The following is a 144,179-nucleotide window of genomic DNA, read 5'->3' as shown; positions in this document are numbered from 1 at the left end:
TAATAGTAATGATGTATGTTTTAAATAAGGCATGGAAATTCCATTGCCTGAGGAAAAGTTTCTTGATGCATTTATGGTTCTCGTGGGACAAACACTGTAATAAAGACAGCACACTTGTAGGTTAAAGTTGTAGACAGTGCTACTAATGACTGTAAACCATAAAGACCAGGTGTGGTAAAAGTGTAACGATAAAGATTTTTTCATTGTTCCAGTATAGTGATTTCTAACATTTGTTAATAAACTAAGCTAAATTATACCAACTACTTGTTAGATTTTCACATTTCTGAATACTGAGAATAATATTATTTAAAGAAAAAGCCTCAATTATAACTCATTTCACTGTTGTACACTTTTTAAAAAATGTATATACTTTAATAAGATTTGGTTTTGATTTTGCACAAGATCTGCATAACTGAAACGCAGCTGTCGCATGTAACCAGAATGTGACCAACAATAAGCATCATGCAAATGCTAAATTTAATAAAATAAAAAATAAATCTGAGTTATTATTCTAATCAACAAAATCAGATTAGATTAGCATCAGTTAATGACATTAGCCACGTTGCTTCTGCAAAAATGTTCGTTTAAGGAAAGTGAGAAATTGGTGTCATGTTGATTGACTCAATGTTATTTCATACACTGTTAAAAATTTTCTGTAGAATTTACAGTAATTTACAACTTCAACTGTAAAAAAAAAAAAAGTGAAATAACAAAACAGTTGAAAAAAAAGTCTTTTGTGTTTGGTACAACATAAGGATGAGCAAATGACAAGCTTAAATGTTCTTCTTTAACTGTATTAATAAATGAAAATGTAAACATCTTAAAAGGTCATGAAACAAACTTCATTTTAACAGAGGTTAGCAACTGTTCAAACCTGTATAACAGCCTTTTAATAACAATAATCAACAAATTCAGTCATAAGAACAATCCTAAAAAGTATTTGGTTTTAGTAGCTTAATAGTTTCGCCAGCAGAAACTCCTTAATGAAGGAGGACACATGAGGGTTCAGGCCAGAGTTCTTTCTTTGCACCATCTTCCCACTTCTTTTGCTGACTTGGAACTTTGAGGAGCACTTGCTGTTGTCTGGGTTTATCCTCATAATGAACCTTCACATAAGAGAAAGAATTATATAGATCATTTGATGTGTTAAGACAAAAAAATGTCATCACTTACTCACTCTGAAGAATATTCTCTCTTGAATTTTTATCTATCCAGTGATCCAAAGTCTTTAGTGTCAAGTGCATAAAAGTAATCCATATGATTTGAGAGGTTTAAGACACCAAATTGGTAAATCTTATGGATTACTTATTTGTCTTCATACACTTTCTGAACTGGAATATTTTGGTTGAGTGGACTATCAGACGATGAACAAAAATGATAAGAAATGATAAAAATATTTTCATTTGTGATGAACAAAAGTCTTGATGACACAAGTTACATTTTTGGATGAACTTCTTTAGCTGTATTAACAAATGAAAATGTAAACGTCTTAAAAGGTCATGAAACAATAAACTAAATATCCTGACATTTTAACAGAGGTGTTTGTTTTACACATCATAGAAGACAATGTTAGCATTTTAATTTAATATAAATTGCCTTCAATCGCCAGCATCCATTTTTTGCTGCGTAGAGTTGAATCCCCCACACAAAAAATAAATAAATAAAATAAAATCAATTTTCCCAAATGTGTACACATCATCAGTGTGCTCTACCACAGCAGCCATTGCCAGTTGAGGTTACAAATGTGGTGTCAAGAAGGCCTTGCATCCTTACAGCTGCTTCCCTGCATTTACCTGCATTCAGATCATGCTGCTTTCACACGTTATTGATCACACTCACACAATAACAAAACACTATTATCAGAATCATCAGAATCAGAATAAGCTTTATTCTTTATTATTTCACCAATCAATCATAAATCTCGATCACTCCTCTCCTCTCCCTCACTGGCTGCGTTCCACTATCACTCACATGACGTGTAACAAAGCAGTCAGAGCTAATCAATCGGAGTCAGTCAGTACTTGATGGATTTGTAGCGGTAAGAGGAAAATAAAAATGAACCACAGTGTGGAAAATCCTGGTGGCGACGATGAGAGTGAGGATGTACCAGTACTGGTACAGAAAAAAAGGAGCACATTTCAGTGTGGAACTTTTTCGGGTTTAAACCCGAAGACGATGCGCAAAGTGTCATGATTTGTAAGTAGTGCTTTGCAGCACCAATAATCTCTACAATCACCTCAAACGTCACCACAAAATACAGTATGAGTTAGCCATGAAAGACAAGGGAGCTACACCTCAAAACACCATGAAAGACAAGGGAGCTACACCTCAAAACACCATGAAAGACAAGGGAGCTACACCTCAAAACACCATGAAAGACAAGGAAGCTACACCTCAAAATACCATGAAAGACAAGGGAGCTACACCTCAAAACGCCATGAAAGACAAGGGAGCTACACCTCAAAATGCCATGAAAGACAAGGAAGCTACACCTCAAAATACCATGAAAGACAAGGGAGCTACACCTCAAAACACCAGCCGCCAGACCACACAAACTCAGATGCTGTACAGAGCATCGCCATACCCTCCAAGTTCCCAGCATGCACAAAGAGATAACAAACACTATTGCGTGTCATTTAGCTAAAGACGCGGCTCCAGTCAACACTGCTGAAAACGAGGGATTTAAGGCAATGATAAAGACTTTTGACAAACGCTTCCCATGTAGCAAGAATCGTGCAACCCTACTACCTATACCTATAACCTATACCTTAACTATAAGTCCGCCATGTTTATGTGCCCTTTTGCATGATTAACAAAGGCATATAGTGTCTCCACAGACACGCCACAGTGTTTGCATATGAACATTGCGGGTTCTACGCCAGCAATAAATGCATGCTGTACATTTATTTGGGGTAATAAATTAAAAGCAAGCGATTATATAGAGATTAAACAAATCACAACGAAACGACTCAAACTAAACCCACAAAAGCTCGGTCTGTCGGCTAACAGTGCACATGAACACGCACCTGCACCCAACGTGCTCAAACTCAGGACAGAGACCCGTTTATGATCATACTTCAATGGTAAATTATTCTAAAAAAGGAATGAAAAGAAAGAAATATGAATTTTTTTTCACAGAAGTTAAGTTTCCACCACAAAGTGCTCTAGCTCTCTGAGCTCGCCTCTACACCATAAAGTGTGGTCGCTGCGCGTCGTTAAGTGACACAGACGCAAGTTTTATTTTTTCTTTATTTTTAATAAATTAAACCAAAATAATAATATATAAGAGAAATATAGAAGTATCGCAGGAATATTTGTACACACCTTTGCAGCTGTCAGGTTCTTGCATCTGTCTTTAGGCTCATTGTTTTGTTTTGTTTTTTTGCTGTATGTCGATTTACAGTAAATGAAAAATACTGTATTTTAATGGCGCCAAGGGGATGTTTCCCATAATGCAACTGTACAATACAGTAGCATGTAACTGTATAACTGTCCTACAGTAAAATAAAGTTCATTTTACAGTTAAATACTGTGATTTACAAAAATTGCTAACAGTGTATTCTTTATTAATGACAAAACCCCTCTTTTTCATTTGTGTAACTAAATTGGACCTTGTTTGCAGGTGAAGCTGCATTGTATGAAATAAAGGCTACACGCTCTGTCTACCTGAATCAATATTTTGATTCAGAGCCGACTCAAATGTGACGGATGAAATGTACAATAGAATTAGAAAAACGGCACCATATCACTTCATGTGTTTCACTGACTGACCGCTGTGACAAAGGGGTACATAAAAAGGAAAAAAGGTGTGGTGAATTTTGATTTGATACAAGAGTCAAAAAGGGTCAAAGGTCAGTGAAGTCAGTGAAATCGAATCCGAAGTCTTCGTAATCGGCTTCTGCGTTGCTAGGAAACCGCTTTACTACGTAAAAAAAACTACGCCACCAATCATTTCGTAACCTGCAAATTTCCTCAGAACTCTACCGTGATATAAGGAGAGCAAACAAGATTGGAAATGATTTCTAGCATACTTGAAGTAAGTTCCTCAATATTCAAACTCATTTAACATTTTCTACTTCAACGATAATAATGACTGACATTTAATCTACTTCTTGTATCCTCGCGTGCATGATTACTAAGACTTTTTAACAAAGATAGTGATTAACACCGCGATATAAAACTCGCCATCTTTCTCTTTGGGGCTAAAGATTTATTTCTTTAAAGACAGAGATTGTCTCCTATAATCATCTCTTCTGCCTGGATTGTTTGATTTGCACATTTGTAAACCGTGATTATGTGTTTTCTGTCTCTGTATCACATTGTTCACTAGTGAGTCTGATCAATTAGCTGGATTTCCCACATTTGGTGTTTTTTACACTACACAATGAGTAATAAGCCTAAAAAAGGTGTTCCTCTGAACTCTTGCAAATGAGTCCGGTAGAATTAGGCTTCCTTATTCACAAAGTGTATTTCATAATCGAGAGTCGACTCAAAAGCTCAAGACTAAACTCTGCACAGTGATGTTGGATGCAAATGGAGTAAGGATGGAGTAAGCAGGGAGATTCCTACAGTCAGGTTCCTGCCAGTCATCTCAGTGCTTCACACTTGTCTTGTGGGTCATAAATTGCTGAAGAATGCAGGATGCTTTTTTTCTAAGCTATTATCATGCTTTTATTGTTTAAAAAAACATGTTTTTGAAGATTTTATCCCATTCAGCCAAAAATGTCAATCATAGCTGCCACTAACCCTACTCTGTTGAAAAACGTGGTGTTTATTGCAAATACTGTTTCATTTGACACTTCATGACTGACTTTTAACTGGGGTATATACAACCACATTTATTTACATAAGTAATGTTTCCTTTTTCTATTTCAGAGTAATTTTTCGACTTTCGTCTCAGATATTCCAGTGGCTCTGGGAATAAAAATCGAACCTCACCACATTTTCGGTTTGTGCCGGGAAGCAAGAAACAACTTGCATTTTTTGGATGAGGAAACCATTGTTTTCCCTAGTGGAAACAACTGCGTGCTCTATAATGTCCATCAGCAACAGACCAATTTTATTCCAGGTAAGCCTGCTAAGATCTTTACTTCCAGCATGACTTTTTTCAAAACAACCTAAGCATTTAACCCAAACGCTGACAGATAAATAGATACTACAATGAATATTTACCCTTTTTCCTTTTACTTTTATAGAGTGCTTTTGCAGCCATTAGATCTTTTCAATATAAATCAGTCAGGCCCACTGTTGCCCTGTTGTATTGTTTCTCTTTACTCAATCACAAAATATTAAGTGTTGAAAGTTTGCTTCTGTATTTTTGTATAGGATGTTAACAAGCAAGCAAGTTTACAAGACAAGTGTTTTAGATTTTACATGGTAAATACACCTAGTGTATATTTCTAACACCCAGATTTTTCCCCACAGGAGCAATGCCATACCAAATGGAAAAACAGGCCATAAAGGCTCTTGCTATTAGCTCCGACCGTTGCTTCCTGGCTGTTTCAGAGCGTGGAGTGCAGAGCACAGTCTCTGTCTATGACATAAAAAGTGACCAGTGCTACAAGATGCAGGTACTGAGAGGAGGCGACTTCAACGTCAAGGAGTTCGTTTGTATGGCTTTTTCTGCCGACTCCAAGTACCTGCTGTGCCAGGGTGGAGGACCGGATTGGATCCTCTTCTATTGGGACTGGGAGACAGATGAAGTCATTGCCACTGTGGACACCACAAGGCTTGGTTTTGTCAGTCAGGTAAACACTCTGAATGTCTTGTAGTTGTAGGTGAAGACAAATGGATTTTATAATACAAAATACTGAAGATTCTTCACCTCATGCATGCATAGAACTATCCAGAAAATTAAAATAAAACTTTTTCCATTAATCACCTTTATTCATTCTTTAATCAGCTGATGGTGTGTACAGAAAACAAAAAAGTTTATCTCATGGTCATGAACCTATGACATCTTTTCACATTAATAGCTTCACAGTTGTGTGTTTAAGTGATTGTGTATAGTGACTGTTGTCTTTACTTAATCCCAGGTCAGCTTTAATCCAGTGGACAACACACAGATTTGTGTGAGCGGAAAATACGTATTCACGATTTATCAGCTGGAGAAGGACCGCCTGAAAAAGATCAGCACATTTAAGATGGACCGTGAAAACAACAAGTCCCATGCGTGGCTGTCTGAGGATAGCATAGTCTTTGGGACGGAAACGGGAAAGCTGAAGCTGTTGAAGGATGGAGAGTTGTACGGTCTGATGAGGTAGCAATAGAGATAAATGCAGAGAATCTTTTCAGCATCCTCTTGTTTGTTCTATTTTAACACTTTAATGCTTGTTTCACCCTAAAGTATAATTTCTGGGGACTTTTCCTAATTCTCTGTGCTCCACATTACCTCCCTCGACAGTTCGAAGAACGACCCTTCATCTACAGCTGTATTGCCGTGTATTTCTGCTGTTATGGCATACTCTAAAGGCTTTGCCTATGCAAGCCGCCTGGGGGAAGTCTGCCTTTATGAAAAGATTGAGTATGGTTACATGAAGGTCGCAGAAATAAGAGTGAGTGCATTCATATTTAATATTTGGTTTTTATACAAAGCAGTTTAGAAAGTGATGTAGCTGAGCAAATTCATGGTTAAGGGTCTTGCTGACGAAGCTACCTGAGCCTGAGTGCAAATAATCACTAAGAATTGTGTCCTTCTGATCTGCAGATTCCTCAGGACCCGTGCAGCAATGAGCCGAGTCTGTCGGCACAGCAGGAGATCAAATCAATGTGTCTGAGCCCCTCAGAGGAGACGCTGGCCATAAGCACACAGCATGGCCAGATCTACCACGTCAACCTCGCCTCTGTTGAGATTAGCCAGGTAATAGAGTAACTAAGACTGTGATGAGTATGTAGTAATAAAGAAAGCACTGTGTTATATTAGTATAATAAAAGTGTCTTGTCCATTTGGCCTCAAGTTCACTGTACAGACTCCAGTGTTTATTTTTCCAGAATAAGCAGGCCAACTTCGAGTACCTGTTCCACTCACTTCACTCGGGGAGCATCACCGGTCTGTCAGTCTCATCCTCCAAACATCTCTTCGCCACCTGCTCAAAGGATAACTCTGTACGCATCTGGAACTACAAGACCAAGTAGGAGCTTTTAATGTTTTATTTACATGACTTAAACTAAAGTTCACCAACGATGATTACAAGAACTTAACAACTTCCTTGGTTCCCTAGGGATACAGTCTCAATTTTTTATTGAAAATAATATTTTATCATATCATAATCTGCCTAGATAATATCAGTTTGATGCTGTTTTCTGGGAACTGTTGAATATATCATACTGTATATTATGAACAGTCATTGTACAACTGGTTCTCCATGTGCCTATTCCAAAACCATCACAGTATTATCAGACATGGCTACCAAAATGTCCACAGTGCTAGATTTACTGTGATGGTTTTCTGACTGTATGGTGGAGTTATGTTTTTTTTTTTTCTGCAGTTCTCTGGAGCTGCATAAGGAGTTCCCCGAAGAGCCAAACTGCATCTCACTGCACCCAAATGGCCTCTCCATCCTGGTAGGCTTCTCTGATAAAGTCTGCCTTATGAACCTGTTGGTTGACGAATTCTGCACTGTTCAGGAGTTCGACATACAGGACTGCAGTGAGGTGGGTTCTCACTTACCTGTATTCATATACATGTTGTAACATTTTCTATGCAGATGCACAGTAGTGAAACAAAGCAACAAGTGACATGTGGATAGAGATTTAACGATTTAAGAAGTGTTTAAAGAAGTCAATTCCTATGTGTCCACAGTGTGTGTTCAACCATGATGGCACCATGTTCGCCGCAGTCAGAGACAACCTGATTAGTATCATCAGCATCAGAACAGGAGACAAAGTGGACCTTAATGGCCACGTTAACATGGTAAGGTTCCTCTTCACCTCGAATCAGATGAGGTTACGGGGATTCAAAAATGCATACAGATTTTTTAAAAAGTGGGAATAAAAATATTTTAAACATAATTAGGACCGTTAATAAATATCCATGACTCATATACCTGTTTTGACCGTTTAGGTGCAGTTTGTGAAGTGGAGTGAAGATGACCGTCATCTGGTGTCATTTGGGACAGATGGTGCAGTCTATGAGTGGAGCGTTCTAGGCGGCGAGTGCACACTAAATGAGTCTCGAGACGGAGAGGTGAGTTTAAAAGAAACATCATATGAATATTGGACTCTGAACCGCTCAACTGCACAACACATAATGAACAAAAGGTTGACATGAACATGTACTGTATATTCTGTACTAGAAATTGATTGATTTCAATGTGGATTTTTTATTTTAGATCTTAAGAGACCTGGCCTCATTTGACAAAGCCTACACAGCCATCTCCATGACTCATTCAGTGCAGGCAGTCTTTGTTGGAACTGCTATTGGTACTGTCAGAGTAATGCAGTACCCCTTAGAGGAGAGCTGCTGGACAGAGTATCCGGCGCATTCTGGTCCCATCACCAAAGTACGTGTTGGTGTCATTATGATGTGCATTGTAAGACTGAGATCTTGATATCAGAAAACAAGAGCCAAGGAAGCAAGAGAGAACACAGAGTTTATTTAATTATCTTTTCTTGTGGCTTTTTTTGAACTTTCATTGTGTATACAGATGATTGTCACACCTGATGATCAGTATCTGGTGACTGCCTCAGAGGATGGCTCTCTCCTCATCTGGACAATCACTGACCTGGAGGGACATCAGCTGAGCACGGTGAAAGAAACATGCTGTACTGAGGAGGTCCTCTGTTCCAGGGCTTTTCTAGAGAAAAAGGTAAATATGAGCTATTAAAACTTTGAAATTGATGAAATGATGTTTCCCTTTTAGTAGTAACGCACTGGGTATTGCTGCTCCAGTGTCTCTAATTCAGTCCAGTGATGATTAAGCTTTGCTTTGAAGTCCAGCCTTTAATATTTTCCTGTATTAAACCTCTGTCATCATCCAGGACCAGACTATACCTGAGGCTCATGGCTTGATAAAGTTGAATAAGAAGCTGGAATGCAAGCTTAATCAGAGTCAAACTGACTATGAGAAAAAGCATGAAGAAAGCCAGAAGGAACTCCTCAAGAATATAGAGGGTCTGGAATCCCAAATTGAGGTTGGACTTTTTCTTGAATTAGTTTGTCTATGATTGTAATGTATTTTTAAATAGCAAATATCAAATAAGTACAAAAATGTCTTGATGAAATTGATGGTCTCATTGTAGAAGCTGAACATTGAGAAGGAAGAACGGAAGATTTCTCAGGAGAAGGCCCTGACTGAGATGAGGGAGAAACATGCTAAAGAGCTAGAAGATATGGGTAAATACACTCACTATATCTAAACATTAGAACACTATATCTTCATTTCCAGTGCACAGATTGGTGTGTTCATATTTAACACAGAGTTTGGGTTTTAAGGTTTATTATATCATTGAGTCTACTAAAATGTTTTGCTCTTTTCCTCTACTGAATGGCACATGAAAGTTCAGCAGCAGTAGAACAATTTATTAATAAAATAATACCATTTATTTTTCGGAGCTTAAAACAGTATGTGGTGTAAATTGTTTTGCTAATTTTGTTCTTAGAAAATAAGCATGCAGAGGAGACATTTCAAGCCTTAAAGGTCCAGGAGGATTTAAAACAGAAATTAGACGAGCTGCACAAGGATTATGGGAAGAATTTGCGTAAGGAAGAGGACAGTAGTTTCTGTATCATGGACAAGAAACAGAACATGATACAGAACGAGGTACCTCTGATCACCATCAACAACCGGCTGGATGAACTGATCGAAGACCGTAATAGGCCGACTGGAGAAACGGCTGAAACCGAAATCGAGCAACTGAAGAACAGGATTAAAGAAAAAAACCTGTTCTTCAAACAGGTGAGGAGTTTAACATACAGTTAGTACTTTTAGTTTTTATACAGCATCTACACTGAAAGGCTAGAATTGAGTAACAAATAAATTAAGGCCTAATAAGTGAAAATTAAATGAAAGTGGAAGCGTGTACAAACTTTTGTTTTGATTTTAGCTCAAGGCTGAGATGGAGGAGAACAACAGCAGGAACAAGGAGGTCATTCACCAACTGAAGGAGAAGCTGAAAGTGAAGGGAAATGAGCTGTGTACAGAGAGGCAGAGGGTTTGTTGTACCACAATATGATTTGTTTATGATTAATAATAATTTAAAATAAATGCCTTGTTAATTCAGTGCCATAATTTAGCAAGTACTGTTATTACTTATATTATTGATGAATTTAACCATTGTTGCCATTGTTCTTCAGGTCAGAAACTTAAAGGTTCTGGTGGACAGGATGAAGGCCGACATCCAGACATGCTCAGACTTCATTCAACGGCCGAAGATGCTGAAGGAGAACTTCATTAAACTCTACAAACGCTACATCAAGGGAGCAGTTCGAGGTCTTGTCGAGCAAATACTGTGTTTGGTTAATGTAACTCGGTGTTAACCTGTATGAAGAAAGGTAATATTATTATATACATGGAGCAACAGAATGATCACCAGGCAGGGGAAGACTTTCTGGGCTCAATATCCCGAAAGTGAACAAACTCTTATTCAATAAATAAACAGAATTGGATACTGTATGCTCATAGGTTGACCTGCTAACAGTCTGAATAATTTTGACATGGTTTTGCATATGTGTGTAGAGGAGAGCCGTGCCAACAAACGACCTCTACCAGGAGATGAACAAGATCTACCGAGACTGGACACAGTACAGCCGGACTGTGAAGACCGATGCACATGTCCGCAGTAAGTAGCAAAGAAAGATGAATATATTTTATTACACTAATATACTGTAACCAGGTGATATTTAGAGGGGGTCTGGATATTCACAATATTACTGATGTGTATATAGCTGCAGACAAATAAGAGAGCCCCTTTAAGAGTTGGTGGGTGACGTCATCGCGTGTACGTGCACATGCGCAATCGTGCAATTAAGAAGTTATAGAGTAAGCTACAGGTGGTCGCGGTTTCTTTTACGAGTTTATTCTAACACTATCCAGGGAGCTGGATGTTGACACAGGATTGTGTTGATTAGCGAGTGTGGCTAAGTTGATGCGCCACGCGTTTAGACGAGGCCTGGTAGCGCAGGGGTGATTATATTAGTGTACACCGTTAGGAACATCGGGAAAAAGTGCCACTACCGTATTGTTAGTATTGTTAGTATTGTTAGTGTTGGAATTATTGCTCTTTCTGTTTAATTATGGTAAGGAAACAAGGACAAATTTGTGTTTTCCTTCATTTATAATGGGAGTCATTTATTGTTTAGAACAGAAGTAATTCTGACGCTGTACTTTGGTTTATTTGTTTCCTTTTTTCCCCTTTTCTGTTCAGTTAAATACAAATGAAATGTAGACTCCTAACCAATCACATGGAATAAATTGTGAACCCCATCGGATTTTTTTGTGGAACCTGTGTTTTATTTTCCTACGGCCACATTTTGGTACCAGGAGTGGGGTATTCCAACAGAGTTAGGAGAGTCAGTGTTGTTGTGTGTGTAATGTAAAGTGCAGTATATGATACGGTAGTGGTGAAGAGTGGACGGAAGATTCCTGGGGCGGATCATCGATCATCGTGAAGCATCACAGAGACAGCAAGATCTTATCAGCTGGATGGACTTTTCAGCAACTGTTACATCAGACCAGTAGGTCTTTGAGCACTTATCAGTGTCAAAAAAAAAAAAAAAAAAAATTAATTATTCGATTTCACCATGTTGGCCCCAGATGATGACCACAGTGTGGCTAATCTAACAGAACAAATTAGAGAGTTGCAGAGTAAACATGAACAAGCAATGGCGGCGATTTCTTCCCTGAATCAGACATCCTATGTGTATGTTCCTAGAGAAAGGCACATACTACCATATTGTGGTGATATAGAAAAAGATGGCAGGTCTGTTGATGATTTTATAGAGGAAGTCGAGCGGGTGCTGCGGGCTAGACATCAGTCTGTCCAAGATCAGTATGACTTTGTGATGTCTTTGTTACGGGGCCCAGCCTTAGAAGAGGTTCGCCTTCGTAGTGTTACTGATGATGAGATTGCCGATTTGTTTGAGTACCTTAGGGAGGCTTTTAGGGACAAACGTAGCACACCTCAGCTCCTACACAGTTTCTATAGTAGAAAACAATTAGAGGGGGAAAGTATATGAGATTTCTCTCATGCCCTGTCACAAGCTCTCAACTGGATTGTAAAATGTTCCCCAGATTCTATCGCAAATGGGAGAGTAGCATTAAGGGATCAGTTTGTTGAGGGTGTCCGTGATCCATCCCTCCGAAGGGAGCTTCGAAAGTTTGTGAGAGACCATCCTAGGTGTACAATGATGGATGTGAGAGATGAAGCGCAGCTTTGGGCTGCAGAAGAGTCCTCAGCTAGTTCAAAGACTAGCAAGTCACGCTATGGTAGTAATATGACACAGTGTTCAGCTCTCAGAGTCCAAGAAAAGAAACCTGTCACCTTGGAGGATGTTCTTGATGTGGTAGCCGAGCAGGGAAAGGCAATTAGTGAACTGACTCAAGTTGTGAAGCGTCTGTCTGTCAGAAATAGTGCAAGTTTGGAGGCCCCTAGGCCTAGGTCCCAACCAAAATTCACTGAAGATGGGCAACCAATATGTTTCAGATGTCAAGTTGCTGGACATGTGGCAAAGAATTGTCCACAAAGACAGAGCTCTAGAGCAGTGAAGCCTGTATCGTCTGACTCACAAGGAAACAAGAGTCCCCAGGTTGTTGGGAGTCGAGCGATTCAGGGTGGGCGGACAGACTCGAAAGATGCACTCCCAGCCTGTGACCAGTTGTTGCAACGTGCTGTTGGTACATGTCCTATGGTAGAGCTTTCAATTGGTGGTATCACCACTAAAGGCCTTTTAGACACAGGTAGTCAGGTGAGCACAATAACTGAGCAGTTTTTTAGAGCGCATTTGTGTGGTACAGATGATGACATCCTCTCCACAGCTGGTTGGCTCAAACTCACAGCAGCCAACGGGCTTGACATACCCTACCTGGGTTACTTAGAGCTTGCAGTAGAGACAATGGGGATTAAAATGGGTGATTGTGGTTTTCTAGTGGTCAAAGATATCTCAAGCCCTGGAAACACAGTACCTTGCATTATAGGAATGAATATAATCAGTAGATGTAGACAACTTGCTCAAGCAGAGTTCGACACCACCTTAGGGGGCAAATTAGATTCCGATTGGATGCATGTTTTTCAGAAAGTACATACATGTACTGTAAATCGGAAATCTGTTGTTCGTATAGCTGGAAAATGGATGGAACACATACCTGCAGAATCTGTTGTGACAATTCCAATGAAGGGCTTCAGAAGTGGTGTTGGGGAGGAAAGTCCTCTGTTGTTAGAGCCTCTTAGCACTCCTTTGCCGGGAGGTTTGATAGTCATTCCCTCCCTCGTTGATGCACACTGTAACTGCATACCTGTCAAAATTCTGAATTGCTCTCAGGAGGATGTTTGGTTATCACCCAGAACTCGCTTAGGTACTCTGTCAAGGGTAGAGGGCATAGACAGTTTACAGCAGTATGAGGTGCAGTTTCGAAGGATTTCTGCCGATCTTGAACAGGTGACTTTAAATATGAAGAGTGGACAAAGCAGAGATCGGGTGAAGGACATCTTGGATAAGGTTGATGTAGGTGGAAGTGAGTATGAGCAAACTCAGCTTAGGTCATTGTTGGCAAAGTATGTTGATATCTTTGCCCTCACTGAGGAAGACCTAGGTTATACAGACCAGATTACACATGAAATTCATCTAACCGATGATGAGCCTGTCACCCAGCCCTACCGTCGCATTCCTCCTAATCAGTATAAAGAAGTAAAGGATCACATCTCACGCCTGGTAAAGAAAGGAGTCATACAAGAGAGTAATAGTGCCTATGCTTCCCCAATTGTGCTGGTACGTAAAGTAGATGGCAGTATAAGGCTGTGTGTAGACTATCGTAAGCTAAATCAGAAAACAAAAAGAGATGCCTTTCCATTACCCCGTATCGATGAGAGTTTTCATGCTCTGCAGGGGGCATGTTATTTTTCGACAATTGATTTAGCAAGTGGCTATCATCAGGTGGCCGTGGCAGAAGGAGACAGACACAAGACGGCATTCTCAACTTCTTTTGGGCTCTATGAATTTTTGCGTATGCCTTTCGGGGTCTGCAATGGACCTGCAACCTTCCAAAGGCTGATGCAGGCCACTATGAATGATCTTGTTTTCCAGATTTTGTTAGTGTACCTGGATGATATTTTGGTATATTCCTCAACATTCCAGGAGCACTTGGTAAGGCTGGAAACTGTACTGAAGAGGCTGAAGGACACTGGTCTCAAGGTCAAGTTAGACAAATGTCACTTTCTTCAGACAGAGGTAGTGTTCTTGGGACATCGAATTTCTGCCGATGGTATTGGCACAGACCCTATGAAAGTAGCAGTTATAAGACAGTGGCCAGTTCCATCTACACTGAAGGAATTGAGATCATTCCTTGGACTTTGCAGTTATTACAGACGATTCATTCAGGGGTTCTCGAAGATCGCTGGCCCACTTCATGATGTGGTAAATTCATGTCTGACCAATAAAAGCTCCCGCAGAATTGTTGTCTTTTTGGGGAGACGGTGGACTGAAGAATGTCAAACAGCTTTTGATACACTCAAGGATAAGATCACTAGTGCACCTGTCTTAGGGGTAGCTGACTATTCAAAGCCTTTCATTGTGGAGACAGATGTGAGCAGTAAGGGGCTTGGAGCCGTTTTATATCAACAACAGGGAGATGTAAAACGTGTTATTGCCTTTGCAAGTAGACGGCTGAGAGATGCTGAAAAGAATGATAGAAATTACAGCAGCATGAAACTTGAACTCCTTGCTCTCAAGTGGGCAATTGTTGAAAAGTTTCGGGGTTATTTGTTGGGGTCCAGATTTACTGTGATAACTGACAATAATCCTTTATGCCACAGCAAAGTTTGTAGCGATAGAACAGAGATGGGTTTCACAGCTGTCTGTCTTTGATTTTGATGTGCAGTATCGTCCAGGGTATCGAAACACAGTAGCGGATGCACTGTCTAGGCAGCCATTTGCAGGGGAGCCTGACCCAGTCTCGGAGGATGCCGAGTACGATGGGTGTGTAGCGGTCTGTGGTTGGATTCATCGTGGTACAGACTTGGATGTGGCACTTGTGGCAGCTGGGACGAGCAGCTGTAAAGTGAGGCAAATGCGAGCTGCTGTGGTGTCCAACACTAATGATGGTAGTCCTCGAGGTCAGGGAAATACCCCTACATTTCCAGGTTACTCAACTGATGAATTAATGGTTCTTCAACAGAAAGACTTGGTGATTAGTGGGTTCAGAGAATTTTGGGATCAAAAGAGGAGGCCGCATGGGAATGAGTTGAAGGTTCTGCCAAAACCTGTTCGGACATTGTTGAAACACTGGAACAGCATCAGGGAGCGTCAGGGTCTACTGTATCGTGTCTTTGAGGATGTCAGGCATGGGGAGTGTTATCAGCTGTTGTTGCCTCTCAGTTTGAAGAAGCCTGTTCTGGAGTATGTGCATGATTCTATGGGACACCAAGGTGTTGAGCGAACCCTTCACTTGTTGAGGCGCAGGTGTTTTTGGGTAGGGATGTACAATGATGTGGACAAATGGATAAAAGATTGTCAGCGCTGTGTGGTGACTAAGCTCCCCCAGCCAAGGATCCACCCTCCCATGAAATCCTTCTTGGCTTCTAGACCCCTGGAGGTGATTGCTGTAGATTTTACAGTGCTGGAGCCCGCATCTGATGGTCGAGAAAATGTTCTGATAATCACTGATATTTTCACAAAGTTCACTCAGGCCTTTCCTACACGAGATCAGAAAGCAGACACCACTGCCAAGGTGCTACTTAGGGAATGGTTCATGAGATATGGTGTCCCAGCACGGCTACATTCTGATCAAGGCCGTAACTTTGAGAGTGAAGTGGTGGCTGAACTTTGTAACCTTTTTTGGGGTGAAAAAGAGCCGCACTACTCCATACCACCCTACTGGCAATGCTCAGTGTGAACGGTTCAATAGGACTCTACATGACCTGTTGAGGACGTTGCCACCTGAAAAGAAACGCCATTGGCCAGAACACCTGCCAGAGTTGGTTTATGCATATAATGCCACACCTCATGCGACTACTGGATATTCGCCATATTATTTATTGTTTGGCACTGATCCTTACCTCCCAGTGGACGCCCTACTGGGGCAAGAGCAGGGTGTAGACCAGAAACATGACTGGCTGTTGGTCCACCAAAAGCGTCTGACTGATGCACATGTCAAGGCTAGGGAATACTCTGAACAGAAGGCTGCTGAGCGCATTTCCTTGCACAAGGATAAAGTCTATTGCCCGAAAATCGAGATCGGTGCACTGGTGTACCTGAGGAACCGGCCAGTAGGCCGTAAAAAAATCCAGGATGCCTGGGGACCAGTTATATATCGGGTAGTAGGGGTCCTGGACAACACCTACACAGTAGAGCCTTTAGAAGGAGGGCCTATAAAGAGGGTTAACCGAGTTGACATCAGGCCGTGTGTGAGTATTCCTACTCCTGCCCCCAGGAGAAGGAGTAAGGCACAAGATGAGAAGTCAGTGTGTCCAGGTGAAGTAGAGTCTGAGGATTTAGATTCAGAGGTTGTGGTTCTGAGGAAGGAGGCCTCTCATGCACCTGCAGTAAGAGATCTAAGCCCCCAGTTGGTTGGTCGACAAAGTATTGAGCATGAGTCTGACGGGTTACTTAGTGTAGAATTGGGTGACTCTGACGGTGACAATGTTCCATCAGAGCCTGCTGAGGCTTTGAGGACTAAGGAGAGACTGGGGAAAGCCACTGGTGTGTTAACTCTTCCTGTCCCTGCACCACACAGACATAGTAAAAGACCTAATGCAGGACAGCATTCAAATGTGCACCATGAGCCAAGGTCAGTTGTAGATCGTAGTGCAATAAGTCCGGCAGCACTTACACAGATATTAGCTGATTTGAGTTCTGTTTTATTCCGGGAAGCAGTGAAAGAAGTTAAGAGTACTATGTTTGTAACTGAGTAATCGAGGACGCTTACCCTGATGCAGGGGAGAATGTAACCAGGTGATATTTAGAGGGGGTCTGGATATTCACAATATTACTGATGTGTATATAGCTGCAGACAAATAAGAGAGCCCCTTTAAGAGTTGGTGGGTGACGTCATCGCGTGTACGTGCACATGCGCAATCGTGCAATTAAGAAGTTATAGAGTAAGCTACAGGTGGTCGCGGTTTCTTTTACGAGTTTATTCTAACACTATCCAGGGAGCTGGATGTTGACACAGGATTGTGTTGATTAGCGAGTGTGGCTAAGTTGATGCGCCACGCGTTTAGACGAGGCCTGGTAGCGCAGGGGTGATTATATTAGTGTACACCGTTAGGAACATCGGGAAAAAGTGCCACTACCGTATTGTTAGTATTGTTAGTATTGTTAGTGTTGGAATTATTGCTCTTTCTGTTTAATTATGGTAAGGAAACAAGGACAAATTTGTGTTTTCCTTCATTTATAATGGGAGTCATTTATTGTTTAGAACAGAAGTAATTCTGACGCTGTACTTTGGTTTATTTGTTTCCTTTTTTCCCCTTTTCTGTTCAGTTAAATACAAATGAAATGTAGACTCCTAACCAATCACATGGAATAAATTGTGAACCCCATCGGATTTTTTTGTGGAACCTGTGTTTTATTTTCCTACGGCCACAATACACTTTGTTATTTTGGTGGGATTGGTAGTTTTGGGTTAGCATTGTGAACATGTGCTTTAAAAGCATATGCGATAGCTGCACTAGGTGAGCATCAGAGAGAAGACGAACATGCAAGAGGTGCAAAGGCCGGTGGTCCCTCCGAAGAAAAGCCAGGTTTTTCAGCCAAGACCTCCACAAACACTTTGCCCCAAAATGCAGAAAGTATGGATTCACAGCAGAAATATGGAGGAGTAAAACTTCCACCCATAAAAACTAACATCACCAGAGGATCACAACAGAGGTGCAGCAGTGCGATAGCTGCACGAGGTGAGCATCGGAGAGAAGACGGACGTGCAAGAGGTGCAAAGGCCGGTGGTCCCTCCGATGAAAAGCCAGGTTTTTCAGCCAAGACCTCCACAAACACTTTGCCCCAAAATGCAGAAAGTATGGATTCACAGCAGAAATATGGAGGAGTAAAACTTCCACCCATAAAAACTAACATCACCAGAGGATCACAACAGAGGTGCAGCAGTGCAATAGCTGCACTAGGTGAGCATCGGAGAGAAGACGGACGTGCAAGAGGTGCAGAAAATATGGATTCACAGCAGAAATATGGAGGAGTAAAACTTCCACCCATAAAAACTAACATCACCAGAGGATCACAACAGAGGTGCAGCAGTGCGATAGCTGCACGAGGTGAGCATCGGAGAGAAGACGGACATGCAAGAGGTGCAGAAAATATGGATTCACAGCAGAAATATGGAGGAGTAAAACTTCCACCCATAAAAACTAACATCACCAGAGGATTACAACAGATGTGCAGAAGTGTGATGGCTGCACTAGGTGAGCATCGGAGAGAAGACGGACGTGCAAGAGGTGCAGAGGCGGTGGTCCCTCCGATGAAAAGCCAGGTTTTTCAGCCCAGACCTTCACAAACACCTTGCCCCAAACTGCAGAAAGTAAGGACCTGGAGGAGTAAAACTTCCACCCATAAAAACTAACATCACCAGAGGCTCTCAAAGGCAGTGGTGAACACTCGGACAGGACGCATACCTACAGAGACAATTAAGGCACTTCCTTGCTGGAATCCATCCTTGTGTTTGAGTTTGGGGGGGTTTGAACCTGAGCAATCAAGAGTGCTCTGCTGAATGGCGTGAGCAGAAAGCCCCCCCCCCCCAGGCACAAGCATGGAAACCAAAATATGGGAAAATAAAAATTGTGATTATGAAATAAAAATGGTGTTGTTTTTGTCAATTAGTGCATGAGTAAGAGCAAACACACACACACACAATATAGTTGACTGAGCCCTCAGGGGAGTTGTGTTTAAGGATAGTCGGACCCACCAGGTCCATAACCAGGATCAGAATTCACACTGAAAAAAATTGTCAAACTTTAATAAATAATAAATATCTTAATAAAATGTCTTAATAATAATAATAAAAAAGTTAAAGTTAGTTTAACTTCTTTTAATAGAAAAATCATACCTCAGATAAACTAACCGTTGATTTAAAAAAAAAAAAAATAGCTAGTACACGCCATACAACCTCCCTGAATCTTCTTCATGTGCAGTTTGAAGTCACTATCTAATCAATCATTAGTTAATATAGGATGTCAATTAAGGGACTTTCTGAAACGCTTAACATGGGCTAATGTACCGAAAAACAACAACCAGGGAAACCATTTTCTCACACATTTCTCTTTTTATAAACACTATCTAGTGCCAGCTATCTAGTGTAATCCTAATGGAAAGATTTTGACAATATTTTTCTTCCCCCTTATAAAGAAAGCACTGAACGTGATAAAGGCAGTGTTATTAGGTGTATAAGGTAAGTAGGTACGTTTAAAGGAGTATACAGGTGTGTTTAGTCACGTTAAGTGTTTTCTTAACAGGTTTCTATGGGAGTGGAAACACTTTAAACATGCTCATGAATGCACACAATGAAGTTTATTAAATGAAGAAAATGAAGACATCCAAATACTTATTTCCCTTCACTTTATGCATGAATACACCAAGTGTGGCAATGTTTTCTACACTTCAACAAAATGGTGTCTTTAAGCATGTGACCCATGCATTCAGGCATGCATTTAATTTTCACATTCACAGATCTACACAAACTTATATATAGGCAGTTGTGAAAAAATGCTGTATAGGAAGAATTCTTTCAAAAATAGAAGTGTTAATAGTTTATTTTTTAGCAATTAGCAAGATAGAAAGTAAATAAACAGAAGAGAAAATCAAATCAGTATTTGGCTGTGACCCCCTTTGCATGCAAAACAGCATTAATTCTACTAGGTAGCTATACTTGCATGCAGGTTCTGAAGGAATTCTACAGGTTGTTCCAAGCATCTTGGAGAACTAACCAGAAATCTATTGTGGATGTAGACTGCTTCAAATTCTTCTGTCTCATCATGTAATCTCAGACACTCTCGATGATGTTGAGACCAGGGCTCTGTGGTGTGATCTTCTGATGTTGAAGGGAAGTAAGCATGATGTGTCTTTTGTCTGTTGCATTAAGTTTTCTTTAACTAACTGCTGCGTCTGTGGTCCTCAACATTGCTTGTTTCTTTGTGCTTCTTTCAAATAGCTTGAAGAGCACATCGTGAAACCCCATTCTACTTTGAAACCTTTGCCTGGTAGAACCCTTGCTGATGCACTATAACTACATTGTGTCTTGTTGCTGTGCTCAGTCTTGCCATAGTGTATGACCTGTGACATGAAACTGTCTTCCAAAAACTTACCTAGAGTTTAGCTGTTCCTCAACCACATTTAAGCTCCTACACAGTTGTTTCTGTTAATGACTGTGTTTCAACCTACATATAAAATTGATGATCATTAGCACCTGCTTGGTATAAATGGTTAATCATAGCCCTGACTTTAATCTCACAAAATCCCTGACTGGATGAAGTGTGCAGTGTAATAATTTGGTGGTCACACCAAATATTGATTTGATTTAGATTTTTTTTTCTGTCTACTCACTTTGCATTTTGTAAATTGCAAAGTTAAAAGTATTTACAATTACTAGTAGACAATTAAAGTAGATATTTTTTAAAGCATTCATACTTTTGCATTTGTTTACACCTGCCTAAAACTTTTGCACAATATATTTCGTAGGGAATATACACAGATTGGGTATAACATTATGACCACCTGCCTAATATTGTGTTGGTCTCCCTTTTGCTGCAAAAACAACCCTGATCCGTCGAGGCATGGACTCCACTAGATCCCTGAAGGTGTGCTGTGTGTATATATATATATATATATATATATATATATATATATATATATATATATATATATATATATATATATACATATCAAATCTATTAATTTTTAATCCTTAAATTTAATCAGTTAAGTTAAATCAAACCTAAGACTATTTTAATCCATAATCCAGAGGCCAGAGTTCATTTAACTTTAATCTTTACTTATTTTTTACATATATATTAATCTCACTTATCTTAATTTGTGCTTAAGCAGTATAATCATCAGTTGTTAGCTATTGCAAAGGTTAACCATAAAACAAGAAGTAGTTTAGAATAGAATAATGAAAAATAGGGACACATAATCAGGCTTGAAGAATAAGGTAAAACAAGTCGTTTATTAGGTAAAAAAGTTATGTAGGGAACTCAGTAGATTTGTTACAATTATTGGCTTAGTCATCAGCCATGTATGGGGCCCAGGTAGGGCTGGTTGGAGAAGTTGGAGAAGCTGGAGGAGATGGAGGAATTTGAGTGTGATAAGTGGAATAGTAGGCGAAAGGAGACCCAGTGAGATCAATGACTTCAGGGAAACAATTGGTATCGCTTCTCCTCAATTTGAGTGGAAGCCTCAGCAGTCGCAGGAAAACTATCCAAGAGACTATCTAGGAGGCAGTTAAGTTCAGTTACCAGTTAAGTTTAGTACCTCACAATGCGACTGCTTATCAGACAGCATCTCAGGGTACAACTGAAGGGCCTTTGGCCTGCAAAGCCATAGCCACGGCCTACATGTATGTCCTAAATAGATAAATGGATAGGAAGCTAGGAACAGAGTGTGCAGAAGCCTTGAGCATAGGAGAGAAGAACGTCACAACAGTCCCCAGATATGACAACAAAAAGTTATGAGACTCATAGTAGAGCAAAACAACCGAATGTTGAATTAAAATTAGTAGTAAAAATTCATATATACTATACAAACATTGTGCAAAATCAAGGTATATCACAGAGAGTCCACAGAGCAGAGGGAATAAGGCCCTGAGTAAGAAAGGTGACTTACCTATGTAAAAGGAGTTGAGCTGAGCTGTAAGACTCCTGTGGCAAAAACAGGTCTGGTTCAGAGACGGATGTTGAGTGTGAGAAGTTGAGGAGAGATGATGCTGATGTGTACTCGTAAGATGGCTGTGTTTATAGGCGAGGCGGGCCAGTGGCCAAGTCGAAGTGGCTGGATACTAGGATACCTTATAGTGCATGAAGTACGGGATGGGACTAAACTAATGGAAAATAGGATAGGGTGAAAGCCATAGCATTGATAAGCAGAGCAAATAAGTTTAAACAACTAAGCAATAAGTAAAACTAAGTAAGTAAATAAGGATAGCACATAGTATAGAGTTGGGGAAATTAATTAAATGTCAGGTAACCACAATGATCTTATTATATAATATAATAGTAATAAATAAATTCCCGATACTATTAGTAATAACTAATTTTAATAAATGGTACTAACACTATTAAAATAGTAAAGCACAGCTATAATAAATTCACTGCACCTAACTTAAAGGTCAGCGGTTGGTATCCACAGGGACATCAGTTAAAATAAAAAAATACAGATGTTAAAGGAAGGAGGGGTTGTTTTTATAGTATATTATAAAAGTTTCCTAATGAGTTAAAACAATCATGAGACAAATGAGCTGTAGGACGGGTAAGGATGCCAATATAAATAGAGGGGATTTTTTATAGGTGGGTGCACTTGACTGCATCGGGCCTGACGCTGTATATTTGAATCCCATTTGGTGTTATTGTCTTGCTACAATAAAGGCAGTTTGCTCTTTCTCATCCAAGCCTGAAGAACTATTTTATTTTTATAGATTTAGTAAAGTTTTTGTAAGTGTTTAGCAGTAATAGGTAATTGGAGAAGACTTCAGAACCACCCCGCAATGTGTCCACTCAAATGGGGACTCTGAGTTCCAACACATTCTGGTGAAGAAAAACAAAATCATTACTATAGAGTTCCTTCGTGGCAAATATGCAGCTGTTACGTTCTTGCACAAATCCTGTGAAATGCACATTTCTATGTACACTTATTCACAGAAATCTTTGGTTGTGCTGGTTGGCTCTGAAAATGTGCTTCTGCTAACTGATGTTATGATACAAATGTTAACATAGTCTATAGGTGGTTGTGTTTTGATTATAGATTTGTGAAGCATCATCAGGCAGATTATTGTACATCAGAAATTATGTAAAAAAAATAAAAAAACCTAAGTAAAATTGTTGACAGCGCTCCTTACCCTATCTCTAAGGGAGCGCCCTGCCACCCTATGGAGGAAACTCATTTCGGCCGCTTGTATTCGGGATCTCATCCTTTCGGTCATGACCCAAAGCTCATGACCATAGGTGAGAGTAGGAACTTAGATTGACTGGTAAATCGAACCTTCTTTACCACGCAAAAACAAGGTCGATCATCGACCTCCGGCCTAGGGTGTCCTGGTACCACGTGTACTGATGGACACCCTTATGCTTGAACATGGTGTTTGTTATAGACAATCTGTGACTAGCACAGAAGTTCAACAACAAAACACCACTCGAGTTAAGATCGGGGAGGGGGTGGGGGTGTTACTCCCAATCACGCCCCTCCAGGTATCACTGTCGTTGCCTACATGGGAGTCCCCCAGCACAACTATGGAGTGCCCAGTCGGAGCACCTTCCAGCACCCCTTGCAGGGTCTCCAAGAAGGTCTGGGTACTCCACACTGCTGTTCAGTCCATAAGCTGAACAACAGTGAGACACCTATCCCCGACCTTTTTGACTTCATTTGGAATAAACATGCCACACTATTTGAGAAAAGAAATCTTATCCAATTCCAGAGATCATGGTGTTTTAGAGGTATTGAGTGATGATACCTTAAATACAGTATTCAAAATTAATCTGATTATTCAATATTTAAAGTATTAGGACAGTATTTGGAAATCATTTCCCAAATATCTGTTTAAGCAAATGGGAGAACTCTCATTTTTATTGAAATGTAATTATTCAATTGAAAAAATCCCTGTTAAACTTGCAAATTTTCATAAAGAAGCTCTGATGGCCTGGAAGCTTGCTTAAAAGTATAATTTCTCCCCTAGGAGATACTATATTTCGAACAACAAAGATATTCTGTATAAAAATAAATATCTTTTTTTTTTTTGAGCAATGGTATAAAAATTATGTTGAATTGGTTAGACAATAACCAACTAAATGATCAGGGATTTTTATTATCATAATTTTTAAAATAAATTAAAAATACAGAAGGAATTTGCTGTTGTAATGCATGTAATCCCAAAAAAGTGTTGATTCTCCTTAGAAATACATCAGAGAAATATCTGAATCTGAACATTAAGAGTAAAATATTTATTGGTAATACAAATATTTTACAAAATATAGTCTTAAATAATTACATTAGAAACATAATGAATAGCATTGTTTATCCTCCAGCTCATTCTATCTGGTCTTCTGTGTTTGGAGACATGAATCGGCATAAAGATTGGCAAACAACGGATAATTTTTTTTTTTTTTTTTTTCATCAGTAACAAAGTATAAGAAGTTTCTTTTAAGATAATACACAAGAGTATATCAGTGAAACGTGCTGGAACATTTCAGACTAGATATTGATTACTCTTGCAGTTTCTGAAAAAGAAACCATTTTATGATGTATAATTTAGTGCTTATATACAGAACTATTCTGGTTAGATATGAAATATTTAATGAAGAAGAAGTTGAATATTGCATTAGAGCTGAGTGTTTCTGACGTGATAATACACTTTGATGACTGTGGAACTGATTAAGATAAGGCAGATCTTATACAATTGTTCATTTTCATGGGAAAAATGAATTGGTCTGACTACAACCCAAATTTTTCTCATTTTATAAACGAGTTTAAGTTTTATTGCACTGTTTTACATAATTGCATCGCGTCAGAATTAGCGCTGTAGCGACGCGCACCTCCGTGTTCGCGAAATGGCGACGCTCACTTCCGGTTTGGCGGCCATTTTGTGCGGACCTGCGTGGCCATCAGCCGCCATTTTGTCTTCTCTAGATGGTAGTGATGGTGAAATGAAGCTTTGTGAAGCACCGAGGCTTTCCCCTCAACTCTGTCGTAAAATGGTTCATTACATGAAGCTTTTCAACACACTGCACAGTAGTGACATCTTGTGGTCAAAACGTTTAATAGCTGAGGAAGCAGATATTTCTGATTTTTGTTATAAATCAACCACTTTGTGCTCTTAAAACAATAAAAATGATTATTGTTTCATGTGTCAGTGTTGATGTACCTACACACTATATGGATAAATGAATCCATGAATTAATTACTGAAAAAAAAAATGATAAATGGGATGGATTAACTTGTACTGTACCAATTTATATGAATCTGCTTTAATCAAGCCTTATTTACATACAGTTTTATCCTAGTCCTAAACCTATGACTTCATAAGGCAAAGCTTGTGTAGGCATATATATGATCAAAATAACTGGGCAGTGAAGGTGCTTTCTTGAAAACTGGGGAATCTGTGGAATGGAAGACATTAAAGATTTTTATTAAGGAACAGAACTTATTCAACTGTGCTGGGGCTAAGTCTATTTCATTTTTTATTTATTACTTCCCCTGCCTTTTGAGAATATTCTCTCACATGTGACTGAGGAGGCAGGAGTGCTGATGAAGATGTAGATAGACAGCCAGATCTTTTGTACGTGGAATGTTTGGGTCACTGAGGTACCGTTGAACCTCAACTGTGGCATCTCCAGTGGCATTTTTCATCCTTCTGGTTTCTACTATATGACTGTCCAGAAGATCCCACAGACCTTTACCTGAAAAAATAGAGTAATAAAAAGTGTAATGACTGTGAGATGTTTCATTTTTTTTTATACAAGCTTCGAAGCCTCTGTGTTAAACGTCACATCACTACTAGATGGTCTCCTTTGCCTTGTGTCATGTTCCTAAGAGTGGCTTTTATTGCTGCACTCTTATGACTGTTCTTCCTTTAAAATTTGTTATGTTCTGAATATATATCGTGACACACTCTGCTCTGGACTGACTGGGGCCCTGAACACAGACACTCCTTGACAGTTTTTTCTTCCATTATTTAGATAAAACTTTTCTAGGGATGCACGAGATGAAAAATTTAAACCGATACTGATAACCGATAATTAAGTCCTTCTCATGGCCAATTCTGATACCCATAACCAATAAGTTCATATTTTCATATTAGAATTTTCATGTTATCTGCAGTTTGTGCACCCAGGAGAAAAGAAAATCTAAGATGCACTGATGAAACTGATATTTTAGTAGCTCTGGCCTAACTGTAATAGCAAACATCAGTCCTGACTCTTCAGATGTTTTTATTTTTTGTGTAAGGCACTACAATAAGAACAGAAATGGTTTAACGGAACTATGACAGAACTATTAACAACTCATTAACAGCAATTATAGCATCTGTTCAACCTTTTTAGTGCATGAGGATGAGGAAGGTATATAGACCTTAAGTTTTTCAAATACATCATAAATAACATGCACTGACATTTGTCAACCTTGAAAAAAACAAAACAAAAATAAAGTGTATCCTCAAAAGTGCATAGGGCATGGTTGAGATTTCTCTGAAATTATATAGACTACTTCAACATAAAATAAATAATAATAATAAACCTACAATGATTTACAACTACTCAACAGGTCTTACCCTCCTCCAAAGTACATATCTTTTCACTTGTCTCTGTTTAATGTCTATTGTATTTTCTATTTGTTATGCGAGTGCATTAGTGGGAGATTCTTCTTGATAAACAGAAGCAGCTCTGCCTTTTCACACCCAATTGTTTTTTCTTTTTCATCCATAACATTTGCAGCAGCAGAAAATAAACGTTCACTGTCTATGCTGGTGCAAGTGAGACAAGGTCTGGGACCCGGGATTTGTTTCTTCTCCAGTATTCCAAGGGGCTCTCGGATCTAGGAATCAGGGGCTCTGATAGATATGCATTTATCCAAAATAGATTATGAATGAAGAAAAAAAAATTGAAGCTATGTTACTTTTTTGGTCTATTTAAAGAGACATTCAAGGCTTTATTTAAACTGTAAATGTAATTACCTGCCCTTCTGTTTGGCCTTGGGTCAGCTCTTTTGTGACATCGTAGTTTTCTTGAAGGATTTCTTCATACATTGCCAGCAACGAAACATTGCCGCCATCTGTCTTGGTCTTCTTCACTGTCGGCTCATCCACATTCTCTGATGCACAGCTTACCCTGGCCCGCAATTTTTCTGCTATTTCCCTTTTCGTTGCTTGGTCAAAATAGCAGTCCTTGTATCTAGGGTCCAAGATTGTGGCAAGATAAAACAGGGGCTCTCTGTAGATATGACTGAATCGCTGGTCTATGGCTTGCAGTAGAGTGGTCTTTGAAGTTTTAACCCCATGATCTGTTGCAACAGTCTTGTTTAACAGACGTTTTAAGGCTTCAGTGGAGGGGATCACATCAGCTACTGTGGCTGTAGATGAGCTAATGTCACTTGTCAGCTGTTCACATGGGTCAAGAATAGTCATCATGTTTTCAGTTAATGTCCATTGGTGTATGTTCAGAAAAGCAGGTAATTGAAAATCTACTGAATATGCTGCAAGGGCTCGCCTCTGCTCCAACAAACTTCTCAGCATATAGAACGTGCTGTTCCATCTCATGGGCACGTCTTGTTGAAGCCTTGTGTCTTTCATGCCCAGATGTTTTTGTAAGTCTTTGATGCTCCGGGTTTTAGGCCTAGCGCTAGTAGCTGCTGTTGCCACGGCTGTTTCATATTCTTTTATTACAGCTTCACCACGATGACGAGATATTAGGTTTGTCGTGTTAAAACTTGATGCCTTTTTACCTCCTCTCGGAATCCTTGCAGAACATGTGTTGAAAATAGCAATGGCATTGTCCTCCACTGCCACTGAGAAAAACTTCCAGACTGGGGAAGACATGTTCACAGATGATGACCTAATGAGTGTGACAGAGGCTGAGAGTCACTGCAGGTTAAGGCTGCAGTCACATGCACTTGGAAAGCAGATGAATCTTAGATAAAACAGACTGACTGATTGATTGATTTATCGGAGCAATAAAAATGACGTAATTTTCACCCATATCGGCCGATCTGTCTGATAAATATCGTGCATCCCTAAACTTTTCTTAATAAGCTCACCAAACTGCCAGTGAACTTAAACCACTATGTCTGAGTGGTTCTCTAAATAACACTCAAGCTAGTTTAGGAGCGAGCGTCACCTCCTGTAGATTTTGTTCTGGTTAATTAGAGTAGTTAGGTAGGGTGTGTTAACAAAAGAATCCGGGGTTTAATTCTACTTATTGGTGTTGAGGGCCCCCTCCTGTGGCTATTTCTGGTACTGCAGGCGTTGTATTTCGTGCTATTTCTGAATCACTGCTGTGGATATGTACTGTTATTTTCCCTCTAACTCATTAATAAAGTAATTGTAATAATATGTTGCAAGTGGATAATTTCGACACGTGTTTTGAACATATATCTAACGCATTTGACACTTTTACACGGTGTTGATGTAATGATTTTCCCCAAGTGTCACACGATCGTCTCTCGTGAATTTTGTCAGTGTCTAACTTTCTAGCAGTAATTAATTATGTGTAATATGGGTTGAACGAGTGTGTGATTTCTGTTTTTACAAAACAAAAATACAGCGTTAGTGGGGAAAATAACAGTACATAAATCTGTATAAATCATAAAGCAGCGAAACAGAACTGTTTCTCGGTACGGCAAGAGAAAAGGGAGAAAATGCAACGCCTGCAGTACCAGAAATAGCCACAGGAGGGGGCTCTCAACACCAGTAAGTAGAATTAAGCGTCGGATTTTATGGAATTCACAGACCAAAATCTTTACATTAAATGTTATTTTAACCCTGTTACACGAATTTATTATATACAGAAAAAAAAATTAAAAAGCGAAGAAGTTGCTAACAATGTGGAGTAAGAAAATATACAAGAGAGAAAAAATTTCAAATTTTTATGAGTAACAAAACAAGGGAAATGAGCTAAAGAAAACAAAGGAACAAAACACTCCAATCTAGTTTGTTTATTAACCCTCTATCCTATCTAAGCAAAGAAATAATAAAAACATAAATAATGTAATAAAAAAAAATAAATAAATAAAAAACACAAACTACTTTAATGTTCTGAAAACATTGTAGTGAATTAAGTGATTTTTTCTGTTGTTGTTGTTGTTGTTTTTTAGGCTATACTCAATTCATGTGTATATCACAGCATTGCAACCTTTGTCCAAAAATAAAATGCGTTATTTTGTGCTAATTGTATATTTTATTTTATTTAAGACACTGAATGTTCTGGTGTAGTGAAGACCAGTAGGAAGAACATAATTATTCAATAGCTCTAGATCTAAACTAAATTAAAATTGTACGTTGGTTCAACTCAATTCAGTAAATCTTTTAAATGTAAAAAGAGCTTAAATATAAAATTGACGCAGCTTGAAGTTACACGGTAAATCCTATTGATGCTAGACATGTTTTAAGTAAAGAGTGTTGAGTGAACTCGTATATTCATACACACAAAACAGTTCTTGGTAATTTTACATAAAATTGCTTCAAGCTGAAAAAGGGTGATGCAAAAATGGTGCATGTATATATTTTACGTGAATCCTAAACATCATTTTTACCAGTGTAGGTAGTGTTGGTATTGATTTTTTGGAGTGTTGTAGATCTGAAACATGCACCCAGAAGGACATTTTTACCTGTGGCTCTTTGAAAGCTCCTCTTGTGGGAGAGTGTTTAGTTCATGTAATAGTAATGATGTATGTTTTAAATAAGGCATGGAAATTCCATTGCCTGAGGAAAAGTTTCTTGATGCATTTATGGTTCTCGTGGGACAAACACTGTAATAAAGACAGCACACTTGTAGGTTAAAGTTGTAGACAGTGCTACTAATGACTGTAAACCATAAAGACCAGGTGTGGTAAAAGTGTAACGATAAAGATTTTTTCATTGTTCCAGTATAGTGATTTCTAACATTTGTTAATAAACTAAGCTAAATTATACCAACTACTTGTTAGATTTTCACATTTCTGAATACTGAGAATAATATTATTTAAAGAAAAAGCCTCAATTATAACTCATTTCACTGTTGTACACTTTTTAAAAAATGTATATACTTTAATAAGATTTGGTTTTGATTTTGCACAAGATCTGCATAACTGAAACGCAGCTGTCGCATGTAACCAGAATGTGACCAACAATAAGCATCATGCAAATGCTAAATTTAATAAAATAAAAAATAAATCTGAGTTATTATTCTAATCAACAAAATCAGATTAGATTAGCATCAGTTAATGACATTAGCCACGTTGCTTCTGCAAAAATGTTCGTTTAAGGAAAGTGAGAAATTGGTGTCATGTTGATTGACTCAATGTTATTTCATACACTGTTAAAAATTTTCTGTAGAATTTACAGTAATATACAACTTCAACTGTAAAAAAAAGAAAAAGTGAAATAACAAAACAGTTGAAAAAAAAAGTCTTTTGTGTTTGGTACAACATAAGGATGAGCAAATGACAAGCTTAAATGTTCTTCTTTAACTGTATTAATAAATGAAAATGTAAACATCTTAAAAGGTCATGAAACAAACTTCATTTTAACAGAGGTTAGCAACTGTTCAAACCTGTATAACAGCCTTTTAATAACAATAATCAACAAATTCAGTCATAAGAACAATCCTAAAAAGTATTTGGTTTTAGTAGCTTAATAGTTTCGCCAGCAGAAACTCCTTAATGAAGGAGGACACATGAGGGTTCAGGCCAGAGTTCTTTCTTTGCACCATCTTCCCACTTCTTTTGCTGACTTGGAACTTTGAGGAGCACTTGCTGTTGTCTGGGTTTATCCTCATAATGAACCTTCACATAAGAGAAAGAATTATATAGATCATTTGATGTGTTAAGACAAAAAAAATGTCATCACTTACTCACTCTCAAGAATATTCTCTCTTGAATTTTTATCTATCCAGTGATCCAAAGTCTTTAGTGTCAAGTGCATAAAAGTAATCCATATGATTTGAGAGGTTTAAGACACCAAATTGGTAAATCTTATGGATTACTTATTTGTCTTCATACACTTTCTGAACTGGAATATTTTGGTTGAGTGGACTATCAGACGATGAACAAAAATGATAAGAAATGATAAAAATATTTTCATTTGTGATGAACAAAAGTCTTGATGACACAAGTTACATTTTTGGATGAACTTCTTTAGCTGTATTAACAAATGAAAATGTAAACGTCTTAAAAGGTCATGAAACAATAAACTAAATATCCTGACATTTTAACAGAGGTGTTTGTTTTACACATCATAGAAGACAATGTTAGCATTTTAATTTAATATAAATTGCCTTCAATCGCCAGCATCCATTTTTTGCTGCGCAGAGCTGAATCCCCCACAAAAAAATAAAAAATAAAATAAAATCAATTTTCCCAAATGTGTACACATCATCAGTGTGCTCTACCACAGCAGCCATTGCCAGTTGAGGTTACAAATGTGGTGTCAAGAAGGCCTTGCATCCTTACAGCTGCTTCCCTGCATTTACCTGCATTCAGATCATGCTGCTTTCACACGTTATTGATCACACTCACACAATAACAAAACACTATTATCAGAATCATCAGAATCAGAATAAGCTTTATTCTTTATTATTTCACCAATCAATCATAAATCTCGATCACTCCTCTCCTCTCCCTCACTGGCTGCGTTCCACTATCACTCACATGACGTGTAACAAAGCAGTCAGAGCTAATCAATCGGAGTCAGTCAGTACTTGATGGATTTGTAGCGGTAAGAGGAAAATAAAAATGAACCACAGTGTGGAAAATCCTGGTGGCGACGATGAGAGTGAGGATGTACCAGTACTGGTACAGAAAAAAAGGAGCACATTTCACAGTGTGGAACTTTTTCGGGTTTAAACCCGAAGACGATGCGCAAAGTGTCATGATTTGTAAGCAGTGCTTTGGCATCGTTGCAGCACCACTAATCTCTACAATCACCTCAAACGTCACCACAAAATACAGTATGAGTTAGCCATGAAAGACAAGGGAGCTACACCTCAAAACACCATGAAAGACAAGGAAGCTACACCTCAAAATACCATGAAAGACAAGGAAGCTACACCTCAAAATGCCATGAAAGACAAGGGAGCTACACCTCAAAACGCCATGAAAGACAAGGGAGCTACACCTCAAAACACCATGAAAGACAAGGAAGCTACACCTCAAAATGCCATGAAAGACAAGGGAGCTACACCTCAAAACACCAGCCGCCAGACCACACAAACTCAGATGCTGTACAGAGCATCGCCATACCCTCCAAGTTCCCAGCATGCACAAAGAGATAACAAACACTATTGCGTGTCATTTAGCTAAAGACGCGGCTCCAGTCAACACTGCTGAAAACGAGGGATTTAAGGCAATGATAAAGACTTTTGACAAACGCTTCCCATGTAGCAAGAATCGTGCAACCCTACTACCTATACCTATAACCTATACCTTAACTATAAGTCCGCCATGTTTATGTGCCCTTTTGCATGATTAACAAAGGCATATAGTGTCTCCACAGACACGCCACAGTGTTTGCATATGAACATTGCGGGTTCTACGCCAGCAATAAATGCATGCTGTACATTTATTTGGGGTAATAAATTAAAAGCAAGCGATTATATAGAGATTAAACAAATCACAACGAAACGACTCAAACTAAACCCACAAAAGCTCGGTCTGTCGGCTAACAGTGCACATGAACACGCACCTGCACCCAACGTGCTCAAACTCAGGACAGAGACCCGTTTATGATCATACTTCGATGGTAAATTATTCTAAAAAAGGAATGAAAAGAAAGAAATATGAATTTTTTTTCACAGAAGTTAAGTTTCCACCACAAAGTGCTCTAGCTCTCTGAGCTCGCCTCTACACCATAAAGTGTGGTCGCTGCGCGTCGTTAAGTGACACAGACGCAAGTTTTATTTTTTCTTTATTTTTAATAAATTAAACCAAAATAATAATATATAAGAGAAATATAGAAGTATCGCAGGAATATTTGTACACACCTTTGCAGCTGTCAGGTTCTTGCATCTGTGTCTTTAGGCTCATTGTTTTGTTTTGTTTTTTTGCTGTATGTCGATTTACAGTAAATGAAAAATACTGTATTTTAATGGCGCCAAGGGGATGTTTCCCATAATGCAACTGTACAATACAGTAGCATGTAACTGTATAACTGTCCTACAGTAAAATAAAGTTCATTTTACAGTTAAATACTGTGATTTACAAAAATTGCTAACAGTGTATTCTTTATTAATGACAAAACCCCTCTTTTTCATTTGTGTAACTAAATTGGACCTTGTTTGCAGGTGAAGCTGCATTGTATGAAATAAAGGCTACACGCTCTGTCTACCTGAATCAATATTTTGATTCAGAGCCGACTCAAATGTGACGGATGAAATGTACAATAGAATTAGAAAAACGGCACCATATCACTTCATGTGTTTCACTGACTGACCGCTGTGACAAAGGGGTACATAAAAAGGAAAAAAGGTGTGGTGAATTTTGATTTGATACAAGAGTCAAAAAGGGTCAAAGGTCAGTGAAGTCAGTGAAATCGAATCCGAAGTCTTCGTAATCGGCTTCTGCGTTGCTAGGAAACCGCTTTACTACGTAAAAAAAACTACGCCACCAATCATTTCGTAACCTGCAAATTTCCTCAGAACTCTACCGTGATATAAGGAGAGCAAACAAGATTGGAAATGATTTCTAGCATACTTGAAGTAAGTTCCTCAATATTCAAACTCATTTAACATTTTCTACTTCAACGATAATAATGACTGACATTTAATCTACTTCTTGTATCCTCGCGTGCATGATTACTAAGACTTTTTAACAAAGATAGTGATTAACACCGCGATATAAAACTCGCCATCTTTCTCTTTGGGGCTAAAGATTTATTTCTTTAAAGACAGAGATTGTCTCCTATAATCATCTCTTCTGCCTGGATTGTTTGATTTGCACATTTGTAAACCGTGATTATGTGTTTTCTGTCTCTGTATCACATTGTTCACTAGTGAGTCTGATCAATTAGCTGGATTTCCCACATTTGGTGTTTTTTACACTACACAATGAGTAATAAGCCTAAAAAAGGTGTTCCTCTGAACTCTTGCAAATGAGTCCGGTAGAATTAGGCTTCCTTATTCACAAAGTGTATTTCATAATCGAGAGTCGACTCAAAAGCTCAAGACTAAACTCTGCACAGTGATGTTGGATGCAAATGGAGTAAGGATGGAGTAAGCAGGGAGATTCCTACAGTCAGGTTCCTGCCAGTCATCTCAGTGCTTCACACTTGTCTTGTGGGTCATAAATTGCTGAAGAATGCAGGATGCTTTTTTTCTAAGCTATTATCATGCTTTTATTGTTTAAAAAAACATGTTTTTGAAGATTTTATCCCATTCAGCCAAAAATGTCAATCATAGCTGCCACTAACCCTACTCTGTTGAAAAACGTGGTGTTTATTGCAAATACTGTTTCATTTGACACTTCATGACTGACTTTTAACTGGGGTATATACAACCACATTTATTTACATAAGTAATGTTTCCTTTTTCTATTTCAGAGTAATTTTTCGACTTTCGTCTCAGATATTCCAGTGGCTCTGGGAATAAAAATCGAACCTCACCACATTTTCGGTTTGTGCCGGGAAGCAAGAAACAACTTGCATTTTTTGGATGAGGAAACCATTGTTTTCCCTAGTGGAAACAACTGCGTGCTCTATAATGTCCATCAGCAACAGACCAATTTTATTCCAGGTAAGCCTGCTAAGATCTTTACTTCCAGCATGACTTTTTTCAAAACAACCTAAGCATTTAACCCAAACGCTGACAGATAAATAGATACTACAATGAATATTTACCCTTTTTCCTTTTACTTTTATAGAGTGCTTTTGCAGCCATTAGATCTTTTCAATATAAATCAGTCAGGCCCACTGTTGCCCTGTTGTATTGTTTCTCTTTACTCAATCACAAAATATTAAGTGTTGAAAGTTTGCTTCTGTATTTTTGTATAGGATGTTAACAAGCAAGCAAGTTTACAAGACAAGTGTTTTAGATTTTACATGGTAAATACACCTAGTGTATATTTCTAACACCCAGATTTTTCCCCACAGGAGCAATGCCATACCAAATGGAAAAACAGGCCATAAAGGCTCTTGCTATTAGCTCCGACCGTTGCTTCCTGGCTGTTTCAGAGCGTGGAGTGCAGAGCACAGTCTCTGTCTATGACATAAAAAGTGACCAGTGCTACAAGATGCAGGTACTGAGAGGAGGCGACTTCAACGTCAAGGAGTTCGTTTGTATGGCTTTTTCTGCCGACTCCAAGTACCTGCTGTGCCAGGGTGGAGGACCGGATTGGATCCTCTTCTATTGGGACTGGGAGACAGATGAAGTCATTGCCACTGTGGACACCACAAGGCTTGGTTTTGTCAGTCAGGTAAACACTCTGAATGTCTTGTAGTTGTAGGTAAAGACAAATGGATTTTATAATACAAAATACTGAAGATTCTTCACCTCATGCATGCATAGAACTATCCAGAAAATTAAAATAAAACTTTTTCCATTAATCACCTTTATTCATTCTTTAATCAGCTGATGGTGTGTACAGAAAACAAAAAAGTTTATCTCATGGTCATGAACCTATGACATCTTTTCACATTAATAGCTTCACAGTTGTGTGTTTAAGTGATTGTGTATAGTGACTGTTGTCTTTACTTAATCCCAGGTCAGCTTTAATCCAGTGGACAACACACAGATTTGTGTGAGCGGAAAATACGTATTCACGATTTATCAGCTGGAGAAGGACCGCCTGAAAAAGATCAGCACATTTAAGATGGACCGTGAAAACAACAAGTCCCATGCGTGGCTGTCTGAGGATAGCATAGTCTTTGGGACGGAAACGGGAAAGCTGAAGCTGTTGAAGGATGGAGAGTTGTACGGTCTGATGAGGTAGCAATAGAGATAAATGCAGAGAATCTTTTCAGCATCCTCTTGTTTGTTCTATTTTAACACTTTAATGCTTGTTTCACCCTAAAGTATAATTTCTGGGGACTTTTCCTAATTCTCTGTGCTCCACATTACCTCCCTCGACAGTTCGAAGAACGACCCTTCATCTACAGCTGTATTGCCGTGTATTTCTGCTGTTATGGCATACTCTAAAGGCTTTGCCTATGCAAGCCGCCTGGGGGAAGTCTGCCTTTATGAAAAGATTGAGTATGGTTACATGAAGGTCGCAGAAATAAGAGTGAGTGCATTCATATTTAATATTTGGTTTTTATACAAAGCAGTTTAGAAAGTGATGTAGCTGAGCAAATTCATGGTTAAGGGTCTTGCTGACGAAGCTACCTGAGCCTGAGTGCAAATAATCACTAAGAATTGTGTCCTTCTGATCTGCAGATTCCTCAGGACCCGTGCAGCAATGAGCCGAGTCTGTCGGCACAGCAGGAGATCAAATCAATGTGTCTGAGCCCCTCAGAGGAGACGCTGGCCATAAGCACACAGCATGGCCAGATCTACCACGTCAACCTCGCCTCTGTTGAGATTAGCCAGGTAATAGAGTAACTAAGACTGTGATGAGTATGTAGTAATAAAGAAAGCACTGTGTTATATTAGTATAATAAAAGTGTCTTGTCCATTTGGCCTCAAGTTCACTGTACAGACTCCAGTGTTTATTTTTCCAGAATAAGCAGGCCAACTTCGAGTACCTGTTCCACTCACTTCACTCGGGGAGCATCACCGGTCTGTCAGTCTCATCCTCCAAACATCTCTTCGCCACCTGCTCAAAGGATAACTCTGTACGCATCTGGAACTACAAGACCAAGTAGGAGCTTTTAATGTTTTATTTACATGACTTAAACTAAAGTTCACCAACGATGATTACAAGAACTTAACAACTTCCTTGGTTCCCTAGGGATACAGTCTCAATTTTTTATTGAAAATAATATTTTATCATATCATAATCTGCCTAGATAATATCAGTTTGATGCTGTTTTCTGGGAACTGTTGAATATATCATACTGTATATTATGAACAGTCATTGTACAACTGGTTCTCCATGTGCCTATTCCAAAACCATCACAGTATTATCAGACATGGCTACCAAAATGTCCACAGTGCTAGATTTACTGTGATGGTTTTCTGACTGTATGGTGGAGTTATGTTTTTTTTTTTTTCTGCAGTTCTCTGGAGCTGCATAAGGAGTTCCCCGAAGAGCCAAACTGCATCTCACTGCACCCAAATGGCCTCTCCATCCTGGTAGGCTTCTCTGATAAAGTCTGCCTTATGAACCTGTTGGTTGACGAATTCTGCACTGTTCAGGAGTTCGACATACAGGACTGCAGTGAGGTGGGTTCTCACTTACCTGTATTCATATACATGTTGTAACATTTTCTATGCAGATGCACAGTAGTGAAACAAAGCAACAAGTGACATGTGGATAGAGATTTAACGATTTAAGAAGTGTTTAAAGAAGTCAATTCCTATGTGTCCACAGTGTGTGTTCAACCATGATGGCACCATGTTCGCCGCAGTCAGAGACAACCTGATTAGTATCATCAGCATCAGAACAGGAGACAAAGTGGACCTTAATGGCCACGTTAACATGGTAAGGTTCCTCTTCACCTCGAATCAGATGAGGTTACGGGGATTCAAAAATGCATACAGATTTTTTAAAAAGTGGGAATAAAAATATTTTAAACATAATTAGGACCGTTAATAAATATCCATGACTCATATACCTGTTTTGACCGTTTAGGTGCAGTTTGTGAAGTGGAGTGAAGATGACCGTCATCTGGTGTCATTTGGGACAGATGGTGCAGTCTATGAGTGGAGCGTTCTAGGCGGCGAGTGCACACTAAATGAGTCTCGAGACGGAGAGGTGAGTTTAAAAGAAACATCATATGAATATTGGACTCTGAACCGCTCAACTGCACAACACATAATGAACAAAAGGTTGACATGAACATGTACTGTATATTCTGTACTAGAAATTGATTGATTTCAATGTGGATTTTTTATTTTAGATCTTAAGAGACCTGGCCTCATTTGACAAAGCCTACACAGCCATCTCCATGACTCATTCAGTGCAGGCAGTCTTTGTTGGAACTGCTATTGGTACTGTCAGAGTAATGCAGTACCCCTTAGAGGAGAGCTGCTGGACAGAGTATCCGGCGCATTCTGGTCCCATCACCAAAGTACGTGTTGGTGTCATTATGATGTGCATTGTAAGACTGAGATCTTGATATCAGAAAACAAGAGCCAAGGAAGCAAGAGAGAACACAGAGTTTATTTAATTATCTTTTCTTGTGGCTTTTTTTGAACTTTCATTGTGTATACAGATGATTGTCACACCTGATGATCAGTATCTGGTGACTGCCTCAGAGGATGGCTCTCTCCTCATCTGGACAATCACTGACCTGGAGGGACATCAGCTGAGCACGGTGAAAGAAACATGCTGTACTGAGGAGGTCCTCTGTTCCAGGGCTTTTCTAGAGAAAAAGGTAAATATGAGCTATTAAAACTTTGAAATTGATGAAATGATGTTTCCCTTTTAGTAGTAACGCACTGGGTATTGCTGCTCCAGTGTCTCTAATTCAGTCCAGTGATGATTAAGCTTTGCTTTGAAGTCCAGCCTTTAATATTTTCCTGTATTAAACCTCTGTCATCATCCAGGACCAGACTATACCTGAGGCTCATGGCTTGATAAAGTTGAATAAGAAGCTGGAATGCAAGCTTAATCAGAGTCAAACTGACTATGAGAAAAAGCATGAAGAAAGCCAGAAGGAACTCCTCAAGAATATAGAGGGTCTGGAATCCCAAATTGAGGTTGGACTTTTTCTTGAATTAGTTTGTCTATGATTGTAATGTATTTTTAAATAGCAAATATCAAATAAGTACAAAAATGTCTTGATGAAATTGATGGTCTCATTGTAGAAGCTGAACATTGAGAAGGAAGAACGGAAGATTTCTCAGGAGAAGGCCCTGACTGAGATGAGGGAGAAACATGCTAAAGAGCTAGAAGATATGGGTAAATACACTCACTATATCTAAACATTAGAACACTATATCTTCATTTCCAGTGCACAGATTGGTGTGTTCATATTTAACACAGAGTTTGGGTTTTAAGGTTTATTATATCATTGAGTCTACTAAAATGTTTTGCTCTTTTCCTCTACTGAATGGCACATGAAAGTTCAGCAGCAGTAGAACAATTTATTAATAAAATAATACCATTTATTTTTCGGAGCTTAAAACAGTATGTGGTGTAAATTGTTTTGCTAATTTTGTTCTTAGAAAATAAGCATGCAGAGGAGACATTTCAAGCCTTAAAGGTCCAGGAGGATTTAAAACAGAAATTAGACGAGCTGCACAAGGATTATGGGAAGAATTTGCGTAAGGAAGAGGACAGTAGTTTCTGTATCATGGACAAGAAACAGAACATGATACAGAACGAGGTACCTCTGATCACCATCAACAACCGGCTGGATGAACTGATCGAAGACCGTAATAGGCCGACTGGAGAAACGGCTGAAACCGAAATCGAGCAACTGAAGAACAGGATTAAAGAAAAAAACCTGTTCTTCAAACAGGTGAGGAGTTTAACATACAGTTAGTACTTTTAGTTTTTATACAGCATCTACACTGAAAGGCTAGAATTGAGTAACAAATAAATTAAGGCCTAATAAGTGAAAATTAAATGAAAGTGGAAGCGTGTACAAACTTTTGTTTTGATTTTAGCTCAAGGCTGAGATGGAGGAGAACAACAGCAGGAACAAGGAGGTCATTCACCAACTGAAGGAGAAGCTGAAAGTGAAGGGAAATGAGCTGTGTACAGAGAGGCAGAGGGTTTGTTGTACCACAATATGATTTGTTTATGATTAATAATAATTTAAAATAAATGCCTTGTTAATTCAGTGCCATAATTTAGCAAGTACTGTTATTACTTATATTATTGATGAATTTAACCATTGTTGCCATTGTTCTTCAGGTCAGAAACTTAAAGGTTCTGGTGGACAGGATGAAGGCCGACATCCAGACATGCTCAGACTTCATTCAACGGCCGAAGATGCTGAAGGAGAACTTCATTAAACTCTACAAACGCTACATCAAGGGAGCAGTTCGAGGTCTTGTCGAGCAAATACTGTGTTTGGTTAATGTAACTCGGTGTTAACCTGTATGAAGAAAGGTAATATTATTATATACATGGAGCAACAGAATGATCACCAGGCAGGGGAAGACTTTCTGGGCTCAATATCCCGAAAGTGAACAAACTCTTACTCAATAAATAAACAGAATTGGATACTGTATGCTCATAAGTTGACCTGCTAACAGTCTGAATAATTTTGACATGGTTTTGCATATGTGTGTAGAGGAGAGCCGTGCCAACAAACGACCTCTACCAGGAGATGAACAAGATCTACCGAGACTGGACACAGTACAGCCGGACTGTGAAGACCGATGCACATGTCCGCAGTAAGTAGCAAAGAAAGATGAATATATTTTATTACACTAATATACTGTAACCAGGTGATATTTAGAGGGGGTCTGGATATTCACAATATTACTGATGTGTATATAGCTGCAGACAAATAAGAGAGCCCCTTTAAGAGTTGGTGGGTGACGTCATCGCGTGTACGTGCACATGCGCAATCGTGCAATTAAGAAGTTATAGAGTAAGCTACAGGTGGTCGCGGTTTCTTTTACGAGTTTATTCTAACACTATCCAGGGAGCTGGATGTTGACACAGGATTGTGTTGATTAGCGAGTGTGGCTAAGTTGATGCGCCACGCGTTTAGACGAGGCCTGGTAGCGCAGGGGTGATTATATTAGTGTACACCGTTAGGAACATCGGGAAAAAGTGCCACTACCGTATTGTTAGTATTGTTAGTGTTGGAATTATTGCTCTTTCTGTTTAATTATGGTAAGGAAACAAGGACAAATTTGTGTTTTCCTTCATTTATAATGGGAGTCATTTATTGTTTAGAACAGAAGTAATTCTGACGCTGTACTTTGGTTTATTTGTTTCCTTTTTTCCCCTTTTCTGTTCAGTTAAATACAAATGAAATGTAGACTCCTAACCAATCACATGGAATAAATTGTGAACCCCATCGGATTTTTTTGTGGAACCTGTGTTTTATTTTCCTACGGCCACATTTTGGTACCAGGAGTGGGGTATTCCAACAGAGTTAGGAGAGTCAGTGTTGTTGTGTGTGTAATGTAAAGTGCAGTATATGATACGGTAGTGGTGAAGAGTGGACGGAAGATTCCTGGGGCGGATCATCGATCATCGTGAAGCATCACAGAGACAGCAAGATCTTATCAGCTGGATGGACTTTTCAACAACTGTTACATCAGACCAGTAGGTCTTTGAGCACTTATCAGTGTCAAAAAAAAAAAAAAAAAAAATTAATTATTCGATTTCACCATGTTGGCCCCAGATGATGACCACAGTGTGGCTAATCTAACAGAACAAATTAGAGAGTTGCAGAGTAAACATGAACAAGCAATGGCGGCGATTTCTTCCCTGAATCAGACATCCTATGTGTATGTTCCTAGAGAAAGGCACATACTACCATATTGTGGTGATATAGAAAAAGATGGCAGGTCTGTTGATGATTTTATAGAGGAAGTCGAGCGGGTGCTGCGGGCTAGACATCAGTCTGTCCAAGATCAGTATGACTTTGTGATGTCTTTGTTACGGGGCCCAGCCTTAGAAGAGGTTCGCCTTCGTAGTGTTACTGATGATGAGATTGCCGATTTGTTTGAGTACCTTAGGGAGGCTTTTAGGGACAAACGTAGCACACCTCAGCTCCTACACAGTTTCTATAGTAGAAAACAATTAGAGGGGGAAAGTATATGAGATTTCTCTCATGCCCTGTCACAAGCTCTCAACTGGATTGTAAAATGTTCCCCAGATTCTATCGCAAATGGGAGAGTAGCATTAAGGGATCAGTTTGTTGAGGGTGTCCGTGATCCATCCCTCCGAAGGGAGCTTCGAAAGTTTGTGAGAGACCATCCTAGGTGTACAATGATGGATGTGAGAGATGAAGCGCAGCTTTGGGCTGCAGAAGAGTCCTCAGCTAGTTCAAAGACTAGCAAGTCACGCTATGGTAGTAATATGACACAGTGTTCAGCTCTCAGAGTCCAAGAAAAGAAACCTGTCACCTTGGAGGATGTTCTTGATGTGGTAGCCGAGCAGGGAAAGGCAATTAGTGAACTGACTCAAGTTGTGAAGCGTCTGTCTGTCAGAAATAGTGCAAGTTTGGAGGCCCCTAGGCCTAGGTCCCAACCAAAATTCACTGAAGATGGGCAACCAATATGTTTCAGATGTCAAGTTGCTGGACATGTGGCAAAGAATTGTCCACAAAGACAGAGCTCTAGAGCAGTGAAGCCTGTATCGTCTGACTCACAAGGAAACAAGAGTCCCCAGGTTGTTGGGAGTCGAGCGATTCAGGGTGGGCGGACAGACTCGAAAGATGCACTCCCAGCCTGTGACCAGTTGTTGCAACGTGCTGTTGGTACATGTCCTGTGGTAGAGCTTTCAATTGGTGGTATCACCACTAAAGGCCTTTTAGACACAGGTAGTCAGGTGAGCACAATAACTGAGCAGTTTTTTAGAGCGCATTTGTGTGGTACAGATGATGACATCCTCTCCACAGCTGGTTGGCTCAAACTCACAGCAGCCAACGGGCTTGACATACCCTACCTGGGTTACTTAGAGCTTGCAGTAGAGACAATGGGGATTAAAATGGGTGATTGTGGTTTTCTAGTGGTCAAAGATATCTCAAGCCCTGGAAACACAGTACCTTGCATTATAGGAATGAATATAATCAGTAGATGTAGACAACTTGCTCAAGCAGAGTTCGACACCACCTTAGGGGGCAAATTAGATTCCGATTGGATGCATGTTTTTCAGAAAGTACATACATGTACTGTAAATCGGAAATCTGTTGTTCGTATAGCTGGAAAATGGATGGAACACATACCTGCAGAATCTGTTGTGACAATTCCAATGAAGGGCTTCAGAAGTGGTGTTGGGGAGGAAAGTCCTCTGTTGTTAGAGCCTCTTAGCACTCCTTTGCCGGGAGGTTTGATAGTCATTCCCTCCCTCGTTGATGCACACTGTAACTGCATACCTGTCAAAATTCTGAATTGCTCTCAGGAGGATGTTTGGTTATCACCCAGAACTCGCTTAGGTACTCTGTCAAGGGTAGAGGGCATAGACAGTTTACAGCAGTATGAGGTGCAGTTTCGAAGGATTTCTGCCGATCTTGAACAGGTGACTTTAAATATGAAGAGTGGACAAAGCAGAGATCGGGTGAAGGACATCTTGGATAAGGTTGATGTAGGTGGAAGTGAGTATGAGCAAACTCAGCTTAGGTCATTGTTGGCAAAGTATGTTGATATCTTTGCCCTCACTGAGGAAGACCTAGGTTATACAGACCAGATTACACATGAAATTCATCTAACCGATGATGAGCCTGTCACCCAGCCCTACCGTCGCATTCCTCCTAATCAGTATAAAGAAGTAAAGGATCACATCTCACGCCTGGTAAAGAAAGGAGTCATACAAGAGAGTAATAGTGCCTATGCTTCCCCAATTGTGCTGGTACGTAAAGTAGATGGCAGTATAAGGCTGTGTGTAGACTATCGTAAGCTAAATCAGAAAACAAAAAGAGATGCCTTTCCATTACCCCGTATCGATGAGAGTTTTCATGCTCTGCAGGGGGCATGTTATTTTTCGACAATTGATTTAGCAAGTGGCTATCATCAGGTGGCCGTGGCAGAAGGAGACAGACACAAGACGGCATTCTCAACTTCTTTTGGGCTCTATGAATTTTTGCGTATGCCTTTCGGGGTCTGCAATGGACCTGCAACCTTCCAAAGGCTGATGCAGGCCACTATGAATGATCTTGTTTTCCAGATTTTGTTAGTGTACCTGGATGATATTTTGGTATATTCCTCAACATTCCAGGAGCACTTGGTAAGGCTGGAAACTGTACTGAAGAGGCTGAAGGACACTGGTCTCAAGGTCAAGTTAGACAAATGTCACTTTCTTCAGACAGAGGTAGTGTTCTTGGGACATCGAATTTCTGCCGATGGTATTGGCACAGACCCTATGAAAGTAGCAGTTATAAGACAGTGGCCAGTTCCATCTACACTGAAGGAATTGAGATCATTCCTTGGACTTTGCAGTTATTACAGACGATTCATTCAGGGGTTCTCGAAGATCGCTGGCCCACTTCATGATGTGGTAAATTCATGTCTGACCAATAAAAGCTCCCGCAGAATTGTTGTCTTTTTGGGGAGACGGTGGACTGAAGAATGTCAAACAGCTTTTGATACACTCAAGGATAAGATCACTAGTGCACCTGTCTTAGGGGTAGCTGACTATTCAAAGCCTTTCATTGTGGAGACAGATGTGAGCAGTAAGGGGCTTGGAGCCGTTTTATATCAACAACAGGGAGATGTAAAACGTGTTATTGCCTTTGCAAGTAGACGGCTGAGAGATGCTGAAAAGAATGATAGAAATTACAGCAGCATGAAACTTGAACTCCTTGCTCTCAAGTGGGCAATTGTTGAAAAGTTTCGGGGTTATTTGTTGGGGTCCAGATTTACTGTGATAACTGACAATAATCCTTTATGCCACAGCAAAGTTTGGAGCGATAGAACAGAGATGGGTTTCACAGCTGTCTGTCTTTGATTTTGATGTGCAGTATCGTCCAGGGTATCGAAACACAGTAGCGGATGCACTGTCTAGGCAGCCATTTGCAGGGGAGCCTGACCCAGTCTCGGAGGACGCCGAGTACGATGGGTGTGTAGCGGTCTGTGGTTGGATTCATCGTGGTACAGACTTGGATGTGGCACTTGTGGCAGCTGGGACGAGCAGCTGTAAAGTGAGGCAAATGCGAGCTGCTGTGGTGTCCAACACTAATGATGGTAGTCCTCGAGGTCAGGGAAATACCCCTACATTTCCAGGTTACTCAACTGATGAATTAATGGTTCTTCAACAGAAAGACTTGGTGATTAGTGGGTTCAGAGAATTTTGGGATCAAAAGAGGAGGCCGCATGGGAATGAGTTGAAGGTTCTGCCAAAACCTGTTCGGACATTGTTGAAACACTGGAACAGCATCAGGGAGCGTCAGGGTCTACTGTATCATGTCTTTGAGGATGTCAGGCATGGGGAGTGTTATCAGCTGTTGTTGCCTCTCAGTTTGAAGAAGCCTGTTCTGGAGTATGTGCATGATTCTATGGGACACCAAGGTGTTGAGCGAACCCTTCACTTGTTGAGGCGCAGGTGTTTTTGGGTAGGGATGTACAACGATGTGGACAAATGGATAAAAGATTGTCAGCGCTGTGTGGTGACTAAGCTCCCCCAGCCAAGGATCCACCCTCCCATGAAATCCTTCTTGGCTTCTAGACCCCTGGAGGTGATTGCTGTAGATTTTACAGTGCTGGAGCCCGCATCTGATGGTCGAGAAAATGTTCTGATAATCACTGATATTTTCACAAAGTTCACTCAGGCCTTTCCTACACGAGATCAGAAAGCAGACACCACTGCCAAGGTGCTACTTAGGGAATGGTTCATGAGATATGGTGTCCCAGCACGGCTACATTCTGATCAAGGCCGTAACTTTGAGAGTGAAGTGGTGGCTGAACTTTGTAACCTTTATGGGGTGAAAAAGAGCCGCACTACTCCATACCACCCTACTGGCAATGCTCAGTGTGAACGGTTCAATAGGACTCTACATGACCTGTTGAGGACGTTGCCACCTGAAAAGAAACGCCATTGGCCAGAACACCTGCCAGAGTTGGTTTATGCATATAATGCCACACCTCATGCGACTACTGGATATTCGCCATATTATTTATTGTTTGGCACTGATCCTTACCTCCCAGTGGACGCCCTACTGGGGCAAGAGCAGGGTGTAGACCAGAAACATGACTGGCTGTTGGTCCACCAAAAGCGTCTGACTGATGCACATGTCAAGGCTAGGGAATACTCTGAACAGAAGGCTGCTGAGCGCATTTCCTTGCACAAGGATAAAGTCTATTGCCCGAAAATCGAGATCGGTGCACTGGTGTACCTGAGGAACCGGCCAGTAGGCCGTAAAAAAATCCAGGATGCCTGGGGACCAGTTATATATCGGGTAGTAGGGGTCCTGGACAACACCTACACAGTAGAGCCTTTAGAAGGAGGGCCTATAAAGAGGGTTAACCGAGTTGACATCAGGCCGTGTGTGAGTATTCCTACTCCTGCCCCCAGGAGAAGGAGTAAGGCGCAAGATGAGAAGTCAGTATGTCCAGGTGAAGTAGAGTCTGAGGATTTAGATTCAGAGGTTGTGGTTCTGAGGAAGGAGGCCTCTCATGCACCTGCAGTAAGAGATCTAAGCCCCCAGTTGGTTGGTCGACAAAGTATTGAGCATGAGTCTGACGGGTTACTTAGTGTAGAATTGGGTGACTCTGACGGTGACAATGTTCCATCAGAGCCTGCTGAGGCTTTGAGGACTAAGGAGAGACTGGGGAAAGCCACTGGTGTGTTAACTCTTCCTGTCCCTGCACCACGCAGACATAGTAAAAGACCTAATGCAGGACAGCATTCAAATGTGCACCATGAGCCAAGGTCAGTTGTAGATCGTAGTGCAATAAGTCCGGCAGCACTTACACAGATATTAGCTGATTTGAGTTCTGTTTTATTCCGGGAAGCAGTGAAAGAAGTTAAGAGTACTATGTTTGTAACTGAGTAATCGAGGACGCTTACCCTGATGCAGGGGAGAATGTAACCAGGTGATATTTAGAGGGGGTCTGGATATTCACAATATTACTGATGTGTATATAGCTGCAGACAAATAAGAGAGCCCCTTTAAGAGTTGGTGGGTGACGTCATCGCGTGTACGTGCACATGCGCAATCGTGCAATTAAGAAGTTATAGAGTAAGCTACAGGTGGTCGCGGTTTCTTTTACGAGTTTATTCTAACACTATCCAGGGAGCTGGATGTTGACACAGGATTGTGTTGATTAGCGAGTGTGGCTAAGTTGATGCGCCACGCGTTTAGACGAGGCCTGGTAGCGCAGGGGTGATTATATTAGTGTACACCGTTAGGAACATCAGGAAAAAGTGCCACTACCGTATTGTTAGTATTGTTAGTATTGTTAGTGTTGGAATTATTGCTCTTTCTGTTTAATTATGGTAAGGAAACAAGGACAAATTTGTGTTTTCCTTCATTTATAATGGGAGTCATTTATTGTTTAGAACAGAAGTAATTCTGACGCTGTACTTTGGTTTATTTGTTTCCTTTTTTCCCCTTTTCTGTTCAGTTAAATACAAATGAAATGTAGACTCCTAACCAATCACATGGAATAAATTGTGAACCCCATCGGATTTTTTTGTGGAACCTGTGTTTTATTTTCCTACGGCCACAATACACTTTGTTATTTTGGTGGGATTGGTAGTTTTGGGTTAGCATTGTGAACATGTGCTTTAAAAGCATATGCGATAGCTGCACTAGGTGAGCATCAGAGAGAAGACGAACATGCAAGAGGTGCAAAGGCCGGTGGTCCCTCCGAAGAAAAGCCAGGTTTTTCAGCCAAGACCTCCACAAACACTTTGCCCCAAAATGCAGAAAGTATGGATTCACAGCAGAAATATGGAGGAGTAAAACTTCCACCCATAAAAACTAACATCACCAGAGGATCACAACAGAGGTGCAGCAGTGCGATAGCTGCACGAGGTGAGCATCGGAGAGAAGACGGACGTGCAAGAGGTGCAAAGGCCGGTGGTCCCTCCGATGAAAAGCCAGGTTTTTCAGCCAAGACCTCCACAAACACTTTGCCCCAAAATGCAGAAAGTATGGATTCACAGCAGAAATATGGAGGAGTAAAACTTCCACCCATAAAAACTAACATCACCAGAGGATCACAACAGAGGTGCAGCAGTGCAATAGCTGCACTAGGTGAGCATCGGAGAGAAGACGGACGTGCAAGAGGTGCAGAAAATATGGATTCACAGCAGAAATATGGAGGAGTAAAACTTCCACCCATAAAAACTAACATCACCAGAGGATCACAACAGAGGTGCAGCAGTGCCATAGCTGCACGAGGTGAGCATCGGAGAGAAGACGGACATGCAAGAGGTGCAGAAAATATGGATTCACAGCAGAAATATGGAGGAGTAAAACTTCCACCCATAAAAACTAACATCACCAGAGGATCACAACAGATGTGCAGTAGTGTGATGGCTGCACTAGGTGAGCATCGGAGAGAAGACGGACGTGCATGAGGTGCAAAGGCCGGTGGTCCCCCCGATGAAAAGCCAGGTTTTTCAGCCAAGACCTCCACAAACACTTTGCCCCAAAATGCAGAAAGTATGGATTCACAGCAGAAATATGGAGGAGTAAAACTTCCACCCATAAAAACTAACATCACCAGAGGATCACAACAGAGGTGCAGCAGTGCGATAGCTGCACGAGGTGAGCATCGGAGAGAAGACGGACATGCAAGAGGTGCAGAAAATATGGATTCACAGCAGAAATATGGAGGAGTAAAACTTCCACCCATAAAAACTAACATCACCAGAGGATTACAACAGATGTGCAGAAGTGTGATGGCTGCACTAGGTGAGCATCGGAGAGAAGACGGACGTGCAAGAGGTGCAGAGGCGGTGGTCCCTCCGATGAAAAGCCAGGTTTTTCAGCCCAGACCTTCACAAACACCTTGCCCCAAACTGCAGAAAGTAAGGACCTGGAGGAGTAAAACTTCCACCCATAAAAACTAACATCACCAGAGGCTCTCAAAGGCAGTGGTGAACACTCGGACAGGACGCATACCTACAGAGACAATTAAGGCACTTCCTTGCTGGAATCCATCCTTGTGTTTGAGTTTGGGGGGGTTTGAACCTGAGCAATCAAGAGTGCTCTGCTGAATGGCGTGAGCAGAAAGCCCCCCCCCCCAGGCACAAGCATGGAAACCAAAATATGGGAAAATAAAAATTGTGATTATGAAATAAAAATGGTGTTGTTTTTGTCAATTAGTGCATGAGTAAGAGCAAACACACACACACACAATATAGTTGACTGAGCCCTCAGGGGAGTTGTGTTTAAGGATAGTCAGACCCACCAGGTCCATAACCAGGATCAGAATTCACACTGAAAAAAATTGTCAAACTTTAATAAATAATAAATATCTTAATAAAATGTCTTAATAATAATAATAATAAAAGTTAAAGTTAGTTTAACTTCTTTTAATAGAAAAATCATACCTCAGATAAACTAACCGTTGATTTAAAAAAAAAAAAAAAGCTAGTACACGCCATACAACCTCCCTGAATCTTGTTCATGTGCAGTTTGAAGTCACTATCTAATCAATCATTAGTTAATATAGGATGTCAATTAAGGGACTTTCTGAAACGCTTAACATGGGCTAATGTACCGAAAAACAACAACCAGGGAAACCATTTTCTCACACATTTCTCTTTTTATAAACACTATCTAGTGCCAGCTATCTAGTGTAATCCTAATGGAAAGATTTTGACAATATTTTTCTTCCCCCTTATAAAGAAAGCGCTGAACGTGATAAAGGCAGTGTTATTAGGTGTATAAGGTAAGTAGGTACGTTTAAAGGAGTATACAGGTGTGTTTAGTCACGTTAAGTGTTTTCTTAACAGGTTTCTATGGGAGAGGAAACACTTTAAACATGCTCACGAATGCACACAATGAAGTTTATTAAATGAAGAAAATGAAGACATCCAAATACTTATTTCCCTTCACTTTATGCATGAATACACCAAGTGTGGCAATGTTTTCTACACTTCAACAAAATGGTGTCTTTAAGCATGTGACCCATGCATTCAGGCATGCATTTAATTTTCACATTCACAGATCTACACAAACTTATATATAGGCAGTTGTGAAAAAATGCTGTATAGGAAGAATTCTTTCAAAAATAGAAGTGTTAATAGTTTATTTTTTAGCAATTAGCAAGATAGAAAGTAAATAAACAGAAGAGAAAATCAAATCAGTATTTGGCTGTGACCCCCTTTGCATGCAAAACAGCATTAATTCTACTAGGTAGCTATACTTGCATGCAGGTTCTGAAGGAATTCTACAGGTTGTTCCAAGCATCTTGGAGAACTAACCAGAAATCTATTGTGGATGTAGACTGCTTCAAATTCTTCTGTCTCATCATGTAATCTCAGACACTCTCGATGATGTTGAGACCAGGGCTCTGTGGTGTGATCTTCTGATGTTGAAGGGAAGTAAGCATGATGTGTCTTTTGTCTGTTGCATTAAGTTTTCTTTAACTAACTGCTGCGTCTGTGGTCCTCAACATTGCTTGTTTCTTTGTGCTTCTTTCAAATAGCTTGAAGAGCACATCGTGAAACCCCATTCTACTTTGAAACCTTTGCCTGGTAGAACCCTTGCTGATGCACTATAACTACATTGTGTCTTGTTGCTGTGCTCAGTCTTGCCATAGTGTATGACCTGTGACATGAAACTGTCTTCCAAAAACTTACCTAGAGTTTAGCTGTTCCTCAACCACATTTAAGCTCCTACACAGTTGTTTCTGTTAATGACTGTGTTTCAACCTACATATAAAATTGATGATCATTAGCACCTGCTTGGTATAAATGGTTAATCATAGCCCTGACTTTAATCTCACAAAATCCCTGACTGGATGAAGTGTGCAGTGTAAGAATTTGGTGGTCACACCAAATATTGATTTGATTTAGATTTTTTTTTCTGTCTACTCACTTTGCATTTTGTAAATTGCTAAAAATAAATAAATAAACAATTAAAGTAGATATTTTTTAAAGCATTCATACTTTTGCATTTGTTTACACCTGCCTAAAACTTTTGCACAATATATTTCGTAGGGAATATACACAGATTGGGTATAACATTATGACCACCTGCCTAATATTGTGTTGGTCTCCCTTTTGCTGCAAAAACAACCCTGATCTGTCGAGGCATGGACTCCACTAGATCCCTGAAGGTGTGCTGTGTATATATATATATATATATATATATATATATATATATATCAAATCTATTAATTTTTAATCCTTAAATTTAATCAGTTAAGTTAAATCAAACCTAAGACTATTTTAATCCATAGTCCAGAGGCCAGAGTTCATTTAACTTTAATCTTTACTTATTTTTTACATATATATTAATCTCACTTATCTTAATTTGTGCTTAAGCAGTATAATCATCAGTTGTTAGCTATTGCAAAGGTTAACCATAAAACAAGAAGTAGTTTAGAATAGAATAATGAAAAATAGGGACACATAATCAGGCTTGAAGAATAAGGTAAAACAAGTCGTTTATTAGGTAAAAAAGTTATGTAGGGAACTCAGTAGTTTTGTTACAATTATTGGCTTAGTCATCAGCCATGTATGGGGCCCAGGTAGGGCTGGTTGGAGAAGTTGGAGAAGCTGGAGGAGATGGAGGAATTTGAGTGTGATAAGTGGAATAGTAGGAGAAAGGAGACCCAGTGAGATCAATGACTTCAGGGAAACAATTGGTATCGCTTCTCCTCAATTTGAGTGGAAGCCTCAGCAGTCGCAGGAAAACTATCCAAGAGACTATCTAGGAGGCAGTTAAGTTCAGTTACCAGTTAAGTTTAGTACCTCACAATGCGACTGCTTATCAGACAGCATCTCAGGGTACAACTGAAGGGCCTTTGGCCTGCAAAGCCATAGCCACGGCCTACATGTATGTCCTAAATAGATAAATGGATAGGAAGCTAGGAACAGAGTGTGCAGAAGCCTTGAGCATAGGAGAGAAGAACGTCACAACAGTCCCCAGATATGACAACAAAAAGTTATGAGACTCATAGTAGAGCAAAACAACCGAATGTTGAATTAAAATTAGTAGTAAAAATTCATATATACTATACAAACATTGTGCAAAATCAAGGTATATCACAGAGAGTCCACAGAGCAGAGGGAATAAGGCCCTGAGTAAGAAAGGTGACTTACCTATGTAAAAGGAGTTGAGCTGAGCTGTAAGACTCCTGTGGCAAAAACAGGTCTGGTTCAGAGACGGATGTTGAGTGTGAGAAGTTGAGGAGAGATGATGCTGATGTGTACTCGTAAGATGGCTGTGTTTATAGGCGAGGCGGGCCAGTGGCCAAGTCGAAGTCAAATCAAAATGGAAAAAGAACCATTCTAGTGGTTGGTAATAAATAAAACGAGTTGAAAAAAAAAAGTATTGTGCCGTAATACCGTATTTACTGTATAAAGATGATTGGCACAGATGTAGTGAAACTAGGGCTGGATACTAGGATACCTTATAGTGCATGAAGTATGGGATGGGACTAAACTAATGGAAAATAGGATAGGGTGAAAGCCATAGCATTGATAAGCAGAGCAAATAAGTTTAAACAACTAAGCAATAAGTAAAACTAAGTAAGTAAATAAGGATAGCACATAGTATAGAGTTGGGGAAATTAATTAAATGTCAGGTAACCACAATGATCCTCACAATACAAGTACACAAGTGTATGGAATATAATAGTAATAAATAAATTGAGGGGTTGTTTTTATAGTATATTATAAAAGTTTCCTAATGAGTTAAAACAATCATGAGACAAATGAGCTGTAGGACGGGTAAGGATGCCAAGATAAATAGAGGGGATTTTTTATAGGTGGGTGCACTTGACTGCATCGGGCCTGACGCTGTATATTTGAATGCCATTTGGTGTTATTGTCTTGCTACAATAAAGGCAGTTTGCTCTTTCTCATCCAAGCCTGAAGAACTATTTTATTTTTATAGATTTAGTAAAGTTTTTGTAAGTGTTTAGCAGTAATAAGTAATTGGAGAAGACTTCAGAACCACCCCGCAATGTGTCCACTCAAATGGGGACTCTGAGTTCCAACACATTCTGGTGAAGAAAAACAAAATCATTACTATAGAGTTCCTTCGTGGCAAATATGCAGCTGTTCCGTTCTTGCACAAATCCTGTGAAATGCACATTTCTGTGTACACTTATTCACAGAAATCTTTGGTTGTGTGCTTCTGCTAACTGATGTTATGATACAAATGTTAACATAGTCTATAGGTGGTTGTGTTTTGATTATAGATTTGTGAAGCATCATCAGGCAGATTATTGTACATCAGAAATTATGTAAAAAAATATAAAAAAACCTAAGTAAAATTGTTGACAGCGCTCCTTACCCTATCTCTAAGGGAGCGCCCTGCCACCCTATGGAGGAAACTCATTTCGGCCGCTTGTATTCGGGATCTCATCCTTTCGGTCATGACCCAAAGCTCATCAGCACCATAGGTGAGAGTAGGAACTTAGATTGACTGGTAAATCGAACCTTCTTTACCATGCGAAAACAAGGTCGATCATCGACCTCCGGCCTAGGGTGTCCTGGTACCACGTGTACTGATGGACACCCTTATGCTTGAACATGGTGTTTGTTATAGACAATCTGTGACTAGCACAGAAGTTCAACAACAAAACACCACTCGAGTTAAGATCGGGGAGGGGGTGGGGGTGTTACTCCCAATCACGCCCCTCCAGGTATCACTGTCGTTGCCTACATGAGAGTCCCCCTGCACAACTATGGAGTGCCCAGTGCAGGGTCTCCAAGAAGGTCTGGGTACTCCACACTGCTGTTCAGTCCATAAGCCGAACAACAGTGAGACACCTATCCCCGACCTGAAGCGCAGGGAACCAACCCTCTCATTTACTAGGGAAAACTCCAACACATGTAATCATTAAAGCAGTAAATTGTGTAAAAGAATTTTCAGATGTATGAATATGAATAAATTAGTTCTGTTTCCTCTTAAAGAATGTTATTTAACTAGTTTGTGGAATATTAAAATCAAGTCAAATATCTTGAAGTAGTTATATGTAAAGATGAATATCTGAGTAATGACTTAAATTTCAGCTCAGATATTGACAAAAGCGGTAAAAAATTTAATATGTGGTTGCAAAGAGATTTGTCAATTCAGGGGACGGTTCTTTTATCAAAAGCTGAAGGTATTTCTAGATCAGTCTAGGTATCCTTATCCTTGGATATTCCCCACAGTGTCACCAAGAAAATGGATAAAATGCTTTTTGACTTCATTTGGAATAAACATGCCACACTATTTGAGAAAAGAAATCTTATCCAATTCCAGAGATCATGGTGTTTTAGAGGTATTGAGTGATGATACCTTAAATACAGTATTCAAAATTAATCTGATTATTCAATATTTAAAGTATTAGGACAGTATTTGGAAATCATTTCCCAAATATCTGTTTAAGCAAATGGGAGAACTCTCATTTTTATTGAAATGTAATTATTCAATTGAAAAAATCCCTGGTAAACTTGCAAATTTTCATAAAGAAGCTCTGATGGCTTGGAAGCTTGCTTAAAAGTATAATTTCTCCCCTAGGAGATACTATATTTCGAACAACAAAGATATTCTGTATAAAAATAAATATCTTTTTTTTTTGAGCAATGGTATAAAAATTATGTTGAATTGGTTAGACAATAACCAACTAAATGATCAGGGATTTTTATTATCATAATTTTTAAAATAAATTAAAAATACAGAAGGAATTTGCTGTTGTAATGCATGTAATCCCAAAAAAGTGTTGATTCTCCTTAGAAATACATCAGAGAAATATCTGAATCTGAACATTAAGAGTAAAATATTTATTGGTAATACAAATATTTTACAAAATATAGTCTTAAATAATTACATTAGAAACATAATGAATAGCATTGTTTATCCTCCAGCTCATTCTATCTGGTCTTCTGTGTTTGGAGACATGAATCGGCATAAAGATTGGCAAACAACGGATAATTTTTTTTTTTTTTTTTTCATCAGTAACAAAGTATAAGAAGTTTCTTTTAAGATAATACACAGAGTATATCAGTGAAACATGCTGGAACATTTCAGACTAGATATTGATTACTCTTGCAGTTTCTGAAAAAGAAACCATTTTATGATGTATAATTTAGTGCTTATATACAGAACTATTCTGGTTAGATATGAAATATTTAATGAAGAAGAAGTTGAATATTGCATTAGAGCTGAGTGTTTCTGACGTGATAATACACTTTGATGACTGTGGAACTGATTAAGATAAGGCAGATCTTATACAATTGTTCATTTTCATGGGAAAAATGAATTGGTCTGACTACAACCCAAATTTTTCTCATTTTATAAACGAGTTTAAGTTTTATTGCACTGTTTTACATAATTGCATCGCGTCAGAATTAGCGCTGTAGCGACGCGCACCTCCGTGTTCGCGAAATGGCGACGCTCACTTCCGGTTTGGCGGCCATTTTGTGCGGACCTGCGTGGCCATCAGCCGCCATTTTGTCTTCTCTAGATGGTAGTGATGGTGAAATGAAGCTTTGTGAAGCACCGAGGCTTTCCCCTCAACTCTGTCGTAAAATGGTTCATTACATGAAGCTTTTCAACACACTGCACAGTAGTGACATCTTGTGGTCAAAACGTTTAATAGCTGAGGAAGCAGATATTTCTGATTTTTGTTATAAATCAACCACTTTGTGCTCTTAAAACAATAAAAATGATTATTGTTTCATGTGTCAGTGTTGATGTACCTACACACTATATGGATAAATGAATCCATGAATTAATTACTGAAAAAAAAATGATAAATGGGATGGATTAACTTGTACTGTACCAATTTATATGAATCTGCTTTAATCAAGCCTTATTTACATACAGTTTTATCCTAGTCCTAAACCTATGACTTCATAAGGCAAAGCTTGTGTAGGCATATATATGATCAAAATAACTGGGCAGTGAAGGTGCTTTCTTGAAAACTGGGGAATCTGTGGAATGGAAGACATTAAAGATTTTTATTAAGGAACAGAACTTATTCAACTGTGCTGGGGCTAAGTCTATTTCATTTTTTATTTATTACTTCCCCTGCCTTTTGAGAATATTCTCTCACATGTGACTGAGGAGGCAGGAGTGCTGATGAAGATGTAGATAGACAGCCAGATCTTTTGTACGTGGAATGTTTGGGTCACTGAGGTACCGTTGAACCTCAACTGTGGCATCTCCAGTGGCATTTTTCATCCTTCTGGTTTCTACTATATGACTGTCCAGAAGATCCCACAGACCTTTACCTGAAAAAATAGAGTAATAAAAAGTGTAATGACTGTGAGATGTTTCATTTTTTTTTATACAAGCTTCGAAGCCTCTGTGTTAAACGTCACATCACTACTAGATGGTCTCCTTTGCCTTGTGTCATGTTCCTAAGAGTGGCTTTTATTGCTGCACTCTTATGACTGTTCTTCCTTTAAAATTTGTTATGTTCTGAATATATATCGTGACACACTCTGCTCTGGACTGACTGGGGCCCTGAACACAGACACTCCTTGACAGTTTTTTCTTCCATTATTTAGATAAAACTTTTCTAGGGATGCACGAGATGAAAAATTTAAACCGATACTGATAACCGATAAGTAAGTCCTTCTCATGGCCAATTCTGATACCCATAACCAATAAGTTCATATTTTCATATTAGAATTTTCATGTTATCTGCAGTTTGTGCACCCAGGAGAAAAGAAAATCTAAGATGCACTGATGAAACTGATATTTTAGTAGCTCTGGCCTAACTGTAATAGCAAACATCAGTCCTGACTCTTCAGATGTTTTTATTTTTTGTGTAAGGCACTACAATAAGAACAGAAATGGTTTAACGGAACTATGACAGAACTATTAACAACTCATTAACAGCAATTATAGCATCTGTTCAACCTTTTTAGTGCATGAGGATGAGGAAGGTATATAGACCTTAAGTTTTTCAAATACATCATAAATAACATGCACTGACATTTGTCAACCTTGAAAAAAACAAAACAAAAATAAAGTGTATCCTCAAAAGTGCATAGGGCATGGTTGAGATTTCTCTGAAATTATATAGACTACTTCAACATAAAATAAATAATAATAATAAACCTAAAATGATTTACAACTACTCAACAGGTCTTACCCTCCTCCAAAGTACATATCTTTTCACTTGTCTCTGTTTAATGTCTATTGTATTTTCTATTTGTTATGCGAGTGCATTAGTGGGAGATTCTTCTTGATAAACAGAAGCAGCTCTGCCTTTTCACACCCAATTCTGTTTTTCTTTTTCATCCATAACATTTGCAGCAGCAGAAAATAAACATTCACTGTCTATGCTGGTGCAAGTGAGACAAGGTCTGGGACCCGGGATTTGTTTCTTCTCCAGTATTCCAAGGGGCTCTCGGATCTAGGAATCAGGGGCTCTGATAGATATGCATTTATCCAAAATAGATTATGAATGAAGAAAAAAAAATTGAAGCTATGTTACTTTTTTGGTCTATTTAAAGAGACATTCAAGGCTTTATTTAAACTGTAAATGTAATTACCTGCCCTTCTGTTTGGCCTTGGGTCAGCTCTTTTGTGACATCGTAGTTTTCTTGAAGGATTTCTTCATACATTGCCAGCAACGAAACATTGCCGCCATCTGTCTTGGTCTTCTTCACTGTCGGCTCATCCACATTCTCTGATGCACAGCTTACCCTGGCCCGCAATTTTTCTGCTATTTCCCTTTTCGTTGCTTGGTCAAAATAGCAGTCCTTGTATCTAGGGTCCAAGATTGTGGCAAGATAAAACAGGGGCTCTCTGTAGATATGACTGAATCGCTGGTCTATGGCTTGCAGTAGAGTGGTCTTTGAAGTTTTAACCCCATGATCTGTTGCAACAGTCTTGTTTAACAGACGTTTTAAGGCTTCAGTGGAGGGGATCACATCAGCTACTGTGGCTGTAGATGAGCTAATGTCACTTGTCAGCTGTTCACATGGGTCAAGAATAGTCATCATGTTTTCAGTTAATGTCCATTGGTGTATGTTCAGAAAAGCAGGTAATTGAAAATCTACTGAATATGCTGCAAGGGCTCGCCTCTGCTCCAACAAACTTCTCAGCATATAGAACGTGCTGTTCCATCTCATGGGCACGTCTTGTTGAAGCCTTGTGTCTTTCATGCCCAGATGTTTTTGTAAGTCTTTGATGCTCCGGGTTTTAGGCCTAGCGCTAGTAGCTGCTGTTGCCACGGCTGTTTCATATTCTTTTATTACAGCTTCACCACGATGACGAGATATTAGGTTTGTCGTGTTAAAACTTGATGCCTTTTTACCTCCTCTCGGAATCCTTGCAGAACATGTGTTGAAAATAGCAATGGCATTGTCCTCCACTGCCACTGAGAAAAACTTCCAGACTGGGGAAGACATGTTCACAGATGATGACCTAATGAGTGTGACAGAGGCTGAGAGTCACTGCAGGTTAAGGCTGCAGTCACATGCACTTGGAAAGCCGATGAATCTTAGATAAAACAGACTGACTGATTGATTGATTTATCGGAGCAATAAAAATGACGTAATTTTCACCCATATCGGCCGATCTGTCTGATAAATATCGTGCATCCCTAAACTTTTCTTAATAAGCTCACCAAACTGCCAGTGAACTTAAACCACTATGTCTGAGTGGTTCTCTAAATAACACTCAAGCTAGTTTAGGAGCGAGCGTCACCTCCTGTAGATTTTGTTCTGGTTAATTAGAGTAGTTAGGTAGGGTGTGTTAACAAAAGAATCCGGGGTTTAATTCTACTTATTGGTGTTGAGGGCCCCCTCCTGTGGCTATTTCTGGTACTGCAGGCGTTGTATTTCGTGCTATTTCTGAATCACTGCTGTGGATATGTACTGTTATTTTCCCTCTAACTCATTAATAAAGTAATTGTAATAATATGTTGCAAGTGGATAATTTCGACACGTGTTTTGAACATATATCTAACGCATTTGACACTTTTACACGGTGTTGATGTAATGATTTTCCCCAAGTGTCACACGATCGTCTCTCGTGAATTTTGTCAGTGTCTAACTTTCTAGCAGTAATTAATTATGTGTAATATGGGTTGAACGAGTGTGTGATTTCTGTTTTTACAAAACAAAAATACAGCGTTAGTGGGGAAAATAACAGTACATAAATCTGTATAAATCATAAAGCAGCGAAACAGAACTGTTTCTCGGTACGGCAAGAGAAAAGGGAGAAAATGCAACGCCTGCAGTACCAGAAATAGCCACAGGAGGGGGCTCTCAACACCAGTAAGTAGAATTAAGCGTCGGATTTTATGGAATTCACAGACCAAAATCTTTACATTAAATGTTATTTTAACCCTGTTACACGAATTTATTATATACAGAAAAAAAAATTAAAAAGCGAAGAAGTTGCTAACAATGTGGAGTAAGAAAATATACAAGAGAGAAAAAATTTCAAATTTTTATGAGTAACAAAACAAGGGAAATGAGCTAAAGAAAACAAAGGAACAAAACACTCCAATCTAGTTTGTTTATTAACCCTCTATCCTATCTAAGCAAAGAAATAATAAAAACATAAATAATGTAATAAAATAAATAAAATAAATAAAAAACACAAACTACTTTAATGTTCTGAAAACATTGTAGTGAATTAAGTGATTTTTTCTGTTGTTGTTGTTGTTGTTTTTTAGGCTATACTCAATTCATGTGTATATCACAGCATTGCAACCTTTGTCCAAAAATAAAATGCGTTATTTTGTGCTAATTGTATATTTTATTTTATTTAAGACACTGAATGTTCTGGTGTAGTGAAGACCAGTAGGAAGAACATAATTATTCAATAGCTCTAGATCTAAACTAAATTAAAATTGTACGTTGGTTCAACTCAATTCAGTAAATCTTTTAAATGTAAAAAGAGCTTAAATATAAAATTGACGCAGCTTGAAGTTACACGGTAAATCCTATTGATGCTAGACATGTTTTAAGTAAAGAGTGTTGAGTGAACTCGTATATTCATACACACAAAACAGTTCTTGGTAATTTTACATAAAATTGCTTCAAGCTGAAAAAGGGTGATGCAAAAATGGTGCATGTATATATTTTACGTGAATCCTAAACATCATTTTTACCAGTGTAGGTAGTGTTGGTATTGATTTTTTGGAGTGTTGTAGATCTGAAACATGCACCCAGAAGGACATTTTTACCTGTGGCTCTTTGAAAGCTCCTCTTGTGGGAGAGTGTTTAGTTCATGTAATAGTAATGATGTATGTTTTAAATAAGGCATGGAAATTCCATTGCCTGAGGAAAAGTTTCTTGATGCATTTATGGTTCTCGTGGGACAAACACTGTAATAAAGACAGCACACTTGTAGGTTAAAGTTGTAGACAGTGCTACTAATGACTGTAAACCATAAAGACCAGGTGTGGTAAAAGTGTAACGATAAAGATTTTTTCATTGTTCCAGTATAGTGATTTCTAACATTTGTTAATAAACTAAGCTAAATTATACCAACTACTTGTTAGATTTTCACATTTCTGAATACTGAGAATAATATTATTTAAAGAAAAAGCCTCAATTATAACTCATTTCACTGTTGTACACTTTTTAAAAAATGTATATACTTTAATAAGATTTGGTTTTGATTTTGCACAAGATCTGCATAACTGAAACGCAGCTGTCGCATGTAACCAGAATGTGACCAACAATAAGCATCATGCAAATGCTAAATTTAATAAAATAAAAAATAAATCTGAGTTATTATTCTAATCAACAAAATCAGATTAGATTAGCATCAGTTAATGACATTAGCCACGTTGCTTCTGCAAAAATGTTCGTTTAAGGAAAGTGAGAAATTGGTGTCATGTTGATTGACTCAATGTTATTTCATACACTGTTAAAAATTTTCTGTAGAATTTACAGTAATTTACAACTTCAACTGTAAAAAAAAAAAAGTGAAATAACAAAACAGTTGAAAAAAAAGTCTTTTGTGTTTGGTACAACATAAGGATGAGCAAATGACAAGCTTAAATGTTCTTCTTTAACTGTATTAATAAATGAAAATGTAAACATCTTAAAAGGTCATGAAACAAACTTCATTTTAACAGAGGTTAGCAACTGTTCAAACCTGTATAACAGCCTTTTAATAACAATAATCAACAAATTCAGTCATAAGAACAATCCTAAAAAGTATTTGGTTTTAGTAGCTTAATAGTTTCGCCAGCAGAAACTCCTTAATGAAGGAGGACACATGAGGGTTCAGGCCAGAGTTCTTTCTTTGCACCATCTTCCCACTTCTTTTGCTGACTTGGAACTTTGAGGAGCACTTGCTGTTGTCTGGGTTTATCCTCATAATGAACCTTCACATAAGAGAAAGAATTATATAGATCATTTGATGTGTTAAGACAAAAAAAATGTCATCACTTACTCACTCTCAAGAATATTCTCTCTTGAATTTTTATCTATCCAGTGATCCAAAGTCTTTAGTGTCAAGTGCATAAAAGTAATCCATATGATTTGAGAGGTTTAAGACACCAAATTGGTAAATCTTATGGATTACTTATTTGTCTTCATACACTTTCTGAACTGGAATATTTTGGTTGAGTGGACTATCAGACGATGAACAAAAATGATAAGAAATGATAAAAATATTTTCATTTGTGATGAACAAAAGTCTTGATGACACAAGTTACATTTTTGGATGAACTTCTTTAGCTGTATTAACAAATGAAAATGTAAACGTCTTAAAAGGTCATGAAACAATAAACTAAATATCCTGACATTTTAACAGAGGTGTTTGTTTTACACATCATAGAAGACAATGTTAGCATTTTAATTTAATATAAATTGCCTTCAATCGCCAGCATCCATTTTTTGCTGCGCAGAGCTGAATCCCCCACAAAAAAATAAAAAATAAAATAAAATCAATTTTCCCAAATGTGTACACATCATCAGTGTGCTCTACCACAGCAGCCATTGCCAGTTGAGGTTACAAATGTGGTGTCAAGAAGGCCTTGCATCCTTACAGCTGCTTCCCTGCATTTACCTGCATTCAGATCATGCTGCTTTCACACGTTATTGATCACACTCACACAATAACAAAACACTATTATCAGAATCATCAGAATCAGAATAAGCTTTATTCTTTATTATTTCACCAATCAATCATAAATCTCGATCACTCCTCTCCTCTCCCTCACTGGCTGCGTTCCACTATCACTCACATGACGTGTAACAAAGCAGTCAGAGCTAATCAATCGGAGTCAGTCAGTACTTGATGGATTTGTAGCGGTAAGAGGAAAATAAAAATGAACCACAGTGTGGAAAATCCTGGTGGCGACGATGAGAGTGAGGATGTACCAGTACTGGTACAGAAAAAAAGGAGCACATTTCACAGTGTGGAACTTTTTCGGGTTTAAACCCGAAGACGATGCGCAAAGTGTCATGATTTGTAAGCAGTGCTTTGGCATCGTCGCAGCACCAATAATCTCTACAATCACCTCAAACGTCACCACAAAATACAGTATGAGTTAGCCATGAAAGACAAGGGAGCTACACCTCAAAATGCCATGAAAGACAAGGGAGCTACACCTCAAAACGCCATGAAAGACAAGGGAGCTACACCTCAAAATGCCATGAAAGACAAGGAAGCTACACCTCAAAATACCATGAAAGACAAGGGAGCTACACCTCAAAACACCAGCCGCCAGACCACACAAACTCAGATGCTGTACAGAGCATCGCCATACCCTCCAAGTTCCCAGCATGCACAAAGAGATAACAAACACTATTGCGTGTCATTTAGCTAAAGACGCGGCTCCAGTCAACACTGCTGAAAACGAGGGATTTAAGGCAATGATAAAGACTTTTGACAAACGCTTCCCATGTAGCAAGAATCGTGCAACCCTACTACCTATACCTATAACCTATACCTTAACTATAAGTCCGCCATGTTTATGTGCCCTTTTGCATGATTAACAAAGGCATATAGTGTCTCCACAGACACGCCACAGTGTTTGCATATGAACATTGCGGGTTCTACGCCAGCAATAAATGCATGCTGTACATTTATTTGGGGTAATAAATTAAAAGCAAGCGATTATATAGAGATTAAACAAATCACAACGAAACGACTCAAACTAAACCCACAAAAGCTCGGTCTGTCGGCTAACAGTGCACATGAACACGCACCTGCACCCAACGTGCTCAAACTCAGGACAGAGACCCGTTTATGATCATACTTCGATGGTAAATTATTCTAAAAAAGGAATGAAAAGAAAGAAATATGAATTTTTTTTCACAGAAGTTAAGTTTCCACCACAAAGTGCTCTAGCTCTCTGAGCTCGCCTCTACACCATAAAGTGTGGTCGCTGCGCGTCGTTAAGTGACACAGACGCAAGTTTTATTTTTTCTTTATTTTTAATAAATTAAACCAAAATAATAATATATAAGAGAAATATAGAAGTATCGCAGGAATATTTGTACACACCTTTGCAGCTGTCAGGTTCTTGCATCTGTGTCTTTAGGCTCATTGTTTTGTTTTGTTTTTTTGCTGTATGTCGATTTACAGTAAATGAAAAATACTGTATTTTAATGGCGCCAAGGGGATGTTTCCCATAATGCAACTGTACAATACAGTAGCATGTAACTGTATAACTGTCCTACAGTAAAATAAAGTTCATTTTACAGTTAAATACTGTGATTTACAAAAATTGCTAACAGTGTATTCTTTATTAATGACAAAACCCCTCTTTTTCATTTGTGTAACTAAATTGGACCTTGTTTGCAGGTGAAGCTGCATTGTATGAAATAAAGGCTACACGCTCTGTCTACCTGAATCAATATTTTGATTCAGAGCCGACTCAAATGTGACGGATGAAATGTACAATAGAATTAGAAAAACGGCACCATATCACTTCATGTGTTTCACTGACTGACCGCTGTGACAAAGGGGTACATAAAAAGGAAAAAAGGTGTGGTGAATTTTGATTTGATACAAGAGTCAAAAAGGGTCAAAGGTCAGTGAAGTCAGTGAAATCGAATCCGAAGTCTTCGTAATCGGCTTCTGCGTTGCTAGGAAACCGCTTTACTACGTAAAAAAAACTACGCCACCAATCATTTCGTAACCTGCAAATTTCCTCAGAACTCTACCGTGATATAAGGAGAGCAAACAAGATTGGAAATGATTTCTAGCATACTTGAAGTAAGTTCCTCAATATTCAAACTCATTTAACATTTTCTACTTCAACGATAATAATGACTGACATTTAATCTACTTCTTGTATCCTCGCGTGCACGATTACTAAGACTTTTTAACAAAGATAGTGATTAACACCGCGATATAAAACTCGCCATCTTTCTCTTTGGGGCTAAAGATTTATTTCTTTAAAGACAGAGATTGTCTCCTATAATCATCTCTTCTGCCTGGATTGTTTGATTTGCACATTTGTAAACCGTGATTATGTGTTTTCTGTCTCTGTATCACATTGTTCACTAGTGAGTCTGATCAATTAGCTGGATTTCCCACATTTGGTGTTTTTTACACTACACAATGAGTAATAAGCCTAAAAAAGGTGTTCCTCTGAACTCTTGCAAATGAGTCCGGTAGAATTAGGCTTCCTTATTCACAAAGTGTATTTCATAATCGAGAGTCGACTCAAAAGCTCAAGACTAAACTCTGCACAGTGATGTTGGATGCAAATGGAGTAAGGATGGAGTAAGCAGGGAGATTCCTACAGTCAGGTTCCTGCCAGTCATCTCAGTGCTTCACACTTGTCTTGTGGGTCATAAATTGCTGAAGAATGCAGGATGCTTTTTTTCTAAGCTATTATCATGCTTTTATTGTTTAAAAAAACATGTTTTTGAAGATTTTATCCCATTCAGCCAAAAATGTCAATCATAGCTGCCACTAACCCTACTCTGTTGAAAAACGTGGTGTTTATTGCAAATACTGTTTCATTTGACACTTCATGACTGACTTTTAACTGGGGTATATACAACCACATTTATTTACATAAGTAATGTTTCCTTTTTCTATTTCAGAGTAATTTTTCGACTTTCGTCTCAGATATTCCAGTGGCTCTGGGAATAAAAATCGAACCTCACCACATTTTCGGTTTGTGCCGGGAAGCAAGAAACAACTTGCATTTTTTGGATGAGGAAACCATTGTTTTCCCTAGTGGAAACAACTGCGTGCTCTATAATGTCCATCAGCAACAGACCAATTTTATTCCAGGTAAGCCTGCTAAGATCTTTACTTCCAGCATGACTTTTTTCAAAACAACCTAAGCATTTAACCCAAACGCTGACAGATAAATAGATACTACAATGAATATTTACCCTTTTTCCTTTTACTTTTATAGAGTGCTTTTGCAGCCATTAGATCTTTTCAATATAAATCAGTCAGGCCCACTGTTGCCCTGTTGTATTGTTTCTCTTTACTCAATCACAAAATATTAAGTGTTGAAAGTTTGCTTCTGTATTTTTGTATAGGATGTTAACAAGCAAGCAAGTTTACAAGACAAGTGTTTTAGATTTTACATGGTAAATACACCTAGTGTATATTTCTAACACCCAGATTTTTCCCCACAGGAGCAATGCCATACCAAATGGAAAAACAGGCCATAAAGGCTCTTGCTATTAGCTCCGACCGTTGCTTCCTGGCTGTTTCAGAGCGTGGAGTGCAGAGCACAGTCTCTGTCTATGACATAAAAAGTGACCAGTGCTACAAGATGCAGGTACTGAGAGGAGGCGACTTCAACGTCAAGGAGTTCGTTTGTATGGCTTTTTCTGCCGACTCCAAGTACCTGCTGTGCCAGGGTGGAGGACCGGATTGGATCCTCTTCTATTGGGACTGGGAGACAGATGAAGTCATTGCCACTGTGGACACCACAAGGCTTGGTTTTGTCAGTCAGGTAAACACTCTGAATGTCTTGTAGTTGTAGGTAAAGACAAATGGATTTTATAATACAAAATACTGAAGATTCTTCACCTCATGCATGCATAGAACTATCCAGAAAATTAAAATAAAACTTTTTCCATTAATCACCTTTATTCATTCTTTAATCAGCTGATGGTGTGTACAGAAAACAAAAAAGTTTATCTCATGGTCATGAACCTATGACATCTTTTCACATTAATAGCTTCACAGTTGTGTGTTTAAGTGATTGTGTATAGTGACTGTTGTCTTTACTTAATCCCAGGTCAGCTTTAATCCAGTGGACAACACACAGATTTGTGTGAGCGGAAAATACGTATTCACGATTTATCAGCTGGAGAAGGACCGCCTGAAAAAGATCAGCACATTTAAGATGGACCGTGAAAACAACAAGTCCCATGCGTGGCTGTCTGAGGATAGCATAGTCTTTGGGACGGAAACGGGAAAGCTGAAGCTGTTGAAGGATGGAGAGTTGTACGGTCTGATGAGGTAGCAATAGAGATAAATGCAGAGAATCTTTTCAGCATCCTCTTGTTTGTTCTATTTTAACACTTTAATGCTTGTTTCACCCTAAAGTATAATTTCTGGGGACTTTTCCTAATTCTCTGTGCTCCACATTACCTCCCTCGACAGTTCGAAGAACGACCCTTCATCTACAGCTGTATTGCCGTGTATTTCTGCTGTTATGGCATACTCTAAAGGCTTTGCCTATGCAAGCCACCTGGGGGAAGTCTGCCTTTATGAAAAGATTGAGTATGGTTACATGAAGGTCGCAGAAATAAGAGTGAGTGCATTCATATTTAATATTTGGTTTTTATACAAAGCAGTTTAGAAAGTGATGTAGCTGAGCAAATTCATGGTTAAGGGTCTTGCTGACGAAGCTACCTGAGCCTGAGTGCAAATAATCACTAAGAATTGTGTCCTTCTGATCTGCAGATTCCTCAGGACCCGTGCAGCAATGAGCCGAGTCTGTCGGCACAGCAGGAGATCAAATCAATGTGTCTGAGCCCCTCAGAGGAGACGCTGGCCATAAGCACACAGCATGGCCAGATCTACCACGTCAACCTCGCCTCTGTTGAGATTAGCCAGGTAATAGAGTAACTAAGACTGTGATGAGTATGTAGTAATAAAGAAAGCACTGTGTTATATTAGTATAATAAAAGTGTCTTGTCCATTTGGCCTCAAGTTCACTGTACAGACTCCAGTGTTTATTTTTCCAGAATAAGCAGGCCAACTTCGAGTACCTGTTCCACTCACTTCACTCGGGGAGCATCACCGGTCTGTCAGTCTCATCCTCCAAACATCTCTTCGCCACCTGCTCAAAGGATAACTCTGTACGCATCTGGAACTACAAGACCAAGTAGGAGCTTTTAATGTTTTATTTACATGACTTAAACTAAAGTTCACCAACGATGATTACAAGAACTTAACAACTTCCTTGGTTCCCTAGGGATACAGTCTCAATTTTTTATTGAAAATAATATTTTATCATATCATAATCTGCCTAGATAATATCAGTTTGATGCTGTTTTCTGGGAACTGTTGAATATATCATACTGTATATTATGAACAGTCATTGTACAACTGGTTCTCCATGTGCCTATTCCAAAACCATCACAGTATTATCAGACATGGCTACCAAAATGTCCACAGTGCTAGATTTACTGTGATGGTTTTCTGACTGTATGGTGGAGTTATGTTTTTTTTTTTTTTCTGCAGTTCTCTGGAGCTGCATAAGGAGTTCCCCGAAGAGCCAAACTGCATCTCACTGCACCCAAATGGCCTCTCCATCCTGGTAGGCTTCTCTGATAAAGTCTGCCTTATGAACCTGTTGGTTGACGAATTCTGCACTGTTCAGGAGTTCGACATACAGGACTGCAGTGAGGTGGGTTCTCACTTACCTGTATTCATATACATGTTGTAACATTTTCTATGCAGATGCACAGTAGTGAAACAAAGCAACAAGTGACATGTGGATAGAGATTTAACGATTTAAGAAGTGTTTAAAGAAGTCAATTCCTATGTGTCCACAGTGTGTGTTCAACCATGATGGCACCATGTTCGCCGCAGTCAGAGACAACCTGATTAGTATCATCAGCATCAGAACAGGAGACAAAGTGGACCTTAATGGCCACGTTAACATGGTAAGGTTCCTCTTCACCTCGAATCAGATGAGGTTACGGGGATTCAAAAATGCATACAGATTTTTTAAAAAGTGGGAATAAAAATATTTTAAACATAATTAGGACCGTTAATAAATATCCATGACTCATATACCTGTTTTGACCGTTTAGGTGCAGTTTGTGAAGTGGAGTGAAGATGACCGTCATCTGGTGTCATTTGGGACAGATGGTGCAGTCTATGAGTGGAGCGTTCTAGGCGGCGAGTGCACACTAAATGAGTCTCGAGACGGAGAGGTGAGTTTAAAAGAAACATCATATGAATATTGGACTCTGAACCGCTCAACTGCACAACACATAATGAACAAAAGGTTGACATGAACATGTACTGTATATTCTGTACTAGAAATTGATTGATTTCAATGTGGATTTTTTATTTTAGATCTTAAGAGACCTGGCCTCATTTGACAAAGCCTACACAGCCATCTCCATGACTCATTCAGTGCAGGCAGTCTTTGTTGGAACTGCTATTGGTACTGTCAGAGTAATGCAGTACCCCTTAGAGGAGAGCTGCTGGACAGAGTATCCGGCGCATTCTGGTCCCATCACCAAAGTACGTGTTGGTGTCATTATGATGTGCATTGTAAGACTGAGATCTTGATATCAGAAAACAAGAGCCAAGGAAGCAAGAGAGAACACAGAGTTTATTTAATTATCTTTTCTTGTGGCTTTTTTTGAACTTTCATTGTGTATACAGATGATTGTCACACCTGATGATCAGTATCTGGTGACTGCCTCAGAGGATGGCTCTCTCCTCATCTGGACAATCACTGACCTGGAGGGACATCAGCTGAGCACGGTGAAAGAAACATGTTGTACTGAGGAGGTCCTCTGTTCCAGGGCTTTTCTAGAGAAAAAGGTAAATATGAGCCATTAAAACTTTGAAATTGATGAAATGATGTTTCCCTTTTAGTAGTAACGCACTGGGTATTGCTGCTCCAGTGTCTCTAATTCAGTCCAGTGATGATTAAGCTTTGCTTTGAAGTCCAGCCTTTAATATTTTCCTGTATTAAACCTCTGTCATCATCCAGGACCAGACTATACCTGAGGCTCATGGCTTGATAAAGTTGAATAAGAAGCTGGAATGCAAGCTTAATCAGAGTCAAACTGACTATGAGAAAAAGCATGAAGAAAGCCAGAAGGAACTCCTCAAGAATATAGAGGGTCTGGAATCCCAAATTGAGGTTGGACTTTTTCTTGAATTAGTTTGTCTATGATTGTAATGTATTTTTAAATAGCAAATATCAAATAAGTACAAAAATGTCTTGATGAAATTGATGGTCTCATTGTAGAAGCTGAACATTGAGAAGGAAGAACGGAAGATTTCTCAGGAGAAGGCCCTGACTGAGATGAGGGAGAAACATGCTAAAGAGCTAGAAGATATGGGTAAATACACTCACTATATCTAAACATTAGAACACTATATCTTCATTTCCAGTGCACAGATTTGTGTGTTCATATTTAACACAGAGTTTGGGTTTTAAGGTTTATTATATCATTGAGTCTACTAAAATGTTTTGCTCTTTTCCTCTACTGAATGGCACATGAAAGTTCAGCAGCAGTAGAACAATTTATTAATAAAATAATACCATTTATTTTTCGGAGCTTAAAACAGTATGTGGTGTAAATTGTTTTGCTAATTTTGTTCTTAGAAAATAAGCATGCAGAGGAGACATTTCAAGCCTTAAAGGTCCAGGAGGATTTAAAACAGAAATTAGACGAGCTGCACAAGGATTATGGGAAGAATTTGCGTAAGGAAGAGGACAGTAGTTTCTGTATCATGGACAAGAAACAGAACATGATACAGAACGAGGTACCTCTGATCACCATCAACAACCGGCTGGATGAACTGATCGAAGACCGTAATAGGCCGACTGGAGAAACGGCTGAAACCGAAATCGAGCAACTGAAGAACAGGATTAAAGAAAAAAACCTGTTCTTCAAACAGGTGAGGAGTTTAACATACAGTTAGTACTTTTAGTTTTTATACAGCATCTACACTGAAAGGCTAGAATTGAGTAACAAATAAATTAAGGCCTAATAAGTGAAAATTAAATGAAAGTGGAAGCGTGTACAAACTTTTGTTTTGATTTTAGCTCAAGGCTGAGATGGAGGAGAACAACAGCAGGAACAAGGAGGTCATTCACCAACTGAAGGAGAAGCTGAAAGTGAAGGGAAATGAGCTGTGTACAGAGAGGCAGAGGGTTTGTTGTACCACAATATGATTTGTTTATGATTAATAATAATTTAAAATAAATGCCTTGTTAATTCAGTGCCATAATTTAGCAGGTACTGTTATTACTTATATTATTGATGAATTTAACCATTGTTGCCATTGTTCTTCAGGTCAGAATCTTAAAGGTTCTGGTGGACAGGATGAAGGCCGACATCCAGACATGCTCAGACTTCATTCAACGGCCGAAGATGCTGAAGGAGAACTTCATTAAACTCTACAAACGCTACATCAAGGGAGCAGATGTGAGATTACTACATATATAAACATATACATAGACACATACACTGACACACACACACACAGCCCAGTATACGTACAGCTTACTGAGTGTGATGGCTGCACTAGGTGACCATCGGAGAGAAGACGGCCGTACAAGAGCAGAGCACCAGACAGAGGGAGGAGCAGCAGAGTTCGGTGGTCCCGCCGATGAAACGCCAGGCTTTTCAGCCCAGACCTCCACAAACACCTCGCCCCATAATGCAGAAGGTATGATGGATCAACTTTTTAACCATATTCAATTTTCTTCCTTCTTTTTCCTTCTTGAACAACACCTTAGAGATCAGGCGTGTCTGTCACTTATTCAGGTTCACCATTAAGGGGTGTATTTACTCCACTAACTTCTGTGCTCAACTGCTCAAAAGCAGGAAAATGGCATGAATGCACAGCAGTAGTATCCGAGGAATACAAGCACATTTGCTTTTAAATGTTAGTTGTATAACAAACTGGAGATGGTTCAAGAAGAGTGATAAAAACAGAAAAAAACCTACTGATGATAATTCTAGGTGAAAATTGCTGCTTACTGTCGTATTTTAAATCTTATAGCTTCTATTTTTTGACTCATGAGGCATGCAAAATCATTGCTACTACAATCTTTGGGAATTTAGCATTTGTTAGTGTTCAAAAAGGGTAATATTTAAGAGCCCACTCTTATTTTTAGTATGTTCAGATTAAACAGAGAAAATCTTAAAAAAAAAAAGAAGTTTGGTTGTAATTAAGGGATTCTTTAAATAAAACAAGACTACTAATTTATGCTTACAGTTCACTTGCACTGTAAGTTTGTTTGAGGCAGTAACCAGGATACATTTGTCAAGTATATATACTTTTTGGCCCTTTTATCAGGTAAACCTGGGGACACAGGGACAAGGACAAGGTCTTGTCAAGGTCTTGTCGAGCAAATACTGTGTTTGGTTAATGTAACTCGGTGTAAACCTGTATGAAGAAAGGTAATATTATTATATACATGGAGCAACAGAATGATCACCAGGCAGGGGAAGACTTTCTGGGCTCAATATCCCGAAAGTGAACAAACTCTTACTCAATAAATAAACAGAATTGGATACTGTATGCTCATAGCTTGACCTGCTAACAGTCTGAATAATTTTGACATGGTTTTGCATATGTGTGTAGAGGAGAGCCGTGCCAACAAACGACCTCTACCAGGAGATGAACGAGATCTACCGAGACTGGACACGGTACAGCCGGACTGTGAAGACCAATGCACATGTCCGCAGTAAGTAGCAAAGAAAGATGAATATATTTTATTACACTAATATACACTTTGTTATTTTGGTGGGATTGGTAGTTTTGGGTTAGCATTGTGAACATGTGCTTTAAAAGCATATGTGCTCTCTGTGTTTTTTCCAGTCACAAAGGAATCACAGCAGAAATCTGGAGGAGTAAAACTTCCACCCATAAAACCTAAGATCACAAGAGGATCGCAACAGAGGTGCAGCAGTGCGATAGCTGCACAAGGTGAGCATCGGAGAGAAGACGGACATGCAAGAGGTGCAAAGGCCGGTGGTCCCTCCGATGAAAAGCCAGGTTTTTCAGCCAAGACCTCCACAAACACTTTGCCCCAAAATGCAGAAAGTATGGATTCACAGCAGAAACATGGAGGAGTAAAACTTCCACCCATAAAAACTAACATCACCAGAGGATCACAACAGAGGTGCAGCAGTGCCATAGCTGCACGAGGTGAGCATCGGAGAGAAGACGGACGTGCAAGAGGTGCAGAAAATATGGATTCACAGCAGAAATCTGGAGGAGTAAAACTTCCACCCATAAAACCTAAGATCACAAGAGGATCGCAACAGAGGTGCAGCAGTGCGATAGCTGCACGAGGTGAGCATCGGAGAGAAGACGGACATGCAAGAGGTGCAAAGGCCGGTGGTCCCTCCGATGAAAAGCCAGGTTTTTCAGCCAAGACCTCCACAAACACTTTGCCCCAAAATGCAGAAAGTATGGATTCACAGCAGAAACATGGAGGAGTAAAACTTCCACCCATAAAAACTAACATCACCAGAGGATCACAACAGAGGTGCAGCAGTGCCATAGCTGCACGAGGTGAGCATCGGAGAGAAGACGGACGTGCAAGAGGTGCAGAAAATATGGATTCACAGCAGAAATCTGGAGGAGTAAAACTTCCACCCATAAAAACTAACATCACCAGAGGATCACAACAGATGTGCAGCAGTGCGATAGCTGCACGAGGTGAGCATCGGAGAGAAGACGGACGTGCAAGAGGTGCAAAGGCCGGTGGTCCCTCCGATGAAAAGCCAGGTTTTTCAGCCAAGACCTCCACAAACACTTTGCCCCAAAATGCAGAAAGTATGGATTCACAGCAGAAACATGGAGGAGTAAAACCTCCACCCATAAAAACTAACATCACCAGAGGATTACAACAGATGTGCAGAAGTGTGATGGCTGCACTAGGTGAGCATCGGAGAGAAGACGGACATGCAAGAGGTGCAGAGGCGGTGGTCCCTCCGATGAAAAGCCAGGTTTTTCAGCCCAGACCTTCACAAACACCTTGCCCCAAAATGCAGAAAGTAAGGACCGGGAGGAGTAAAACTAAACTAACATCACCAGAGGCTCTCAAAGGCAGTGGTGAACACTCGGACAGGACGCATACCTACAGAGACAATTAAGGCACTTCCTTGCTGGAATCCATGCTTGTGTTTGAGTTTGGGGGGGTTTGAACCTGAGTAATCAAGAGTGCTCCGCTGAATGGCGTGAGCAGAAAGCCCCCCCCCCCAGGCACAAGCATGGAAACCAAAATATGGGAAAATAAAAATTGTGATTATGAAATAAAAATGGTGTTGTTTTTGTCAATTAGTGCATGAGTAAGAGCAAACACACACACACACACAATATAGTTGACTGAGCCCTCAGGGGAGTTGTGTTTAAGGATAGTCGGACCCACCAGGTCCATAACCAGGATCAGAATTCACACTGAAAAAAATTGTCAAACTTTAATAAATAATAAATATCTTAATAAAATGTCTTAATAATAATAATAAAAAGGTTAGTTAAACTTCTTTTAATAGAAAAATCGTACCTCAGATAAACTAACCGTTGATTTAAAAAAAAAAAAAATAGCTAGTACACGCCATACAACCTCCCTGAATCTTGTTCATGTGCAGTTTCAAGTCACTATCTAATCAATCATTAGTTAATATAGGATGTCAATTAAGGGACTTTCTGAAACGCTTAACATGGGCTAATGTACCGAAAAACAACAACCAGGGAAACCATTTTCTCACACATTTCTCTTGTTATAAACACTATCTAGTGCCACAACAACTGCACCGTAATCCTAATGGAAAGATTTTGACAATATTTTTCTTCCCCCTTATAAAGAAAGCGCTGAACGTGATAAAGGCAGTGTTATTAGGTGTATAAGGTAAGTAGGTACGTTTAAAGGAGTATACAGGTGTGTTTAGTCACGTTAAGTGTTTTCTTAACAGGTTTCTATGGGAGAGGAAACACTTTAAACATGCTCACGAATGCACACAATGAAGTTTATTAAATGAAGAAAATGAAGACATCCAAATACTTATTTCCCTTCACTTTATGCATGAATACACCAAGTGTGGCAATGTTTTGTACACTTCAACAAAATGGTGTCTTTAAGCATGTGACCCATGCATTCAGGCATGCATTTAATTTTCACATTCACAGATCTACACAAACTTATATATAGGCAGTTGTGAAAAAATGCTGTATAGGAAGAATTCTTTCAAAAATAGAAGTGTTAATAGTTTATTTTAACATTATTTATTAGAAAATCAAATCAGTATTTGGCTGTGACCCACAGCATTAATTCTACTTGGTATACTTGTATGCAGTTTTTGAGGGATTTGTTGGTCATACCAAATACTGATTTGATTTAGATTTTTCTTCAGTCCACTCACTTTGCATTTTGTAAATTGATAAAAAAAAAAAACAATTAAAATATAGATTTTTGAAAGCATTCTTACTTTAGCATTTCTTCACATCTACAACTTTTGCACAATATATTTTGTAGGGAATATACAACGATTGGGTATAACATTATGACCACCTGCCTAATATTGTGTTGGTCTCTTTTTGCTACCTAAACAGCCCTGACCTGTCGAGGCATGGACTCCACTAGATCCCTGAAGGTGTGCTGTGGTATCTGGCACCAAGATGTTAGCAGCAGATCCTTTAAGCCCTGTAAGTTGAGAGGTGGGGCCTCCATGGATCGGACTTGTTTGTCCAGTACATCCCACAGATGCTGGATTGGACTGAGATCTGGGGAATTTGGAGACCAAGTCAACACCTCAAACTCGTTACTGTGCTCATCAAACCATTCCTGATCCATTTTTCCTCTGTTGCACGGCGCATTATCCTGCTGAAAGAGGCCACAGCCATCAGGGAATACCGGTTCCATGAAATGGTGTACATGGTCTGCAACAATGCTTAGGTAGGTGGTACATGTCAAAGTAACATCCATATGAAGGTTTCACAGCAGAACATTGCCCAAAGCACGACACTGCCTCCACCGGCTTGCCTTCTTCCCATAGTGCATCTTCGCCCATGACCCTGTGGCCAGTTCACCAGTGTTCCTTCCTTGGACCACTTTTGATAGATATTCACCCCTGCAGGCAAGAATACCCCCAAGAGCTGCAGTTTTGGACTGCCACCACTAACAGGTGCCATGATGAGGAGATCATCAGTCTCAGTGGTCATAATGATATGCCTTATCAGTGTGTGTGTATATATATATATATATATATATATATATATATATATATATATGTGTGTGTGTGTGTGTGTGTGTGTTCCTTATAAGAGTTTTCTGGCAATGACATTCACTATAGATTTCCTTCGTGTCAAATATGCAGCTGTTACGTTCTTGCACATTTCTCTGTACACTTGATAAGAAGGAATTTACAGAAATCTCTGGTTGTGCTGGTTGTGTCAAATTCAATGCACATACAGTATAGGTACAAATACAATAAACACGTCATGACATACAATACCCATGCACTGAATGTCATCAGTCTGTTGTGTGTGAGATGTGTATGTGTTAAAAATGCTGCGTGTGTAGCATGTTTGTTATGTTTGTGGGTGCGTTGTGTAGGTGTTTTGTGTGCATGTGTGTGTGGGTTGTATGTGTATGTTATTACTTTATCTCAGAAATATTACAATTTTAGTCTTAAAACAGTGTTTCTAATACAATGTTAAACTGTGGCCCTAAAATGGCATATCAGGGTAAGTTCCTGAATCTAGTTTGATGCAGACACAAACCCTTTTCTGCCTTCTAAGGGCTCAGCTACACTCACTAAGCACTTTATTAGGAACACTATACTAATACTGGTCGGGGCTACCTTTGTTTTCAAAACTGTCTCAGTTCTTCATGGAATGGATTCCACAAGATATTGTAATCATTCCTTTGAGATTCGTTGAAATGGTTGACTTGGTCACACATTCTGAAGATTTTTCAGACGCACCTTCATGCTCTCAATCTCCCACTCTTCCACATCCCAAAGGTGTTCAAATGACTTATTCTTTGTGACATAGTGCATTAAGTAGGGATTAGAAGGTAAGCAGTGCCATAAAGGGATGCACATGGCCATCAACAATACTAAAATCGGCTGTGGCATTCACGCCATGACTGATTTGTCTTAACAGGTCCAAAGTGTGGCAAGAAAACCCCACACCATTATACCACTTTCTGGATTATTTTCACAAGGCCATGGATTCATGCTGTTGGCACCAAATTCTGACCTTTCCATCTGTGTGCCGCAGCAGAAATTCAGATTCATTAAACCAGGCTAAGTTTTCCAGTCTTCACCTGTCCAGTTTTGATGAGCCCATGCCCACTGTAGCCTCAGCTTTGTGTGCTTGTCTGACTGAAGTGGAACTTGACGTGCTATTCTAGTTCATCTGCCTAAAGTTTTAACGTGTTGTGCATTCTATCAATCCAATTGTAGGGAGAGAAAATATGAGTCACTGTAGCCATTTCATCAGCTTGAACCTGTCTGACCATTCTCAGCTGACCTCTCTCATCAACAAGGCGGTTCCTTCTGCAGAACTGCTGCACACTAGATGTTATTTTTTTCTTTATTGCACCAACTCTAAACTCTAGAGACTGTTGTGGGTGAAAATCCCTAGAGAGCACCAGTTACAGAAATACTCACACTAGCCAGTCTGGCACCAACAATCATGCCATGGTCAAAATCATTAAGATCACGTTTTTGATCTGAACATTACCTGAAGCTGCTGGTCCATATCTGCATGATGTTATGCCTTGCAATGCTGACACATGATGTAAAAATACAGGTGTTCCGAATAAAGTGCTCAGTCTCTTCACCAGTGGAAATAAAAATATTGGCCCCTGAAATGGCAATGGGGATAGTGGAAAAGCAATACTATTGGAATGCAGTGGAGGTGTATGAAATGTAAGAGTCTGGCATCTTCCACTCTGCTTTTCTGTGAAATGGACACACTTTTGGGCCCCTAAGCATGGCCCCTAACGCTATCTGCTCCCTACACCCAAAGGAATATGCAAAAAAAAACATGTCTTTGTACTACAACTAATAAAGGCTTTCTTTTTTTTCCTCTTCAAATCTGCAAATCCTGGCTCCTCCAGAAAAGGGATGCAACACATTGCTACAATTGTATGTGTATGTGTTATACAGATATTTATATCTGTAGCAATAGTGTCTGTAGTATTCATATTAAATCCCAAAGTGGGTGAGACCTAAACCTGCATTGTTGTTTGTGTCATCCTGCAGCATTTACAGCTAATTTAGTTTCCCAAAATGTATCTGATCACACGAATAGTGTGCCACCTACCTATTGTAGTATGTGTATTTGTATCTGTTAGAACACATTATCTGTAAATAATGTAGTCATATTCCGTTACATCTCTCCTCCAGATGATCAGGTTATCAGGACTTGTAGCTGTTGGTACAAACTGACTAAGTTATGACACTGAAGAGTATCTTCATCATGATAACACTGTCTGAATAAAATCTGTACTTGCTGCTGTGAGCAGCAGCTGCTGTTAAGAATAAATGGACCAGTATATGATGTTGAAGACTGTGTAAGCTCCGGGGAAGATCACACGTGAGTACTTGTCTATGGCGTGGGTGTCGATCCAGACTCTGCTGTAGGAGCGAGACTTTCCGGCTCGGCCGTGAGCATCCTGCTCCTTGTCCATGGCCAACTGCACCAGCATGTGCTCTCGCTTGTCTCCATTCACCTCAGACACACCGTAGTGACCAGTGGTCATGGTGTCCATCTCGCTGTAGCTGCTGCTCAACATCATGTGGCTCGCTTGAGACATCCCGCACGTGCATGGCAGCTGAAGAGGGAGAAAAATGCCACAGTTTACTTCTCTTCATTCTTGCTGAATACTAATGTTAAAAGTATATAAACATTTCTGAGTGGGTTTAATTGTTTTTAGACATAAATTTAATTATGTTTAATGAAATAGTTATTATTCAAATATTATTAAAAAATTCTATTAAAATTATTCAACATAAATAAATCTTATAAAACACAAATTACATGCAAAAAACAATTTTAATACAATTAGCAACCATCCCAATCATGCGCTTTACAGTAATTAGAAAATTACTGAAAATTTAGAAAAAAAAAATATAGAATATTAAACTACAATTATTTTTTTATTTTAGAAAATTACAAAATTTATGGAACAGCCATACATTTAAAAATTACATTCATTAGAAAGCACAAAAAAAGTAAAAACGCAGGCTGCATGAACATTTCTGAGTGGGTTTTTAGAGAGCTGATTCCATTCTTTATAAAAAAAATGTCTCATTAAAATCATTCTTTTTATTGGCTCCAATAAATAAAAAAAATCCTTAATGCATGTCATGTGTTCATATCACCTTTAACAGTTTGAGCATAGAAGACCCCATGGCTTAATCTTACCCTCTCTCTGAGCTTCCTCTCTCTGCGTTCCTGCAGAGTGGACAGATAGTTAACGGCTGCGTACTCGAGGACAGAAAGGAAGACGAAGACGAAGCTGACCCACAGGTAGATGTCTACTGCTTTGATGTAGGACACTCGGGGCATGGACGCGTTTACGCCTGTGATGATGGTGGACATGGTGAGCACTGTAGTGATGCCTAAGGAAATAAAACAAATCAACAAAAAATTGATTATATAGAAATCAGAGATGTTTTTTTGGTCAGCTATAGACATAATTTCAAATTAAAACTAATGGAAAACAGCGAGACAGGACAGTACATCCCAGCATTGTTGCTTTAGTCATATTCTGCCTAACCATTTAGAGGCTTAGGTAAGTGTGTGATATTGTAACACAATTATATTTTGCATGATTGCAGTTCTAAAAACAGAAATTCACAGAAATGGTGTGGAAAAAAGGACATCAAATATCAAAAGGTGTTTCACCGAGAGGAACTCTGGCAGGGACAGCGCGCCGGTCAATCCAGAAGGACACCCAGGACAGCATGACCATCAGAGTAGCAGGAAAGTAGGTCTGCAGCAGGAAGAAGAAAATGTGCCGTCTCAGGGTGAATGTGATGTACAGACGGTTGTACCAACCTGCAAGAGGAGAGAGAAAGTCAGTATAAATGTAAAAAACAGGAAACAGATCTTGTTAGTGCATTAAAAAAAACAGTTGTCAAAAACTACACTACATGCTCTAATGGTTGTGTAAGAAGTAGGGGGTTTCTTTCACACTGGCACACTTTGCATGAAATATTGTTAATGTGAAAGCGGTCATGTGGACTGGGAAGCACAGCACAAAGGTGGTGTAAGTTGCAACAGTGCAGTGATTCCTGTGAATGCGGACGCAACTCATACTCGCGTCCGTGTTTGCTCAGGAAGTAAAGTAACCTGTGTGTATGTTTTAGACGGCATCATTAGTTTCCTTGTGTGGCAGAGGAATGTTGTGGGACACAGAAGAGGTGACGTAACTTAATACATATAACAGCACCATATGAATCGATATGGTCGTGTGGCACATTTGTGATGATGTACGACGAACGCAAATGCACAGCGGTTTGATCGACTCAAGTGAATCTGAAACTAGACCAGTGTTGTAGGGGGAAACATTCGCACTATATTCGGCAATTTTTTCCACTGTGAAAACGACGTATGTGGAGGATCACCACCATGAGATCTAGTATACCATTCCCATGTGCTCAAATCTTGTGCTCAGTACTTATTTTTTTGCTTCGGGGCAAAGCCCTTTAACCCTTTCCGCTGAACCTGTACTCTGCTCCCAACTTACTGGAATATGCAAAGAAAAAACTGTAGTGTGTAATAAATGTGACTAATAAAGGCTTCCTTCTTCATCTTCTTCTTTTTCCATCTGCTAGACCTCGAAGCCTTATTTAACAATAATAGTATTGGCAAAAATGAAAGGATCCACTTTTACAGCTCCTTGACAAGGACGAAAATGGATGTAGCAGTTGGTGGTACATAATAAAAGGAAGATGGACATGATTGTTCTAAAGCGCTATGGTTGTTAATATTATTATTATTATTATTATTATTATTATTACTTCTTCCAGACATGCTAAGCAGTACCTGTGCTGCTGTAGAAGGCCAGTTTTGAGGTAGTGTGAAACTCCTGGATGAGGAACTGAGAGAGTGAGATCTTGTCATCTGTCTTCAAAGAGTCATTCCCTTTCTTCCAGTACAGCATCAGATCGTCATCAGTGTATGCATCTTTAAAGAAGTAGCAATCGTCCGGTATGAAACGCTTATCATGTCATTAACTTCATCACTTTGTGTTTGAGATCAGTAAAAAACTAGCCTTAAAAAGAAATTCAGACATTTCCCAGGTTAATAAATATCACGTATTTACAATTTGAAGGACTGAATTTAACTGTACACTGGATTTCACACTGCGGATTATTTTTGCACAAAATTTGATTGAGTTTAAGATTACTGAATGAAGGAAGAGAGACTCACAGCTTTCGATCTCAAGTGAGCATGTCTGGGTGTCAAGAGGAAAGTGGCTGAGGTCCATGTTACACATAGCTGTAACGGTGACCCTGAGAATATCACACACACACACACACACAACACACACACCTTTTATAACTTAAGACAAAATGTAAATGCAACATTCTATGAAGCATGCATTTCTAAAGCTTTGTAACTGTTTTAATATATTTAATTATAATTTTTTTTCATTTATGATTGGTGTTGGTGTTGGATTGGTAGGTTTTGACTAATGCAAGGGTTCTGGTTTTGTTTTTTTTTCATTCCTAAAGACACACCACAAAAATGGGTCTTAAAACCATGTGTAGTTATTGATATAGTGATGTTTTCTGTTAGGAGATGTTTATTTAGCATTTGTGGTGCTAAATAAATGTCCATGTTTTGGTCTTATTAACAAAAAAATGTTAATGAATGCTGCTGTAATAACGGTTATTTAATTTAATCTGATTATGAAATCAATAATAAGGAATATTTATATAAGTGTTGTGCTAGGTTATCAAAGACAAATAATTGATTGTTGAAGACAGACTTCATGGAAAATAGTTGCAAATATGCTTCTAAGGTAAGGGGTTTTTTTTAGAAGTCTGCTCTTATATCTTTGACCATAAAACCCATAAAAATGACAGAAATGTCTATTTGTTTCAGACTTTTCCCCGCTGAACATCACAACTTCCTTTTATATGGAGGTTAGGAAAAGCCCAGCTGTGGTCGGTGCGAGTGAACGTGACCCAGCTGCAGTAGCAGGTTGGAGATTAACCCCTCATCTATGAGCTAGATTTGTGTTTCCCACATGTCAGTCACATGGCCTCACATCCGCACGTCCCACAATTCCTGGAACACAAGCAGAATCACCACCATGCATGTCCTGTGTAGTGGAGATTTAACTAATGTGAGCTGTAGAGAATCAAATAATACCGGAGTTAAAGGGTGACGTCACATCTAAGGGAAGCACTAAACCCACTGACAATCCATTGCCTAGGAGATTATAAGAGCTTTAACATGCTACGGTTCTTCCTGTAGTGATTATGCTCTTCTGATTATGGTATGGACCATGACTTCTGCACTCTGATAGTTACTCAGAATGCTTTAAAATGGGTTTACGGAAAGTAATCGAGTATCCGTGGTACTTTAAGACAAGATTAGGAGACAAGAAAGTGTACAGTTGAACATGGAGTAATTTGAGGTCAGGTCAGTTGAGGAATAATGTATATAAAAAATACATATGGTTATATTAAAATGACTGAGTAAATACTCACATTGAATAATTTCTTTTCAATATTGCTGAAGATCTCAGATGTATTATATGATGGTTAACTTGGAGTTTGTGCCTGTTTTGTTGTGTCTGTGTTCAGCATTGAATTTCTTTGTCATGTCACACTCCACAATGATGATTTTTGCCTATAGCCTGTTCTGGGCAATATATTAATAGAAATTTCTTTGTATTAAGGCATCCGTGAAAAGCTTTAAATGTAACGCTGGGGCATCGTTTATTTACCTGACGCTGTAGAGTACTTTGCCGTCCGGATAGACCCTGAGCATGACATTGTCGGTTGTCGTGTCGTGGATGAAGGAGCGTTTGGAGTGGACGAAGAACATGTCAGGAACCCAGATCTTTTTTACTAACCGGCTATCGAAAGTCATGCTCTGGTTGGTCTTGCCTGGGAAGGACAGGCGCTCGTCTTTCCAATAGTGTCTCAGGTACAGAGTCATGGTGAAGTCCTGACACACAATAACAGCTGCTACAGTACATTTATAATCAATCCAGACTTGGTTTTTGATAGTATGCTTGTATTTGAATTGAAAAATCTAGCATGGGGGACACATTCAATGTTTTTCTTGCTTTTTAACTTTAAGCTTTAAGCTAACCAAATTCCATTACCATATCCACTTCAGAGATAGTGTCCAGGCTTTCAACTTGCACATCCACACCCACAGGAACAGCGGGGCCTGAAAACAAAATGCAAGGATTTTTATGTGCTCTTTGTAAATTTCTCGAGGCTTCTGAGCTTTAAATACTTAAATACTTAAATACTATTGTTTGGAGCCGTTTACTATCAGGCTCTACATAGAACCCTTTACAGGGGAGATAACATAACTGAACCTTTAAAGTCTTTAATATTAATATTTCTATTTATAACATTGACAATAAAAGAATAAAAAGCAGCAATTGTGGGAAAAAATTAAAATGCAGCAGGGTCTGATGAAATAGGAAAATAATCAGAAGTGGGCTGGCCAATAGAATTTATCCTAAATTTACCAACTAGGAGCTACTTTTATCCCTCTGTTTATAATTTGTCAGAAATGTTTGGCCCTGTTCTACAGAGTACGCTGTGTTGCTGAGCAGTAAATTCTTCACAATGCTATGCACACAAATCCCTGTGCACAGCCACAAATGCACATCTTTTACAGAACTTTTACTCACTTATGTACTTCAGTATATATTTTGTTGCTGTTTTACCTCCAAAGCCAGGCCGCATTGTGAAATCATGGTCATCTATACGGAGGACGTGCTCCGATTTCGGCACTGAGCCCTTGGTGATGTCAGGGCTCCTTTTCAGAATGAGACTTCAACCAGGATCAAATCACAAATAGTTAGACATGAACAAGGCACAATCTGTCAGAAGCAAATGCACAATTTACACCACGCAAGTGTGAATGTACACCATGTGGTGAACTAAATGCTGTAAAACTATAGAACGTAAGAGATTACCTTCCAGATTTTTGGATTCCTTCCTCTGTTCTTGAAGCATCTCTCCTTGATCTACAACAAAGTAAGGTAAAGGAAGTTCAATACAACAGCATTGTTGCCTTTTTTGTTTGTTTGTTTTGTTTTTGCAACATATGTGAAAGACATTAATGAGTGGGTTTCATGAAATATTGTAAATCAGTTAAATACACAGTTAAATGCACAGTTCAGAATCAATGATATAGAGAATCACTGATGCATGTTGTAATGCATCCACTTCAAGGTACAAGGTTGTGCTGCGTTACTGCTCATAGTCGCTGTAGAGTGGATATTGGAATTACTGTAGCCTTCCAGTCAGCTTTAATAACATGTAATAAACGTGTAATATATGGTGGCTCTCAACTGTCCTTCAACATCAAAAAGGTACTGAACTATCTCTCTCTTTATTTTTGCACCATTCTGTGTAAACCCTCGAGACTGTTGTTTCTGAAATACTTGAACCAGCACCTCTGGCACCAGGGGTGAGAAATTTCCAAAACATAAACAAATTCAAATCTGGTGATTTTATGAGTTGGTGAGAATATTTTACCACTTTTACTATGTAAAAACATTAGAAGTTTAAAAAAATAAATAAACATACCATGATTAGGATATTTTCACTTGAAGAGTGTGTTAAACTGAGAATTGTTCAGTTTTCAAACTGTGTGACTCGTCTAGCGCAGTAATTCCCCCCTGAAGGTCAGAATAAATGAAAGATTTTGAAGTTGTCTCCATAGATGTCACGGGTGATTATGAGGCTTGTGACCTTTTCAAATCCACCAGAATCCAACATTTACAGAATAGAGTGAGAGAAAGAGAAAATGTGTCCAGGCCAGAGGTATTATGCAAGAACAGAATATGGTCAGGTTAATGAAAATCAGATGAGTCCTCATTTCCTAGCGCTAGATTAATCTGCCATCTGAAGACTTGAGCCACCTCTGAATATGCTGCAGTCTAATCGTATTAAAGAGAAGGTCTTATTATGATAAAAAAAAAAAAAAACGGCATATGGTGTGTTAAACACGTACGCACAGATTCATGATGCAAATAATACAAGTCAATGGAAACCCCACTGAAATATAATTAATAAAAAACGTTATATAATGTCACCCACACACACACACACACACACACAGACATAAACACACTCTCCCACTCTCATGCATGCGTGCATTCTTTGTTCGCTCCTGAGTGATACTGCACTCAGCGCTTCGGTGCCTTCAGCACGTTGCTCTCTAAGAGGTTGTCACACGAGATCTCATCTCACGTCTTTTCTCTCTCACACAGCCCTGCAGAGGCTCTCATTTACTGTCACACTGCATTTCCACATCACTTTTATGATGTATGGGGGTCATGGCTTTTGTGCAAAACAAAAAGCTCATGCGAGCGTATTTGGAAAATTGCTATCTCTATTGTGGTACATGAAACCTTTGAATATGACAGTGTAATATTTGGATGTATCGTGAGATTTTCCGCATTCTGATGTTTGATGTGAACATCAACTGAAGCTCTTGACTAGTATCTACATGATTTAATGCACTGCCACATGACTGGATAACTGCATCAGTAAGTGTATATGTGTATATAAACAGTCAGCTGGGACTGAATAAATACTGATAATAGCCAGTGTTCACATATCTCATGTACGATTACAACGTGGAAAAAAAAATGTGCCAAATACCACTGAACCACAAAGTCCTTAATCCTAGCAGTACATACAGTGATGTTCTCCCCAACCCATTGCCTGGGTTTTGTGGAAACACTAGACTGCACTCTTTTTCAGAGAAGAGGAATCCTAAAACACATCCTGGAGAAGGTTGGTGCTACAGCAGGGTGATCGCAAAACCGAACACTTGAAGCCTTACATCAGAGTCATGGAGAGGCCAAGCACAGGCAAATCATCACATCACTAAGACCACCATCATCAGACCTGACATTGTTCTTTATTACTATCTTTAATGCTGGAGTTTTCAGTACAATGAAAACAGCGCATACACAAGAAAAAGCGAAAGACACACACAGAGCGAGCTGGAGGACAAGCTGCTTGATTGTAAAGGTAGCATGCAGAGGTATTGCAGAACAGTCCCATGGTAGAGTATTCTGTCTGCACTTGGCATCACAGAAGAGAGCAGAAGGAGAGCCACAACACAGTGGCACAAAAGCAGCAAGGTGGCTCTAGATCAAGAGAGCAGATTCATGGTCTGCTGCTAGGACACAAGCTGAGGCTTGATCATCCCGAGTCTCATGCTGAATGACACATAACACCACAGGAGCCCAGGTTACTTAACAGATATTTGCTGGAAAATTTATTTATAATTTATAATAAATTTATTTATTAAGTTATTCCACAACAAAATATACCAAATTAATTACTTAATAACCTTGTGGGTAATCAAGTTCCTAGTTCCTGTTATCATTCACATTCCAACAGCTATAAAGAGGAGTTCACTTATCAGCTTCACCACAGCTTGTCATGTTACCAAGAAACCAGAATTCTGTCCTAAAATCTTTCCCGTGGCAGAAATCATACTGACTTGCAAAGCACTGACAGTCCTTCAATAAATGTTAAATACAATTAGTCTCATTACAGAAAGCTTTATCATCTAAAAATATTTGTCGTAAATAGCACATTTTATGGTCTCTATATTATTAATATAAGAATTTGTCATACAGGTCTGTCATACAATTACTGTAAAAATGATAAAATATTACACACACATTGATATAAACTGTGACTTGTGTTTCTTCCAGAAAGCTTCTCTGAGCTGCTGACAGAGGAAATGAAGCAATGTGCTGAATCAATGAATCAATGATTCTGACCAATCAGATTCAAGAATTGCTTTGGTATAATATATTTTTATCTTAATTTACAGTACAGACGCATGTATGTGGAATCCTCTTGGTATTAAACCAGCATTATGTGGTCATTTAATACACTTTAGAAATCTTTAAGTGAGTTTAAATTTATATGTTTTCACATAAAACGTCCAAGCAGGGAGACGTTGTACTGGATGTACAGGAATGAGTGTAGATGTTTAATCAGAGAAGTGTTTTGCTCATTATTTCTCTGCTTTCAGGTGACATTCATTTGGCTGATTGATTTGGCTTCTTGTTTGGGTAAAGCGCTTTGGATGGTGCGCGCACACACACACACACACACACACACATACACACTTATACACACACAAGACATACACAATCCCTACACATGTACTGTGTGTGTGTGTGTAGTATTAAGTTAATTAATCAATTAATTAAAAGCATGGGCACAACACAACATTATACATCACACATAATATATCTGCCCAGATTAACCTTCACCCTCAGCGGTCACTAAACTCACATTTTGATAAGCTCATTTCTACAAAACCTACAGCTCTGGGACAAGAACTTCTAATATCACTGCAATGTCTATCGCAATAACACACAGAGGAGAGAGACATCTACACACAGCGCACCAACTCAGAAGACTTGCAGAGGTTTGAAAGAAATATATATATATACATATAATATATATATAAAACACACACTACAAATTGCATAGAAAAATCATTTCCACAAATATTTCTGGATGAATAATGGCTTTCTAAATTTACTCAAAAGAGCAACTCTCTTTTGCAAGATTCTGCTATATAAAAGCCAGTTCCTGTAGTTCGGCAAAGAAACATGCAAAGATGAAATGAAAAAAGAATGGTTTAAATAATGACCAGGTTCTTTGGGGGGGGGGGGGATCTGCAACTCTTCTGTTTTAGATCAATGTAGAGAGTAGAAAAGTTTCACAAATAATAATCGTTTCAGGTCTATAATTCAGATTTACTAGATAAATAGATGATTATGAATAGATGATATGATGTTAAGACTTCTGCTGTTCTATAATAAGAGAAAAACATGCAAAAAAAAAAAAAGGAAAGGAAAGAAAATGTTCTATAAGAAATAGTTAGGTGTCTTGAACAGTGATGTGAAGCTGACAGTCATTATATTTACACAAATGAAGGTAATTCACTTTCACTTACCAACGAAAAGGAAAAATAATAATAACAGGATTCAGAGCAGTATGTGGAAGAATGGAAGGCTAATATTAAAAATTAGTATTGTTTTTTATATATCAATATTAAAAAAAAAAAAAATACAATGAGCATCGTGATGTTTAAACCAGGACACATATCTGATCTGAGTCTAATCTGAAATCCGGATCTTGCTCAGACTCGGTATATTCCTGTAGTGTTTGTTGAGACAGTGCACGTGAATTATGTCTCTTACCTGAGCTGCCTGCAGGTGTGAAGTTTTCGTCCCCTCGTTAGAGCCTGTGTGAGGCACGCGCCCAGCATCGCCACACACAGCAGCGCGAGCAGGTCCGCGCGCATGGCGCCTTCATCAAAACGCAGGAAATGATCCGGGATGTAAACAAGTGCACTGCTGTAAATATGAATTAAAAATCTTAGCGCTTCCCTGGCGCAAGAGTCACACTCCCAAACTACACGTACAAGGAAATATCACCAGCCCCACACTCCGTTCGGAGACTAATACCCCGGCTCAGTCTCAAACCACTTCCTGTTCCCTACAGAAGCGCACGGCGTATGGTATGAATTAATGTACGCAGTAGGCTCCCTATATCCAGCAGAAAGGAGCCATTTTGGATCGAGCCCATGAATCAGCTGTGTATTGTATTACGTAATATTTATCCAGAGAGTTTTGAGTGTGTGATCATCAACAACAGTAATATACACTAGTTGGTCAAAGGATGGTGGACACCTAAACATCACACCCATATGTGCTTGTTAAACATCTCAGAAACAACATACTGTAAGTGGGTGTGCACAAACCTTTGGGCAGAAAAGCTCTACTTACTCACCAAGCATCATGCATACCTACGTACATTAGAGAGAGAACTTAAGAAAATGCACACAGACAGTAATCCAAGTCAGAAGTGAGGACCCTGGAGCTGTGAGATGGCAGTGCTACCAACCGTGCCACTCTCTAACTAACCAGCTTCACAAGAATCCAGATGAAGTTTTAGATCCTTAATGAACAAGCCAGAGGCAACAATCATGAGAAAATCCTCTGAGACCACACAAACGGGGAACCCATTGTGGGACTAGTCTTCAGGAATTTGAATATCTTCGTCAGTCTCTGAAACAACATTATGCAAAACGAGTTAAGAAGTTTTTCATAATATACAATGAAGAACGTGTGCAATGAGTTTGTTTAAATATTAGGACGTTATTGATACAGTAATACTAAATACTGAATCATTTTTCTCCACTAGTTTTAAAATTATTGGCAGGACATAAATAAACGTCTTTCGTGGAGAGAATAGCAACACTGAGCCTCTTTTCTGCAGTGTTGAAGACACTCAGAGAAGGTTCTTCGGTCAGAGTGCTCATCCTGAACCCCATCCCCTGTCAGAGGAATATTAAGTGTTTTCTTCAATTGTCCAATGAGTGACATTTTCTTTTAATGACTGAGCAATTTTCTTATTTTTAACTAAATAACTTGTAATTCTTTAAAAAAAAAAAATCTAGGAGTTGACTCTACAGGTCAGAATGAACTCATTAGTGTCCATCTGGACTTCTATCATCCTGGCTTTCTGATAATCTCTCCTTAATGCTTAAATCGCTGTTATAGTTATTCACACACCCTGTCTCCGCACACTTCAGTTTTAATCTACTAGCCGTGTGCGATCGGGTCGCTGTGGTTCTGTGTGTCTATCTATTGAAACCTAAAATCATCACTTTGTCTGTTTTTTGTCCTGCATGTGTCTCATACACTGACCAGGCATAACATTATGACCACCTGTCTAATATTGTGTTGGTCCCCCTTTTGCCACCGAAACAGCCCTGACCCATCATGCACTGTGTATTCTGACACCCTTCTATCAGAACAGAACACTTCGCCTGTCAATTCTCATAATGTTATGCCTGATCGGTGTATTTTTTTGATGGTATTACACACACAGGCTATATGTTATGCCATCTCAGAAGTGGACAAACAATAAATTGGAAAAGTAAAATCTCTAATGTACTGCCAAGTGGTATGTTTTTGTAGCTCAGAAAAATAAATGACTAATCTAAAAAGTGTATATAACGTAACAAAATACACCTTCGCCCAGCATATTAAAGATATTGCAATCAGTTTTAGACATACCAAAATATTATATAGCAGTTAAAATGAAGGCTTTGTGCTGCATATCCATTAATGATTTCACCTTCCACAGTAATTAACCCACCTATAATATAACTTTCACTGTGCTTCTGCTGATGTGTGCATTATTCAGAAAAAGCATGCCTTATACTTCCAGCATCAAGGTGCAAGACTGTCACTTTCCAGCTGCAAGACAAATCAGCTTTTATATTAAGGCACTTGTTGTAATATATTAGTGATTCTATAGTAACACCCTAGACACGGTCTTAGAACCTGCATATCGAAACTAACTCCAATAAAAACAGCTTAAAAAGCCTGTTATTTAACCTACAGTATACTTGTTGATATGGTGACATTTTCGATCAGGAGACATTCATGACAAATTCCAGAAAATGAGTCCGCTCTTGTTAGTGCTTTGTAGTCAGTAAGTTTTCTGTTACAGGAAAATCATTAGCCTTTGTCTTTTGTCATATTAATTTCAAGACAAAGTGAAGGAACAACTGCTTTATTACTGCTGAAACTTATGTGATAACAGGCACTAACTTGCTTCCTTTGCAGCCATCATTAACTAGAAATGGATAAAATTGTCTGTGGAATAATTGGAATAAACCATTGTGCTGTTAACAGAAATTAACAATCTGGGGTTTCACACATAGTACTTCTGCTTCACATTGGACCACACCACACTGCCCTGCCATTGACAGCATGCACAGTCGTGAAGGAACTGGAATGGTTTTATGGTATAATTTAACCATTATATAATACATTTATGCACATTTTCATAGTTTGGAGCAAGCAAATAGCCTAAACTTATTTGCATATTGTTTCTTCTTGCTACTTTGATATATATCACCCACAGCATGCCCATTACTTATGTCTGCGTTTTAGGTAATTGTATATGGATCCTTAATAAGTCAGTGAAATACAAATGAGAGTTTTGTTATTGCTTTGTTATAGTATAGTATAGTGCATTAGAGTGCTGAGTCCAAGAGCGAAAGTGTTTTCTTTCCCTTGTGTGTGTGTGATTAATGGGGTTTAAGCCAAGTTCTTGCCAGTGAAAGGTGTTTTTCTGGACTGTTCTTTATACCGAGATGTTATTTGTCAGGTTATACCATGGCATTTATGGCAGTTGTTTGTCTTAAAGCATTGTCGTGCAGGATGTCTCTTCTCAAGTAACATCTGAGTGCACTTGAAATCTCCTGCACTTTGGAAAACAAATCTGTACTTTATCTGTCTACTAATATGTAAATAGTCCGGAAATGCAGTCTGCACTACACTTTGTAAAATTATTCAACGTCTCTGCTTGGGCCACTCAGCCTGAACTAAGTGTTTGTACTGGAGTTTAACAGTGAGCTCTCTGGGCCTTATATGCCAAACCTGTTACATAGTCATAAAAACTACTCTTTCATTTCTGTATCTGCTTGTGCCTTGTAGTAAAATTATTATGCTCTGTGTCCCAGATCCAACACAACCCTGATCAGGATAAAGCAGTTACTGAAGATAAATGAATAATAATAATTATAATATAATAATAATAATAATAATAATAATAATAATAATAATAATAATAAGCTTAGTGGGTAGCATGTTCGCCTCACACCTCCAGTGTCCTGGGTTCAAGTCTCACTCCCGCTCACTGTGTGTGTGTGTGGAGTTTGCATGTTCTCCAGGTGCTCCGGTTTCCTCCCACAGTCCAAAGACATGCTTCTAGCCTGATTGGAGTCTCTAAATTGCCCGTAGTGTGTGATTGAATGTGTGTGTGCCCTGTGATGGGTTGGCACTCTGTCCAGGGTGTATCCTGCTTTGATGCCCAGTGACACCTGAGATAGGCACAGGCTCCCCGTGACCCGAGGATAGATCAGATAAGCGGTACAGACAACGAAATGAAAAAATTATTATTGTTGTTGTTCTTGTTATTATCATTATTATAATTATTATCATCATCATATGTTTAATAGGACAAATATGTTTTGCTCAGGTGTCCCAGAAAATTGGGATCATGTCCACTCTACAGTGTGTAGCTGATGGTTCATGGACAATAATTGCTCTATAGCAGTTTCTCTCTATCACCTTCTAAAACACATTGTTCCCAGGAGCACACACACACACACACATTTTTATTGCACATCATATGTAGTTTAACTGTAATACAAGTTTTTTATATATATCTATATATATCTATATATATCTATATATATATATATATATATATATATATATATATATATATATATATATATAAAACTAAATAAATACTAATAAAAACTAATAAAATATTTTATTAATGTAACTAAACTTATAGAACACTCAGTGCTCCAACATCCAGTGTACAACTATAGCAGAAGAGTGGAGATTATTATAACAGTTAGGAGAAACTAAATCAAATGGGTGTGATGGTCGGGGGTGCACATACTTTTTGCCATATAGTGTACCTGTATGTATTGTTACTCAATTGCAAAAAGTTATACAAGGCTAAAATATCTCATCAACCAAACCAGCACGAATATACTTTTAGCATAATTAGTAGAATTAGAATTAGCACAATTTCATAAAGAGCTCAACATAAATCTTTAATTTCAAGCTTCAGTAGCCTTTCATCACCTTCAACTTTACATGTCCATTAGATGGCACCATTCGACTGAACTCTCCAAACAAAAACTTTCAAGTTTTAACTTCACTACTGATTACCAGCTCTGAAACGTCTTACATTCAGCTCTAAAGACACATTTCATGGTCCACCTCAGCACACATCTTGACAAACTTGGTAAACATTTTCAAGGAAATTACAAGTTTGATACAATAATGGGATAATGGGTTGTAATTTCCGTCACTCAAAAAACAAACAAACAAACAAAAAAACGAATTAAAAGAAATGGCACGAGTGATGCGTCTCAGTGCTTTGCGGACTAGAGATCAGATTGATTTATTTATTTATTTATTTATTTATATTACTACTACTACTACTACTACTAATAATAATAATGACAATTAACTATTTATTTATTTATTTATTTATTCATTTATTTATTTGTGTGGTGGGGTTACTTAAAAAAGTGTCGTGTTCTTTTTTAATGCTTGAATTTGAATTTTTTGGGAGTTTTCTGTAAGTCCACAGGTTAATCCCACACTTGTATCTAGCTGTTCACTGGTGCCTTAAAGACGCATTTGGATAGATTCAAGTGTTTCCACACCTGAAATAATGATGCCTTTAACTATACTTTTTGCTTCCTACTTTCTATATTTCAGGGTTACATATTTATGGCATAGAAACTCGCTCCATCCCTAGCTCTGGTACATTTTCCATAAATGGCTACTTTATTTCAGTAGGTGGTGGGGTCTACGTTTTTGTTGTCCAAACCTCCCCATTAAGCAGCGGTTATTATCTCTAAATCCTTTCTGAATGCCCTGTTTAGCTCGTCATATCTGAATCATCTCAACACTGACATGAGAGTCATCACATGCCTCCCACCAACACCTTGTAACCTTTCCTGTCACTTTTGGCATTGCACTGTTTTCATCCAACAGCTTTTTCCCTAGCATACAAACAGCTCGTGTCTCAGGTCTTGTGGCTTGATTTAAACGAAATCAGATCCATGAGAAACAGATGTTGTAAATGTTTAAAAATATCATTTTTCCCATCATTCTTTCTCCTGCCTTTAAACACCCCCATCTGTCTCGCTCCTACTACATAGAATTAATCTGGATTTGGTGGGTAGTGTTCGATGCTGAACCAGCCTCCATGTATTACATAACCCTTTATCTTCCCCCCCGTTTGTATCACTTCATTAGTGCTTTAATCTGTGCTAAGCAGCTGTCAGCTGACTGACAGAACAGGGCTCACAGTTCAAACTATCTATTCATACAGCTGATGCACAAGCCCAAGATCATACACCACTGCTTACGGCATCTTTAAGCGATAGCACAACCATCTGTTGCCAGCGTTTGAATGAATAAATAATAAAAGTGTTGTTCAAAATCAATCACTAACGTTAGTCCTATTATCAAATTCATATTTAATTGGCCAAAATTCATTGGAAAGGCTTTTACGATTGATAAAGTGCAAATATAGCTCTTTGTGAGGTACTAATGTAAAGTAACTCTAGCATCAAACTCCACGTTGCCATAACAACCGTCACCTATACAATGAACTATCCCAGAATCTACCTTCTTTTTTTTTTTTTTGTTTTAATTATTTTGTTTTAGAAACTCCTACCTTAAATAACATAAATATCTTTGTCTCTTGATTTTTTTTCTTCTTATTCCTGCAAGTTTTTTTCTCCCACCTACTGATTTAGCATTCGGCCATGACACAGACATCACTACCTCCGGCTGCCAAGACACAATTCCCATTCTGTAAACACTGAACCTCCAAAATTCCTTTGAGTGCAGTATAATATTTGTTTGTATGAAGGATTAACTCTCGTCAGAATGCAGTCTCAAACAGGGATTACTGGCTTACACGCACATGCATAAGATCTCTGTCTGAGAAAGCAAGATCCTCTGAGGATTTTGGAAAATCTCATCAAATAGCACACACCTCAGTTGTCTGATGTCAGGAGAAGGTCAAGGCTATGCCAGTGAGTTGTGTTCAATTCTGCAACACAGGTCTCTGAATTCTAATAAGGTATGAATAGAGAGAGAGAGAGAGAGAGAGTGATCTAACCCTGTCTGATACATCCTGATGCCCTAGCTCAGGTTGGAGTCTCATCACTCAGAGGTTGCTTGCTGCTGCTAAAGATGAACCCACATGGGCAACCTGGAGATACATGAGATGCTGTGGATGGTACCATTTAGAAACCATGAAGCTGGTTTCAACCTCTTGATCAGCTGATATCTTCTACATAATAGATTTCTTGCTGAATCTAGTAAGAATTTCTAGGTTTACTTTTTGACCATGTAGTAGACAGTTATACAAAAAATGATTTACTCTCCAGGACAAGGATGAAGTTCTCCTTTGAATCTGTTTCCTCTCAAGGTTTCTTCCTCCACCGTCACGTCTGGCTTGGTCAATAGAGCTAAATTCAAAATGTATCATTTATATCCTGAATTTATAGATTTCTGTAAAGCTGCTTTGTGACAGTGCTCATTGTTAAGTGCTATACAAATAAAATTGAATTGAATTGAATTCAGACTCTGAGAATGTTAAAAACTTTTTTTCATCCAAATCAGGATGATGAAAGAGACAAAAAAAAAAATCTGTTCATAGTAGATTCACAAGCAGTAACATGGATGATGGCACCACAACAAAAGAAAAACTAATATAAAATATAATTGCTTGTCTTACTGATGGAATCATTAATCGTTAATCTTTAATATGTTACTCATTCATTTTAACTGCTTTTCTAATCCGTTTGTTTTTTTGTTTTGGATTTGGTTTAACATTTATATTTCTTTAAAAAAAAATGGCTGAGATAAACTCTGACCTAGAACTGAAGATTATTTGCCAAGACAAAGGGACAAAATCAAACCACTAAGCAGCCAAAAGCTTATTATAACTATAAGTCTTGAGAATGTCCAAAAGCTTCATCCGAAAGTTTTGCAACAAGGTACTGATACTGTTAATTTATGATCTTTTTCTTTATAAACAAACCGTTTTAATGCTTAGGAATGTTTCATCATCAATTTACATAAGACTGTTCATTTATTTTGACAATACATACCTTCTCGTCTATACCTTTTTGCTCGTATTGTTCAAAAGCAAAGACGTTACACATGCAGGCAATATTTGTGGATATACGCAATCAGCTGTAGTCCAGGGAACCTAAATGTGGGTCAGTTCAACCAAAAGAGATCCTTTATTTAGACCTGTTAAGCTGATGATATAAAAAAAAGACAAACACTTACAGACACTTCATGGAAAGATACTCACAACACAATCTCATGCATTTCACTTTGCAAGTCTTATGCAACCTTTTGGAATATCTAAAAAATATAATTAAAAAAAGAAGAAGCATACATTCGTTAGAGCTTTTTGTAGTACAGCAGTGAGTGTATTAGATAGAGATCTTATGAGCATGGTGAATTGAATGTGCTGGCTAACCAGGCAGAAGACATGCCCCGGGGCAGGAAAACTGCTCTCCTGATCCTGAAATGAACATCCTTACAGACATAAAAATATAATAACTTAAACCAATCCAGCGAGCCTAAAGCTAGTTTTTTTTTTAAATATCTTGGTTTATTTAGTTGATAATGAAACCTAAAATCAAGCCATTTTACTTAATGCATTTAAGCAAACTTAAATAACTGGGTTTTTTTAAGTGAAGGATGATCACAACAGTCACATAACTGAACAAAGTTTTATGTATCCATCCATCCATGTTCTGTTTCACTCATCCTACACAGCGTCACAGAGAACCTGGAGTCTATCTGAGAGGGCACCCTGGGTAAGTGACAATCATGCACACACACTCAGACACTATGGACAATTCAGAGATGCCAATCAGCCTACAATGCATGTCTTTGCACTGGTGGAGGAAACCAGAGAACCCGGAGGAAGCCCTGAAGCACCGGGAGAAAATTCAAACACCCGACCCCAAAATTGCGAGGCAAACACACTAACCACTAAGCCACTATGTCCTCTAGGTACATGTATGTGCAAAGAAAATGAATGACTAAGGAAAAAATAATACAGTGTATATAGTGCATTATAATGAACACAGATCATGTAGAGGTTGATGTATTGCCATATTGTGAGAAAAAAAATGAATATGAAAAAAACAAACAAATACATCCCTTCACACCATGCTTTCCTGTACAAATTTGTTTCAATTTAATTGAACTAACAACCTACACATCATCAAAAACTCACTCATGCACTAGATTCAAGGGGTACTTTAACTCGGCCCTAAGCAGAATCAATCTATTCAAACATTTAGCTTATTATGTAGCGCAATAGAATTGTGGCTACTTATTACAATCATCAAGATTAAAAAAAAAAAAATTCACTTATCAGAACATAAAAGGGCCGAGACATTTTTTATAGGCTTCCTTGATTGTGAGTTATTATGAATTGGCTTAAAGCCATTCAATTCAAGTGAACCATCTATTAAAACTCAGTGGAATAACTTTGATAATACTGTGTAGAAGTTTCTACCACTATAACTAAAACATAAAAATAAATAAATAAATAAATAAATAAATAAATAAATAAATAAATAAATAAATAAATAAATCAATCAATCAATCGCAGATCTGATGCCTCACAATCTCCACTTTGAGAAGCATGACCTTAATTCACTGCAATAACAAACTCCTCTAAAAGAATCTCGCAAATAGAGAGGCATGCTTCAGAAGGCTTAATGAAGTAAGAAAAAAAAAAAAGAAAAAGAAAAAAGAAAGAAAGAAATAAAGAAACGTATTCTTCAAGTAAAATGCCACCCGCATGAGTTTCTTGTAACCCGGGCAACAGGCTAAAAAAAATACATAACTTTTTGCAACATGTCTCAAACCTTAAGGTGCACTGGTTAGAATCAGCTCAATAGATGCATAATAAATTATTTTAAAAAAAATCATATGATAATGATAAGAAATTGTTACATAAGGTCCAATTTGCAGCCAAATGTCTAGCGATAAGCGGCGGAGACAGTTCCAAGACAAAATCCTTATAACAACCTGAACCAGTATGGCTGACCTCCTTTGACTTTTCTCATCTATCAGGTGTGGTATTTCCAGGATGTTTTTTGTTTTTCGCACCATTTTGAGTCAGTTATAGACTGCTCTGTGTGAAAATCCCAATTGATGAACAGTTCCTGAAAAACACAAACCTTAAGAAACAAAGTTTTTAATTGCACTGCTGACTCAGTGATTGGCCGATTAAAAAATCGCAAGAATTGATCGTTGTTTGTTGCAATGATTGATGTTTCTCACTTTGCTGTATTTCCTCTAAGCTTCCAGAGGTTTTATTTTTCATAATTACTTTTGATATGCAGTTTAGTTTGAGTTACCTCACCCCATTTGTTGGCTATTTTCCCGTAACAGCATGTTGTATTACACTCTCTTTGAAAATGTGCACTGTAAATAGGAGAGCTGATGAAACTCTAGCTATATCAGTAACATCCTGTGCCATAACCATCTGTGACCCTGCCTCACTTTATACGTTTAGATGCTGGTATTGTGGAATGGAGGTAAATACAGTGTTCCCCACTTAAAGGACGGGATGTTGGCTAGTTGTGAAACCAGTGCTTTTCTATAGAATAGAAAGCAGAAAGTTCACAGTTCACAGTCTGGATATTGACAGCTCAGCTATGAGAGTGGCGTAAAGTCTGTGAGAGGAAGGTGTTGAAGAAAATAAAGAACATCAAGGTGATTTCCGTCACCGTTAGCCATTTATCCAAAAATGGAAAGAAAGAAGAATCTGAGCTGTTTGAAAGTCGATCAGATTTTATGGTGTAGCGTGCGCCGTCTGAGCAGTGACACGTCCTATTGTTGCATCAAGAGTTTAAAAAGGTTCCTCTATATATTAGATCGCTCCTCCCTTATACAAAGGGCATCCAGTTATTTGAGCTTTCAGACTGAATAGACTGAAAAGTCTTGCTGTGGTTTTGGCTGTTCTTGCCAGTTGACTACTTGTTTCATTCATTTACATTTAAAAGCCGACTAATTGTCCCGAGACTCCGTTAACGTGTTAATGGTTTGATGTTCAAACTCTGTACTCTGTCAGGATTCACCAGTAGACAGACCAGTAGATGAGGTTGAAAAAGATGTAGGCTCCAGGAAAGATCATGCGCGAGTATGTATCGATGGCATGAGTGCTGTGGATGATGCGGAAACCACGGAGGCCTTTCTTCTTGGTGCCTGTGGACTCGCTGTCAACAGCGAGGTGTACCACCATGCGCTCATGTTTATCGTTCAGATCCTCGGGACCGTTGGGAGCACGGCTGTAACCGGCCAGGCTGTTGCTGTCTGCCTCGTTGTACGTCCCGTCCACCATCATGCTCTTGCCGTGAGGTAGGCCACACGTACACGGCAAAGACTGCTGCTGCATAAACAACAAAAATGAGAGAAGTCTTTTGTTCTGTAACTTAAAACGGTGATGCAGATATTAATATTTACACACATTTCCTGCAACTTAAATGATGTAGAAATGAAGTAAATTGAGACCTGATGTCTGGCCTTTTCCCTGAATTTGCGTTCTTTCCCATCTTTTACGGTAGTCAAATAGTTAACGGCTGCATACTCCAGGACAGAAAGGAAGACGAAGACGAAGCTGACCCACAGGTAGATGTCTACTGCTTTGATGTAGGACACTCGAGGCATGGATGCGTTTACGCCCGTGATGATGGTGGACATGGTGAGCACCGTAGTGATCCCTAAATATAAACAAACAAAACAAAAAACCCCACAATATTATTTTACAATGGTAATTATATTAAAGCTCTGTGGAGTCTCCAGTGTCTGCAGTACCTTTAAGTGGTAAGTTTGTCATCAGTGGATACACAGAATATTGCGTTTTCTGATTTCTTGGTAATGTAAAGGTAATGTTTTTTGTGTTACTAACATTAAGACAGAGAAAAAAGAGAGGCTGGTGCTATAATGTAAGTGTTAAGAGGAACTGACGAAAGGCGTATGATACTTCTGTGCCCACCAAAGGCCCAGAAGCCATGTGACAGTTACAGGCACTTCGAAGTGCACTCCCAGAGCTCCACAGAGCACTCGAGTATCCCTGATCCTGATGACCTTGTTGCAAACTCCAGTTGCACCATCAGACCACACCCATCTCACTGTTCATGCCATCCAGCCATGAGACTGGCTCAGGTCGCTGGACCAGTGGCTGGATTCTATGAGGGGGCTTTTTTGTCCGACGTAGAGTTCTAAACCACACTTATTAGACTCTTTATCTGTCACAGTCTACAGGCATGATGCTATCTCCCGTCTATGCAAAAATTGGCCCACTGACTGATGCAAATTACCCCTGCTGCCTACCAACATGTTCCTCCTGAACTTGAATCATATTAACGAATCAATATGACGTGAATCATATTAAGCTTATCCAAGAGTTGAACGGGTGTAAAAGTGTGCTTGACTTTAACTGTAGTTCTTCAGATGCCCCACTGAACCAACTTGCACTTGCTGAGCAGTCTGTACCAGTCAAAGTGACGATACTCATAGTGGCTACTACGTCACTGTCAGAATAAGATTTTGTGGCCTAGAGACTATATCCAGGTGTTAAATACCACCCTCTGGCAGTTATTCATGGTTCACAGACCACAGCTGCATTTGTGTGCTTATTTATCGTGCCTGAGGTGTGGCGCACAGGCAGGGCAATTTGTAAGGTGAGACTTAGAAATATTAGGTCAGTTTTAGGTTATCTATATGCAGGAGTGCTACAGTGTGCGGAAACTTTTATCCGATGATCTTTCATAAAAGCACCTGAGACAACTTTGTTTTAAAAAGTGCTGGGTACATGGATGAAACACACATTTCTACACACACAGTTACAACTTTAATACTCTATAGACACATTCAAGAGACTACCCTACCTGTTTGTGGTGCAGAGTGATGCATAAATTTACATTACCTATAATGCATTAACACATTACATATAATCTGCGTCATGATGGTTCGATCTGTCATGGAAAATCAGTGTGTTCATTATGGACCTAAATCTATATCTGCATTTCTGTAAGGCTGCAGTGTGACAATGTTTATTGCTAAGTCTGTGATTCAAATAAAACGGAATTGAATTAAAAAAGTTGAACGAATGGAAATGGACTGTAAATCTTTAAGAAACAATAATTCTGAAGCTTATATTAGCAAGACATTCATCACTGTATTGACTAGAAATGTTGAATGCTAGCTAGAGAAAATGGTTGTAGGCATTATAAGACAACTTACATTGCTCGCTAATAGCACCCCACAGTCATTTTAATAATGTTATCTTATAACATTATTGGCTTTATGATAAATAATAATGGCTTTATGAAATACTTTATTTGGCATTTGAAAAAGTTTCATTCAGTGCATTGTTGTTCATTTGGTATAAGCTAAATTTGTATGGGGAACTGTGGAATCGGCGTTTGACTAAACATCCCAGAATTCAGTGCGACCTACAAACATGGCCACTGAGAACAACAATCTCATGTTCACACTTGCCAGACTACTAGTTACACACACCTGGGCTCAATCACCTTCACAGCAGATGGACTCTGAAGACACACACGCATTTGCAAAGTATACACACTGGGTCTCCTTGTATCAGTTTCTCTGGTTTTAATCTTGTTTCATATTTTGATAAATTTCATATCGATATTCATCACTGTGTACCTGCACTCGTGTCCTCAACATCATCCAGACAGCTGCTATTCATCACACTGTTTAACCTTCTGATAGGTTATCCATTTATTAATTACTTTATTTATTTAATAAATCAATTGTGTGGTCCACAGTGTTGTCTCATCATGATGCTAAAATGTCAAGTGTAATTAATCATATTTTATGCTAGCAAGTCAGCTGAATGTTAGCTAGAAAACAGACTGATTTACAAAGCTGCTCCAAACTTGTACCTATCTAAATGTCTCCAAAACACACTGTCCAAAATCCGAACAGAATGAGTGAATCTCCCTACATGATTTAGTGCAGGTAATCAGTGTGTTTGAATTCCTAGCATTAGTATTAGGGATTGTGCACCAGAATGCTAATGCTACACGTACCAAGTGGACCCAATCACTCTCACAGTTTAGAAACACTCTGAACAAACACACACACACTCATTTGTGTATTAAGTATTTGTACTATTTGATTAACTGTTTCTCTAAGGTTTTGATCTTACCTCCTTTGTTTATGCTGTTTTATTAATTGCCTGACCCTTGCTAGTTATGTGGCTATATGACTATGAGAGATTTAAAAAACAAAGTGAACAGGCCATGCAGGGTGATTTATTCAGACTGATTACACTGTGTTTGGATTTTAAAGTGTGTTGCTGAGGCAATTACATAGATGCAAGATCGTAGCAGCTTCGCCCACAACCCTCCAGGTTTCTAGCATTCAGCTGACTAACTAGCACATAGTATGATTACATGAAAGACATCTCTGATTTATGGATCATTTAAGCATTAAAAAAATCTCAGGAAATACCAAAATCCGAAACTAGGATTTTGATCCACTTTTCCATTATAATAAGTTTTAACCTATTACACATACACACCTTTTCATATATATACGTTTATTTAAATTTAGTAACATTTGAGATATTATATATGTCTGAGCCTGAGCCTGTGTGAGTTTCAAACATTCCACTATAACATTGTTGACTGGTACAAGAGAAAAGCATTGTGGGAGACCTGAACGGGAGAGGGTGGAAATTGACCATGACTTAATTAGTAAGAATAAGAAGGAAAAAAACTTCACGCAGATGAGCAGAAGTGTGAAGATGAATACAGTGACTGATGAATGATATCATTATGTGACAAGTTTGTCAAGTTTGCTTGAGTGTATTTTTAATGATGCCTGGAATAAGCTTAAGAAATAACTTCATCAGGTGAAAACATGCCGTAAGCTCTTATACAAACTGAGAGTCTTACACCTGTGGATCTACATGATACAGGAAAGCCTTACAAATAAAATTCATTTGGTGATAAGACTGAAAGCACATGATCTAAGTATTCTGTACCTAAGGACACTCTGGCAGGGACAGCGCGCCGGTCGATCCAGAAGGACACCCAGGACAGCATGACCATTAGCGTAGCGGGAAAGTAGGTCTGCAGCAGGAAGAAGAAAATGTGACGTCTCAGGGTGAAGTTGATGTACAGACGGTTGTACCAACCTGTAGAAGAAAGATCACAACGAAGAGCACCAAATTATTCATTTCATTTACATTGGGACGTTATACAGTAAGAGTGAAGACTTGACCAGGAATTGAACCTGTACAATTATTAAGATTTTTAAAGATCAAAAGCAAAGCTTTTTCAATGTCTGGTCAGGGAAACAGTCTGTAGCTTTAAAAGGCTTTAAGAATACTGCTAACATAACATTTCTTTTTATTTCTATGAACAAAAGGATATTAAAGTCCCCTGAAGCTGTGACAAATCAATTTACCATCAAGCAAATCGAAGGTAAATTGAACAACATCTTCAGTGTGACGTTTAATGCTTACATAAAGTTTGATGCTTACAAAATAATTCTCCTAGAATAAATTGCTCAGCATTTTTAACATTAAACTAAACTTCAGAGAACTCATTTTAAAGTGTGCTGACAAAGTAGCAGTGAGGGACATATCACTAAAAGAAGATCTGGATTGCAAAAGTTTTATTTGCTACCTTTAAACATAAAGCCTTTTCACATTGTGCTTAAACCCGGGTTATTGTCATTCTAAATCCCGTATTTAATCCTGCAGTAGTTGCAGTGCTTGAGGGAAAAATTAAAAATGATGTAAAATGGTGACAGAAGCTTGTACACAAGTGTTGTTGTTTCTAACATGGTCTCTAAAAGCACGAAAGCTGTTTGTGTCATCTGAAAGTGGCCTATCCAATCACAATATATGTGCTGTTAGCAATTAAATGCCACCAGTGACGAACAAGCCCCAAAATCTTTCTGAGACAAGCAACAAAGCAGTAAACAGTATTGCTGCTATACAAGTCTCTCCATGCTTAAAAGAAATTTTTTAGAAAAAAAAAAAAAATCTTCTTGCCTTTGTAAGTCCCAGGAGGCTTAAAACAACCGAGGAGCGGTGTTTTGCAAGGTGACATTTTTTCTCACTGAGAGAAGCTGTTATGTAAAGCAGTTGCCTGCTGTATTTATCAAAAACATGGCTGTTGAAGCCGAAAACATGCAAATAAGAATACAGGGTTTAGGAATCTAGAGTGTGAAACATGAGATTATAAAGAACCAGGATTAAGTGTTAACCCAGGTGACATATGAGCAGTGTGAAACGTCAAACATGATAACCCAGGATTGTGTGTATACAGGATTTACAATGATAATACATAATATACTAGCAGATTATCTACCCAAACATACCTAGCGTCATTTAGTAGATAAATTAATCATCATGCAAAGATGACAGATGATTTGTCTGTAAAAAAAAAAAAGGTCTGTAAAAACACTGACCAACTTGAGCAAAGACTCGAAAACAGGTATCATATCATCGTATTATCTTATCATGCTAACACAACACAAGGTCCCATGGTGTTTAAACATATCCACAATGATGAAAAGGGTTCGACGAGGATTTGAAGGGTTCAGAGCTTTTTCTCTATGGAAGCTGCCACAGTGAATGGGAATGAAAATGTGAAAATTCATAGAACAGGATAGAATTAAACATCACACACTTTTTGATTATGTTCAGAAATCACGGCTTCGACCAATCAGCATGGCTGTACGAACGTGGGATCTCCCCAAACTTCTCATGACCAAACACTATAATCCACTTTGGAGTCAGTGGACATCAATCCATCTTTGTTATCATTGTCAATGTTCCCTTTCACACTACAGAACATAACATGTTTAATAATTTCGTATGAACTTAGTCAAAAGGCCATGGACTGTGAGTGGATTGAAGGACTTGGACTTGAGGTTTAATTTTTTTTTATTTCTCCAATAAAAATATCCCCAATATTGCAGTAAGTATTGACTGTTAACACCCTGACGTACCTGTACTACTGTAGAAGGCCAGTCTGGAGGTGGTGTGGAACTTCTGAATGAGGAACTGAGAGAGCGAAATCTTGTCATCTATGCTGAGGGATTCATCTCCACTCTTCCAGTAGAGCATGAGATCCTCATCTGTGTAGGCATCTGCACACAGCAAACACAAGTCTATATTTAGACACTTATTTGAATGTAGGTGTGTAGAGCATATTCAGAAGTGTTCAGGGCTTATTCCTTTATCCTGTCGTATGAGAAAAGCAGACAGTCAGTATTGGAATATGTGAGTGTAAATTTGTAACGTACAACTTTCCAACTCTAAGGTGCAGGTTTGTGTGTCAAGAGGGAAGCGACTGAAGTCCATGTTACATGCTGCAGTTACTGTCACCCTGTATAAGAAAAATCACAAACATCCCATCAGAAGAAATATAAAAATTGACTTTAAATATACAAATTTGACATTTGTCTCATTTGAAAGATGCTTTCAAGCAAATGACACAGGATGAGACAGGATACAAGCAAGCAAACAGAATGAAGGTTAAGTGTTTTAAGGAGCCAACAGTGGCATCTTGAACATGCTGGAATTGACTCTAGGGAGCTATTGTTATGTCCAGATTTCCTTATTCTTGAATCTATCCTTCTATAAAACTACACTTTTAGTCTAGTGCGATTTTCTAATTCAAAGTAGTTACTGAATAATTATGGTCATAAAACATCTGCTCACTCTAAATTTTAGGTCATTAGTTCCGGTCTGGAACATCAGACTTACACAAAATATTTTGTAATGTGTGAGTCGAGTGGGTCCTCCAGGCCACGTTCTTTAGAACATCATCTCACCTGAGGCTGTACAACACGTGTCCATCTGGATAGACCCTGAGCATGATGTTGTCTGTGGTGGTGTCATGGATGAAGGAGCGTTTGGAGTGGACGAAAAACACATCCGGAACCCAGATCTTTTTCACCAAACGGCCATCGAAAGTCATGCTCTTATTGGTGGTGCTAGGAAAGGACAGCCGCTCGTCTTTCCAGTAATGCCTCAGGTATAGGGTCATAGTGAAGTCCTTGGAGAGGAGTAATAGATTTTAAGCAACTGAGCTAAAATCATCACAACACTAATGCTAGATCTGGTGAATTTGACACTGATGTGTGAGGGAGAGGTCAGAGTACTACTGTAATTGTGCCACTTGATTACCAATTACCTATTTACCTTTAGACTTTAGGGTTAAGGGGATTTGGCTGAGCAAAATTCAGTCGAGTGAAAGTCATTGAAGGAGAGAGCTCAGAAGAAAGAACGATCTCTTAAAATCCCTGAGTAATCCATTAATCCATTCCAGAGGATGCACAGCCTAAATCGGTTTCTTTTTTTTTTCAGGTCGGGCGTGATTCCTATTAGTCCTGTGAGTCCCCTTGACTGGGTTAAACCAGGACACATCCTCAAAACAAACAGAAATTGGACCCTTTAATACCCTGCTGCCATTTAGTTTCCACTTAACGTCCACTGCTTCTGAGGATTTAACATCATACCAATTCCCTTTATGCTACTGGGAGCATAATTATTAAAGTGAAACTAGCCTATAATAGACTTTTTTTTTTTAATGATTTCTTCTGTACATAAGAATTGTCACACAACACAAAGCTACTGCATTCCTACAACTGTGTATCACTAGTGTCTGCTGGCATCAGTGTAGTATATGTGAGATTAGAGGCTTGGCCATGGGCAGATGGGCGATTCGAGTTAATTCCTTCCTCCATCACTGGGCAAACCCTATATGCTTTCTGCTTGGATGACTCATTCTTCTGTCCTTCCTCCTTACTATATTACATAACAGTAAATCTCCATGACCACTCAAACAGTGGCACCAATTTCCTAAATACTAACCGAGTGTAGTTGGGATTCTACAGAATGTGTCACAAAAATAGCTTGTGCAGAACTGCTAAACTAGATTAGGTTAGGCTGTACTACATATAATACACTACAATGACCTGCCCTGGGAACACTATTTATAAACTGTCTAGAAACTCCAGCTGTCTGTTTTAGCAGTGTGTGTAGCAGTGAGACATTTTTTGAGACATTTCTGCAATTTTGTACATTACAAACTTATTTCAAGGGCATCATTCAACTTGCTGGACCCTGTGTTTGGTCCGAGCTTTAACTTTACATTTACGGCTTTTGGCAGATGTAAATAGTTCAGTTGGGAGCTAACAGTATATATTTTCCTTTTTTTAATGTCTCATCAGTGAGGTATCGATCAACTTTAATGCTGAACAGAGAATAATAGAGCACACCCTTTCTGCGTTTGATGCTTCTGATGATTGTTGTTTTATGGTTTACTGACTCTTTATTCCTAAACGTGGTTTAATAACTTTGTAAAAGTAGCCCAACCCTGATTATACCAATACAATAAAATCTTTTAGAATCTTACTAATGCCACACAGAACACCTTATTTAATTCTGAGCACTGTCATCTCACCATGTCCACTTCTGAGATGCTGTCCAAGCTCTCCACCTGCACATCAACACCCACAGGAACTGCTGGACCTGAAGGCCAAAAGAAGCAATCAGAAACAAATTGTTGTAAAGTGAATCAAATTAATGAGCAGGTATTAAGATTGTATGTGGCATCCTAAAAGAAGCACTTCTGTTGTAAAATCTGTGGAAAATCATTAAGGAGAGCAGAGGGTTTTTCTGTTCAGAAAGCGTAGAATTATTAGAGAAATTTAGAAACATTAACTTAATTAAAGAAGGCTTCAAGCGCCTTTTTTTCCCTTCTCAGTGTATAAGGCTGAAGACATCTGATAAGATATACAGACTGAACAGGACTGGGGAATCTGTCCTGTACAAAGTACCTTAATTTTTACACAAATTTAAAATTTCTACTCATTCAGCTTGAGAGGTTTGTGAACTGTTCTCTGGTTTGAGATAAGTCTAGACCAGTTCAGTAAAACTTGAAATGTATTAGACTTGTATTAACAAAACATTTGGACTGATGTTAGAGGAAATTAAAATGACCAAGGTACAATTAATCCTGGTTATTTATAATCTCACGTTTCACACTGTACATTCCTAAACCCTGGCTTATCCTTCTTTGTTGCATATCTGTGATGTCAATTTATGGTTGGTTATGTCCAGTTCTTTGAAGAATGTGAAATATAGTACATTTACCTAAATTCACTATGGCACATGATAAACAGACTATATCATCCTCTTTCCTGCCTCAAGGCCTGGATGGCTTATAATCCTGGAGGAAAGCCATATAGGGAAATTCTACAACAGGATATCAGGATTTCTGTCTATGATTCAAAACATAGAGTGATTCAAATAAATATTTTAAAATGTGTACTTCCTGTATAATTTTTTCCTTCCATCCAATTAAAATGCAGTGGGGGGAAAAATGCAATACTTTTGATCCTTAGCTACAGAAATTGGCTGAACTAGGTAGTAGCTACAGACTTCAGGTTTATTTGTCCTTTTGGAGAACATGTTCTCGCTTACACTGTATTAGTACATGGGCTATCGATCGCTCATCCCTCATGCCATTGTGTCAGCTCTCTGGATCTATTATACAATGCAGTGCAAAGCCTATCATTAGTCTCTCAGTTATCTGGAAGCAATACCATTAACTCTCTACCGAGTCCCAGCTGTGTGATTACGCGTCCCACGCTGACACCATACGTCACCTGTCAGCTCTCCACACTGGCCTGATTTACTTGTCTCTCTTCGGTTCAAAGATCATCTAGTTACCTTGGTCTTAATTGTTAAGGTTGGGAGCTGGATGAACCTCGGGTCAGTGTAAAAGACCACCTTCCACTAATGATGTGAAGCTTGAATCTTACAGACCCCATTTACTGTTTGACTGTCGGTGAAGCAAACATACAGCACATTTCACTTTCTCCCGAGGGCAAACTGTACCACGTTAACACGTTTAAGCTTGTACTGTACGCATAGCTCATTTGCATTTACTTTAATGTCCCAAATCAACAATCTAGCTCATTGTCTTATATCTTTATCAAGTACAACAAGCTTTCCCACTTTGGTCAGTTTCTTATGAAAAACAACAACTCAATGTTTATTAAATAGCCAACTAGCCTTTATGAATTTTTGTACCAACTGATCATTATACTTTGAAATGCAATCTTGAGTTATCAGTCTGAGCCAAACATTACAGAAATCTGCTCAACAGGTCCGAATGAGAGAAATAAAGTGATATCTTTTCACTAAGAGACTTCATCAAAGACAATCACAGGGGAGCTTTTAAAAACATTTCTTGTTTTTCTTTTAGTACAGCTGATAATTACGCCGTTTGGTTTACTGAGTCACTGAATTAGCTCAAAAGAATAAGTGATTAATGAGTCAGACAGAGCTACGTGGCACCTGATAAGAGAAGTGGACCAACCAATGTCTGGTTTGATCTTGGATCAGTGCCTGAATTGCAAAATCTGGATTAGAGCAGTGGATTGGGTTTATTATTCAGGAGAAGATTTATTTCCCTCCGCTGTAATTACACCGGAAATCCATCTGCTCTTTCGATCAGAGGGAGATGATTTCAAGGAAGGAGCAGTGCGGGTCACTGTGATATTAGTCCAAAAAGGCTCAAATCTAATATTTATCACAGTGACAGTGAAACTGTTAGTGTTGAGCGATGCATTATATAATGAAGTCCAACTGACATGGGATGAAGCATTACACACACACACACACAATTAATGAATTAAATAAAATATGTTTGATTAGGCTCCTCAAACAGGTTGATAAATAATCCACCTTGTTTTTCATTACACTTGCCCCTGACACCTGTTACAGATGTGTTAGTGAAGCGGGGTGAAATGTATCAGCGCAAATGGAGATCGAATCTCAGAGGCATGTCACTGACAAGCTGAATGAATCTTCAGAAACAACATCAGCACCAGTATTTTTCTAACAACTATCACCGGCCCTGTAGCACCTGATTACTGCTGTTTATAGATAAAGAAAGCACTGCATCAGTGGCCAGAGCGGGAGAGTAAAAAAATAAAAGAGATGGAGGTCGGAATATGATGTAATCTAGCTAATGATACTGAATATATATTGTAGCTGACTATCTAATTCATTGCCATTTAACCTTAACTATCAAATTAGACAAAAAACCTTGTTACATTGCAGTGTGCATTCAGGTGGACTGTTATTGCTCCCTGTGTAAACTGTTTTCATGAAACAATCATTTAATCATAAAAGCTTCTGGACAATAGATAGATTAGACAGATGGATGCACGGATGGGTAGATGGATAAATAGCTAGATAAGCAGAGAGAAATTATGAAATCATGACACTGCAGATATAACAAAGCATTAATAAGCAATTATTAAAGATTCAGATAACCTCAGGATGTTGTTCACTATTCCCTAATGTCTTCCTGCACAGGACACTATAAATACTTTAGTTAAAATTGTAGAAATCTAGTGACATACTGTGATCTCACAGCAAGAATCCTTTGTTTGCTTTCATACAGCAACACACAGTAGAGAGATTAAAGACACACAGTTTAAGGATTTTGAATGATCTTTAAAAAAAAAAAGACTTTTCAGATGTGCTTACAGAAATGCTGTCTTAAAAACACTAATCACGAAACACCATCTGGACCATTATGTGATCAGTAACTCTGACTGATTTGCAATCTGGATGTATTTGGTGAAAGTCAGGGTGTAGATGAAGGAGAAAAAAAAACACTGACATGGGCATATCACTCACTGCAGACTGAATACAAATCAAATGAGAACATATCATCACTCTGTGTCCTTTTTGGACTGCAGTTAAAACTGTAAGCCACAGTATATTGTTAGACTGATTTATTCTTGTATCCTTGGGCGACTGTCCAAATGATGTTCTATACTACACACTATGCACTTACACTATGCACTATACTTTCTACTGTCCAGTACATGAATGTTACAAGGGTCGCATCATCTCAAATGGATATAAACCGTTTCTTAGTCGATGTCAAATGGCATCTTGAAATTTTTTTTTCTAATCCAGCATTTCTAACGCTGGTAGCTCCGCCCCTGTTCTACTACGCAAGCAAAGCTGCCAGTGTTGATTAATGAAGTGTCCATCATTCCACGCTTGATTTTTTCCAGTTGAATAAGTGCATCATCTGGTTACGTGAAGTGGACTTCTTATATGTATTTTAATATACATTATCCATCATTCCGTTGAACATATCATGCACAGGGTTCCAGGAAACCTGGCATCTATCCCAGGGGACTCAGGGCATGAATAAGAGGGACACCCTTAATGTAGTGCCAACTCATTGCAGGGCACAATCACACACGTACTTACACTTACACCCTCACACACACACACTACGAACAATTTGTGCCTGATATGCGAAAATGTGTGGAACAGAGAACTACCGTCCAGTTCACGCTCAGTTCAAAGCTGTAAACACGGGTCAGAGGTCAAGTGATTGTCATGTGTTAACCCAGACGGTCATCAGCACTCTAATCTCGGAGAGTATGATGGTATCGGTGGTGAAACAGAGCTGGGAAAACAGATGAGGAAAGAACGACTTTCCCTTCATATGCTCACTGACAGGAGGGTCAACACTCAGATAAAAGTTTACTCAAGCCAACACAAACACACAGAAATAGTCATTTTACAATTAAAATAAGATAAAAACCAAAAGGTATGTAATCAGGTGCTGACAGGCACTTCAGGTCTAATTTAAACATAGTTCATGTAACTTTTTAAGGCCATGCATGAGCAGGCATCATTCACTCAGGAAAACTTTCTAATTGAAACTTGAGCTAAGGTGCGTCCCAAATCACATACTTATACACAATTTTACCTCATTTTGTAGTATATATAGTGTGAGTAGTGTGCTCACGATGCTTCACTCGAAGAGGAGAAGTGAATCCAGGCCATTAAGGCAAAAATAAATGGACCCTTCAGCATCATCAATCAAGCTGCAGCTTTTTTTTATATTTTGTCTGCAAACAGGAATAGAAGCTGCATAAATGTTTTAGTACCTCACTAGAGTGCAGAAAAACCATCAGGGTGTTCACCTGGATGTTTTTTTTTTGCCATTAGGAGGAATGAAATACAACCAGAGTTTCAAAGTGGATGGAACATAGTATGTTGCACAGTTTTAAAGTGCTCTGCAATTAAATGACATGGACTCAAGCTACGTTCTCAAATATACAGTGATTGTAACTGTGCAAGTGTCCAATCCGAAGTGGTCAGGAGGCGTTCCTGCTACTGGTTGCCATAGTAATAATGTTTATCCGATGTTGATGTGACTAGTATTTCAAAACAGTTTTCTTGCCGCTAAAATAAAAGATTCTGGAGGGAGATTTGTGTCCAACATTCAACAAGATATATCTGCATTATATCAAATGAGATGAAGGAGAAGGATCACCTGTGCGCTACTGTCCTCACTGGTAGTCGCTGCATCATGTCACTCCAGTTCACATTGTCATATTGCTGGACACGGCCACATCAAGTCGCCAACGCTCACTGTAGCTTATATCGCTAAAAGTCAGCAGGCGTTCTTGAAATTGTGCGATCTCTGGTCACTTTGATACTGCGAGTCACTGAATGTATGAAGGCAGCATTAGTGCATGTTTGTCTTGTCAGTTGAACAGCTAAGCTTGGATGGATATGGATACTTCTGATTCTGAGTTTATATCTTAGCATTTATATCTCTTGATTGGTTTTTATGCAATGCTTACGTTTATATATATTTAACAATGTCTGAGTACATTCTTCATAATCAGGTTTGCTTAATGCCGGTTCAGGTTTTGCTCATATTTATAAGACATTACATGTGTTCATTTGAAATGGATTCCCTATATGCACTAAAAGTTTCTTGAATAACAATAATAATAAAGCATATTTAATTCTTCCCACTCCAGAATGCAGAATCAGAAGCCAGAAAGAGGATTGAAAATACACTGTTGGTGCTTGTGGGCAGCATCTGAGCAATGTTTACACGCAGTGCTGTGTGCTTAAGAGACTCCTACTGTGCTCTACTCTATTACTAAAAAAAGCCTTAGGTATCTATTACACATAATTTCTGCAGAGTGCTTCTTCCCTGTTGATCATCCACACTTAATCTGTGCTCAGATTAAGGTCACTCATATGCATTATTGCAGTGATTCCCAGCCCTGACGGTGGAGAATCTCTGGGGTACTGTATGAGATAACATAATCAGAGCAAGATAATGAGCTGATTATTGGATTAGGTGTGTTCAAGCAGAGCAGAATATTTAAGCCTGGCCTACTTCATGGCTACTGTCTAAGAGGAAAGTTGTTTTGTGGTTCAGGGGCTGTATAAAAATATATTTATTTGCTTTTTCCTGTGGAATGGGATCAAGCCAATTTTATGCCACAGTCATTTGAGTAACTAGATGTGTTGTCCCTATTAAATATACTCACACCATATCTATATCCATATCTTTGTTCAGCACAAAAGTAAAACATTTGAAAGGGCACATTTGTCGTTGTCTCCTTGGCTACGTTCAGTCTGCCTCCGTCTCTACTAAATTGCCTGTACCTATTGGAACCTATTGAAACACACCCACACTGAAATCATTCACAACTCTGCATCTATCCCACACAATAACATCAGCGACAATGCACTAGAGCTTGGTTTCGTTTAAACCAAGCATGCTCTTTGGGATAAGCATAAAGCCAAACTGCTTTAAGGATAATAGTGATTTCACTTCAAAGGAATTTAGGAGGCTTCTAGTGTTTTCTCTTCCAGCTTCTTCTGCTACTTTACCTCTGAGCATCTCTGCAGGAAATGAACCAAGTGTGAAAGCTGTAACCAAAGCCTTTCAAAAAGTCATTCTGTCACCGAGATGTTTTTTTTTTTTTGAAGCAAAAGTGACAGTCAAGAGAAACACACTTTGCTATTTGTGTAAGGATGTCAAATACTGGGAGAGAGAGAGCAAAAGAATGAGCGAGAGAATAAAAGAAAGCGAGAGAGGAAGAGAGAGAGAGCAGATTGGAATGCACAGGATCCTTTGTTCCCCAATTTATCTGTCACTGATGTTAAACATTTTCCTGTCTGTTAGTTGTGTATACACATCTCCATACGTATTCACTTGTCACACTCAACACCGAATTCTTGCAAGACAGCATGCTAATGCAACGCTGCTGCACTCTACACTATACTTATCCATCTACATTAGCCTATATATAAATATATATATATATATAAATAAATAAATATATATATATATTCTTCTGCACTACTCTAAATTATCTTCAAGCAGTATGGAGGCAGATTTGTCACCTCAAAGCACTGTCTCAATCCTGAGCTCAGGCTACTGTCTGTGAGGGGTATGATATAGGTGGCATGACAATAGGTGGTTTTGCTAATTTGCCCTCAGAATTATACACAGGAACAAAAAATCCCAATTCATACTTGTACAGTTTAAAGTATAGTTATTGTATATGACATATGCAACACAAAATATCTATATTTGTCCTTTTACTTCACTGTGATGTAACAATAAACAGAAATTTATTAATAGAGTCTGATTAAAGTGCAATTAAATTGCTTAGTGTGGAAATGTTGTTAGACCCTGTTATATGACAGATTTTGCATTAAAAAATGTCCATTGAGATGTGCAGTTCACAGTAATCTGTAGCAGGCACACTTGATCATTTGCATCGTAATGTAGTGTATTTTAATATTAAAATTTTCCCGAAAAGGTTGGCTGTGTTCCATCAGCTTCACTAATGTGAATATTGTGAAGAGGCTCACACTATAATGCGTTGGGGAAAAAGCACAAAAACAGCAAAGTGACGGAGGAATTTGAACAAAATACACACAGTTTATCGAGGATGCTTCCATCATATTATACAGCATTTTCTCTTTATTTATTCCAGAGTTTTTTACCCTGCAATGCTTTTCTACCACATTAAAAGTGTTATACTTTGGGAATAGGTTTTGGCCTCGAAGCTTTTTTACCTCAGAAATATGCTTCTATATCCTCACTGTTTCTACCACGTCAGTGTTTCTACTTCAGGAATGTGTTACTAACAGTGTTTCAACCTTAAAGATTTTCTACATCAGGGATATGTTTCTACCTCATTAAAGTGTTTCTTCCTCAGGAATATTTTTCTGCTTTATTGAAGCATTTTCACATTACCAACCTCAGGCTTTTCTCCCTCAGGAATGTGTTTTTGCCTCATCAAAGTGTTTTTACCTCAGGAAAGTGTTCTAAATTCTAAAAAGGGTTTTTATCTCAGGAATGTGTTTCTGCCTTATTAAAGTGTTTCTATCTCAAAGCTTTTCTACCTCAGGAACATGTTTCTACCTCAGGAATATGTTTCTACCTCAGGAAAGTGTTTCTACCCTCTCAAAGGGTTTCTATCTTAGGAATGTGTTTTTGCCATATTAAAGTGTTTCTATCTCAAAGCTTTTCTACCTCAGGAACATGTTTCTACCTCAGGAATATGTTTCTACCTCAGGAAAGTGTTTCTACCGTTTTAAAGGGTTTCTATCTTGAGGAATGTGTTTCTGCCTTATTAAAGTGTTTCTACCTCAAAGCTTTTCTACCTCAAGAATATGCTTCTATATCCTCCATGTTTCTACTATGTCAAAGTGTTTCTACTTAAGGAATGTGTTTCTACCTCAGGAATATTTTTCTAATTTTCTGAAGCATTTTCACATTATCAACCTCAGGCTTTTCTACCTCAGGAATGTGTTTTTGCCTCCTCAGAGAGTTTTTACCTCATCAAAGTGTTTTTACCTTAGGAACGTGTTTCTACCTTCTCAAAGGGTTTCTGTCTCAGGAATGTGTTTGTGCCTTATTAAATTGTTTCTACCTCAAAGCTTTTCTACCTCAGGAATATGCTTCTATATCCTCCATGTTTCTGCTATGTCAAAGTGTTTCTACTTAAGGAATGTGTTTCTACCTCAGGAATGTGTTCTGCCTCCTCAAAGAGTTTCTACCTCATCAAAGTGTTTTTACCTCAGGAAAGTGTTTCTTACTTCCTCAAGGGTTTTATTTAAGGAATGTGTTTCTGCCTTATTAAAGTGTTTCTACCTCAAAGCTTTTCTAACTCAGGAACATGTTTCTACCTCAGGAATATGTTTCTACCTCAGGAAAGTGTTTCTATCTTTTCAAAGGGTTTCTATCTCAGAAATGTGTTTCTGCCTTATTAAAGTGTTTCTACCTCAAAGCTTTTCTAACTCAGGAACATGTTCCTACCTCAGGAAAATGTTTCTACCTCAGGAAAGTGTTTCTATCCTCTTAAAGGCTTTCTATCTCAGCAATGTGTTTCTGCTTTATTAAAGTGATTCTACCTCAAAGCTTTTCTACCTCAGGAATATGTGTCTACATCATCCGTGTTTTTACCACATCAGAGTGTTTCTACTTGAGGAATGTCTTTCTACCTCATCAAAGTGTTTCCACCTCAAAGATTTTCTACAATAGGGATATGTTTCTACCTCATCAAAGTGTCTCTTCTTCATGAATATTTTTCTTTTTATTTTAAAAAAATATTATTTTTCAATTTATTGAAGCATTTTCACATTACTTACCTCAGGCTTTTCTACCTCAGGAATGTGTTTTTGCCTCCTCAAAGAGTTTCTACCTCATCAAAGTGTTTCTACCTCATCAAAGTGTTTCTACTTAAGGAATGTGTTTCTACCTCATCAAAGTGTTTCTTCCTCAGGAATATTTTTCTGCTTTATTGAAGCATTTTCACATTACCAACCTCAGGCTTTTCTACCTCAGGAATGTGTTTCTGCCTCCTCAAAGAGTTTCTACCTCATCAAAGTGTTTCTACCTCATCAAAGTGTTTCTACTTAAGGAATGTGTTTCTACCTCATCAAAGTGTTTCTTCCTCAGGAATATTTTTCTGCTTTATTGAAGCATTTTCACATTACCAACCTCAGGCTTTTCTACCTCAGGAATGTGTTTCTGCCTCCTCAAAGAGTTTCTACCTCATCAAAGTGTTTTTACCTCAGGAAAGTGTTTCTAACTTCCTCAAGGGTTTTTATCTCAGGAATGTGTTTCTGCCTTATTAAAGTGTTTCTACCTCAAAGCTTTTCTACATCAGGAACATGTTTCTACCTCAGGAAAGCGTTTCTACCTTCTCAAAGGGTTTCTATCTTAGGAATGTGTTTCTACCTCAGGAAAGTGTTTCTACCTTCTCAAAGAGTTTCTATCTCAGGAATGTGTTTCTGCCATATTAAAGTGTTTCTACCTCAAAGCTTTTCTACCTCAGGAACATGTTCCTACCTCAGGAAAATGTTTCTACCTCAGGAAAGTGTTTCTACCTTCTCAAAGGGTTTCTATCACAGGAATGTGTTTCTGCCTTATTAAAGTGTTTCTACCTCAAAGCTTTTCTACTTCAGGAATATGTTTCTACCTCAGGGATGTGTGTCTGCCTCATCAAAGTATTTCTACTTCATCAAAGCATTTGTACCTCATCACAGCATTTGTACCTTACCAAAGCATATCTACTTCTGCAGTGTGTTTCACTCTCATCAAAGTGTCTTCAGAAGCACTGCTGCCACACAATTGGCTGATTGGATAATTGCACGGATGTAGAGTTTACCAAAGAAAGTGGGCAGTGAGTGTATCTAGTGTCCTATTATGTTATAGCCTATAGCCTATAGAGTGTTCTATTATGTTATAGCCTATAGCCTAAAGCCAGTCTTATCCACAATTAGCCAGTGTCGCTACATGTACAATTTATTCCAATCATTCTGAATCTAAAATAATAAAAAGTCATTTTTAAAATACCTGACCATTGATTTTATCACAGAAGTGGACCCTGAATAACAGACAAACATTTACCTGCAAATGCTGGCCTCATGGTAAAATCGTGATCTTCCACCCGCAGCAAATGGTTTGTTTTCACTTTTCTCGTCTTGGTTCCATCGACCACCTTTTTGGACAGCGGGCTGAAAAACAATATCTGACGTTAATTATGTCAGCCCACTGAACTTAATGCCAGTGTTTTATGTATCCTAGAATCAACGATACACAACTAACAATTGAAAGTTCATAGTTGTTTAGATGGTTATGGTTTCTTCGCTTAACCTAGGTACCTATTTGTTAAAGAAAAACTGTAGTGTTCTACATAGACCCTGTAGATTAGAGAAGTGTAAACGCAAACCATTCATCCTTCCATGAAGTTCGTTTGCATTATCAATTCAATTCACTTTTATTTGTATAGTGCTTTTAACAAAGATCATTGTCTCAAAGCAGCTTTACATGAGAAACAACATAAGAAAACAACAAACATATAAACAGACAAACAGTCCTAGATGTTATCCCAAGTGAGCAAGCCTGAGGTGACTGAGGCGACTGTGGCAAGGAAAAACTCCCTTAGATGGTATGAGGAAGAAACCTTGAGAGGAACCAGACTCAAAAGGGAACCCATCCTCATTTGGGTGACAATTGTGTGATGCCGATTCAGCATGTGTAGAATGTTATGTAAATCAATAAGGAGGTTGTTGTCCACAGCGCTGTTGTCCATTATCACTTGTGCTATATCAGCTTTAAACACTTGTTCTCAAAGTGTCTCTTTTTTCGTTTCTTGTTAATCAGTTAATGAGGAAAAAATGCAGCTATATCCTGAAGACTCTCCTACGGTGGAAAAACCTACTTCCATAAATATCAAAGACAATACTAATCTATTATTAGCATGAAGCATCCACTACAGGTTCCTGTGAATTAGACTTGAAATTAATTAATAGACAGTAATTTGTGAATGGATATAAACCTGTGAGCTGCTGTTAGAGAAAAATAATCAACACCTATGAGAATTCACCATGCATGAGCAATATCAGATCAGTTTATGTAAAGATTTATTAAAAACATCTTCATCAGCGTTTTTTGCTATACTTTGGTTATAGCACAAAACTACTGAGTGAAATGTAACATTATTAGGTAATAATAATTAACCTTTATTTTGTTATCCTATTCTCAATGATCCTGTTTACTAGTTATTATGTATAATGTTGGATAGTTCCTCGTGCTATTGTAAATATTCTGATATTACGTTTTTTGTAAACAAATGAGACGGTTTCTCTTTTTATAAAAAACAAAAATATATATTTCAATAATATCAGAAGTAGGCTAAAATATACACACATATCCCATGAAATAAGAAATATGTTTTAAGGAGTTGTAGTCTACATGAAGATATAAGTTTCCACAACAACAGCTGGTTAAACTTCAGATTAAAAACGCAGATTAATGGGAAGGGGGGTAAAATAAAATAAAATAAAATAAAATAAAATAAAAACAATACGTACGGTCCGTGTTTATGAGTTTCCAGGTTTGCAGACCACCTGCGTTTCCTGCTCTTCTGCTTCCCGCATTCAGTAACCAGAATGAGACAGAAAATAAGAAAGAGCAGGTTGGTAATGTAAGGCATGATGCGGGTTAGATGAGGAATCCGCCTCTGTGTGTGAACTCTCCGTCCTCAGCATGGTACTGCTCCCATCCGCACTCTGCACTGATGCGCATCTCTCTCTCTCTCTCTGGCCATAAGAGCATCTGTGTGTGTGTGTGTGTGCGCGCGCGCGTGTGTGTGTGTGTGTGTGTGTGTCCCTTCCCGCTGTTTTCGGTCCAGCGCTTTGATTGGTTCCCGGCTCTCCGAACCGTTGAGAGCGCGAGCGCCCGTGAGTTTTAAGCAACTTGGTCACTCAATGACGCGCTTGCGTAAGTTTCTGAATTTAAAGAAACTATTACTTATAAAATTATTAGACACAAAATTATGACCACCTGCCTAATATTGTGTTGGTCCCCGTTTTGCTGGCAAAGCAGGCGTCTAGCCAATACAATTTGGCCCCTATCAAACTCGCCCATTTTTCCTGCTTCTAACACATCAACTCTGAGGACAAAATGTTCACTTGCTGCTTAATACATCCCACCTACTAACAGATGAGATCATCACTCCACATCTCACTGTTCATAATGTTATGCCTGATCGGTGTACGAGTCAAGATTATTACTGAGAAGACGCAGTAGTTTCAGCTGATGACATGTTAAAGTCTTACTGCTTGAAAGATGTCAATTTAATATAATCTATATAGTGAAATGCAGTAATAATGAAGTAATTTGACGCTTAGTCCTCTAAAACATAAATATACACATACCCAGAAGCATGAGCAGGCTATGAATGTTTTTTATTTTTCTCCAAAATGTACCAAATATACTGTTCAAAAGCATGTTCTTATCCAGTTTGTTAAATATAGCTCATGGTGGTGAGAATTAGTTCAAAAGTGTTTTGTGATCAGTTAGATTCGAGCACGGTGATATTAAACAAAAAGAATCCACATTTAAATGCAACAATGAGGTTGTAATATTGAGAAATTGCTTTGCGAGGTTCATAATTAACATCTCACCCACTGCTAGCAAACGGTATTTTCTCTACATGCAGCACAAGCCGGATGTAATCAGAGTTTCTGAATTATGAGTTTACGAGGAAGTGATTAGTTTACTCTCTCCTCCAAATGAGCAGCGGGATGTAACGAGGCAGAACTAGGCGCCTTCTTCCTTCAGTGCACACTACCTAGAAGAATGTAATTCCACAGGGAAGTTTGATAGATTCCTAGAAATCTCTGAAGTAGGCAACATTGTAGAGAACTATGAGTAAAGTGCTTTTCATAACAGCAGCAACCAATATCCCTGTGTCAAAGTAAAGAAGAAGAGAAAAAAAGACTGACACAATCATTTTCCCAATTTTAATCAGCCTCTTGTTAAAAATCATATAACAGCTTTTACAGCACACAAAACCGAGCCATTTTACTTCTAGGGTCACTAGCATAAAACTTTTCACATTTAAAAGCACTGCACATAAACTGACGGGTGAAAAGGATCGATATGGTCTTTCTGAACTTGCCCTGGCTAAACCCTCACTAACCGTGTGTGTGCTGTTTGTTGTTTAAGAGCATATTTAAAGAGTTCTGCACGAGCTTGTCTAAATCTAGTACACTCATGGTGAACTTTAGTGAATGTTAGACGGGGCGCAATTCAACATGACAATATATTTACCTGAACAAAAGCACATGCATCAGAAAGCTTTAAAAGTCCGTTATGTAATAACATATATTAGTTTTTCTAAACCGCATTAATAGTTTTTTTTTAAAAAAATCCCTATCTATAGGAATGCAATATTGCTGACCACCCGTTTTTTTTTTTGTTTTTTTTTTATAAGTCATCATTTCTTTCTCCTAGAAGTTGTGTGCACCCTGTAACAGAGGGTATGGCTCTCTCAACTTGGCAATGATAACAGAAAGCTTTGGCTGGAGAACACAATTCCCTTCTTGTTTCATTTCCATTATTATATTCATTAGTACAATGTGACTGGCTTACACTGCCAGTGATAATATCTAGCGATGTTTTCTCCAAATGTATTATATCACCAGCCCTGCAAACCTTTTTACGTTTAGTGTAGCAGCTTTGCAATCGCAACATGCAAAAATCATTGGAGTTGTCAATCAAAAACTACACCATAAAAGCAGTCAGACTGGATGGGTCAATAGGTATAGTAATCCCGAATGATTCTGGAGATGCATTTTCAACACTCGCATATTAATATTAACAGACGTTACCTGGAAGCCCTGCCCTCTGGTCTTCCATGCTCTTGTCTGGGCTTGTGAGGTGCTCATGCTTTCTGCTGAGCTAAGTGAAAATGGAGAATATTTCCCAATACATTGAAGAATGTGAAGTCTAATAATAGTATGATGATATAGTGCACATTAGACACTTAAAATATCACATCATTATACCACCAGAACATTTCAGCCATAAATGTAAGCTTTGGGGGGTTTTTTAAACCAGCAAAAAATTAAATGGAACCGTGAAAGTGGGGTTGTACTCTTTACTGTGAATTACTATATAAATGACCAGCTGAGTTGTCGTGATCGTCATTGCCAGCAAGTTCCCATCTTCACAGCTAATAACAATGTACTCCCGAATTCTTTTTAAACCTGAAATGGTAGAAATGCTCAGGGCTTTTTTTCTATTAGGATGATTCATGCGTTCAATGTGAATTCTTCACTGGCAAATAGCAAGGAGGTGGGAAAAAAAAAAAAAATCAATATAGAACAAGTCTAATACCTAGCTACATTTATATTTACTATTCACTCTCAGCTCTGGATATTTTCTCTGAGGTATGAGAATCAAATCATTTTAGAGGAAGTTTTTAAGTAAAATAGTTGCTTAACTTTCATACACTCCCAAACAGATTTAAAGACATTTCAGTAACACAGGTCTGCTAAGGTAACTCATTGCTGCTTAGGTGATTTTTATAAATTAATTATATTAGTCTCCTTATGCATAAATTTATACAATTAGAGTTTGTTTGTGAATACCACATTTTTTGCATTATGCTCCTAAAAACCGTTTATAATTATCCGGCTTCATAAATAAAAATTTGCTTCAAATAAAATGGCTTACAACAGATAGAGTCTAATCAACTAACATATCAGCATAAAGGGGGGGGGGGGGTATCCCAATGTAATCCAAGGAAAACCGTAAATCCTGGAAGGTGTGCATTTCCAACACGAGTCAGTCATTTTCTTTTCTAAATATAGTCGAGATGCGATTCTTTTTAAAATAATGTACACTATGTGCTGACCTCCTCCTTTGGTATGCACTATTAAGCACAATCAGGCATCACTGAGGACATTGTGGCAGCTGGAAGGTGGTGGAGGTTGGCAGCAGTTTTAGGTTTAGTCTTGGTGGGAGTTTGTTAGCTAAACTCTGCCGGTCAGAGCTCGTAGTCAAACTTGTAGTCCTGGGCCAGGTAGATCCTGCGAAAGACGAGGGCAGCGAGAGCCAGCGTGAGCAGCACGATGAGCACAGCTGATCCTGTGTGGCTGCCATCTTGCTGTGCTGCTGCAGGGAATGCTGGGTAAGTGGGCCGGCGTTGCGGCTGGTTCTGGTTCCGGTTCTGAGCGCGCCGTTGTCGAGGGCTCAGGGACCGAGAGCTGGGAGCTGCAGGAGGGGTGGCGGATTCGGACGCCGGTTCAGCCTGGAGGGAAAAGACAAACAAAAATAGTTCAGTGTTATCATGGTTAAGTCTTAAAAATGAATGGTTCGGTATCTTAAAAAGTTCCATGTCATTTATCCACAAGTCTCAGGGACAGTACTGGAGCAGTGAACACCATTCTTCCAACAGAAACAAACCAATATCATGTAACAGCACTTTAGTGCCTCATGCCACTAATCCCACTTAGTTTTGGTCACTTTGAATCAATTTCATTAGAAGATAATGCATAATATAACGTAATAGAAGGTTCATTTTCAGAATCAGACTATGAGGCTAGATATTGGTTCGAGGAAGTCTTCAACTAGCAATTTACAATATAATTTGAAAAGACGACGACTTTTTAGTCTCTCATTAAGGAAAAACACTGAATCCATAAAGTATCATATTATTTGGGGGAAATAGCTGATCCACATCGAGCTGAAGACTGCATGCACCGGTCTACTGATGTAGTGAATGAACTGCATGTTAACACAGGAGTCATTTACATTAAATCACTGTATCATAAGGAGGAAATTTGTATCCTGTTTGAGTGTCCTGCTAAAAATCATTACTTTGACCTCACATAGAGAGTACAGAGTAGTAAACACCCAATTAACCCAGAAGATGAATTTACCTTCTCAGGTTGAATTTACCTGTGAAGTGCAAAGCTCAGCTCTGGGTGATGAATGTATTGCACATGTGAATTGCTAACAGGGTCATGCTAGCTTCAGCCTGAAAATGAAAAATGGAAACGGGGCATAATCACTAACCTCTATAAATAAACACACTAGCTCATAGAGCCTGGTTTATACTTGGGCAGAAGTGCTTCAAATTGAAGAAAAACTGTGGAGTGTGCCAGATTCCTCTGTGACTGTAATCAGTATAAAAGAAGCTAGTTAAAGATGTTTTTTCCCCCCTTTAAAAGAGTGCTATAATTTTCAAGCTGTAAACAGGATGAGTATGCAAACACTTAGCAACTCAACAAGAATAACAAATCCACCAATTTAACAGCTTTTGGGAAATGTGAATATTTTCGGTATACTTAAAAGGACTGTAACAGCAGCTGTCCTCAGCTTTCTATTCCTAGCTGACACCTTATGTGGTTTTCTGCTGTTGTAGCTCATCTGCTTCAAGAGTTGATGTGTTGTGCTTTCTGGGATGCTTAACACAGTTTCAAAGAGTGGTTATTCGAGGTACCGATGCCATTCAGACAATTCTCATCAAAATGGCGTTTCCACACACAGATCACATGTTCACAGAAACCTTTTTATTCATCACTCCAAGTAAGCTCTGGATATAGCTACAAGGGAGAATCCCTAAAAATGATCAGTTTGTAAAATTAAGCAGCTTGTCTGGCACCAGCACCTATCCCACAAATCAAAGTCATTCTGATGTGTCTAAGAAGACTCAAACATGCTTTCCTGTTTATCTCTAAAGAAATCTCGAAGAGTCAGCAAGATGGAGGGAAAAAAATCAATACAGATTAAAGATGGGATTAGGAACCATTTACAATTTTATGCGATTGATTGATGCAATGTCGTGCGAGTAGCATCACAATCCACTGCAGACTTCAGAAGCCTACTGAACACCATGTCTTGTAGTACATCTGTGACTTTGCTATCATCAAAGTGGAACGGTTCCTTAGAAACCAGATTTATATATTTTTTTTAAAAAAAAACAAAAAAAAAAACATAGCATTCGGGTAATGGTAGTAGCACAAATGAAGAAACCATGATAGTGTCCATTTTCTTCAGCATGTCATATACATTTGCACATAAACCTGCAGTTATGCATATGAGGACAGACCGAGAACTAAACACAGTGAACATTCATGAGCTATTGATTATCTCTCATGAAAGCTTCTTATAGGTTTCATAATCAGAAACAGGAATACCTTGAGAGACCTGTTTAATCAGCTAAATAAAGCAGAAAGTAACTAGATTATGGCATCCACTTTGTAATAAATCTCACAAAGCCTCGAAGTGATTTCTGCCTACTGAGACATACGTAGCTGTATTATGTTTTAGAAATTTGAATTAGCAATTAGCATTCATTGCTGCCATGCTGCCACGCTGCAGGTTTCAGGGGCTTAACTGTAGCCTTCTGCTTAGGTGCCTTTGATTGATTCAGAAACTCCACCATGCGTAGTGACAGAGTTAATTCAACTGGGATCCGATCTGACTTCCTGATGAAAAGGTTACCGGTGTGAGAGAGACAGAGAGAGAGAGAGAGAGAGAGAGAGAGAGAGAGAGAGAGAGAAAGAAATAAGGAAAGCTGTACACTTTTACAGCTGGAAAGCAGTTCTGCAGATGGCTGCTGTAATCACTAGCACCAGTGAGCTACTACATACAGTGCTTCTAAGGGATTTCACACTGGATGTGCGAGGATGTGTGTTGTGATTGTGAAGTGCCGTATCAAGGAAGCGGACACTGGCTTTGGTAAGGGTGGTTACATCATCCTTACTAAATCAATCAGCAGTATGGAAGGAATTACTATTGTATAATTAGGAAAAGACAAGGGAAATTTAAGACTAACGTGCGTTTCTATACTTCAGAAAATATAGTGTTGCTGGATTTATTCATTCATTTCATTTTACATTCACTTGGCTTTTTTTTTTTTTTATTTAGTGCATTCTCAAATAACAAGAACTAATCTGTGATTTCAGTAGGATCATACACAAACGTACTGCAAGATCTTGTACACTAGGGCTTTGGTGTGTTACTGGTGGGATCCTGCTTGAAGAAATGCTTTGCAATGAGTATAATAAGAAATTCTCTCTCTCTCTCCCTCTCATGTATGACTGGGCAGTTGAGATGTCTGTTACATAAAGCACTAAGATGTGGTGCATTCTCTCCTTCATATCGCCCCTAAAGCAGCTAGGTCCCGCAATCACACTTTTTCATTCCGTCTGTGAAAACGCTGGAGGGATCAGTGGAGAGTAAATTGGCCGCAACTGTGTGGCCCCAGTGTGTGTGTGGGTGTGTGTGTGTTCCTCTGTACTGAACAGGAAGTGACTAATCCTGAGATGGAAACAGTGGAACCCGGTTACACATGAAGTAGAGTGGAACACAGCCCGCAGCCTGGACTGCATAACAGCGTCCATGTTTCTGTCGTGTGATAAAAGCATGTGCTGTAGCCCTCAGGGGTAAGTGGGAAGGAAACGTGAGTGATGCAAGAGTGTGTATTTGGCTGGGGTTTGGTAGAATTTCGCATCCGGAAGCTCATGTGTGTGTCACGTGCGAGATCAGATTGCACGTTTTTACCCACCTGTTCGGCCGGAGCCGTCACTTTGCTGTCTAGTGCCTCTGAGCTGGAGCTCGTCTCCTGCTGGCCTGTTTGGCTAACGCTGGGCGTCTCTTTACTCCCGCTAGCGGCGGATGATGTGCTGGACTCAGCCTGTGCAAAAACACAAGAGTATAGAAGAGGTTATAATTGGGTGGAAAGAAAAGGCAGCATTGTGTGTGTGTGTATGTGTCCTTGTCTTACTATCCTGTTACAATAAAGATGAACAAATCTGTTCCTCTCCAGAAAATACAGCCATAGTGAATCTACCTTAAAGCTAATCTGCTGTGCTAGTTGCTGAGCCTGAGGGTCCACAGGTTGGCGCTCACTGTTGGGACTCAGTGCCAGCAGAGCTGTACGCATGGAGCATCCACACATCTCACAAGAGAAATCCTGAGACCTGAAAACAAATAAGGCATGTTAGAATAGAAAACATGGAAGTGGTTCCATCTACGACTAGATAAGTTTTTTTGTTTTTTTTTTTGGGGGGGGGGTCACCATATCTCATCATCAGCATACCTTTTTTTAAAATTTAATTATTTTTAATTATTATTTAGTGCAGACAAACTCTTTATACATGATTTGTTTAACATTTCAGAGTAGGTGAAATAAGTAGAGTAGATTGTAGAAATCCCATGCAAACCGCTCTAAATAATTGACAAGAAGGATTTCGCCACAGAGTTCAGCTCAATCGACCCGAAAGCTCCAAAGTTGCCAACGCGACAAACCAAAAAGGTCAGGCTCCTCAAGGGACTGGTGAGAAAATGAATCTGACTCGAGAAACAATTTCAGAGATCAGAGATGAGACCACAGGGTCTGACCTCAAGCTCTTGACATCTTTCATCAAATCATCACGCTCTTGTTAGACATTATCGTTTCTATAGTAACTGGCACAGGGGCTTTGGACTTGCAAGCATCTCATTAACCAACACAGCCGTCACTAATTCCTATAACAGCATGCCACTACGTGTTTTATTAGTTAGATAATTAATATTTCCAAAATTTACAGAGCTTCCATTTACTAAATGGTCATGAAGTAGATAATAAAGTCTCACATTTTGGATTAACACTGGTACATGCTCACCAGCTCGTTCCACGCTTTACAGCTTTCTCTACTGCTGATAAAACCTGACTGAAAGACACTGAAACCTCTGCGTCCATTAAAAATGTCCATTTTTGCCAAAATGCAAAAAGGCAACACCAGCATAGACAAAGTGTGAAATATATAGATGTTCACCTCTTTCAACAGGGTGTCTTCTCATTACCAGGACTCATCCAATCTCTAGGTGTTAATTGGATGGCTTTGTGCTCAAGACCTTCATCTTTATGTGTTAATAGCTGATCTGGTCTGCGTCTACATACTTCGGCTCAAACTTTTATTTTAACTTTAGCTCCTTCGGAAAAAAAAAAAAAGTCTTTAAATGCTGCGTGTCCACACATGCTGGATTCAGAGGCTCTCTGATAATGACTTGAATCTCTCGAGGTTTCAGGACAGATTCCTAACATATGTGCTGCACAAGAAGAAAGATAAAAGTCAAGACAGGGGCTGAGGAGCCTTTATTAAAGCACACACTCACTGTGTGGTGCACTTGTGTGTTATATAACAAGATTTTTAATCATCTTGAACATACTTTGATTCAGTATTCTTACTGTCCTGCTTGCTTTTTTATATTCTTTGAACCTTTATCTAAATGACTTAATGATTCTTGTATTTTTGTATGCTCCTGTAATATTAAAAATTCACCTTCAATCCTATTCCCTCTAGGATTGAACAGAAAATCAAGCAAACTCAGCGATATTCAGAGAAACATTTGATTTTTAAAAATCATAGCCGATTTTTTTTGCAGATTTGGGACAAGATGATGTCATGTAAAATCATCAAAACAACGCACATTCAAGTGTACTGAACAAGAGTTGCATCAAAATCAAGCATTTTTGGCTGCAACACGTGAAGCATGTTGAGCATTTAACATTTACAGTATTAGGCAGAAGCCCCACACAGAGAGAGACATGCATTTATATCATTTATAATAGTGAGCAGCTGAGGGTTAAATGGCCAGTAGTGGCACCTTTGTGGTCTTTGGATTTCAACACCCACGGCGTCACGGGTCATTTTACTCCCTTGGCTCCCAGTCACGAATCACTCCAACATTATTGAGATTGGAACTTGAGATTTTCCAACAACGAGGCTATTAAGTGTAACACAGTAAAGTGTTATGTTACAGGAATACACCGGCCAAAACATGAAAATGTATCAAAATCTTTTCCTCACCCTAAACTAACAAACTAGTTTTTTCACAGCCCAGAGTTAGCTTCTTGAGTTCAGAGCTCCAGTTCAAACCACTTCAGACAACATGGACTATCCCTTTAATAATGTAAGATGTTTGTACAATGCTCCTATATCCTATGCAGCTGTGAAAGAAGCAAACTTTGATCTGCTCTGCCTTAAAACTGACATTAACTCATTTCATTCACTCACTTTATTCCGACTGCACCACTTGGAGCACAACACAGAGTTATACAGTATACTGCCAAACACAGGGCTAATAAAACTAGGTGGGACTTGTAAACCCTTCAGATAATAGTGACTTGCTTGTTACAGTGATGTGTAGAAGTGTACATCTCAAATCAAAAAATAAAGAGCCCAGAAAATTACACGACACCCAGTCATTAAGAACCTTGTGCAGTAAGATGCCTTTAAGCCTCCAGTAATCTGCTTTAACCCTCATTCCACATTGCCTTAATCAGTACTTCAAGCTTGAAGATGATCATGATTACGACAATAAAAATGTATTTCTTTTAGTAGTTGTGCTTTCATTATAGGAAGAGGGGCTTGTCTTTCCAAGAGTACTGGAGTGTTATGATGGTCAAAAATGTGTGACGCAACATCTGATAATGGGAGGCGAGTTGGATGGATTGAGAAAAGGTGCGTGGGGGTGGGGGGTGTACGAGAGTGAGAGAGAAATGGTTTCTTACTTCTTGGCCAGGGCTTTCCTTTCTTCCGGAGTGTAATCCAGTGATCCTATGGCCCCCTCTCCTTTTGTGGGCATGAACCCTATAATCGCTATTAAAGCTGTCCGGACTGAAACACACACACACACACACAAAGAAAAAGTCACGACACAAGGCCTTGAAAATCTGTCACACTGTATTAGATGAGGACAGAACAGGATGATGGCTCCCAGAGGACACCACACGATGCTGCATGGGGTGTTACATAACAGCATGTAATGCTGCACTTTCTGCCTCAAACACGACTCTGACGACAGCCTCATGTCTGGAGGAGTTACAATACCAGCCCTCAAAGTGGGGTGAAGGAGAGCCAAGGGGGGGATCTGTCTTTTTTTTTTTTTTTTTTACACTGTAACTAATATAACAGCAGTGTGTTATTCTCCCATTTTATCCTGGGAGACAAATTCCTGTTCTCACTTAAGCTACATTCACACAGTGATTTTATCACAGGAAGTCTCCACTCACTGTACTATCAAGTCGTCAGGAGGAATCCCTACTACTGGTTGCCATGGTAATAACCGTTCTTGCCGCTAAAATGAAACATCCTGGAGGGTGATTTGGTGTTTGTGAAGAAAATTCATCAGTGTATATCTGCATCATCTCACACAAGATAAAGGAGAAACATTGTGCACTATCGTGTGTGCACCAAATCTTACATTTGCATCAAGTCCAACTTCTCAACTTTGTTGCATCACTGAACTAGCTGACTTCCAGTGAAGCTTTGTGAGCTGTGAGCACCTGTTTAGACACCTTAATAAGACAGCCCTTTGGCAGATATCACGGCTAGCAAATGCTTTTTTTGTAGCCAGATATGACTTTTCTATCTGTTGTCTCTTCCTTTAGTTCAGAGATATTCATAGGCTTGGTTCTGAAGGCGTATCTCCTTCTTCAGCTCTACTCATGGCTGTAAACCCAGAACGCAGCGGAAATAAAAAGTTGGAAATCTCCTGAGTCGTGTCAAAAACCAAGACTATTGCACTACTGCTGCTGTAGTTGATGCCAAATCTGTAAAGCAAACTGATCATGCAGACAGATACAAACTTCAGGCATAATGCAATTAGAGAAGTACATCAAAGTGCAAAGTACATTAATCTAGTTCGGAGGCCCCTAGTCTCTAAAAATAAATTTGCATTTAATCCTCCTTTACACTGCATGCATCCTGAAATGTAAACTTTTAAATATACAAAGAGGACTGTACAGACTTTAGGGCTTCGGAGTCTAATTAGTGCTTGGGAAAGTTCTGCGAAGCTTCAGGGCGACGTCTTATCAGCTGGAGGCTTTGTTTTCCCTATTAAATTTAGTGTCCAATTCCCACCTGCCAGTCAGCTCTCGCCTATCGCACACCAGCTAATGCTGCGTTCATAAACACGGCGGCTCGCAGCGACAAAGCGACCAGAGATCGTTTGTTTTCAATAAGAGCTGCCGACTTCCGGCGACGTGAGCGACAGCAAGCGTGTGCGTGAGAAAAGTTGAACTTGTGACTATGGAGCGACTCGGTGCAGAAACTACAAATGAGAGAGAAGACAGTAGAGCACATGTGATCCGTGGCAAAGAGCACTGCTTCTCTTTCATCTCCTATATGATATGATGCAGATATACACTGCTGAATTTTATACACATACGCCAGAATGTTTCATTTAGGGGCAAGAAGGATTTAGAATCAGTTGCGCCTCCCGCTGATAAACATTACCATAGCAACCAGTAGTATGAACGTCTCCTGACGACTGAACCTTACAGCGACTGGAGACTGTGTGTGTGAATGTAACATAGCAACCCGGCGAGGATGAAGGTTAACACATGCTTCTTCCAAACAACATTCAGCCAGGTAGATCTTTTCGAAGTTCTGGATTTGATCTCGCAATCTCCTGATAATAGACTGAACACTGTTTCTGATTGAATTATAGTGCCAGTTAACAGGCAGGCGGCTTTAATAGCTGATACAGAATCAGTGGTTTATAACAGCCCTCTGCATCGCCCTGACTCTTTATTTCATCCAAACCATTCATGTTTTTTCAATTAGGAGCAAACCGAAAGCATGCTGATAGAACAATCTGGAAGACGCCAGTGACACGAGGACATTAGCGTAACGACTTCATTTAAATTCAAATGAACCCTTTAATTCCTCATTTGCTCGATGGACCCGGTGGGCACAGAGGACTGCTGCTATGTTTAGTGAAGCGTGGTGTGTTAGTGTGCGTGGTACCCACTGCTCCAGGAGGGTTGCCAGGTCTCGGGATGATGCCCAGATATGCTCAAGCAGATCTTCTTCCCGACTTCAAATCTCCCATTCGGCTGCAGAAAGAGGGTTTCAGAGAGTGATTAAAATAATCAAGAAGGAGGGGGGATAAGACAGTATGATTAGAAGCTGGAAATCAGAGCGATGGGGAAAATGACACGTATTGATCTCTGAAGATCAAGAGGAGAAGGAAAAACAGAGTGGGAGAGGAACGGCATGACGAGCACATCCTATGACAAACGTCTACATTTCAAGCGAGGGAATAATAAATCAACACCACTCGCGTAAACAAACCCTAACGTTTCAGCGGTGTACGAGAGCGAGAGCCTTGGTAGCAATGCAAAAGAGCAGCTTTTACATCTGTCATTGTATCAGGCTCTCAGGAAGAGCCTTTGATCGCGTCCCTTCTTTTGCCACTAACTGCATCTATTGCTCCTGAGAGGAGGGGAAAAAAACTGAGAGGGAGAGATGAGAAGAGAGCTCAAAAAGAAAAAAAATGGGTGAGGAGGATTTTGAAACTTGCCCCAAGTTATTTAAAGTTGTTATCTAACTGTACTAGCGGGTTCCCGATATGAATGGCTAACTGAATGGGACCAGTATTGATTTTCTGACTTGGTTTGAACTGAGAACGGCGCAAAAGGAAGACCTGAGTGAACACATACATGATGAGAGTCATTTTATCTAAGAATAATTCTAGATAGATTGAATGGATTTTTATACAGTGCATTATAATTGATGTATAAAGTGCACACTGTGATAATTAACTGACTGCTCTGGTGATTTGCATCTTTTATGTAGTGTTGAAGGACAACTTTCGAATTTTCCTTGAAAAATGTGTGTGTTAGTGTTGCCAAGAGCCTTGCTTTATTCTCTTATCACACAACAGACACATGAACAATAGACGAATCCTTGCAAGGGTTCTCCACCCTTGAACTTTCGAAGCATCAAAAGAAAACTAAGGCTGCATCTCAATCAGCTCTTGAGCTTCCTAGGTGGTAAATTAGTACAAAGCGTACACAAGTTCAGGCACTAGTTAAAAACACTGGCTCACTACACACTGGGACACTGATGACTTGACTCCTGTTGTAAATGTTCACCGCTGGCATTTATCAGCAACAGCCAGGACCCATATCTTTTGGACATATCTTTTTTTTTTCCCTGTTACACATTCTTGCAATATTTCTAGCTAGTGAATTTTTTTCAAAACAGTTAAAAATTGTTAGACTCAAACAAACAATATAAAGAACATCAAAAAAAAAGTAAAAACTCCCTAACATTTGAGAGCTACAACGAGGACAAACTACTCGTGTAGATAAAGGAGAATTTCAGAAAATCTGACGTCAAGATTTCCAGTAAGGGAACACTGATTATCAATCCACTAGGTTTCTGCGATGGAGAAAGAGACAATCCTTAAAAATGGCCAACTTCCAGACCAGTGCCCTGACTCCTAAACTAGGAATCCGACCCTGTGTTTATGAAGAATAGCCTACAGTGAGAATCAGCTATGTTCATTAAGTTTGTTTGTGAATAATTGAGTACTCTGCTCTTTGCTCTCTCTGTGTGATGTATCTTTCTATGCACTCTGTAACATACTGATGTAAACTTGGGTAAAGCAGGTGTGAGAGAAACGACTTACAGTGAGGAGGATGATGCTTGGAGGCTTCATCGGATACTCGGGAGGTAGAACGATGCGGCCGTGGTAGATCCCCCCATCGAAGTCGGAATCCGGAGGCCCGCGCACTGAGAAGTGCCACTCAAAGAGATTATCCTGAGAGGGGTATGGATACACACGGGGAAAAAAAACACAATATGAACATATGCAATAAGTCAGGAATAATAATATCTTAGAAAAACTAAAAAAAAATTGACACGTTTTTTGAAGTTTAAAATTCCTATTCCACTTTTGAGTCAAGATCAACATGATGTGAAAACCATCTCGCTGTGTGATGCGATTAGGAAGCCATGAGCACCATTATCTCTCTACTATAAGAAGTGTTTGCCAGTTAGGTCGTTTATTTTGTTCACAATGCGGTGAAGCACAGAAGTGCTTCTGCTAACAAAAGCCCTGATTGAATTTCGCCGGCTGAAGCTCACCTCCAGAGGCTGGGCGTGATAGTGCTCAGTGGGCTCTCGCAGTTCAGCCGCTTCCTTCATCAGCCTCTTCACCGCTGGCAAAAGATACGACAGAACAGAGTTATTATCTTAAAGACACTTTCTCGCCTGCAGAAGCAGAATGCTTACTTGTTAAACCCAAATCTATTCAGAAAAAAAAAAAAAAAAAAAAAAACATCTGCAGAATTACGTCTGTGCTCAAAGTTTTGACAGTTTGATTCTTCAGCTTGTAAATTGCCCTGTGTTCAATGTGCTTGAGTCAAAAGTATTTACTGCAGCAAACTCCTGCTTTAATGTGTTTCGTTTATTTTTCTGTTTATTCCATTTATTCTGTTTATACATCAGCAGAGCTGCATTCAGTCAAGTGGAAATTGAGAGTAGCACCAGACTGACAGTATAATGAGACACACACACAGGCTTATTTATTACGCTGGTAAGAGCTTTTACAAAAGAAATTTGCAATTAGTGAAAATTCCCATAAATTTAGGGAAAAAAAACAAAAACACATGCACATTTACACATCCCGAGACAAAATGATAAACCTCGACTTCACATCCTACAATTAATGCAATTTTAGATTTGGAATATACGGTTAAGTTTAAAATGCTTATTTTTTAAAGTTTACCGCATTGCATTGATGCCCCTGATATACCAGGGTGACTTACTGAAGAGCTTCCGAGTCTTAGGCTAGTTCACAGGGTCAGGGACTAAGAACACCATCAAGAACATTTGCTCCAAAATATTTTTGTTGTGTTATAAGCATCTCTCTCTCTCTCTCTCTCTCTCTCCCCGTCTCTCACTGTCTGTCAGTCTCTCTCCATCAGTCGCGCTCACTCTCTCTCGTTCTTTTTACAGAAATCCCTCATGTCAAACTCCATGCTCTGCTGCTCTCTTCATGAGATAATAAACACCATTTACAGCACACAAGAGAGCTTCACAGGGTTCTCCTCGCTCACGTTCTCCACAGGGAAGCGCCCATGGAACAGCACCAGCTCCACATCACCCTGCTGCTCTAATCATTACTGTCCAAAAGAGAGAAATAATTAAACATGCAGAAGTGTGTGTTTTGCTTCTGTGCTGAAACTGGATATGAGAGAGAGAAAGAGAGAAAGAGAAACTTGTGCAGGTTTTTTCTCTTCACTTGCATGAAGGGCAAAATTTAGGCGACAGAGTTTTTAAGATTTATGAGAATTAACTGAGGCATACATTGTAGGCGGGAGTAATTCATAAGTGTAGATTTGGGCTAAATCAGATCTGGGGATGCCCAGCTGAAAGGGTTCTGTCTCAGACCAGATGATTCCCAGCCGCTGCCCTGTAGCAGTGATATCTCTCTCTCTATCTCTCTCTGCTCCCTTCGTTCTCACAGTGTGAGTTTTTCCTCGGCAATTACAGGGAACACCACACTCCATGTCTTGTTCTCCAGGGACTACGCTTCACATATGTTAATCAGGAAATTGCGAAACGTGATTGATTGTTCTGCCAAAGTCGAGTCGAGGCATGCATGTGTTAATGAAGGAGGAAAATTGTGCCCTAATTTGCGTGCGTAAAGAACAGGAATGAAAAACAAGAACTTAAAATAGAAGCGATACCCAGCTGCTGCCAGGCTCGCTCAAACTCATGGTTTCAGTGGTTTCAGATAGAAACTTCTGAAAGAGGAAATGTGTGAGAGAGAGAGAATAGAGAGAACAGTGAAAAAAGAGAGAGAGAAACCCCAAGCAGCGTCTGAAGCTGTATATACGCGCTGAAGCGGCGTCTGAAGCTGTATATACGCGCTGAAGCGGCGTCTGAAGCTGTATATACGCGCTGAAGCGGCGTCTGAAGCTGTATATACGCGCTGAAGCGGCGTCTGAAGCTGTATATACACTAGCAGTCAAAAGTTTGGACACATCTTCTAATTCCATGGTCTTTCCTGATGTTTCTTTCTTTCTACATTGTACAACAATGCTGAAGGCGGCCGAAATACATAATTTGAACATTTGATATTGAGATATGTCTGCTACTGATGCTCTGTAAAGCCTTCATAACGGCTCTAATCTGAGGTGCTGTTAATTGGTGATTTCTGAGGCTGGTAACTCTAAATGAACTTCTCCTCTGCAGCAGAGGTCAGTTTTGGTCTTGCTTTACTGGGATGGTCTTCATGTGAGCCAGTTTCATCATGGTGCTTGATGGGTTTTGCAAAGACAATACTGTTCTTGCAAGAACTATTCCAGAACACCTGACCTTTTGTCTTAAAATAACAACTGACTGTTTTTTGTTGTCATTACATATGGATTACTTAAGTCCATGTGTGTTTATTTCATAGTTTTGAAATCTCCAGTATTGTTCTAGAATGTAGAAAATAAATCCCTAAACAAAAAACATTGAATTAAAAGGTGTGTCCAAACTTTTGACTGGTAGTGTATGCTGGAGCGGTGCTTGAAGCTGTATATACGCTGGAGCGGTGCTTGAAGCTGTATATACGCTGGAGCGGTGCTTGAAGCTGTATATACGCTGGAGCGGTGCTTGAAGCTGTATATACGCTGGAGCGGTGCTTGAAGCTGTATATACGCTGGAGCGGTGCTTGAAGCTGTATATACGCTGGAGCGGTGCTTGAAGCTGTATATACGCTGGAGCGGTGCTTGAAGCTGTATATACGCTGGAGCGGTGCTTGAAGCTGTATATACGCTGGAGCGGTGCTTGAAGCTGTATATACGCTGGAGCGGTGCTTGAAGCTGTATATACGCTGGAGCGGTGCTTGAAGCTGTATATACGCTGGAGCGGTGCTTGAAGCTGTATATACGCTGGAGCGGTGCTTGAAGCTGTATATACGCTGGAGCGGTGCTTGAAGCTGTATATACGCTGGAGCGGTGCATGAAGCTGTATATACGCTGGAGCGGTGCATGAAGCTGTATATACGCTGGAGCGGTGCATGAAGCTGTATATACGCTGGAGCGGTGCATGAAGCTGTATATACGCTGGAGCGGTGCATGAAGCTGTATATACGCTGGAGCTGTGCTTGAAACTGTATATACGCTGAAGCATTGTTTGAAGCTGTATATACACTGGAGCTGTGATTGAAGCTGTATATACGCTGAAGCATTGTTTGAAGCTATATATACCCTGGAGCTGTGTATGAAGCTGTGTATACACTGGAGCTGTGTATGAAGCTGTATATACACTGGAGCGGTGTATGAAGCTGTATATACGCTGAAGCGGTGTTTGAAGCTGTATATACGCTGAAGCGGTGTTTGAAGCTGTATATACGCTGAAGCGGTGTTTGAAGCTGTATATACGCTGAAGCGGTGTTTGAAGCTGTATATACACTGGGAGCTGTGCTTGAAGCTGTATATATGCTGAAGCGGTGTTTGAAGCTGTATATACACTGGAGCTGTGCTTGAAGCTGTATATATGCTGAAGCGTTGTTTGAAGCTGTATATATGCTGGAGCTGTGCTTGAAGCTGTATATATGCTGAAGCATTGTTTGAAGCTGTATATACACTGGAGCTGTGTTTGAAGCTGTATATACACTGGAGCTGTGATTGAAGCTGTATATACGCTGAAGCATTGTTTGAAGCTGTATATACACTGGAGCTGTGTTTGAAGCTGTATATACCCTGGAGCTGTGTATGAAGCTGTATATATGCTGAAGCGGTGTTTGAAGCTGTATATACACTGGAGCTGTGCTTGAAGCTGTATATATGCTGGAGCGGTGTTTGAAGCTGCATATACACTTGAGCTTTGTTTGAAGCTGTATATATGCTGGAGCGGTGTTTGAAGCTGCATATACACTTGAGCTTTGTTTGAAGCTTCATAAACACTGCTAAAAGAAAGGAGTGAAGTCTGTTACTTTATGGCTTGTTGACACAACTGATTAGGAGAGATGTCTTTTTCCTGCCACAATGATGCAATCATTTCTCTATAAAGGAGATAAAAAAAGGGGGAAAAAAAAAAACAGTCTTGTCATTCTTCATCCAAATCAGTGTGCTGTGGGAGAGCAGCAGCATGGAGATGGATGATTATGTGCTTTGAATTGCTTGCTGTTGAGGTTCAGAAGAACTCGTCGACTTTTACTGCCCTTCTCCAGCTTAAGCTGAGCAGCACATTTATTCCCGTTTAGTCACAGAGGCTGAAGGACATTATCAGAGGGCCACATGAACCAGAGTGAGAGCAGCAAAGAGGAGACAAAACAAATTTAAATCACGTTCACAGCGCAGTTTCAGTATTCTATGCTGTGATTAGTGATGTGAGAGGAAGCAGGGCTTCAGTTTAATACCTTCAAACTCCTAATTAAAGAGTCAGTGTGAAATATACAGCAGTTGAAGTGATAGAAACAGCAGTGCTACAGACTTCATAGCACATCTCTTATTGTAGCTGAAAAACGTGAAAAAAGTGATCCCTCTACTGAACAAACTGCTGATCAGTCTGTTCTCAATAAACCTAAACGAGGAGGGGGAAGGAAGACAGACAGACACACAGACAGACCACGAGAGAAAGAAGAAAATTAAAAAACGGGAAGAAAGATGGAGGAAAGAAATAAGAGAGGAAAACCATGAGGAAAGAAATAATGACTAACAAAGGTGAGACAGAAAAAAGTACTGTAAAAAAAAACTGTAATTTCAAGCAGCTCTGTAATGCATGGCCACTAGATGTGTGTGTGTGTAGCGTCCATTCCCCTTAGCTCATTACAGAGAGAACATTCTCTGCTGGGTCACTTAGCGCTGTGGTCTACACATCAGCCTCCTCCAGCTACACGTCTTATACCACCTCTACACTGCTGATGAAAAGCCGCAACACGATGGAGAGAGACAGAAAACTGAACCTGCTCGGATTCTCGCACAGCAGGAGCCCATTATGAATGCCGCTACGTGTGCGAGGCATGCTGGGTAATGAGCGCCTGGAGACAAGTTCGACAGGCTTTGATCAGCAGGCAACAAGTGAGACAGAAAGAGAGCAGGAGAACAGAAATGAGAGAGTCAGAGAGAGAGAGAGAGAGAGAGAGAGAGAGAGAGAGAGAGAGAGGATTGGATATGGATTGCCACAGAAATGCCAGTGAGGCTTCCGTGGAGTCAAGAAAGCGGTGACGGACTAACACAGACAAGTCAATAAAGAGTTCACGCTGTCTCCGTTCCCACTCGGCCTCCCACTGAGAGGTGTAATAAGCTGAAGGGAAGTGTAGTCCTAAAAGTTAAAGCAAGCGAAAAGATATGAAACGTGTTTCCCAGCAAACAGAAGGAACCTGGGATTGCTTTCAAGATCACCACCACCACCAAGTTACTCCTGAAAAGTGAACAATTTTGTAAAATGGTTCATTTTCATTCCACTTACCCAACAACTCGCCATCGGTTACATATTTCAGTCAGCAAGCAGACCATGAAAGCACCACTCTATGCTTGCATGCTTGTGCATTTGCAGATCAGGAGGCTTAAATCAGGACATGAAACAACTGTACATCTGTCCATTTGCATTATGCAGCTGCTCCTACTCTTAGTTTCAGCCCAAGCTTTTGCTAATAGTCTGTTTGCTCAAGGTTAATGCAGTTCATCACATGAGCAAAAGCGTTTGTCTGCTAGTATTTATGGCCATCATTTAAGGGGTCTAAGTCCAGAAGTGCTTGCTCCAGGCCTTAAAAGCTACTAGTTTGGTTAAAGCCAATCATCTGGTCACTCTCAATATTTCGGAAGCTTTTTTTGCTCCTGTTGTGCTAAGCTGTGTGTACACACTCATAAACGAGGTGATAAAACATGCGGAAAACCGAGCTGTGAACGTGGGAGGCATTACTTGGCTGCTTGCAGGAGATGACAGGAAGAGACAAGTGCGGTCGCTGTGGGTTATGAAGAGGAGCGTGTGAACTCTCGACCCGTTCCTTGGAGACGCAGTGCTGTCCTGGCAAATCCTGTGATATACGGTATTATGACAGCTAAGTCGCTGTCTGCCCTGCTGCCTCTATCTCTCACTAAAGGTATGTTTCCATCCCAATCTGAAATTTGGAAGGAACATCAGACAGAACAGCTACACAGGGTGTAAATATGTACGCTTTGGGGGATGTTTTGCGAAGAGCACCAAAGAAAACTAGATAAGGATCACCACATTTCTTTATCAAATAAGTGATAAGATACATAATGGACATGTCCGGAAGAGGGCAGGTGAATGGACCCCTAATGTGGGAAATTACAGTGCACATGAACGGCTTTCGAGTGTCCTACAAACGCTCTGGACTACAGGGGATACCCAGAGTGCTGTGCAAAGAAATCATCAAAAAAAAAAAAACACTCTTAAGAGGTGTGTCAACATAATGGTACATCACAATAAAGACATTTTATGCAAGTTAACATAATCCATGAGGGACCGTCTTAGAGATACATTAGGCCAGACATATCACAGCAGCTTGCATCCCCTAACACAAAACTCAGAAGTATGATAATCTAATGAAGTGTATTAATGCAGATTATGATGGTCACAGTATTCAGAAAAGAGTTAACCACACCTCTGATCAACAGTGTGGACATTAGACAATTTCTGTAAAGTTCCATATTGTGCTTTCACTGTTAAATCCACATTAATGCAGAGATTTCAGGATTGCCACTGCCTGCAAGCAGCTCCCGACTGCACAGCTGCAAACATTATTATACCCTCAGCTTTTAGAGTTATTTAGGCAGGATGATTTACACGTGTACTGTTTGTCTAGATTAAATACAAATGTCAATAACAATACAAATTAGTATATTTATTATAAAGCAATTCTATTTATTACACCATATAACCTTAAGGGAGCGATGTTATCTTATAATACAGGTTTGCTAACGAACTGCCAATCAAACACTGCCTTATAAAATATGAGTGTTTCATTTTAACTATCTTACCCTACATGACCTACAGCCTGCCATAATGATCTAAATGTACTAATATACAAAGATAACATCCTTACTCTTTTTAAATTGTTCATAAATTTGAGATAGGTAACAAAGACAGGACATTCCGTACAAGGACAAGTTTCCGTAATGATTCTGAGCCAAAGGGAAAACCAGTCTATCATGGTTTATAGCACAGCCTGTGAAGTGAGCCACCTGTTTGTGTAACACACCTTCAACAGGTGCTCAGTTCTCTTACACATAACTCGTGTACGATCTAACATCCTCCTCTTGTTATACTAATCACAATACTACTACTATTGCTAATAACAATACTCCATTATATTCCATCTGCAAGGAACAAATTACATTTTTACAAACTATATTTTAACACTGTACCTGGTTTAAATTCAGGATTCTCTCTAAAGAAACAAATAAGGGCATTGGACACTGCACTTAAATGTTAAGTGCAAATGTTTAATGTCATTCCACACCCCGCTTTTAACTCCAGATAGACCTGTGTCATCCTAAAGTGCTTCACATGACAATGGCTGGATTTATGGTTAGAAAATAAAATACGCACTGAGGTTTTAACAGGATTTTCAGCGGGTACAAAATGCCAAAAGGAACAAAAACAACAATAAGCAAAAGCAATTTCAAAAATTCATTTTAGATAACTTTGTCACACTCATCATATCTGCCACAGCACTGCAGAATTCTCCACTCAAATCTTGTAGCTTGTTATTTTCTATCCCTGACTAAATCGCTGCCGAAAACAACACTGATGTGATGGCATTTTTCATCAGAAAACGTTTATTTATCATTTACACAAGTGTCAGCACTGAGTAACAAATTTCATGACGGGGTGTGTGGGGATTATTTTTCTCCCTGTCTTCAACAGAGAGAAAACAAAAACCTCTGACATCAACAACAACAGGAACTTCACTGGTATTCGCTGACTTTACCGAACATGAAATGGAACTATAAACAGATAAAAAGTATAACGTGTTCTTCTCTATTATCTTTCCTGCTGTTGTGTGAGAGGAATACAACACTGAGACATGCTGTTAGAGGAAATGTATCACATATGGTTTAAAGGGAGTAACATCACTTCAAGTCACTTTATATTCTAGAGTAATATATTAAATAATTCCTAATTCATGTGATTAAACAAGGAAACAGAAGGGGGAAAAAAAATCGATCACGTGAACAAAATCTAGGATAATAATACCATTAAAAACCCACAAATATATGCATATATGTGCCTTTTTTCACTAATCAACACATTTTTATTAGCTTCCTCTTCAGCACTGGTGTTTTAACACGCTTTGTAGACATTATTTTAGCTCTCTATCTTAACGACAAAGACAAATAAACCGCAACCCAAGATCTGTACTAAATTAAAAAGTTATTTTTAAAAAGCCTGGTAAACAAACTTGCAGTAAATACACTGGCCCGGTAGCTAGCTTGCTAACCGTAAACCAAGCTAAAATGACACATTTATACATTTTGGAAGTAATCCTGAGTTAGATCTCTTACCCGGGCTCTTAAGGTTGTATTTCCCCTCCATCTTGGCACGATAAATTAAAAAATAAATTAAAAAACGACGTGTTTTGTTTATCCCAAACTCACACCAGACAGCTAGCTTCTTCTCCTGTTAGCCTGCTAGCTTTGGCCTCCTTGCGACCTATAGCTTGTGTATGCCTGCTAATTAGCCTGTTAGCTGCAGTGTCGTGTTTTTAGTAAGTCCTAAAAGCCGAGCTGCCTTTGTTTGTTCTTTGTTTGCCCCGATGGTGTGTAGAATCTGACGTGGCAGAGGCTCCTCCGCGGTGAGAAACTGAAATTCTGCCCCGCTTCGCTTCCTAACAGGCGCGGAAAAACCGAAAGCAGGAACAAACTTAGCGATTTTGAATTCCAAAACTTTATTTAAATACCATTTGGAAGTGCCCCTTGAATCCAAGTTCAAGCGCTTTTTGTAATTATCCCTTAATGTTGTGCACACCGATACGATAGTATATCAGGAAAATAATCAGCAATAGTCAAAAAGTCTGACATGGCTGACATTGCCAATTTAAGTTTATAATTTTCATGACTCATCCTGTACTTATGTTGTGTTCGTCCAATTAAATGCTTTTAGAATGTGTATGTCCCACCCCCAAGGGCTGGGTTTTGCTCTAGAAATAGCAGCATGTTACCAGCAAACATATGCTGCGTTCCAAGGAACAAATCTCTACAAACTTTCACAAGAGAAATGCAAATTTAATGTGAAATTTCAATGGTGTGGCATCAAATCAGCACTGTGAACAAATAATGCATTTATAGCAGTATTGTCTTTAGAGGAATTTATATACAGACACAGTACTTGGTTAAATGTGTAACACTGACTATACTGTCATTGTTATTACTTAGTTATTACTGTGCTGTAACAGCTAAGCTGAGATAGCCATAACCAACATTAGAGATACCTGACAACTTGTCGATAATGTAACTATTATCTGCTGTTGTGGTACAATTTCAGGCCAAAACTTTGCATGAATATTTAAAGTTTATGTAATAGAACAGAAACAATATCCATGCAGACCTGTGACTGTAAAAGTGCAGTTAAAGTAGCTTTAAATGTGCTGTACATGTGCCTTCATGGAGCTTGGAGGAAAACTGAGAACTTGGCCACACACACACACACACACACACACACACACGAGGAGAACATGTGTGTTTTTACTTTTTTAATTATCTAAACAAGACGATACGGACAGATTGTTTATTCATAAATAAATTAATACATCTGTAATCTTTTGTAAATTGTCATATAAGAGGACTTTCAATTGTGCTGTGCTGAACATAAGAAATAATCACACCACCCTTGTCATAACTTACTTGCTAGTAGGCACTGTTGGTAAGCACTCTGTGAATAGACATCATAAACTTTGAACTTGTTTATTATTGCACATCCTCCTGAGAAATTGGTGAAAGCTTTGTCTGTGGCGCCTTTACTGCTGGGGACTCTCTGAGCTTGATTTCAACTCTTTCTGGAATAAAATTGACAACCGGATAAATGATTGTCATTGGAAATACAAGAGCTGTACTACTATATTGCTTGGTTTACACACTGTATATGGATTATATATTAACAATATAATGCAATAATATAATCAAGTGCTGCTTTAAGAAACTTTTACTTCAGCAGTCCTATTTTTATTTATGCTTTAATGATTCATAAATCACATTCACATCTAGGAGTTATCAAGGCAGTTCACCTTCCTGGCATGTGAGGAAAGCAGAGAACCTGGAGGAAACCCACATGGACACAGGGAGATCTGCTGTGAGGCCTGGATATGTCTTTTGCCCAGAACTATTAACATGAAAATGTCATGGTTATGCTTAAATTTGTTCTGAAATACGCTACCCATCAGCCCCAGCACATGACATGACCATGTCCTATGTACTAATGATCACCCTTATATAGCACTTCTATTTAGGTTCTATGTGTTTCTTTGTCCAGCTTTTGTTGACATGTTTGTTTGAAATTGTACTGTATCAAATTAAATTTTAATATTATTTGTCACCTACACAATCATGTGTATGTATGTCACACAGTATGACATGAAGTGAAATGCCTTTTACGACTGTCCTTGATATAAAAATAGAACCAATTAACACAAAGGTAACAGAATAAAAATAATAAAAAGACGATACAATAAAATAGAACACAGAGAGCATATAGGGAAAATGGTGGAAAATTGCAATAAATAATAAATAGATAAAATATATCTATCCATCCATCCATTTTCTATACCCGTTTTATTTCTAATTAGGGTCACGGGGATCTGCTGGAGCCTATCCCAGTACACATTGGGCGAAAGGCAGGGGTACACCCTGGACAGGTCGCCAGTCCATCACAGGGCCACATATAGACAGACAACCACACACACTCACCCCTATGGGCAATTTAGAATCACCAATCAACCTAATGTACATGTTTTTGGGCTGTGGGATGAAACCGGAGTACCCGGAGTAAACCCACACAAGCACGGGGAGAACATGCAAACTCCACACAGAAAGGTCCCTGCCTGTTTGAACCCAGGACCTTCTTGCTGTGAGGCAACAGTGCTAACCACTAAGCCACCATACTGCCCTAGATAAAATATAGAAAAGGTGGAATCTGAATACAGTGATGTGCCATAGTCTCGTTTATATTCTGGATGTTTTTGCTAGCGTCCTCTTTTCAAGTTTAGATTCTCATTGGTTACCTGTCTGAGCTTGCAACTTGCATCCACCTCCTCTTCAACCCTTGACAGAAAATAAACAGGTATTAATGTTGGTGCTTGAAATTTTAAGGGAAATGAAATGCAGAGCTTATCGCTGCATTCATCAGACATACACAGAAAGGAGAACGGGTGAGTGTTTGATCAAAGCAGTGAAGTTCTGGAAATGAAAGGAGTGACACTGGTGTACAGCTCAGGAGAGGGAGAACGCAACAAGAATGGGATTAACATGATTTTGACAAATTAACCTTCCATGCATACCCTCTGAAACTGCAGCTATCAAAACTTCCAGCTTACTCTTTGACCCTCCATAGTTCCTTGCTAGCATTTTGATGTAACTTTTCTTTTTGGACGGCTTAAGAAACATCCAGTCATCCATTTTCTGTAGCACTTATCCTGCACAGGGTCACAGGGAGCTTAGAGTCTATACCAGGGGACTCAGGGTACAAGGTGGTAGACACCCTGGATGGAGTGCCAACCCACTGCAGGGAACAATCACACACCTGTTCACACACTACAGACAATTTAGAGATGGCAAACAGTTTACAGAAGGTTTTTGGACTGAAAGAGGAAACCGGAGTA

At 39.1% G+C, this 144,179-nt stretch overlaps 6 protein-coding genes across 7 annotated transcripts; 3 read left to right on the top strand and 3 right to left on the bottom strand.

The window, feature by feature from the left end:
- Positions 1–2,272: 2,272 nt before the first annotated feature.
- On the top strand, positions 2,273–10,787 carry LOC131353851 (cilia- and flagella-associated protein 57-like). Its single transcript, XM_058390925.1, has 18 exons — positions 2,273–2,591; positions 4,901–5,068; positions 5,425–5,747; positions 6,036–6,244; positions 6,404–6,554; positions 6,707–6,859; positions 6,991–7,130; positions 7,488–7,653; positions 7,802–7,912; positions 8,063–8,185; positions 8,331–8,501; positions 8,646–8,807; positions 8,980–9,132; positions 9,241–9,334; positions 9,601–9,896; positions 10,045–10,152; positions 10,295–10,462; positions 10,677–10,787. Exons 1-18 carry the CDS (start codon positions 2,273–2,275, stop codon positions 10,785–10,787), a joined length of 3,126 nt encoding a protein of 1,041 aa, XP_058246908.1.
- A 21,221-nt stretch (positions 10,788–32,008) lies between these two features.
- LOC131353850 (cilia- and flagella-associated protein 57-like) lies at positions 32,009–42,731 on the top strand. The gene is made up of 20 exons (XM_058390924.1): positions 32,009–32,294; positions 34,606–34,773; positions 35,130–35,452; positions 35,741–35,949; positions 36,109–36,259; positions 36,412–36,564; positions 36,696–36,835; positions 37,194–37,359; positions 37,508–37,618; positions 37,769–37,891; positions 38,037–38,207; positions 38,352–38,513; positions 38,686–38,838; positions 38,947–39,040; positions 39,307–39,602; positions 39,751–39,858; positions 40,001–40,168; positions 40,383–40,485; positions 41,928–42,601; positions 42,651–42,731. The coding sequence occupies exons 1-20, from the start codon at positions 32,009–32,011 to the stop codon at positions 42,729–42,731; spliced, it is 3,840 nt and encodes a 1,279-aa protein (XP_058246907.1).
- Positions 42,732–62,364: 19,633 nt separating this feature from the next.
- Positions 62,365–73,108, top strand: LOC131353849 (cilia- and flagella-associated protein 57-like). The gene is made up of 20 exons (XM_058390923.1): positions 62,365–62,584; positions 64,896–65,063; positions 65,420–65,742; positions 66,031–66,239; positions 66,399–66,549; positions 66,702–66,854; positions 66,986–67,125; positions 67,485–67,650; positions 67,799–67,909; positions 68,060–68,182; positions 68,328–68,498; positions 68,643–68,804; positions 68,977–69,129; positions 69,238–69,331; positions 69,598–69,893; positions 70,042–70,149; positions 70,292–70,423; positions 70,527–70,667; positions 71,589–71,691; positions 71,826–73,108. The coding sequence occupies exons 1-20, from the start codon at positions 62,365–62,367 to the stop codon at positions 73,106–73,108; spliced, it is 4,407 nt and encodes a 1,468-aa protein (XP_058246906.1).
- Positions 73,109–73,813: 705 nt separating this feature from the next.
- On the bottom strand, positions 73,814–87,684 carry LOC131354289 (gamma-aminobutyric acid receptor subunit rho-1-like). The gene is made up of 10 exons (XM_058391758.1): positions 87,421–87,684; positions 83,146–83,196; positions 82,894–83,000; positions 82,315–82,382; positions 81,931–82,154; positions 80,403–80,485; positions 80,016–80,156; positions 78,873–79,025; positions 78,390–78,586; positions 73,814–77,796 (listed from the first exon to the last, which is right to left on the bottom strand). Exons 1-10 carry the CDS (start codon positions 87,522–87,524, stop codon positions 77,497–77,499), a joined length of 1,428 nt encoding a protein of 475 aa, XP_058247741.1. The 5' UTR covers positions 87,525–87,684; the 3' UTR covers positions 73,814–77,496.
- Positions 87,685–94,990: 7,306 nt separating this feature from the next.
- On the bottom strand, positions 94,991–118,393 carry LOC131354290 (gamma-aminobutyric acid receptor subunit rho-2-like). Of its 2 annotated transcripts, none has more exons than XM_058391759.1 (9): positions 118,139–118,393; positions 116,673–116,779; positions 106,350–106,417; positions 104,716–104,939; positions 104,185–104,267; positions 103,888–104,028; positions 101,909–102,061; positions 98,401–98,609; positions 94,991–98,278 (listed from the first exon to the last, which is right to left on the bottom strand). In XM_058391759.1, exons 1-9 carry the CDS (start codon positions 118,258–118,260, stop codon positions 97,964–97,966), a joined length of 1,422 nt encoding a protein of 473 aa, XP_058247742.1. In that variant the 5' UTR covers positions 118,261–118,393; the 3' UTR covers positions 94,991–97,963. The 2 variants fall into 2 exon arrangements, with proteins under 2 accessions (XP_058247742.1, XP_058247743.1); XM_058391760.1 differs by having other exon boundaries at positions 94,991–98,275.
- A 1,165-nt stretch (positions 118,394–119,558) lies between these two features.
- On the bottom strand, positions 119,559–141,260 carry ube2j1 (ubiquitin-conjugating enzyme E2, J1). The gene is made up of 8 exons (XM_058391762.1): positions 140,872–141,260; positions 132,488–132,561; positions 132,030–132,161; positions 130,365–130,449; positions 128,122–128,227; positions 125,416–125,545; positions 125,131–125,259; positions 119,559–121,866 (listed from the first exon to the last, which is right to left on the bottom strand). Exons 1-8 carry the CDS (start codon positions 140,900–140,902, stop codon positions 121,603–121,605), a joined length of 951 nt encoding a protein of 316 aa, XP_058247745.1. The 5' UTR covers positions 140,903–141,260; the 3' UTR covers positions 119,559–121,602.
- Positions 141,261–144,179: the final 2,919 nt, after the last annotated feature.

The sequence above is a fragment of the Hemibagrus wyckioides genome, linkage group LG06 (assembly GCF_019097595.1).
Source record: "Hemibagrus wyckioides isolate EC202008001 linkage group LG06, SWU_Hwy_1.0, whole genome shotgun sequence".
NCBI classification, from domain to species: domain Eukaryota; kingdom Metazoa; phylum Chordata; class Actinopteri; order Siluriformes; family Bagridae; genus Hemibagrus; species Hemibagrus wyckioides.
This window is presented reverse-complemented; position numbering and strand designations above follow the sequence as displayed.

What these genes read in the sequence shown, in the direction of transcription:
- LOC131353849 (XM_058390923.1), top strand. Translation starts at nt 62,365, where the DNA reads ATGAAAGACAAGGGAGCTACACCTCAAAATGCCATGAAAGACAAGGGA. An exon ending in CCTCTGTTGAGATTAGCCAG is followed by an intron (nt 66,855 to 66,985) that starts GTAATAGAGTAA and finishes TTATTTTTCCAG; the next exon opens with AATAAGCAGGCCAACTTCGA. An exon ending in AAAACCTGTTCTTCAAACAG is followed by an intron (nt 69,894 to 70,041) that starts GTGAGGAGTTTA and finishes TTTTGATTTTAG; the next exon opens with CTCAAGGCTGAGATGGAGGA.
- LOC131353850 (XM_058390924.1), top strand. Translation starts at nt 32,009, where the DNA reads ATGAAAGACAAGGGAGCTACACCTCAAAACACCATGAAAGACAAGGAA. An exon ending in CTGTTGAAGGATGGAGAGTT is followed by an intron (nt 35,950 to 36,108) that starts GTACGGTCTGAT and finishes CTCCCTCGACAG; the next exon opens with TTCGAAGAACGACCCTTCAT. An exon ending in ATTCTGGTCCCATCACCAAA is followed by an intron (nt 38,208 to 38,351) that starts GTACGTGTTGGT and finishes TTGTGTATACAG; the next exon opens with ATGATTGTCACACCTGATGA.
- ube2j1 (XM_058391762.1), bottom strand. Translation starts at nt 140,902, where the DNA reads ATGGAGGGGAAATACAACCTTAAGAGCCCGG. An exon ending in ATCACGCCCAGCCTCTGGAG is followed by an intron (nt 132,162 to 132,487) that starts GTGAGCTTCAGC and finishes TACCCCTCTCAG; the next exon opens with GATAATCTCTTTGAGTGGCA. An exon ending in CTGGCAACCCTCCTGGAGCA is followed by an intron (nt 128,228 to 130,364) that starts GTGGGTACCACG and finishes TGTGTGTTTCAG; the next exon opens with TCCGGACAGCTTTAATAGCG.
- LOC131354290 (XM_058391759.1), bottom strand. Translation starts at nt 118,260, where the DNA reads ATGCCTTACATTACCAACCTGCTCTTTCTTATTTTCTGTCTCATTCTG. An exon ending in CACCTTAGAGTTGGAAAGTT is followed by an intron (nt 104,029 to 104,184) that starts GTACGTTACAAA and finishes TGCTGTGTGCAG; the next exon opens with ATGCCTACACAGATGAGGAT. An exon ending in GGGAAAAGGCCAGACATCAG is followed by an intron (nt 98,279 to 98,400) that starts GTCTCAATTTAC and finishes TTGTTTATGCAG; the next exon opens with CAGCAGTCTTTGCCGTGTAC.
- LOC131354289 (XM_058391758.1), bottom strand. Translation starts at nt 87,524, where the DNA reads ATGCGCGCGGACCTGCTCGCGCTGCTGTGTGTGGCGATGCTGGGCGCG. An exon ending in AATGCGGCCTGGCTTTGGAG is followed by an intron (nt 82,383 to 82,893) that starts GTAAAACAGCAA and finishes TTTTGTTTTCAG; the next exon opens with GCCCCGCTGTTCCTGTGGGT. An exon ending in AGAGGAAGCTCAGAGAGAGG is followed by an intron (nt 77,797 to 78,389) that starts GTAAGATTAAGC and finishes CTCCCTCTTCAG; the next exon opens with CTGCCATGCACGTGCGGGAT.
- LOC131353851 (XM_058390925.1), top strand. Translation starts at nt 2,273, where the DNA reads ATGAAAGACAAGGGAGCTACACCTCAAAACACCATGAAAGACAAGGGA. An exon ending in AGCATCGCCATACCCTCCAA is followed by an intron (nt 2,592 to 4,900) that starts GTTCCCAGCATG and finishes CTTTCGTCTCAG; the next exon opens with ATATTCCAGTGGCTCTGGGA. An exon ending in ATTCTGGTCCCATCACCAAA is followed by an intron (nt 8,502 to 8,645) that starts GTACGTGTTGGT and finishes TTGTGTATACAG; the next exon opens with ATGATTGTCACACCTGATGA.